Source organism: Onychomys torridus, chromosome 5 (genome assembly GCF_903995425.1).
Source record: "Onychomys torridus chromosome 5, mOncTor1.1, whole genome shotgun sequence".
Taxonomy (NCBI): domain Eukaryota; kingdom Metazoa; phylum Chordata; class Mammalia; order Rodentia; family Cricetidae; genus Onychomys; species Onychomys torridus.
This window is the reverse complement of record NC_050447.1, coordinates 125,455,046-125,599,224: the sequence shown is the minus strand read 5'-3', so window position 1 is coordinate 125,599,224 and position 144,179 is coordinate 125,455,046. Positions and strand designations below refer to the sequence as shown.

Genomic DNA, 144,179 nt, shown 5'->3' with positions numbered 1-144,179 from the left:
GGCTGGTGAGATGGAATTGTGGGTAGGAGTGTTTGCTGCCAAGCCTCACTATCTGAGTTCAAACCACAGCACTCAAGCGATGGAAGGAGAAAACCAGCTTCCAAAAGCTGTCCTGTGCTCCACACATGAGCCCCCCTTCTCTCTCTCTCTCTCTCTCTCTCTCTCTCTCTCTCTCTCTCTCTCTCTCTCTCTCACACACACACACACACACACACACACACACACACACACACACTGTACAAAACAAACAATCCAAAAGCAAGCAACTCGCTAGAGTATGGCTGTCTGTCCTTCTGTATTGTCTGTGTTACCGTCTATGTTCATAATCTGTGGCCTCATTGGCTCCAAATTTCTGCTGATCCTAGATATGGGACCACAGTGGGAAGCAGTCCTTCCCTACCACTGTTTGGCTACATCCCTCCAGCTATGAGGCTGAGCCCTTCCCCATGAAGAATTAACAGTATCAGGAATGATTGAATCTGAGTATGGTGGCTCATTCCTGGGCTGTCAGCACTTGGGAGATAAAGTCAGGGAGATCAGAAGTTCAAGGTCATCTTTGGCTACATGGCCAATTTGGGCTAGCCTGGTCTACATGAAACCCCTGTTACAAGGTAAAGCAAGACCAGAGAAATGGCTCTGCCAGTAAAGTTTCTCACCTGAGTTTGAACTTCTGAATGCACAGAAAAATGTGTGTGTGGTGGCGGGGAGGAACCAGCTTCACAAATTTGTCCTCTGACCTGCATATATGTACTCAGTGTCCACACATACATCATTCACATGTGCAATGATAATAAAAATTTAAAAATCAAATGCAAATGAAAAGTTACTAGTATGCTCTCTTATTTGCTAGTAACAGTGGACAGCCTATTGTGAAGGAACCAAAGGGTTCGTTTGGCTTACTTACAGAGCGTAGGTGAGGGGTCCCTAACAGGGGCATGTGTGGCCCTAAAGCAGCCACACTGTAAAGTCTTCACCAAACATGGATAGTGGCTTTCCCATGAAGATGGTGACAGTCTGACTCTGAGAAACTTCACCTTCCTACAGCTGCCTCGTGTGGAACTTACAGGCCAGCCTCCTCTCCTGTCAATCCATCCTTAAGATTCGCATCCATCCCAGACAGCGCCAATGGTTTGATGGAAATCAGCCACCTTTCTGAGGTCATAGCAATACCTTTCATAAGATGACTGCAGTCCTCTGAAATCTGCACTGGGCATGTTCTATTCCCACTGTAAAGTCCGTCCCTTATTGGTGGCAGGCAAGTTGAACTTTGAAAGACACACACACACCCCACATCCACAGTGCTCTTAGGAGTCCTGGGCGCTGGAAGGTGCCTGCCTTCTGGGATGCAGAGGAAGAGAGTTAGAGGCAAGCCTTGGCGCTCATTCTGAGATCACTGTGCTGAGTTTAAACTGCTACTCCTCTGGCCTGCACCTCAACATTGTAGGCATGTTCATCCATGCCTGGTTTACATGGTACTGGTATCAAACTCAGGATGTCAAGCATGCTAGGTCAGCACTCTATTCCCTGAGCTACAGCTCCAGACCCCTATAGGCTTTATGTGTTTTGAAGGCATGTTTTAGCATCTCAGTTTTAGGTGCTTAGATGTTTGGGAGTTTCAAAGAGGAGTGTGTCTCCAGTTCTTCTTCCCCGTCTCCTACCAGAGCTTCTCTGGAGTTTTGGAGCTTTGATTCCTCTGACTCCTGCACTAACCGTACTTTGTAAGTAAGGTAGTTTGGACTTCAGAAGGTGCCAGAGTCTTGTCTGTTATCTATAGGTATGTAGGAAATCACGGGCCTGCTTGGGTGTTCTTCCGTCACTACTGAAGTCAGCTGTCTTGAATAAGTACTATTCTACTGCTGTGAAGAGACCAAGACATGACCAAAGCAACTCTATAAAGGAAAGCATTTAACTGGGAGCTTGCTTACAGTTCCAGAGGTTTAGTCCATGATCATGCTAGGAAGCAGACAAGCATGGTCCTGGAACTGTAGCTAAGAGCTTTGCATACTGATCACAGGCATCAGGCAGAGAGAAATACTGGGCCTGTGGTCAGGCTGTGAAACCTAAAAGCCCACCCACAGTGGCACACCTCCTCCATCAAGGCCACACCTTTTAATCCTTCCCAAACAGTTCCGCTAACTAGGGACTTAGCATTCAAACCTATGAGCCTACGGGCGGGGCGGGGCGGGACATTCTCTTTCAAACCATCACGTCAGCTATGCACTGGGAAACTATGTCAGACTAGGGTGTGGTCCTCAGGAATTATTTATTCAAGGTCCTAGATAGCCCCTCCTAGAACAGAAGGCCAAAGAATAGGAGACCTCCTGGAGTGTCGCGCCTGCCTCGACCAGCAAGGATGACGCAACACCGGGATTCTTCGTAATACAGTTTAATCAGGACCCTTTGTTAGTTGCATTGTCTCTCTCTCGCTGGGGCAAGCCTCTCCCAGCACCTAAGTGGGGCTGGGCTGCCAACCCCAGGCAGCCACGTGGGCACTGTCCACAGGTCCACGCATATGCCAGCAGCACACGAATCCAGCCATAGCCAAATAAGGAGCTGTTTACCATAAAGAGTGTTTGCCATCGGGAAGGCAGAGGGTAGAAGCCAGCGCCATCTTTAGGGTGCGGCTACACGCAGCTCTCTACAGTTCCCCCTTTTTGTTTTACAGAGCAACAGGCAAGAGTAGAGGTCTGATCTCTGCTAAAATGGAACATGTACTAATGTTTGTCCAGGCGTCGTCCACCCAGAGAACACTAGACCCGTCCGATACACTTTTTACAGAGGTGGGAGTTAGGGTACCAACCCACATGCAATCAGACTTGCTCTTCTTGAGGTCAGCGTATCATAATCTCAAGTGCAGTGCACAGGCCTCGCATCCTGTGCCTAAATATCTTTTAAAGTAGCCAACCAGGCTTGGGGGGACTGTCCTGCATCAATGGCCATAAAGGCTTGGAAAATCATGGCCGCATGGCGACGCTGTGAGATCCTAATGCAACAAATGCACCACAAGCATACTAGGGAGGTGAGCACCAGTAAGCCTACTAGGGCTCCTATTCCCGCCCATTCCTTCATGTGATCCATGGCTGTAGCAATCCAGGAAGACAATCCCTCCACCAGTCTGGTATCCACTCGGGTCGAATTCACCGTGACAATAGCCACTCTCAGCTGGTCCATCAGGTTATCAAACTTTCCGGTCCAATTGCCTAAAAGATAACTAGACAACTTTTTAGATAAATCTGTAGCAGAACAATTGGAAGCATCCAAATTCAAAAAATTCAGAGTAAATAATGCAAGAGAGAGTCTGTCCTTAGGGGTACGGCCATAGCCTATTCCCCCTTTTTGTTTTTGAAGCAACTCCTTTAAGGAGCGATGAGCATGCTCCATAATGCCTTGACCTTGTGGATTATATGGTAGGCCATGTATAAATTGTACATTCATCTGTTGACAGAAGGAAGCGAACTTCTGTCCGGTATATGCAGGACCATTGTCTGTCTTTAACTGTTGAGGCTTACCCCATGCTGTCCAAGCTTCTAAGCAATGAGCAATGACATGAGAGGCTTTTTCTCCTGCCATTGGGGTGGCATGAATGATTCCAGAACAGGTATCAACAGATACATGTACATATTTGACACGTCTAAATTCAGAGATGTGTGTAACATCCATTTGTCATATTTTTAAGGGGAGCAAACCACGAGGGTTAACTCCTAATCTAGAAGGATGATGAAAAATGACACATTGGGGACAATCTAGTACCACCTTTCATGCATCCGTACGTGAGATAGAAAACTTTTGTTGTAATGTCCTTGCATTAACATGAAATTCTTTGTGGAAAGCATGTGCTCGTTGTATGGCAGAAGCCACAAACATCCATTCCTGTCTAGTACACTGATCCACTATATCATTGCCTTTAGCCAATGGACCTGGCAGACTGGTATGTGCACGGATGTGTTGCACAAAAAGGGGATTTTTACATTGCCAGATCAGTTTCTGTAATTGGCCAAACAATGAGCTAACCGGGCTAGAAGATTTGATGGGCCCTGCACATTCAAGGCTTTTCAAAGCATTAACAACATAACTAGAATCTGACACTAAATTAAATGCAAATGGACAAGCCTTGAAAACTTCAAGAACTATTGAAAGCTCCACCTGTTGAGGTGCACCTGGCAAGAATTGATGCTTTACAGGTTCATTAGGATCCACCATATAAGCACCACAGCCTGTCTTAGACCCATCTGTAAATATAACACTGGCTCCTGGAATGGGCTGCGAAGCAGTTACCTTAGGGAAAACTACAGGATGTTTTTTAAAGAAAGTTAATAGTGGATGTTTAGGATAATGGCAATCTGTGTGTCCTGGATAGGTACAACGCAGTATTGCCCAATCATCTATGGCAGTACATAGTACCTTGACTTGAGTAGAATCATAAGGAACAACTAGCGTTTGTGGTGATGTTCCAAAATATTGTAAACATTGCTGAATACCCTGTTGCGCAAGTAATGCTACAGCAGTAGGATAATACTCAATTGATTTTGCAGGTGAGATTTTAGTATAAATCCATAACAAGGGTCCTTTTTGCCATAAAATTCCCGTAGGTTGTAACTGGGTAGGCAGAATGCACAGGGTAATATCATCATTATTTTGCACTCTTTGAAGAAAAGCTCTTTGTAGCCTATCCTCTAATTTTGTTAAGGCTTCTCGGGCTGCATTGGTTAATTGCCTTGGTGAACCCAAGGCTGCATCTCCAATTAGAATATCATATAATGGTTTTAATTCATAATTGGCCATTCCTAAACTTCCTCTTATCCAATTTATATCTCCTAATAATTTCTGAAAATCATTCAATGTGCAAAGATGATCCTTCCTTAACTCTACCTTTTGTGGCATGATATGATGATTAGTTATTTTAGAGCCAAGATAATTGACAACTTTGCTCTGTTGCACCTTCTCAGGGGCAATACAGAGTCCCTTTTGCTTTAGCAGTTCTACAAGTGAGCTATATGCTTCTTGAAGAATGCTCTCCTCTTTAGCTGCTAACAGTATATCATTCATATAATGGAGGCATTTTAAGCCAGGAAAAAGTGCTCTCAAAGGTTCTAAAGCAGTTGTTACAAATAATTGACACATGGTAGGACTGCTGGCCATGCCTTGTGGCAATACAACCCACTGATATCTTTTATCAGGTTCCTCATGATTAGTGGACGGTAAAGTGAAAGCGAATCTCTCACTGTCTTTGCTATTCAGTGGAATGGAAGAGAAGCAGTCCTTAATATCTACCACAATAATAGGCCAATTTTTAGGCAAGGCTGACAGCAATGGAAGACCACGCTGTACGGGTCCCATAATTTTCATTTGTTTATTTATAGCTCTAAGATCATGTAACAATCTCCATTTTCCTGATTTCTTCTTGATGACAAATATGGGTGTATTCCAGGGAGAAAGGGAGGGTTTAATGTACCCTTCCTCCAATTGCTCTTTCACTAATTGATATGCAGCATGTAATTTCTCAGAGGAGAGTGGCCACTGAGGAACCCAAACTGGCTCCTCCGTTACCCAGGATATGGGAATGCCCTCCTCAGCGGCCCCTAGGAAAAACCCAACCCTTGTTTGGGTTTCCTAGGTACTGTTTGTATTGGCTCCTTTCTGCCTTGTAAAAATTTTCCCAGGCCAAAAATCAGGATGACACCCCATGTTTTTCATAATATTTTTAGATTCTTTGGAGTATTCATTACTCAACTGAAAGCCCATGGATTTCATAAGATCCCTCCCCCAGAGGGACACTGGATGCTCAAGGACATAGGGTTGCATAACGCCAGAGTGACCTTCTGAATCTTGCCAATTTAACAAATTTGCACTAATATTGGGAACACTGGCATAACCCAGTCCCTGCAATGTTTGTGAGGAAGCCTATATAGGCCAACCTGGAGGCCAATCTTTGTTAGCTATGATACTGCGATCTGCTCCTGTGATCCAAATCTAGGTCTCTTCCCAATTTCTCCCAGGAAGGCACTGTAAGGCTTCCTGAAATTGCAAACCAAGGTGCAACTACATCACACTGTTGCAAAAACCGCTCTAAGGTGTGTTTTTTATTTTCAATTTCTTAGAGAGAAGCAGCTCATTAAGAGCCAGAAAAATTGGGTGTGGAGAGGAAGCGCCCATGTTAGTATACTTTTTTTTTTTTCTTTCCTCAATTTGAGAAGTTTCTCGGAGGTTTCTCGGAGCCTCTGCAGAACTGCTCCAGCCCTCCGGTTTCCCTGTTTGTTTTGTTTCTCCTGCTGGTTGTGCTTTACCTGCTTGTTTTGTTATGCAAATTACCCGTCCGCTACAGTCGCAGAGCAGGTTTCACTGGCTGACTTTGCTATTCTAATTACCTGTCCGCTCTTGTCGCGGCCCTATTGAATTACCCATCCGCTATTGTCGTGGCTCTGCTATCCCGCTCTCCCGTCTACAGGTGAGCGTTACCTGCTTTTGTCGCGGATCCTCAGTTTTTTTTTTTCCTGAGGACTTACCGGTATACCGCCTGACTGTAAAAAGTTCTGAATCTGGAGAGAGAGACGTGGAATGTCCCCGTAGGTTCGTTTCTCCATTGTCCCCGTATGGGCCACCACTTGTCGCGCCCGCCTCGACCAGCAAGGATGACGCAACACCGGGATTCTTCTTAATACAGTTTAATCAGGACCCTTTGTTAGTTGCATTGTCTCTCTCTCGCTGGGGCAAGCCTCTCCCAGCACCTAAGTGGGGCTGGGCTGCCAACCCCAGGCAGCCAGGTGGGCACTGTCCACAGGTCCACGCATATGCCAGCAGCACACGAATCCAGCCATAGCCAAATAAGGAGCTGTTTACCATAAAGAGTGTTTGCCATCGGGAAGGCAGAGGGTAGAAGCCAGCGCCATCTTTAGGGTGCGGCTACACGCAGCTCTCTACACTGGAGGAGTTAAAAATCCTTTCAAGGTTGTTCAAGTCACCTTGGGGAAAGTAATCAATCACCTATTACATTCTGGGGAGGTTCCCTGAATTAAACTAGCTCCAGCTGACCTCTGAGCAAAGAGCTTGTTAACATGACAACTGACCCAGCATCATTCCAGCAGCCTTTACTGTATTTATTTATAGGATTCTAAATCTACCATCTGCTTTTGTTGTCTCTTCTACCTTAGGCTTCTGATGTAATAAAAGTTATTAGTTAAAACAGTGTAGTTTTGTTTGATTTAGTGAAACACGGTCTTATGAAGCCCCAGCTGGCTTCCAATTCACCAAGTATCCAAGGATGACTTTGAGCTTTTCTTAAGTCTCACTTTTTAATTTTTGTTTTCATTACATGTGTGTGCCTATATATGTGCATGTTTATGCAGATGCCCTCGGATGTCAGCGGGTCCCCCAGAGCTGGAGTTACAGGTATTTCTAAGATACCCAAACCAGTGCTAGGAACCCAACTTGGATATTCAGCAAGAAGTCAAGCACTGAGCCAGCTTCTAGTTTAAACTTCTGACCCTCCTGTCTCTATTTCCTGTAGTAGCATGGGCAGGTACTAGTACATCTGCCTTCATGCTAAGGATGTAACCCAGGACCTTACGCATACTAGGGAAGTTGTCTACTAACTGAGTTGCATTCCCCAGTCCTAGGTCATTCACTAATGCCTTGTATGCATCTTTACAAATTAATCCTTATTAAGATGTGAAGGAAAATATGCTAGTTTGTTGTTACACATTCTTCTAGAATGAGAGCAGCCCCTAAATGTTGAATCTTCAATGATAACAGAGCCGTCAGGAGCATCTGCCTAGCTGGTAATTTCTAATAGACCTCATGGGCAGCAATCTGTTCTCCACACACAGTACTCAGCCACTCTTCATGTCCCTGAGAGGAGATGGCGTTGAGCCAACCAATGCTGGTTTGCTAATATTATTTTAAACTCATTTTACTTATTTATTTGCTGTAAATAGTCTGCCATTGAAACATGTGACTTATTTAAACAAATCTCACAAAAATTCCATTTCTACCAAATAAAAACTAAATTAGGACTAAGATCTGAATCAGGAAGAGACATACGCAGTAAAATTCAGAGAATGTCTATTTTCTGAAGTTTTGTGGTATTCTTTCCAGTTGAGATATTCCTGAAATGAATCAGTCAGAGAGGCCCAGGAGGCAATGGTAAAATCATATTCCACAACCTGCCCCTAAGACTTACACTCACAGGGTACTTCGTGGGACAGTAATGCAAGGCAAGTCACTCACAAGCAACTGTGCACCTGGCTTCCGGATCTAACAACCCTCTTCTCTTCCTCCTCCTCTCCCTTCCTTCCACCTCTCCACCCTCCATGGTTACAGATGTTCACACAGGCTGGAAAATGGCTCAGGAGACCATTTGACTTATTTACTCCGTCTGTGCTTAGTTTCTTCATTTGTAAGACAGGAATCTCTAATGCTCTTCATTGCACCTGATAATTCTGAGGGTAAAAACCAAAGAATTGTGGGAAGTGTAAGAATAGCAGTTATATCGGATTAGAGCCCATCCTAGTGACCTCATTTTAAAAGTTGAAATGTTAGGACTGGAGGATCAGTGGTTAAGAACACTAGGTGCTCTTGCAGAGAAGCCTGGGTTTGGTTCCCAGCACCCACACAGCTCTTAAAAACATCTATAGCTCTGGTTTCAGGAGATCCAATACATTCTTCTGGCTTCTGGGGGCTCTGTGCACACATGGTAAACATAAATACATGCAGGCAAACACTCATAAATAGAAAATAAAAATAAATAAAAGTTGAAATGCTAAACAAATGGTAAAGACACATGAAGTGGTTCATCTTGGCTTTTAAGCATCCTATTACAGTGGGAAGGTACCAGTGCTAGGAAGTAGCTTAGTGGGTCAAGTGGGCAAGTGTGAGGGTCTGAGTTTGAATCCCCAGAACACAAGCAAAACCCATCCTTGTAGCATGATGCGCCCATAATTCCTATAAAAAGATGGGAGATAGAAACCAGAGAATCCCCCGGAGCCATCTGGCTAGCTAGCTAACAGTGGCTAACAACAAGAGATCCAGCCTCAAACAAGGGTGCAAGGTGAGGGCTGGCACTAGAGGCTGTCTCTGACCTTTACACACTGTGGCACATCTGTACCCATGTGCACACACACACACACACACACACACACACACACACACAATTTAAAAAAAGAAGAATGGAGCTGGGTGGTGGTGGTGCACACCTTTAATCCTGGCACTCAGGAGACAGAGGCAGGCAGATTCCTATGAGTTCGAGGTCAGCCTGGTCTACAAAGCGAGTTCCAGGACAGCCAGAGCTGTTACATAGAGAACCCTGTCTTGAAAAAAAAAAAAAAAGAAAAAGAAGAAGAAGAATGGAGACATGCCAGAGACAGCAGGATGTGGCTGTCTGGCTTTGTTTTCTGCCTAAGGAAAAACCACAGCCTGGGCAGTTTAAACAACAGATTTCTATTTTCTTACAATTTGGAGGTGGGAAATTCAAGTTCGAATTGAATTGTGAACAGGGCATCTTCTCCTTGTGTCCTCATATGACCTCTCCCCTTTCTCTCCTCTCTTCTCTCTCTCCTCTCTCTCTCTCTCTCTCTCTCTCTCCCCCCCCCCGTGTGTGTGTGTGTGTGTGTGTGTGTGTGTGTGTGTGTGTGTGTCTCATAATCTCCTGTTCTTGTAATGATACCAGTAATGTTGGATTAGAGCCCACCCTAGTGACCTCATTTTAACTGAATCACTTCTTTAAAGACTCTGCCTCCAAATATAGTCACACTCTGAAACCTAAAAATGAGGATTTAAAGCTAGCAACTGGCAGTCTACATCTCAGCCCTATCAGTGCCTTATCTGACTGTGCATCCTGAGTATTTGGCAGATTTTGTACAAACCTAGCATACCTCCTACATGGTCCAGCTCATACAACTCCGTGCAGTTGCTAGGGTTCCCTACCTTTTCCAACAGTAGGTGATTTCAGATGATTGTCACCCACTATAGGCAACATTAGACTCAGACTTGACTCAAGTAGACAAAGAGGTTTTCACAATATTTTTAAGGTCATGTAATATGGAAGAAATATGATACAGCAGTATAGAGAAATACTAGCCTTCCCTTCTCCCCCGATATCCCTGCAATGACCAGTGGTCAAGTCTGTGTATAGATTTCCATACTAAAACTTATGTATGTAGACCGTCTTCTAAAACACGTTTATACATGTTCCATGTGAAGCCTTCCCACACCTGCCACACTAGCCTACTTTTATCACCTAATTTCAGTTCAAAGGTAAATATAATCAACACATTTATGAGCAAGTATGTAGTAAAAAGCATGTCTCCCATTTACTGGTAATAGCAAGAAGTTCCAGTGTATTCTGTCTCTGTGTCTTCTTTCTTCCTTTTCAGATTTTATCATTTGGCCAATGTCTTGGCTAATTTCTTATGTCAACATGACTAGGCTAAGGGTTGACCAGATATCTGATAATACTTTGTTTCTGAGTATGACTGAGAATGCTCTGAATCTTCAGATTCAGCTAACCCTTGAGGGTTAATTGCATTAATTGAGGTTGGAAGACCTCCCCACTCTGGGTGGTACCATCTGTCTGCAAAATTTGTCTTAGTTGCTTTTCTTAATGATGTAATAAAATCCTGACAAAAGCAACTTAAGAGAGAGTTTATTCTCATGAGAAGTCAAGGTGGCATGAGCTTGATGGATTTGTTCATGTTGTACCCACAATCTCAAAGCTGAGAGTGATGAATGCATGCTGCTGCTAAGGTTTCTAACTCCCAGCCAGGGAATGGCACCACCCACCGTGGCCAGGACTTTGTCTTAATGTAATCAAGACTGCTGCCTTCAGGCATGCTCAGAGGCCTGTTTGAGGTGATTCTGCATTCTGTCAAGTTGACAATGAATTCTAACCATCACAGGCTTTGTACACATGCTGATCTCAGTGCCTTCCTTTCTTCACTATTCTCCTGCCACAGAAGGCTGTATCCGACTCTGCTAAGGACAATGGGCTACTGAAGAAATGTGTGGGTTACTGAAGAGAGATGTGCATAGAACTGTGGTTTCTTTTGGTTTCCACATATAGGAGAGAATGTGATATTTGTCTTTCTGAGTCTGACTTGTTTCACTTAACATGCTGATCTCCAATTCCAGTCATTTTCCAGCAAATGACATAATTTCTTCTTTACAGCTAAATAAAACTCCATTGTGAATATATGTCACAATTTCTTTATCCACTCATCTGCTACTGTTTCCTAGGCTTGTCCTATTTCCTGACTATTGTGAATAAATCAGCTATAATCAGGAATATACAAGTGTCTTGGTCAATGTTATATTTCTGTGAAGAGATACCATGGCCACAGCATCTCCATAAAGAGAAGCATTTAATTGGGGCTAGCTTATAGTTTCAGAGGCTTAGTCCATTATCAGCATGGTGGGAAGCATGACAACATACAGGCAGACATGGTGCTGGGGAAGAATCTGAGAGTTCTACATCTGGACCCACAGGAAGAAGCAAGAGAGACAGCCTGGGACAGACTTGTGCTTTGAAATCCCAAAGGCCACCCCTAGTGACACACTTCCTTCAACAAGGGCACACCTACCCCAACAAGGCCACACCCCCTAATGTCACACTCCCTAAGCATTCAAATATATGAGCCTGTGGGAGCCATTCTTATTCAAAATGACCAGAACAATTCTCCATGGTTTGTTGACCTTGACTCCTTCAAGTGTGCATTCAGGAGTGGTATATAGTTAGATGGTGTCACAGTTTTATTTTCAGTGTTCTGAGGAACCTCTACCAGCAATAGATAAGGGTTCCGAGTTCCCCACAGCCTCACCAGCAACTGGTGTCATTTTTTGTTGTTGTTGTTTTTTTTTTTTTTTGGTTTTTTTTTCTAGACATGGTCTCATTATGTAGCTCTAGCCTTCCTGGAACTTACTATTTAAGACCAGGCTGGTCTCAAACTCATAGAGATCAGACTGCCTCTGCCTCCCGAGTGCTGGGATTAAAGGCATGTGCCACAATGCCTAGCCTTCTTTTTTGTTATCTTCTTTTAAAAACTTTAAAAAATTTTAATTATGAGTATATGTGTAGGTATGGACACATGAATGCAGTGCCCATGGAAGCCAGAAAAGGATTGGACGCACTGAACTGGAATTACAAACAGTGTGAGTATTGCTGGGAAGCAAACTTGGGTCCACCGGAAGATCAGTATGAGCTCTTTTTGTTTTCTTAAGAGCTGAGGATCGAACCCAGGGCCTTGCGCTTGTTAGGCAAGCTCTCTACCACTGAGCTAAATCCCCAACCCTCAGTATGAGCTCTTAAACTGAGCCATCTAGCCCCATCTTCCCTCCCCAACTCCAAGGAGGTCTCTTGTAGCCTAGGCTGACCTTCAATTTACTATGTAGCTGAGGATGACTTTGAACTCATAATCATTCTGTCTCCACTTCTCAAGTTCAGGGATTGTGTATGTGTGTGTGTGTGTGTGTGTGTGTGTGTGTGTGTGTGTGTGTGCCTCCACATCCATTTTTACACAGTATTACAGAGCAAATCCAGAGCTTCATGGAATACTAGGCAAGCACCCTACTAATGGGTCCACACACTCAGAAAATAACTCACATATTACCACAGAAGTTGCACTCAGATCTTCTTGCTGGGACCTGTCCTCGCAGGGGCAGGAGAACTGCCTGGCCACGCCATGACATGTACACAAATAATGAGTGCTTCACAGTGTCCTCTCAGCCCTGTGCTTCCGTGACAGCATGTGCAGTGACACAGGCTGACCTGGTATCTCTGATTCTGCAGCGGTGGTTTTGTAACTTCAGCTTTGACGGTCAGTAGTGAGTTACCATTCACACCGGTGAGCTGCAGACTTTGGCAATGGATAACTGGTACATGCATAGCCCAAGTACAGAGCTTGCTTAGCACATCTTCATCCTCCTTCCTTCCTGATTCCTGTGGCTCTGACCCACAGCTGTGTTGAGCTGGGTACCAATGTGGACATCTCCTTTATGTCAAGTTTCTGAACTCTTCAAGTTCCTGATTGGTTTGCTTTTGAGTCCCACACCATGGATATGTCTGTGAACAAAGATGGAGCTCTCTCTCGTGGCCATCTTACCTTGGCAGAGTGGGGCTGCTTGCTGCTTCTCACAACCTTCCTGTGCAGGAGGCTTTGCTCAGGCCACTCAGGAAAGGAAGAGTTAGGGGCCATGTTGTTGGAAACCTAGAAGCAGCAGCTACTCCCTGTTCTTATAGACACAGCAATCATGATAAAGAAAATGCTATTATTGTGACATGGTTCGTGCTTTATTATTCTGCCTGCTGATGATAAATGAGGTTTTTGACTGGTGTTTCTGCTTAACAATGCAGAGGAAATTAATCCAGAATGGCTCAAAGAGCTCCGGTTATCTGAAACGCTTCTCATCCAACATTACTCACTGTTTATCCAGACATTTTTGGTTCTTGGGGCCCAGGGAAGGGTCAGGCCAGCCATTTCTGCTCACCAAACAATCTCAAGCACACAGTGCAAACATTCTCATGCTGCCTGTGCCGGGACATGCAAAGGACCAGAAGTGCTGCTTGGTAAAATGGAGGTGACTTGTCCTACGCAAGCAGTTAGGGACAAAATGCATCTTCTAAACAGAACTTCAGATGATCTTGTAAGTTACTGTAGAAACACCGGACAGGGCACGTCTAAATTGTTTTTAAAATAGGTCATTTGATGTATGGGTTCTGTGTTTGGATGTGGGTTTGCACGTCTCCAGGGCTCTGTGTATTAAAATCTATTCCCCATTACAATAGGTTATGAAAATGGAAGCTATCCCACCATGAGTTTACAGGAGGAACCTTGCAAGATAATATAGAGTCAGATAAGGTCATCAGGTGGAGCCTTGGGATTGAATCCAAGTGGCTTTATTAGAGGAAGACCAGAGCAAGCGAGTGTGTGTGTGTGTGTGTGTGTGTGTGTGTGTGTGTGTGTGTGTATGTGCGCGTGCGTGTGTACGTATGTGCATGCACACGCACCCACTTGCTAACTACTCATTTGACAAAATAAATCACTTGGGGTTTCAGCCAACAAGGTCAGATTGAGCAAAATTTTGATGATGTATCTCTAATTTATTGAACTTAATTTTAATAAATTAATTTCTTTTTAAGGCAGAGACTCATATAGTCCAGGAGGGCCTGAAACTCACTTTCTAGCAGAAGCTAACCTCAAATGCCTGTTCCTCCTAAATCTACCTCCTGCGCTGACAGGCATGTGTTCCACCATGCCTGGTATATACAGTACAGGAAACCAAAGTGGGGGTGGAGTGGGGAGGGGAGCTGTGTGCTAGGAGAACACTACACCAATTGAGCCTCATCCTAGATGTCTCTTTTCTTCTGAATGTTGACTGTGTACTACTTTTTTTTTGTTTGTTTGTTAAGAATATCCAAGAGTAGCCCTGCAGTGGTGGTGCACGCCTTTAATCTCAACACTCGGGAGGCAGAGACAGGAGGATGTCTGTGAGTTCAAGGCCAGCCTGGTCTACATAGTGAGATCCAGGACAGCCAGGGCTACACAGAGAAAACCTGTCTCAAAAAACTAAAAAGAACAAATAAACAAAAACCTAAAAGTCAGTTGTCTAAGGTGACAGGCATTTGGTATCAGCTTCTGGGCAGCAGCCATTTAAACAGGCGAATTGGGCCAACTGTACAGGAAAGCCAGGGGTTCTTGTTGCTCACTGCTGCAGCTGGATGGGAGCTAACATCTAGAAGATGCTCCTTTCAGGTCTCCAGGCTTCAGCCTAATTTAATCAGCATTCTAATTTACAGACAGCTCATCAAGTGACTTCAGGGGATGGCGTATGCAGAACGTTTCTACAGCCAAATGACAGTAATGCTGCTGACTGAAAGAAGGTCTGACTTGTTTCCTGAATTATTGATGAACTCTGTTGCTTAGAATAAAACCACGAGTTGTGGACAAAACCCTGCACAGAATCTAGCGATCCCATAAAGGGACTTGCCATCGGTGCTGAAGTGGAGAGTAAACATGTTCTATTGGCCTTAGTTCAAGATAGGAATGTTTGTACGCTCCAGTGTAGGCTGCTCAAATTAAATGATTAATGAGTCGAAGGTATTGTGGTTTGCATGAAAGAGACTTCATTTTGATTGGCAACGTCATCCTTGCCAGAATCCAAAGGCCAACAGTGCTTAGGGGCTCTGATTCCTGACCTGCTTCCTAAATGATTTTAGGGCTGTCTTTCCAGAGGGGGTTGTATGTTAGAGTAGCAATAAAGGCCCACTAAGGAAAAACTCATGGTCAAGAGAATAGAGTCTCTGGTCTGGGTGGAGCCCTAACATTCCAGTTGGGTATGATCAATCACTCTGTAAAGGAATGACTCTTAGGAAAGCGGGCTCACCTTAGGCCATACTAAAGAGATAGGTAGGATGACTGATCCTTTAATGAGGTACTGAACTTCTCTGAATCCCTGCCTGGAGCACAGGTACTTCCTGGCTGAAGCCAGGCAGCTTTCTAAGTCTACATCCTTTTCTAAGCATGCTTTCCTCAACACTTGTCTAAAGTTTGTCCCCGCCATGTGGCTGCTTGTCTGTTAATCTCAGCAGTCGAGAATAAGACCACTACCACAGTTGAAAGCCAAATTTGAAGCAAGCTTTCATGAAATAGTGGCCAGGTGGATGGGCTCTGGCAAGGTGGATTGGCTCCAGCCCGGTCTAGCCAGGTACATACCTACGTCCCAGGAAAATGGCCCAGAATCAAGTATGGCAAGGACTTAAGCAGGAAAACCCACAATTCATTGCATTTCCCATCAGGTTCAATCAGGAACAAGCATAAATCCTGACATAGTTCTTGCCTGTGATCGTCCCGCCCACATGTGATCAAGCACATCCAGTGCAGATGGGTCAAACAAACTTGTTTAGGGGAGTGAAAACATGTGGCTTGTTATCTTCTATTATCAATATCCTCCAGCATTTCAGGAATTATCTGTCCTTGGGCAAGAGGCTTGCAGATCAGAGACATTTTTGTTTCAGGGATCTCTTAGCCACAGAAAAAAATTGTAAAAGATATAAATGCTGTTCTAGTTAGCTTTAATCGTCAGACTGACACAGCTGCAACTGGGGAATTGTCTGGACCAGATCGGCCCATGGGCATATCCATCTTGATTGTTCACTGATGTAGGAGGGCCCAGTCCACTGTGGGCAACATCATTTCCTGGTCTGTATAAGGAAGCCAGCTGAGTAAGAGCCTGTGAGCAAGCCAGAGAGCTAGTCAGCAAGTAGTGTTCCACCATGGTTTCTGCCTCAGGTTCCTGCTTTGGATTCCTGCCTTGACTTCCCTCGCTGGTAGACTGTGACCTGCGAGTATTAGATGACATAAACCTTTCTTCCCCTAAGTTGCTTTTGGTAGGAGTGTTTTATTACAAAAACAAAATGGAAACAAGAACACATAGGATGTGTGCGTGCACCCGTGTGTGTGTGTGTGTGTGTGTGTGTGTGTGTGTGTGTATGTGTGTAGCTATATATATAATGTATATGCAAGTAAAATCTATAGGTAGAGGAAAAATAAAAGCAGCAGCCCTGGTATATTTCCTCACCCCAATATATGTTGCAGTGGAAGTTATTCTTCCTGCCAAAGCTACTAGATCTTTAAAATAACAATAGCAGCCACCCTTAGCATGGGGGCACATGCCTTTGATCCTGCCTGCAGCACTGGCAGGCAGAGGCAGGTCATCTACTGCTACTTGGAGTCCGTTTTTAATCCTGACTCTGCAACAGTGACCTTAGTTTTTCAATGTATCTTTGATTTTGTTTTCTTCACTTAAAAATATAAACAATAAATACAGTGTAACACGTCTATAGGGGGCTGTCTTAGTTAGAGTTTCTATTGCTGTGATGAAACACCATGACCAAAAGCAAGATGGGGAGGAAAGGGTTTATTTGGTTTACACTTCCACAGTACTGACCCTCACTGAAGGAAGTCAGAACAAGAACCCAAACAGGGCAGGAACCTGGAAGCAGGAGTGGATGCAGAGACCATGGCGGCGTAATGCTTACTGGCTTGTTCCTCATGGCTTGCTCAGCTTGCTTTCTTATAGAATCCTGGATGACCAGCCCAGGGATGGATCACCCACAATGGGCTAGGCCCTCACTCATCAATCACTAATTAAGAAAATGCCCTACAAGACTTGCCTACAGCCCATTTTATGGAAGCATTTTCTCAATCGAGGCTCCTTCCTCTCTGTTGACTCTAGCTTGTGTCAAGTTGGCATAAAACTAGCCACAACAGCTGACCCTTTGCCAGTCTGACACACAACTACACCCCTGTTAAGCCACAACCTTTCCTTTCTTGTTAATCCCAAAGACCACACATTAACAAAGATAACACAATATAAAACATTTTACAAACTTAAAAAGTCCCACAGTCTTACAAATTCAAATACTTTAAAAGTTTAAATATCATCTCTTGCCAGGTAGTGGTGGCGCATGCCTTTAATCCCAGCATTCAGGAGGCAGAGGCAGAGGCAGGCGGATCTCTGTGAGTTTGAGGCCAGCCTGGCCTTCAGAGTGAGTTCCAGGCCAGGACAACTAGAGCTGTTACAAATAGAAATTCTATCTTGAACAAAACAAAAAACATAAACAAACAAACAAACAAACAAATAAATAAATAAAATATTGTCTCTTAACTGGGCAGTGATGCAGCACACATTTGATCCCAGTACTTGGGAGGCAAAGGCAGTCAGATCTCTGAGTTCAAGGCCATCCTGGTCTACAAAGGGAGCTCCAGGACAACAGAGAAATCCTGTCTTGAAAAACAACACTAAAATTGAAAATATCATCTCTTTTAAATTCTAAATTTTCTGCAAAACCCCCAAATCTCTTTTTTAAAAATTTTTTCAGTCTCTCCTATAAAATAAAATATGAAGTACTTCCTTACTTCAAGAGGAACGGACCAGAGCAGCAGTCACAATGTGTACAAAGCAAAACCAAACTCCAACAGTATAAATGACATGATGTCCAATATCTGGGATCCACTCTGGTTTTCTAGCCTTCTCCAAAGGGCTTGGGTCCCTTTTCCAGCTCTGCCCTCCATAGCACACACAGCTGTCTTCTAGGCTCTGTCTGACTCTACTCTACTGCTGTTCTTGGTGCTCATCCATGGCACAGGCATCTCCAAAATGCTGGGGTCTTCTGCTGACCCTGGGCTGCACTTTCACCAACAGCCTCTCATAGGCTCTCTTCATGGTGACCCCTTCAGTCCTGGGCCTTCAACTGCTACTGCAGGGATCGGAGGAAAAAGTGTGGATGAATGCTATATCTGGGAAATATGGGTAGAGTCTCAGAAAAGAGAGATTCAGAATTGGTGCTTGCGGCGAGCTCCTCGACCAGCGAGGTAGAATGACCACCATTCGAGGATTCTTCTCAGATCACACTTTATTGGAGCGCCTCTTGATTGAGGGACAGCGGGAGGTGAGGGGCCCCAAGAACCAAAAGGCAGCTGCTTATATAGGGAACCAAGCGAACGGGTCAATCTGTGATTGGATCCCGCCAGAATGCAAGCACGGGGAGCCACGGGATAGGCTGAGGACATAAGGCCAAATTACCATATATGCGCATGCGCAAACCTCGAGGCATGCAGCCCAGCAAGCACAGCCAAATATAGAGTTGTTTACAGCAAAGCTGTCAGGAAGTAGGCGCCATCTTAGAATGGCAGCTCCCTACAGGTGCTGCAGTGGTGACGGGAGGTCTGTCCAAATCCCTGACCAGCCTCTGGGCTCCACTCTTGCATGAAAGACACAGGCACGTAGATAAAGGCAAGAAGAACTCACAAGAGATTTCTGAACTGCCACTGTGCGCATGGAGAAGACAATTCTCTGCCAAAGTAGTTGCTCAGGGAGAGAAGATTTATCCACAGCAGCACAGTGACGCCTGGAACAGGATCTAAAATTCTTAACGGGATGTCTGTCTCAATGCACATCTTTAATCTTTGCTCTTGGGAGGCAGAGGCAGGTGGATCTCTGAGTTCCAGGCTGGCCCATGAATTTCTGGATGATTCTCCCATCTCTACCTCCTGCCATTAGGCATGCTGGGATTGTAGGTGTGCATCAATGAATACCACTTTTGGTTTTTAAACGGATTCCAGGGATACAAATGGGGATCACCAGGCTTGAGAAAGAAGTGCTTTTACCTGCTGAGCCATTTCCCTTGCCCTAGTTTATTTAAGGCCGGTTGCAGTGTGGAATCTGAAATTAAATAATAGTCTCTTATACTTGATATTCAAGTCTATCAAGACCTATTGCTCTATATTGCATTTGCAGTGGATATTTATGTATGTTATTGTCAGGTCCAAAGGAAACTCCATTTCCCCAGATTCCAAAAGGCAGAAGGGACAATTGTCTGTCTGAGCCATTTATTATACCAAAGCCATGCTGGCCTCCAGGTTCCCTTAGTATCACAAGTACCTGCTACACATTTCAGAGTCCTTGCTAGCCTCCTAGCCAGAGTTGTTACACAGAGAAACCTTATCTCGAAAAACCAAAAAACAATCCAAAACAAAACTTGTGTATCATGGGTTCTTTCCCCCGCTATCTATTCAGCTTCAGAAATTTTGTTTGTTTTGTTTTGTTTTTGTTTTTGTTTTTGTTTTTGAGTTAGGGTCTCACCAAATAGCTCTGGCTAGCCTGTAACTCTCTAAGCACACCCATCTGGACTCAAACTCAGAGATCTGCCTACCTTTTCCTCCAGAGTACTGAGATTAAAGGTATGGGCCACCACTCCTGCAGCATGAGTGCTTTGAACAACAGGTTTGTATCCAGGTGTTATGAGTGCAGTAAAAATAACAAGAAGAAATGTGTTTGAGAACATTATTCAAGAGTGGAAAAATCAGCTTGTAACAGACTGGAGGCCTGGCTTCAGGCAGGAGGCCCCTCCCATGCAGGAGGATCATGGAATCACCAGGCTTCATCTTGACCTTGCTGCAACTCAGCCGGGTTTGGCAGTCCTGCACCATGATTTTTCTTGCTGTGATTTTCATGAACAAATGCTTTATTCAGAGAGACAATTATGGGTCTGACATGCCTGCTGTTCTATAAAAGAACAGCACTTCAAAGCCTTGAAGTAGATTCTATCTGCTGCTTTGGGGAACTGATTTCTGGATAGTCACAAAGCAGAGAGAGGAGAGAGGAGAGAGAGGGAGAGAGAAAGAGAGAGAGAGAGGGAGAGAGAGAAAGAGAGAGAGACTGAGCTGTCATCTATTATGAACCTTCTGAAAGCAGTAGCTTAGCTTTTTGAGATGAAGTCTCATGTAGCCCAGGGTGGACTCAAACTCACTGTGAAGCTCAGGCCAGTCTTATGCTCATTGTGTAGCCCAGGCTGGCCTGAACTGGTCATCCTGCTGAGTTTGCTTTGTGCTGGGATCACAGGTGTGCCATGCCTGGTAAACATTGCAGTACCAGTGTCTCCACTCTGAGGACACCATGCCTAACATGACGAAGACGGAACACCCATGTGCAGATGTCCTAGGGGAAAGAGAGGCAGTAGCAGGGAGGTGGGGGGTCATGAAAGAACTTTGCCTGGATTTGCACTGGGCTCTGCAGCTTCTTAATGATGTGACTGTTGACTAAATGCTTCTTATGGTTACTTGTGAGCATGTGACACAGGGCACATGTGACCCCCAGATGGTTCAAGCTGTTGGCACTGTCACTTTCTGAGGCATTGCTACAGAACTGGGCTAGTCAGGGCAGGAGTAGGTCAGCAGAGCTGGCTGCAGGAAACTGGAGGAGTCAGTTCTCTGTTGTGTGGTCTCTTTTGGCATACACCTTGACAGGCTAAGAATGGCGGAGCTGGAGTTCTAGGCCAGCCTGGGCTGTCATAGACTTTACATAAATGAACAAATAAAATAATTTCTCATACTGAGCTATGACTCACCCAAGTGTACAGAGTGAAATCCTCTGCCTTACTGTGTGAATATGAAGTAATTAAGGCTGGGAGGCTCATATGGGTGAAGCCTGACTATAACATTATTTGTGATTAAACTTGGGGGGCTACAATCAGTGCCCCAAGTTAGGTCTAGCCAATTAAAACAGTCAAATAAGATTGAAAAGCAGGGAGCTGGGTGGTGGTAGTGTACACTTTTGATACCAGAATTTGGGAAGCAGAGGCAGGCGGTTCTCTGTGAGTTTGAGGCCAGCCTGGGGTACAGAGAGAGTTCCAGGATAGCCAAGGCTACACAAAGAAACCCTCAAAATACCCTCCCCCAAAAGAAAGAAAGAAAGAAAGAAAGAAAGAAAGAAAGAAAGAAAGAAAGAAAGAAAGAAAGAAAGAAAGGAAGGAAGGAAGAAAGAAAAGGAAAGCAGGAAGAGGAGGAGATTCACAAAAGGAGGTAGCTACATTGGGAAGAGGAGCTAGCAGCAAAGAGATCCCCAGAAGCCTCTAAAACAATCTAGAGGACCAAGGTCACACATATCTAAGCAGTCCCTTGAAGGTGTGGTCCTGCCCACACTATTTGGGCCCCAGTCTCATTATGTAAAGAGGTCTAAGTTGTCAGAACTGTGAAATCTCTTTCTAGGAGTCAAGTCTGCTCTCTGGCTGGCACCTTTTCCTTCTCCCAGCATGAGACCATTTCTTTGGGGCCCATTGTTGCAGTGATCTCAAAGTCAGATGGAAAGATGTGAATGTCTCTTTTAGAACATCCTCATCCCTGCCAGGCCTGCTACAACAGGACTGCTGCCCCTCTAAGCAGAGGAAAGAACGCCAGGGACAGGTACATGCAGTGGAGAAGTCAAGTGGGGACACTGTGAGAAGGTGACCATCTGCTATCCAAGGAGATAAGCCTCAGAAGAAACTGACCCTGCAAACACTTTGACCTTGGATTACAACCTCCACGTCTATGAGGAAGTGAAATCTGTTGTTTAAGTGGCCTGGTCTGTGATAGGCAGAGCTGACTAGACACTCTGTCCTGCCCCCTTTACACCACAGGAGGACAAGGGGGTTAGAGGACAGAATACAGTTAGTGCTTAAGGCACACGGACCAATGAATTCCGGGGCTATAGCAGGACAGGGGTTAAACCCCAGATTTCTGGTTCTCTAGCAAGAGAAAAGAGACTATCTTTTATGAGAAGCAGGAGGGTGTAATCACAGGCTTATTAAAGCAAGAGAGATAAAGATCAGTAGGGTTGGTTTCTAGATAGCTTTGTGGCTAATTCCCACCCTTCATCTGTTTGGGTAAATGGAGGAGATGACCATATTGTTATCAAAGTGTCCAGGTACTCTTTGCCTTTCAGTGAACCCCATCTCAACAGACACATCAGAAGCTGAAAATATCTTCCTTCAAAACTTGCTTAATACTTCTCAAGTGCTAAATATTCCAGCTTAGTGATGTGGTACCCTGTCCAGTCTTGCTTGGGTTGTCATGATCCCAGACTGAGCGTGTGTGTGTGTGTGTGTGTGTGTGTGTGTGTGTGTGTGTGTGTGTATGCTGTTGCCAGCCTTTGAAGAGACCCAAATTCAAAGTTGCTTGTTTGTTTGTGCATGTGTGTGTGAATGTCCAAGTGCGCACACATGCATGTGTGCTGTGAATATTGATTGCTCTCTATGCTGTGAATGTGTGTTGCTCTGATTTGGTTGATAAAATACTGATTGGCCAGTAGCCAGGCAGGAAGTATAGTATAGGCAGGATAAGCAAAGAGGAGAATGCTGGGAAGTAGAAGGCTGAGTCAGGAGACACTGCCAGCTGCTGCTGCCATGAGAAGTAAGATGTAAATGTACCATTAAGCCACGAGCCACATGGCAAGGTATAGATTTATAGAAATGGGTTAATTTAAGAAATAAGAACTAGATAGCAAGAAGTCTGCCAAGGCCATACAGTTTGTAAGTAATATAAGTCTCTGTGTGTTTACTTGGGTCTGAGCAGCTGCAGGAGCTGGGTAGATACAGGAAAACTCCAGCTACATATGTGGAGGTCAGAGGACCCCAGGTGTTGCACTCTACCCTGGGAGTAGAGCTTCTGGGCCTTATGTGGTATGCTGCTTCACCTGACTAGTCATTTGTACCCTTTGAAATGTTCTTTGTAATAACCTGTAATGGAAGTAAAATGCTTTCCTCAGTTCAGTGAGCTCTTCTGACAGAAGACTGTTCCCAAGGAAAGGGTGGTGGGAACCAGTGCAGAGCTGGGTAGTCAGAAATATGAGAGGTCTGGGGTCACTGGTTTGAGGCCAACCTGGGCAGTGTAAGGTGACCTCATGTAAAAAGCCAATTGACCAAATAAGCAAATGGTTGGGGGATTGGTTTCCCAGTGTGATGGAGTCTTGTAATTTCAGGTTGTCTCTGCATCTGTTTTAAAGATTAAGTTAACTCTTTTACCCTCAAGACAGGGCCTGGCCACCCTGATGCAGTTGGTTTCCAGTTCTGCGCCCCACTCAATTCTTTATTTGGTCCATTCAGACGCCTGTCTTACCTCCATATGGGACAGCCCGTGGCACTGTCCTCACCCTGTGTGGATTGCCCAGCAGTATGCAGAGATGAACCCTCTGACTGCAGATGAACCCTCTGACCACAGATGAACCCTCTGACCGCAGCGGGACTCAAACGAGGGGGGGGGGCTCGCTCTAAATCCACCAATCAGAAGCCACCACGTCAGCTGGCTCTCATCCTTAATCAATCTCTCTTCTCCCTCCCCACTCCCTCTCCCTCCCATTGGCTGGCCTCCCTTTCACTCCCACACCTCCTATCTGCCTAGAGACTTCAAAACCAATTTGGAGAAACCATAAACCCTGACAATAACAACCTCAGCGCTTAGCAAAAAGAACATTGCTATCAGAAAAAGGATACAACCTAACTTTCAAGAACAACTTCCCAAGTGGCACTTGGCAGAAACTCACAGTAGAGGGTGTCCCCAGGTCATTATCACAGCAGAGGCAGACACTTGTAACAACACAGGCTCGCTCTTCTCCTTATGGATACAAGCCCAGCAGGTGGAAACATTGAGGATGCCAAACATAATGTATTCTATCAGAATTTCTAGGGCCAGAGTGAAATCTGCTGGTCTGGAAGGACTGGGGGTGCTCTAAAGAGACCTTCTCTCTCCCATAGCTTTAGACTGGGAAATAAGGCTCCCCAGGGAACTGGAATTCCCCCTTCCCCCATCTCACAGTTGGAGAAGGAAAAGACTGAATCCGGGTATTTCTCACAGACAGTGCTGGGTCAGGGATGGGAGGGACCACACACCAACCTGCTTGGCTATGCACGATTTTGTCTTCTTTAACTGAAAAAGGACCTGACGCATCACTGGATCCTCGTCTCTTTTCCCAGTGTGGTCAGATTAGAATCAATCTCCCATTTCTGCTTTTCACTATCAATTCAGTGATTTTTAAATGGTTTATTGAGGACATGTGGTGGAGCCTGTTTTGTTAGGACTCTGAGGGGCACAAGTGCCAACTCTTAAACTCCAGTAACGGTGATACTTTTTGAAGACCCTGTTCCTCAACAGGCTTTCCCTGAGTGGAGAGCTAAGAAAAGCCAGGTACCAGGAAATTCTCAGACAAGGCACTTAATGAATATCTTCACAGAACTGACCTGAGGTTTTGGGAGTAGCTCTAGGTTTGGAACTGCACCTGGGCCTGGGCTTTGGCTAAGTTTTCCTTGGGGTGGGCTCTTGTTGGGACACTGGCCTCCAGGAAGTCCCCATAGATGGGGAGGAGGATCCATTTCCCTATTTTCTGTTTTCCCTTCACTCACCAGGTTTATCAGGCACATCTAATGACAAGCAGAGAGGTCCCATGCTGAGCAGCCTCCCTGTTCCACCAAAGTAAGGGAATGGGGCAATGGAGCAATTTTGCTCACTGTTGCTGCTCACTTAACACAATGACCTTGTGATGGGAGTCATTAGTATTGGAGTCTGAGGTCCTGGCAGCCCTGATAAACTAATTCAGCCACCTGTCTTTAATAGGCCAATTAGAGATAGTTCAATGTGTCCACACTGGGAAGAAGAACAAAGGGATCCTATGATGTCCTTGTCCTCCCGTCCATTTTCAAGGTCCAGATACAAGGTTTAGGTTTAAATAGAGGGCAAGTTTAGCTAGCTATTCTTGGTCAAGGTGAGGTCCCACCCATCACTGACACATCATTATCTCCAGTCTCTCCTACAAGGTGGTCTGACAAGATGTCGGAACTGTGTGACACTTCTGACACTTCTGTCTGGAGAGAAGTTCCTCCTCTGACTGGCCTCAAAGCTCCAAAGTGCCCGTCCCCACGTGAGATACCGGGAGGAAACTCCATTTCCTTTTGGATTTTTAACAGCCTGACATCCAAAGGGAGGGATTCTAAGGTGTGTCTTTGGAGTGTCTTTGCCCGGCAGGGATGGTCAGTCACAACCCTAGACTATGGTCCAAGGAATGCAGGGAGGCAAATCCCTCTGGTACTTGAGAATGTGTCCCCTTAGCGTTTCCATAGCTTTAACGATGCCTCTTCCCTGCGGTGGCAAGAGACTAATGTCACACTGGCAGCGCAGACCTGGACCTGGGAAACCACCAGAGCCTGGGCCGGGCCAGACGGCGAGGGGCGGGGCCAGAGCGCCAGACGCCCGTCGTGCGCGTGCGCGTCTCCAAGCGGGGGCGGAGCCTGGCCGCGGGCGCCCGCTGTAAACAGACAACATGGCGGTGGCGGCTCCCGGCGCTCTGGGCGCCTTGAGAGCCAGTCGCGTCCGCCTGGTGGCCGCGTGCTGTGCGCGGCTCGGCCCCGCAGCCTGGGCAGGGGGTCCCGCCCCGAGGAGGGGCTACAGCTCTGAGGTGAAAACGGAGGACGAGCTGCGCGTACGGCACCTGGAGGAGGAGAACCGAGGTGAGCTGCGGGCTGCGCGGGCGAGGCCGCGGAGGTCGGCCCTGTTGCAGCTGCGGCTGGAGGGTACGGTGGCCCACCCGGTTCAGCGCGCATGCCGATACTGCTGGCGCCTGGGGTCTCTCCAGCCAAGGTCAATGCCGGGGGTTTAGTACTGGGCCGGGGTTGTTTCTTGCTGTGTAATAGCTGCCTGCCACCTCAGGCGTCAGTGCAAGAGTTGTAGGAGCTGCAGCGCGGATGCCTTTTATTATCCGAGAGAATCTTAAATTAGAAGCTTATTTTTCCTTTGCACATTTTAGTCTCGGAGAGTTAGTTTTGGGGGACTGTTGCACTTCACTTAAAGAATTTTGAACACTTCTAATTTTTTTTTCCCCTGAGTTCCTTGGGGGTAAATAAAGGATATTCATCTTGCCCTTGGGCCCCTGTTCTGGGAGGAGACAGATTATAGTGCAGGACAGAGGGTGGGGGCGTTGGAAAGGTAAGATGCAGAGGAATATTGAGGAAGTTCCTTTTAGTTGCAGTGTTGGCTTAACTATCGGGGTGGAGAAGGTGGGATAGGTTATTGCCCAGGAAGGAAGACAGGACCACTCATTGCATTTTGACGTCCATTTGTAGATTGCTGTAATCCGTTAAGTAGAAGTGGAAAATAAGTCAGTCAGGATGGCAGAAGCTCTTCTGTCTATTGAAGGTCAGATGATGGCTTGCTTGAAGGCTTGTTGAGAACCCTGCAGTGTCTGTAGGGTTCATCTCTCACTGTATAACTTAGGTTGCCTTGGAACTAAAGATCCTCATCTCAAGAGTGCTGGGATCACAGGGTTGAGCCACCGAGCCCACTCTAAGGCATTCTGTAGGCATTGGAGACTGAGGGTTCTGGATCTGATTTTCCTGTTCTCCAGCCATCGAATGTATCAAGCAGAATGATGAAATGAGATGATTACTGTGCCCGATGAGTAGGTAACCTGTGCCAGGTGCTCAGGAGTATGGAGAGTCATTTTGTTTCTTGCTCATTCAAGCTGTCTGAGACAGTGGAATGGTCAAAATGATGGAGATATGTATTTGGGAAACCACAGATGACAGGTCTGATATGACAGAGCAGCAGGAAGCCCAGCTGGGAGCATAGACAGGCCTAGAATCATTAAAGCCTTGAATGCCAGTCTTCTGGGTAAGGTGCTGGTGTTTCAGTTAAGTTGTGTGCTCTGATGGTGCCTTACTTATATGAAGGGGTTGGGAATACGGCTAGCTGTCTGTACCAAATTCCGTGTGCTTTTGTGAGTGCACGTTCTGTGCAAATCCACACAGAACATCTGGGAAGTCTTTACCTTAGCATGTGATTGGGCTGCAGGGGAAGATAGAGCACATGGAAGATGCCTTGAGAAACAGAAATGTTTTCCGTTTATCAGAAATCTAAATATCGGTCGTTAGGACACCCTGGCCTTAAGACTGAGCGGGCCAACATTCTTTGAGGATTGGCAGAAATGACAGTGCAGGCTTTGCTTTGTTTTTCCCACCGAGCCAACTGTAAGGAGTGCAAAGGAAAACCCGAGGGCCGGGGTACTGCCCAATGAAGTCTCCAAAAGGCTGGGATGTAGGTTTAAGAGGGACACTGAGGCAGATTGTTGGTGTTTTAGTTGCTAGAGTTTCGCCATGAACAGACAGCATGGCAGGGACACAGGAGAGTTCAGGTCCTGCCATCAGAGACGCAGCATTGGGGGGTGGGGGTGGGCGAAGAGTGAATCCAGACTTTGGAGGCAGGAGTGGTCGCCTCTTACAGACCTTTGAGGATGGTTGTGCTTTCTCAGCAGGATCTTGTACCCAGACAGGAGAAACGGTGGGATTAGATTGTCCCCTTTGATGTCAACTCACTTCTGCTGGTGAGAAATCCCAGTGTTGTCAGGAGGGTGCCTGGTGGTATCTAGGAGAGGGAAGGGGCTGCTGCAGCACATTCTTGACAGGCTCCTGGTGGTTTGGTCAGAGTCGTGAGTCCAGAATTTGATCCCCTCAGGCTTTCAGGAACATGAGAACCCTCTGGGACCAGAGAAGCACCAAGCTTCATTTGTAAGGGTAGGACCAGCCGCAGAGGTGAGTGTGTGCAGGACACTTTAGGCTTGACTGTCCAGGCTGCCAGCTGTCTCTGTCTATTCTGCAGTTTTTTGGAATTTGCTTGCTTGCACTTCCTGTTTTCTTGGTTAACATTATTTTCCTTCTCAGATCTTTGATGGGGTTGAGGACTAAATAGTTAGTTTTAATCCTCTCGTATCTTAGCTAATAGCACTTTAGGTACTAAAGTTAGATTCTTCAGGATAGGACAGCTATTGGTGTAATCTCTGTAACATGCCATTTACCCATGGTCTGGATATTTCTGCATATTTAATATGTGTTTCTTGTTTGATGTTTTTGTTGGTTGTATTTCTATTTTGTTTCCTGTCTCCTGGACAATACTTGATCATCGTTCCTATTGTATATAGTTTTGTATTAGGTTAGAACTTCCTTATTTAGACAAAAGGGAGAGATGTAGCGGATACCTGTTCTACCTACCTATGACCTTGAAGTACCAGCCCCTGGGGCGTGGCCTCGGGGCTACCCTTAAGACCTGAGATACGTGTAGGCCGCTCTGTTCTCTCCCTGGTGGGCTTGGATGGTGGGATTAGCTCAGGCTAGAAGCAGCGTGGGACAGGACCTTAGCCGTCCAGAACCCTGACAATTCACCTATCCTGTTCAGTGAGTTGTCCTTCCTGATTTATCTCAGGGCTCTGTGTTTGCAGTTTGCAGTGGGCCTCAGAGAGCCTCCCTGCTGCTTATTTCTCCTCCGTGTTTGTTCATCCTACTCAGTTTTAGAGTAGCCTGTGGGTCGTGTCTTGCAGAGGCCCCTCTTAGTTGTGTCCCCCCCACCCTTGTGTGCTGGGGGATCTTCTGCTTGCAGGCCTTCTCCTTTGGGCCGCCTCAGCTCACAGCCTGCAGCTGCCCTGGCCTTCCTCTTCTGCCGCCCTTTTGCTCAGGCTTCTGTACGTGCCTCCGGGAATGGCTTCTCTCTGCCCCTAGCAACTTTCTTTTCTGCAGGGTGATAAGCTTGGGCTATACAGTGACCCATTTTAAAGATGGCTTTGTGAAACTGTTGGGACTGTTTCTGGCAGATAGCACAAACAAGCAAGTGAACAGAGAGGTCATTCTTGACCCTCTCCATCCTTTACTCTAGATGCAAAGATTGGGTGAGAGATTTCTTTGAAATCTTCTGTGGCCTTTTTTTAATGTCAGCGGCGGAAGTCTGCTAGCACATCGTTCTTCATGTTCTAAAAGATATATTTCCATGTATTTGATGAATATGTGAATTATCTCAATAATAAAGTTACAGAGTTTTGAATTACTGAGGTGTGATTGATGGGCCATAATGTTCAACATGTACCGTGCACCTTCACAGTTATGCTCTCTCAACACAACCCCAATTTAGAACATTTTTCCTTTTGTTTTTTAAAAAGATTTCTTTATGTATATGTATGTGTGCATGTATGTGCATGTGAGCACAGTGCCCACTGAAGCCAAAAGAGGGTGTTGGATCCCCTGGAGCTAGTTACGGTGGTTTCGAACCACCTGATGTAGGTGCTGGGAACCGAACTCAGGTCCTCTATAAGAGCACCAAATGTTCTTGACCACCAAACCATCTCTCCAGCTTCAATTTTAGAACATTAAAAAAAAAATAATAAATCAAACTCAGGATAAACCCTCTCATCTTCAACAGGACACTCCATTTGCTCCCCCCTCCCCAAACCAACAACATTTTATCTCTTTTTTGTCTCCATAAATTTGTTACACAGACTGGCTCCATTTCTGCTTCTCTTGTCACGAAGGGAATAGTTTTGTTACGTTCATTTTCCAGCTGCTCATTGCTGATGTGGGAGTCCACTGGAGTGCTGTCTGTAGACACGGTATAGTGCGCTTTGATAACTTCTCTTACTTGTCCTAATGCTTTCTGTATTTCCCATATATGGCATGTCGTTTGGAAACAGTGGCTTTGCTTCTTTCTGAATGTCTTTATTTTTCTCGCTAATTTATACAGCTGAATTTACTTTATCCTGCCGCTCTTGATCTTGATCCGTGGACGAAAGCATTCAGACTTTGCTCACTCAGTTTGAATCAGTTGCGGAAGCTTCTTCCATTTGGAGAGTGAACTTTTATCTTGTTAAATTTTGTCAAGTGCGTTTTCTGGAATAATCTTGGTTTTTCTTGCTTAGCTTGCTGGTGTGATGAATCACTTTAAATGCTTTTCAGTAATGACCCACACCTCTACCTTGGAGTAAATCCCATGTGGTTGTGATAAGTGGTTCTTTTGTTGGATCTGATATGTTCGTATTTTATGTGCATCTATATTTACAAGAAATATTGGTATTTAGCTTTCTGTTTCTGTAATCTTTATCTGGTTTAATACTAACCTTGTAGACTGAGGTAGGATGTGTCTTTTTGGTTCTGTTCTTCACAGAGCCTGTTTGTTGAGAATTGCTCAAGTTTCTTTCCTTGATAGAGGCTTATTAAATCACTCACTTTAAAAACTACCCTCTAGGGGCTGGGGGAATGGCCCAGGAGTTAAAAGTGCTTACCATGCGTGTGTGAAGACTGGAGTTGGGACCTTTAGAGCTACCCAGATGCCAGGCGGGGCTTGGTGGCCAGGCGGGCTTGGTGCTGTCATTATTGTGATCCCAGTGTGTGGAGGTAGAGAGGGAATTATGGAGCTGAACTAGATGAAGCTGGCTGGCCCTGGGTTCAATTGAGAGACTCTGCCTCAGTGTAGAGGACACCTGATGTCAGCCTTGGGTGCGCGCGCGCTACCCTTGTTCTGTTAATTTTCTGTGCTGATTTTCTGTTCCACTGTCATTGATTCTGCTGGTTCTCACCTCTCCCTTTCTTTGCATTTAATTTGCTGTCTTTGTTCCACTTTCTTTTCTTTCCTTTTTAAAAATTTATTTTTTAAAAATTTCATGTGCATTGGTGTTTTGTCTGTCTGAGGGTGTTGGATCCGTTGGAAGTAGTTACAGACAGTTGTGAGCTGCCATATGGGTTCTGGGAATTGAACCTGGTTCCCCGGAAGAGCACTCTGGAAGAGCAGCTAGTGCTCTTAACCTCTGAGCCATCTCCAGCCCCACATTCTTTTCTTTTAACATAGCTTTGCTGAATAGTCCATACTGGCCTAGAGTTGTGGTATTGCCTCAGCCTGCTGGGATCACAGGAGCACACTGCTGTGGGGTAAGGTGTTTTCACCCTCACTGATGTTTCCTTGAGCTTGAGAAGAGTGTAAACTCTGCTGTGGCTGGGTAAAGCTTCTGCATTCAGTGAGCACAGCTGCCGCTGGACCCGTCTGCTGGTAGAAGTGAGTTAGAGCCTCCAGTTGTATGGGTGTGGGTTTATCTCTTCTCCCCAAAGCGCTGTTGGTTCTTCTACAAGTGCAAGTGCATTAAGGATTGTGATGTCTTAGAGGAGGAGGACCCCTGCATTATGGAATGTCCCTTTCTTTTGGGAGGCTAGGTCTTGCTCCGACATCAGCTCTCTGAAATTAATATACCTGCTTCAGCTTTCTTTGATTAGTGCCAGTGATGTACCTTAAAAAACAACATGTCTTTAGAGCCAGCCGCCAAGTCCTGCTTATTATCCTCTCCGATGATTTTGTTTGTTTGTTTGTTTTTAGGTGCTAGGCCAAATGCAGGGCTGAGTTCACGGAGGGCAAGCAGTTCTACCAGCTGAGGCCTTTCTCCAGCCCCTCATGATCTCTTTAGGTCCCTCCAGCCTAAAGTCACTCTTGAGCTGATTGGATTATTATTATTATTATTATTATTATTATTATTTATTTTTTTTTTCCGAGACAGGGTTTCTCTGTGTAGCTTTGTGCCTTTCCTGGAACTCGCTTTGGAGACCAGGTTGGCCTCGAACTCACAAAGATCCGCCTGCCTCTGCCTCCCAAGTGCTGGTATTAAAGGCGTGCACCACCAATGCCCGGCTGATTGGATTATTATCTGTCACATCTGTGCTTCCCGTTGTCTTGTTCACTAGTGTCTTCACCCTCATGGTCTCGCATATTTAGGTTTAAGTGTGTGTCTTTTTTGGCCTCAAATAAAACCCAAATGAATTAAATCTAACAATACATAATAAGAACTGTTTACCACAACCATGTGGGATTTACTCTGGGGGTGTAGGTGTGGGTCATTATTGAAAAGCATTTAAAGTGATTCATCACACCAGCAAACAAGAAAAACTGCACTTATCCCCACACACTCAGACAAAGCATTTGACAAAATTCATTGTGATTAAAAACTCACTGTTCAAACTGCTAAAGGGCAAAGCCTGGGCACCACCAGCAGCAGACTGAGAGAATGGGGCCGTAGAAAGCCACACTTAGGTGCCATCAGTCCTTCAGCCTCACCCCCTTGGTCTGCTGTATTTAGGTATACATGTGTGTCCTTTGCTTTTCCTGTGAGCACCCAACCATCCGAGCATGTCTGTTGGCCTCCACCCCGCTGACTTACCCTGTTGGTTCAGGAGATCCGCAGGGATTCTGTTTGCCTGGTCCAGTGTGGGCTGCACTGCGATACTGCTTTATGACTAACGTGGTTTGTCTGTGCGGTGGCATCTAGGCCAGTGCCTCACACACAGCAGGCAAGCCCTCCACCCACCCGACCCTTGTTTCACGGTCCGAGGCTGGCTCCTTCCTTCTCAGCCCCACTTAGTTTTAGTCTTCTCTTGGCTCTTGCTGCATTGCTACTTTTCAGCGGGATTTAGCACCATTTTGTTCAGAATCAGTGTTGTGTTGAATAGATGGCAGGGAACTGTTTACACGTTATGGCTTATTGTGTAAAGACGTGTGTAATTTGTTTAATTTGACTTTTCTGGTTTTCAGAGTTGTAGGAAGTGTCTGCCAGTAGGATTTGCCCAGAACTTGCTAAGAGATCAGTTGGTCATCCTTCCATCCTCTCCTTTCTGGCTGTTTCTAAAAACTTGTCTTCCCCCAGACAGCTTTAAGAGCGCCTCCTCTCCACTCCTTTCCTACTAGGTTGTTTCTTATGACTGTGTTGATTCTGTCTTTGAAAGAATGCTTTTTATGGTAGTACTGTTTTTCATGTGTGTGTTTTTCTCTTAATGGCTTGTTAAGTTCTCTCTAAGTTGCCTGTTATAAAAGTTGATACAGGGCTGGACAGATGGCTCAGGGGTTAAGAGCCTTGCTGCTCTTGCAAGGAACAGGTTCTAGTCCAGGCCCTACATGGTGGCTCACAGCCTTTAGTAACTCCAGTTTCAGGGGCTCCGATATCCTTTTTATGACATCCAGTCACACATGTGCACAAATACACATGCAGGCACAACACCCATACACCTAAAGTGAGTCCCAACCAATTCCAGATCGTTGCCTTTCTCCTGCACGTCTCATGGTATGGTTCAGAAGTCTGGAGCGTGTGTGTTGTATATGTGTATTGTGACTTCCTTTGGAGCATTTGCCTAGCTGTTGATTTTATTGTGGGTGTCAAACAGGTTCTAGCAGTATTTTTCAGTGGTTGGTTGATATAATTTTTTTTAGTAATAATGATTAACTTTAAATTGGAAAATTTTTTTAAGTAAAAATATACATCTTCATGGTGAAAGAAAAAAAAGCATTATAGAAGGATGCCACATTTTCAGGCACTTTCATCAAAATGTCTTTAAACCTGTCCTGAGTTCTCACTGTGATTCACAGCCTTTCTGGTTACGTTTTGTGCATTATTATTGTTCTTATTTTGAGACAAAAATGGAACAGCAAGCCCCCTTTTGTTTCACATCAAAAGAAGTCAAACACTGTCTATACAAACTATTATTGTAGGGGGCTGGGGTGTAGCTCAGCTGTTGGAGTGTTTGCCTGGCATGCAGGAAGCCCTGGGTTCAGTCCCCATTGATGGGTAAGCAGGGAGTGGTGATGTACCTGTTACCCCCCTCTACTAGTAGTGAGGTCAAGGCCTTTCTGAGCTACATGGGAGCCAAGTTGTCTAGTTATGGCAAGCTGTATAGTTAGCTAATTCTGTCACCCTGAGCCTCATGGTGTATGATAAACCTGTATAAAACTTACTGATGGTGTGGTTTATGAATGGTATCGCTTACTGATGGTGTGGCATCTTGCTGTCTTCTCCCATGAGTTAATCCTTTCTAGAGTCACCCACAGACACCACAGGTAGATTTTGCTAATCTCTTAGGCGAGGCTCAGTCCAGCTGACAGACAAGAATAACCATCACACGTGGCCTGCACTGAGTTCCTGGGCCGTTGTCCAAACCCGTTTGTCAGTTGTAGTTGGGTGTGTTCTGTCTCCACACTGCCCCCTCTGGAGGGCTATGCTGCGGGTTTCTGCCGAGATGCCCTCTTCTCAGACCTCCGCTCACTGTAGGTTTAGAGACTGCTTGTCTTTCAGTTCTTTAGTTCTTACTAGGACCGAGTGAGGAATCCTAGTGCTGGACTGCAAAGCGGAGTTCCTGTTCTGTGCCTTGATGTTGTTACCAATGGAGTTCTTTGCTGAATTTATTTTTAGATTATTTACCGTTAATGTATAAAACACAAGCATTGCTGAATTCTTTAATTGGCTCTGTAGTTTTTTTGGTGGGTTCTGTGGAATTTCCTTCATAGATAATCATGTCCCCTATAAGTGGTCAAAGTTTTACTTTCTTCTTACTTTTACTTTCTTCTTTCCCATCTTGATGCCACTCTGCACTCACGCTGGCTCTCGCTCTCGCTCGCTCTCTCTCTCTCTCTCTCTCTCTCTCTCTCTCTCTCTCTCTCTCTCGCCAAGTTGCCTTGAGCTGAAGACGGGACTTTGATCTTGGCCTGCAAGGACGTTCTTTGACCTTTGCTGACTTCTTTACTGTGGTTGACTTCTCTTCTCTCCCTGACCGTGGGCTCACTCTCTCTGGCTTTTTTGTCCTTTCTCCTGGGCATCCTCTGCTCCGAATTCAGTCCTTGTGTTACTTTTCCTGTATGACAAAGTATCTTACAGTAATAGTGTCAATGAGGAAGGAGTTATTTTCGGCTGGTAGTTTCAGAAGGTTCATTCCTTGGTAGTGAGGGCCCATCATGCATTTGGGTAGGACATCATGGTGATAGGAATCTATATGGTGGAGGAAGCTGTTTACTTCATGGAGGACGATAAGCAGAGGGAGGGAGGGAAGATAGGAAGGGACCAGGGCAAAATACAGCTCCCAAAGACACCATACTCAGTGACCCATTTCCTCCAGCCAGAGCACCTGCCTCCTTCCTTCTGTTGCTTTCCTGTAATGCCATACTGAGACTCCCTCCATCAAGGGGCCTGTCACAGCTTCAGTCCCCTGCAAGCCTTTCTCCTCCCTGACGGTGTTTGGATGTGTGTATTTTGCTGGAGAAGGCATTTCTGACCCACAGTGAAAGTTTGTGCTTAGGGGAGAAGGTTGTATAGGACTAAAGATCTACAGTTACAGCCACTGAATTCGACGTTTTGTGGACTTAAACTACAGTTACAGCCACTGAACTTGGCGTTTTGTGGTAAATAAAGGAGTTTGCATAAGTAGCGAATTCTGTGCGTGGAATTGGTTTTGGAAAGTTAGTCTGACATCTATCTGCAGCTGGAGTGGAGAGCCTGGGTTCAGATGAAAGCTTGATAAAACAGGGAGTGAGCAAGGAGAGCGTGGGCTTTAGGAGAAGGATAATGAACTTTGTTTTATTTGGGTTGAATCCGAATTGCTTGTAGATCTGAATGGAAGTGTTGTTGGGTTAAGTGTGCAGGGCAGGGATCAGGAAGAAGCCTGGCATAGAAGTACTAAGACTGTCAGAGCAGCGAGGAGCAGCAAGCTGCCTGACGCTGGAGTAGCTGCAGAAATCAGGGCCAAGGCCTGCATGCAGCAAGGCTGTTCCCTGTGTATACCGCTTACTGGGTGATGGTGAATGAGGTGGTGATTGCCAGTCTCTACTGTGTGCCCTCCCTAGTCTTAGTAGTGATTCAAACCTGTGAGATACTGCAGATTCCTATTGTGTTGCTTTCAAAGAGAAAAGTTGAAGGGCCCATGAAACGGACACTGAAATTCTCCCCTTAAAGTGAGCTGAGGATAGTAAGTACCAATTGTTTTGATACGTTTTAACTGCCATATTAAGAAAAAAGTGCTTGCCTTGAGGAGAAAGCTATAATTGTAAAAATAAAGGACCAGCTTTGCAACACGCCTTGGTTAAGATGGCAGATTGGTCATATGCCAGGTTAGTCAGCTGTATGCTACATTCTGTTCTCTGAGTACCTCACTAACCCAAGTGTGTGTACTTTCCCTCCTTAACTAGGGATTGTGGTGCTTGGAATAAACAGAGCTTATGGGAAAAACTCACTCAGTAAAAATCTCCTCAAAACGGTGAGTGTAAGATTAAGCTGTTTGCTTCTAATATTAAAATGCATTGTTGACATGATTTTGAAAATGATTTTTTTCCTTTTCCTTCTTTCCCTTCCCTACTTTGGTTTAGTTATCAAAAGCTGTGGATGCATTAAAATCAGATAAGAAAGTTCGGACCGTTATAATCAGGAGTGAAGTCCCCGGGATATTCTGTGCTGGTAGGTAAAATAATCTTTTGTTATTGTTAAGTTTATTTTCTTCATGTGTATGTGTGGATCCATATGCCATGTGGAGGCTAGGAGAGAAGGAGGATCCCTTGGGGCTGGAGCTACAGACGTTTGATAGAAACTGTACTCCCCTGAAAGAACAGCAGGAGAGCTTAACCACTGAACCATCTTTCCAGCTTCCTGTGGGGGAATCTTACTGTCACACTGTGGGCTGCTTGCACACTTGCTTTGCAGTGGTCCATTCTCCCTAAGATGTCCTGTGGTTTGAACGATTACTAAAGAGTCCTCTTTGTGTCTCCTTTTTCCAGTTTCATGAGAAAAGAATATTCTTAGTCTGTTAGCATTGGAAAGACACTTGTGCAACATGTGGATTGTTTTAGAAGCTGGAAAAAAAATGCTTGGAGCCATTGAGATAATTATTTGTGGTAAATGAGTAATCCTTGTGAAACTTCAGTGGGAGAAACTAGGTCTCAGGTCACAGTGTTCTGCTCTGTGCATTTGATTGCTCAGAGACACTTAATGGCAACATCTGCCTCATCATGGATTCTTAGGTGCAGGCCTGAGCTCTGAAGGTTGGTGTACGCAGTGTCTCCCACCCCTGTGAGTGTGTCCACGGGTCACAGTCTTTCCACGCTAGTAGCCCGGTTGTACTTTCTGTTAGTGCCTTGTTTCCCTCGAATTAGAGATGGCTATCTTGTAGTTTACTTTGTTAGTACTTCTGAGCCATGGTGCGGAATGGATCTGTTTCCACTAGTAAACAACCCAGGTGATCATGACCACTAAGAGCTAATGTTTTCAGTAAAATATGAATGGGGTAATTCCCCTAACCATTCAAGGGAACCACCTATAGTGTTTCATTCATCGCACAATGTTTATTAATAAGAAGTGACTGCTGTGCCTGGGCCAGCTCTGAGAACAGGGGATGTTAACCGTTCTTTTGGAGGTGTGATGACTGTGGCTCATGCCCTTCAGGGTGCTCATCTTCACAAGCCTGGCTTCTTCACCCCAGACTGCTGTAGAATTTTATGGGATTTGGGCACATCCAGTGCAGATGAGTTATGTTTTGGCTTTAGTGAAGTTTTACTGCTTCCTTAAAGTGCAGCCTACCTAAAAAGGTGATGGGTTTACTGAGTGTGTAATTTGAGAAGGTGGTTACTGCCTTTACATGCAGGGAATAGTGTTCCCAGGCTGCTGTTCTCCGTCTGTCTATGAAGGTCGATGGGATGGCTGAGTCTAGGATCTTTCCCCATGATTCTTTCCTCTCCCAGAATTCCAGTCTCTGGATGCTGACTGTTCTCATAGACAACTGCATTGTGTTTACATGCAACACCCCCCACCCTCCACCCCAATCTTTCCATGTACTTTAAATCATCTCTGGATCACTTGCAATGCCTGCTAACAATGTAAGAGCTGTGAAAATAGTGGCAATGTGTCATTTAGGGAATGCACACAATGAATTCAGGTGACATTTTCCCCACAAATATTTCTGTCTTCTTGCTTAGTTGAACTGAGGTTGTGAAATTTGTGGATGCAGGAGGCTTGCAGTTCACAGGCTGTGCCTGGTTCCTAGGAATGTAGACCTAGAGTGTTAGGATTCTTAGTCTGTGACTTTTAGGACCAGCTACAGTCTGGGGTGGAGGGCTATCAGGGACTGGCCCTGAGGCCTTTGGGGGCTGCATGGTTGGGAGTGTGGAGTGCTCCAGGGCTTTTAAGGCTCACTGTCATGAATTCTAGATTAGAGATGATGACATTCCAAAGGCACAGGCTTCAGGTAAGCGTGCCATCCACTGGTACTGTCTGCTGGTCCTGACAGGCCTCCTGATTGACCCACAGTGATACTCTAGCCATCCTTGGCTTCCTCTTTGTCCTGTCCTGTCTCTGTAAGTGATGCTGTCTAGAAGAGACTTTGGTGTTCTGGTACAGTCTGCTGTTGTCCATTGCAGGCTGTGCAAACACAATATCACCCACTATTTGTCATGTTAAATCAGCCTGCTCACTTTATCCGAAATTAATCTAGAATCTGCTTTATGTATGTTCAACTTTTGCAGTTAGGGTGTTTGTTCACATTTTAATTCCTAAGTGTTCTATGTTTTGTTTTTCCTTCTGTATTCTGTTAGATACTCAGTGTTTGTACTATAGACAGTTTGGGGCAGTTTGTTTATTGTCCTAATCCACAGCTTTTCTCCAAAGGGCGTCCTTTTCATAAATGTATTTGAGATCATCCGGAAGCTCTGTTTGTGTGAAATACAGTTCTAGGTCACAAAAGAAACCTAATTAAGAGAATGTATGAGCTATTATAATTGTAAAGTCTTAATTTTGGTCAGCTGTGTGTGTTAGTTATTCAACATGCATCTTTTGTTTTTTTTGAGACAGGGTTTCTCTGTGTAGCATTGTGCCTTTCCTGGAACTCACTTTGGAGATCAGGCTGGCCTCGAACTCACAGAGATCCGTCTGCCTCTGCCTCCTGAGTGCTGGATTAAAGGTGTGTGCCACCACCGCCTGGCTCAGCATGCATCTTGAACCCCACCGAATCCTTAGTTACCTATTCTAGAGTACTAGAGAGACAAAATCTGGGAGTTCTGCCCATCTGCACCGGCTCTGAGAGCTCTGAATGTCCGGGACTCATCTTCTCTTCCTGTCCACCTGTGTGCTGCTGTGTGCTGCTGGTGCATCCTTCACTTCCGAAGACTTAGAGCCTCTGGGGTGGTCTTGCTTCAGGTTTCTGGAGCACATGAAGCTTTCTTTGAAAATCCTGTTTTGTGGTCTTAGGACAGAATTTGAAATGGGACTCCGCATGTATTTGCCCTAGCTTACTCCTCTGACTGTGCATTCATTCACAGTGTGTTTTTAGGGGCTGTTGGCTTGTGTCTCAGACCGTGCTGCTGTTCACTGACAATGTTTCTAGTTATAGACATTTGTTTATTTTTCCTTCCTTTTCTCCTAAAATGCTGTGAAAACAGGTAGTTATTACATGTCTTATGAAAAAGATTCCTACATAATACTAGTGCTGGGACTGGGTGGTCTTGGCTTCTCTTTAAATCTCTGCTGTAGAGTTGAAACTATTTTACTTACATTTCAAATCAAAATTTAAAAAGCAGATTCTAGATCAAAATATATGAAAAAATACACAAAGAGAGGTCTTACTCCTTCCTCCAATAGACATTTTACCATTTTTACTTCTTTGGTTGTGTTATTCAGATCTTAGATAGTCTTTTAATAAAAATCCCAGAGTCAGATATCAGGGTGAAAGCTGAAAGATCAGAGAAGCAGATCAGCCAGCCACTAGTTCTTACCTCTGTGAAATCCTCAGCCTAAAGAGAGTGAGTTCCTGTTTCCTTACACCTAATATACTTTTCTCTGCCCTGCCATATTACTTCCTGGAATTACAGGTGTATGTGCTTCCCAAGCAAAGGCATGAGATCTCAAGTGCTGACACTAAAGGTGTGTGCCATCACTGCCTGCCCTCTGTCTAATCTAGTGGCTGGCTCTGTCTTCTGATCCTCAGGCAGGTTTATTAGGGTGCACAGTATATCACCACATTGTTGTGTTACTGTACTAACGCATACAAATGTCCAAGTGTATCACCGTGCCAGTTAGAATGTTAAGCAGGTGCTTGGAGTGAAGGCTATGCCGCAGTGTGGGGTGCTGACAGCAGAGAGAGGGTGCATGCAGATGTCCCCAGTGTTCCTCCAGCTGTGTGGACTGTTTACAACTCAGACCTTGGCTGGGGGAGATACTTTATCTTGAAACTTCCTGAAATGGCAAATTCATTTCATGGTATTAAGCGTATCTTTGAAGGAAGTTACTCTAAAGAAAGCACAGCGTGTATTAGTGTTCTGTTTTGATAACTTAAATTGTGGTGGTAACTAAGGTCCTGAGTTATTGTTAAAACCATCGAAAGCAAAGGTAGGGGCTGAAACAAGGCTTTCCAGAAAGTTCAGTCAGCTGTGAGGCAAAGGGCTGGCTCAGAGTGGTGCTGGGGAGTTCCTTGACTGGCACTTCTGGGCTGTGGATGGAACTCAGGACTTTTCCCAGGCTCAGGAGGTGCTGTACCCCAGTGCTGTCCTGTCTGAGACCTTAGTGGTTTTCCTTACCTTGACTTCTAAGACCTCAAGGGAGCAAAGCACCCCTAAGTTCTCTGGAGTCCGCGTGCTTACCGTCTCCATAGCTTTGCAGACCAGGAGGCACAGTGCAGGTTTCCTTGTAGGTTAGAGCCAAGCTTCTGGGCTCATGGCTAGCCTCTTTGGAGCATCACAGGGAGATTTGAGTGTGTGTGTGTGTGTGTGTGTGTGTGTGTGTGTGTGTGTGTGAGTGTGTGTGTGTGTGTTGAATCAGCCAGCATGGCCTTGTCGCCTTCCAGTGCTTTATAGGAATTGTATATTTGATTTTAAAGTTCATCTCCTCCCCCCATTGCACATGCATACATGCTCTAAAGTCTGTTATTTCTAGATGTTTGAGATCTTCTCAGTTTTTAGTAATATCACCTTCAATGAAATTATGGAAAAGTCCTTTAGGCCAGGCTGCATAACACATGGAAGCTCCCAGAAGCTGGTCCCTGTGGTCAGCTGTTTGTCCTTGTGCCTCTCTTCTAACACCAAGTACTAAATACCCGGAGCTGTTTTTCCATACTGTTCTAAAATGAAAACTTAGCCAGCTTCACTTTTGCCCCACTGCAGTTTCTGAACAGACGACACTAAGTTCTTGGTAGCGATTCCTCTGTGCAGCAGTCTAAATTGAGTGTTTCACTGAATTATACCAGTGTGGGTATTTTCCCCCAAAAGTAAAGGTCGTTTTGCTTCTGCTTTTGAATTCTAGTAAATTGTGTTATGACTAGGACTCTTCACTAAAACCGTCAGCACACGTTGTTAAATGCTGTGTGTTCAGATGTCATGACGGGAATAGAATGTGGGAGTCTCTGCCTGATGAAGAAATCTGTTTAAACGGTTGCCTCAGTCTTAAGCTGTTGCGCTGGTGTGGTACATAGTCAGTTCTGTAGGAGGGAAGGGGTAGGGGGTTAATGTGCTGTTTTCTGTTGCATGCGATTTTTTACATAAAACATTGCTAAATATTTCACTGAGGATATGAATTCCTTGTAATGACATTTACCACTTTTAAGTGTATAATTGATGTTTTAACAGATGTTTAGGCCCTGATGTTACAATGATGTACTGAGTGTGTTCATTTGCATAGCTGTGTTTTCCTTACAGTGACCTCCTTAAAAGGCTACTTTGCCTCCTCAGACAAAGGTGTTTGGAACATTGCAGGGAAAGTGTAGACCATTGCCTGGCCTGTTTGCCTGTGTGTGTTTCCCTGTTGAACATTGCTTCCTGAGCTGCGGGTTTTCTGCTCATGATAGTTGTCTGAGGTTTTCACTCTTCAGTTTTATGTGGACATTTTCATCAGTCACTGGAATGAATAACTGAGATGATAAACTCTGAAAGAAGAAAGGTCATTTTGGTTCAGAGTTTTGGAGGTTTCAGTTCCCTGCTTGGGGGCCCTCGTTTGGACCAGTGGCGGCTCAGCACCTCATGGCAGGGATGATGTGGAACATCTTGGAGGGGCGTTCATATTTAAACTACAGTGGTTTCTGGGACATTCACAGCCAAGTCTCTGTCAGTGTATGGTGTTAGTCTGTTGGGTAAGCTCAGGAGGGGAGTTACCAGGTCTTAGATAACTGTGCCAACCATGTACAAGGTTCTGAGATGCCAGGTCACAAACAAAACAGGACTCTCAAACTGAGAAGCTGTGTGCGTGTGCGCGTGCACACACGCATGTGTATGTAAGAGAGAGAGAGAGGAGGAGGCAAAGTGTCTGGTCTTTTGCTTGATTCTGCTATGCGTCCTGCAGCGTGTGCTGTACTGGCGGATGGCTTAGTCTGCATTTCTCTCGAGTCTGAGCATCTTGTCTTGTGCTGGTTTCTCTTAGGTTTTTTCTCTGTCCCTCCCTTCCATCAGCACTTCCTCTTTCTTCTCATTATTGTCTTCTTCTGCCCTCCCCCCCCCCCCCCCACTTCCTTCCCTCCTCCTCATTCACCTTGATAGGCGCAGTCTCCTTGTGTAGCTCAGGCTAGCCTTGAACTCATGATTTTCCTGCCTCAGCTTTCTGAGTGTTTGGATTGTTGGAGTGTGCCACCATCCTTGGCCTTCACATTTTTATAGAATCCATCCTTACTGAGTTGAAGTTCCTTCTTTATATTGAAACAACTATCTGTTCTTATCTAGCATGCTTTATGAATGTTTTTCCCACTCAGTGGCTTGCCTTTTCTTTCTTTCTTTCTTTTTTTTTTAACAGTTTGTTTCCGCTGAGGGTTGACATGAAGCATCATTTTCCGATTTGCACCTTTCTAGTGGCTGCTTCAGAGTCATGGCTCCTTCCTCCTGATTCTAGTGCTTTTCCTTTGGGCATAGGGTGTATTCTGAGTTAGGTATGTGTGCATACGTGAAGTAGGGGTTGAATGTTAGGGTACACTAAAATCATATGTAGTTTAGCTTTGGTTCTCAGCATAGAGCTCCTTGAGACCATGAACACTGTGGAATAATGAAAGTGCCTGTGTTTGGTCAACAGGTGGCCCTGGCAGGGTCTCTAAATGGATTAGAGGGCTTGATGGGTAGGTACCCTTGCCTTCATCTCCTAGCAAGTGGGTAGGGGCTGGGGGTTGAGTTTAGTCTTTGTGGGCACTTATGAAAGGGACCTGCCTCAAAAGACTCTTCCCCTGGGGCTCATTCATACTGTGAGGATCTGCCCAGCAGTGATGGATCTGCCCCCCTCCTGGAACATCCCCTCTACCCTTCATCCCTCACCCCTTACTCCCCACCCCTCACCCCCAACCCCGGCCTATGTCGATCTGTGAAGTGCACCTTGATTGTAATAGAGTTGGCCGTTGCCTGAGTTCCTTGAGTTGTTTTAGTGGATGAGTTTGGGCAGGGCTTTGAGGGAAAACCCACATTTACATCCTGGTTGGTCAGAAGTATGAATTGCCCTTAGGATTTGTCTTGGGATTGGTATTTGAAGAGAAGACAGTCTTGGGTAGACACCTGTGTGTGCTAACTTTGGGAGCTCGTGCCAGAGTTTAATTGAATTGTTGGATACTGGCTTGGCCCAGAGAACTGGAGAATTGGAGATTCATGTGATCAACATAACCACCAACTTGATTGGAAAGGACGGCTTTGAGTAACAAAGGGCACCATAGCTCCAGAGTTCAAAGTTTGGGGCTATGTACCAGAAACCTGTAATTGGGAAGGGACCCAACTTTTATCATTCCACAGGCTTTTATTTATCTAGCAGCCATTTGTTGGCGATGACTTTTTCTCCCCGTTGAATTATTGAGAGACTTTACTAAAACCATCAGATGCTGTATGTATTTGAGTCATCTTCAGGTTCTCTGTGCTGCTACATTAATGAACATGGGCTTATACAGCAGTATACTGTCTCGGTTACTGTGTTAGATTTTGCACATTGTATTAGTTTATTTTCTGTTGCTGTTAGAAAACACCTGAGAGTGTATCATTTGTAAGGAAAAGAAGTTTCTTTAGTTTCGAAAGTTAAAGTTCTGGCAGCACCATCAGGTGTGATCCCTGGTGAGGGTTCCCGTGCTGTATCACCTCCTGGTGGATGGTATTAGAGTGGTGTGGTGTGATCTCTGGTGAGGTTTCCCCTGCTGTATCACCTCCTGGTGGATGGTATTAGAGTGATCAGGTGTGATCTCTGATGAGGGTTCCCCATCTGTATCACCTCCTGGTGGACAGTATTAAAGTAGCTCAAGCACGTATGTGTAGTAGGAATTTTAAAGAGTCTTATTAATAAAAACAAACCCAGTGCCAGTTATTGGGGTGAATGCTGGAAGATCAGAGAAGCAGAACAAGCCACAGCTTCCTCACCTCACCGATTCCTCAGGTGATCCTGTTTCCTTAGTCTGGAAGCCTCTGAGTCCTCGTATCCAAATGGATCTCAGCTGAACTGCTGCTCAAAAGCCTAAAAGCTTAACCAGCCAAATGCTGTTAGTTTCTAGTCTTCACGTCTTATATACCTTTCTGCTTTCTGACATCACTCCCTGGGATTAAAGGTGTGTGTCACCATGCCTGGCTGTTTCCAATGTGGCCATTAACACACATAGATCCAGGTAGATTTCTGCCTCTGGAATGCTAGGATTAAAGGTGTGTGCTACCACTGCCTAACCTCTATGTTTAATATTGTGGCTGTTCTGTCTCTGACCCCAGATAAGTTTATTAGAGTGTACAATATTTCAGGGAACACAATACCACCACACATATGAGTGACAGGAAACCAGAGAGCTAGTGGGAACCACCAAGCTTGCTGTTTTATACCACCTACTTTCTTGGAAACTAACTGGTTCCATGAGAACTGTTTGTCCTTATAGGTGGCACTCCTGTAACCCCAGTGACCTGTACCTTCTAGGCTCCTCTCACAAATGCCTGGCACCTCTAAGCACCACCACATGGGGACACAGCTCCCCAGATATGAGCCCTGGGAGGGGTCAAAACTCTAAATCAGAGCGGCTATTTGCTTGAATTTATTTTCACGCATTTTGTGTTTGATGCTGTCGTAGGTGGTGTTCCTTTTTAATTTCACTTCTAATTTTTTATTCCTAGCACATGGCTGTCCACACAGCTGGTTCCCTTGATATCCATGTGACACTCATGTTTTAGATTTAGGAGCCTTTAGTTGGAGAAAGCTCATCTGTTCGTTCATTGTAGATAGTCATAGTATCTTAGAGTAAGCTGTTTTCCTGCCTCTTTGCCTTTCATCCTGCCTTTTCAGGGTGGATTTTGGAACAGGTTGAGTCAACATGGTGAGGCCTGTCCTGGTCCTGTACTTCTGTGGAAGGCATTGGGTCAGCACTGGCCGGCTTGCCACCTAAGATGTAAAGAGATTTTTTTCTTGACCTCTGTTTCCTAGAGATCAAAGACAAAAACAACCAAAAACACCTCACGAGCATGAATTGAATTTTGCCAGACCCTTTAAGACAGTTGTGTTTTTGTTCATTCTGCTGGTTGATGTTATATTAGTGATTGATTGTCAAATATTAAACAACTTGGTATCCCTGGAATGAGCCTCTTGGTCATAGTGTATTTTTTTTTGCACTGGGCAGCGCATAGTCTCTGGTTTGCTGAAGTGTAGTGAGGAAGACTGCAGTTAGCTTATCAGGACAGCTACTCCCCCGAATGTCAGGGTCATGTTGGGCTCCGGCTTTCTGGAGCTGTACAAAAAGAATCTGTAGTACTTCTTACCTGATTGGTAATTTACCAAGGAAGCTGCCTGGCTTCAGGTTTCCATAGTGGGAAGGTTTTAACTGTGAATTAATGCCATTAGCAGACAAAGTGCTATTCCAGTTACTTGTTTCTTTTGGGAGAGCTTGGTTGGTCTCTCTCTCTCTCTCTCTCTCTCTCTCTCTCTCTCTCTCTCTCTCTCTCTCTCTGTGTGTGTGTGTGTGTGTGCGTTTTAGGACATTGTTTTGTCAAAGTTTTCAAATCTATTAGTATCATGCTGCTCCCAGCCCTCTGTGTGTGTTTAAGGTCTGCGGAGTCTGTAACTATTCCCTGTTTGTATTTAATTTAGCACAAGACAGGACCTGTAGCACAGGCTGGCCTCAGCCCCACAGCCGGCCATGCTTCCTTCAAGGCTGGAGGGCTGGAGGCGTCACCACTGCATTCTGCCCTTTTCTCTTTCTGCTTGTTGGGTGGTTTGTTTGTTTGTTTGTTTTTAAGGCAGCATCTTCAACTGTGAACTGTCTGGCTTTGATTTTCCATCCTCCTGCCTCAGCCTCCCAAGTGCTGAGACTACAGACATGCACCGCATGCCTACCTTTTTTTTTTTCAATCTTGATAAATTTTGTCCTTTTTCCTTTCCTATTGACAAAATAATCATTATACCTATCCTTTTTTTATAAAAAATTTTTATAATGTGTATGGGTGTTTTGCCTGTATGAGAGTGTGGGATCCCTGGAACTGGAGTTACAGACAGGCTTGAGCTGCCATGTGGGTGCTGGGAGTTGAACCCGAGACCTCTGGAAGAGCGGCCAGTGCTCTTAACTGTTGAGCCAACTCTCCAGCCCCTACCTTTCTTTTTAAAAGCTGGTTTCGTTGCTTTGTTTTTTCTTTTCTGTTCTGTTGGTTTATTTCTCTGTGTGCTCTGGACTTAATCTTTCATTTCTCTTAAGGTAGAAGGTCAGCTCTTGCATTTGAGGCCTTTTATCACGTGACCTTTCACTGTTAATGTGCCTTTCCTCTCTTCCTTTGAACATGCCAGGATTCCATTAGCTCAGGACTTCTGTCAGTTCCAAGAAAGTAATTGATTGGCTGTCATTAACTTCTAACTCGGTTTCCATTTTCAGCAAACCTACTGAAATACTGTCCTAGATTTTGTACATACCGTTTTCTTAAGATACAGAGTCTGCAAAAAAATGGAGGCAGGGGAACTTCAACAACAAGAAATGGTGCTGGCAGCCAGAGGTCAAGAGTCATACAAGGAGGGGTTCACAGAAAGCCAGGTCTGAGAAACTGAGAGGGACATGGACGTTTAGCTTATCTACCGTGGTGCCTCCAGAGTTGCAGGCCTGCCAGCCCACTTAGAGATACTGGGGGTGCCTCACCTAGCAATAATGGTGGATGCATCTTGTTTGTGGTCCTTTCCTAGCAACAGCAGGGCAACTGACACCAGGAGTTTTAGGTTTCATCTGCTCTTGCCTTTCTCCTCCATCACCACCACCCCACGACTCCTCTTCTCTGCCAGGCAAAGCTCAATTTCTCCCTGGGCTTGGTGCACATGGTGCTTGGAAAATGCTTGCCTCAGATCTGATGTCCTACTCACCTATGTGCCCATTTTCCTTCTTTAAAAGTTTACTGATGCTGTAGAATTGGCTCAGAAGTTAAGAGCACTCACTACAGTTGTAGAGGACCTGAGTTTGGTTCCTAGCACCCACATCAGCCTGTAACTCCTGTGGCATGCACTTAACCTCACATGCACATACCTGCATGCTCGCGCGCGCGCGCGTGCGCGCGCGCGCGCACACACACACACACACACACACACACACACACACACACACCTGAAAATAATCAAAGTAAGTCCATCTTGCGGTTGGAGGCAGGGGCTCTCAGTGAAGCTGGAGCTCATTCATCTGAGCCGGTTGGGCACTAAGCTTCACAGGGCTTCCTCCTGGTGCCCTCCCCATTATGGAAGTGTGCTTCCAGCTCAGATCCTGGCGCTTGAGAGACAACCACCTTCCCACTCCATACCTTTCTGTTTGACAGTAGCTTGTTTGTGACGCGTTGAGTGTAGTACAGAGTTTCCAGCTCTGAAACACAGCCCTAACTAGCTGTTTTGAAAGGTGTGGAGGTCATTTTCCCTCCAGTGCGGTTCAGATTTAGGTTTCCTATTTCACTTTACTTTGAATATATAAATATTAACATGGTTTCAGAAGTTAGAACTGCATCTTAGAAATGTCTGTATTCTCACTGCGGCATCTTTACATTTTTGTTTTTCATGACAGGGTTTCTCTGTGTAGTCCTGCCTGTCCTGGAACTCACCCTGTAGACCAGGCTGGCCTTGAACTCATATCCTCCTACCTCTGCCTCCCAAGTGTTGGGATTAAAGGCAAGAGCCACTGTAGAGAGCTGCGTGTAGCCGCACCCTAAAGATGGCTCTGGCTTCTTTATGGTAAACAGCTCCTTATTTGGCTGTGGCTGGATTCGTGTGCTGCTGGCATATGCGTGAACCTGTGGACAGTGCCCGCGTGGCTGCTTGGGGTTGGCAGCCCAGCCCTACTTAGGTGCTGGGAGAGGCTTGCCCCAGGAGAGAGAGACACAATGCAATTAATCAAAGGTCTGATTAAACTGTGATAAGAAGGATCCTGGTGTGCGTCTTCCTTGCTGGTCGAGGCGGGCGTGACAAGCCACCACCACCAGGCTTGCATGTTTATTTTTGTAGGTTAATAGTACATTCTAGAAATCATTCCATGTTTAGTTCCCAGAACTGTGAATATGACCTCTGTAAAAAGCAGGGGAGTGGGACTCCTTCCAGGAAGCCCTAGTCTGTGTCCCTGTGAGTGGGGTCATTCATCCTGAAGTAGGACAGCAAGGCTTGGGTGCCTGGTGGAAGCAGAAGTTGAGAACTTGGCCACTTTGAGGAAAACCAAAGTGCTGTTCATCAGAGCCTTGACTTCTGGTAGAATCCTGCACCACAACTGTCCTTTGCTTCAGCTGGGGCCCGCCTCAAGATTTTGTTAGGCTTTTTTTTTTTTTTTTTTTTTTTTTTTTTAAAGACAGGGTTTCTCTGTGTAGTTTTTGGTGCCTGTCCTGGATCTTGCTCTGTAGTCCAGTAGTCCAGGCTGGCTTCGAACTCAGAGATCCGCCTGGCTCTGCTTTCCGAGTGCTGGGATTAAAAGTGTGCACCACTGATGCCCGTCTGTTAGGCAGTTTTTTAAAGATGGAAACTTTCTTTATGTTTAATTAGGGTCCAAGGAGTGTATGTCCTGGAAGAGATTCAGAAAGCGCATTCACAACAAGTGTTGCTGGGGACTTGGGAGGCACCAGGCCCTGCACCAGAGGGTCCTTGAGAGCCTTGCTCCTCAGCTTCACCTACTTGCTCTTTGTCTCACTTCACACTGTCTAGAAATTTCCTGTAATAACTAGCCTAGTGCAGCAGGCTTTCTTGGACCGCTAGCCCCCAAATCATGACACAGAGACTTATTATTATGAATACTTAGCCTTAACTTAGGCTTGTTTCTAGCTAGCTTTTTTTCTTTTTTTTTTTTAAACTTAACCCATTTCTATTAATCTATGTGCTGTCCCGAGCGAGACACGTTTACCTCATCTATGCACTGTCCATCCTGCTTTCCTACTTCTTCCATGGCTGGCTGGCTGGCTGGCTGGCTGGCTGGCTGGCTCCCTTTTTCTCTCTGCCCCCGAACCCTGCTATCCTTCCTCTGCCTAGTTATTGGCTGTTCAGCTTTTTATTAAATCAGTCATGTGCCTTAGGCAGGCCAGGTAAAAAGCAACACATCTTTACATAGTTAAACAATTATTCTGCAACATAAACAAATGCAACATACCTTTACTTAGTTAAACAAATATTCTATTTCATGGCAGCCTATTCCTTAGGGCCCCTACTGATCAAGGTCACCCCCCCCCCTTTTTTAGATATTACAAGTGTTTATGTAGCAAAAATTTCATAGAAAATGTATATGACTTACTGTGTCCTTCACTGAAATTTCCCTGACTTCTCAGTAGGTTATAGGGTTGAGCATGCTCTTTCTGAGTTGCCCCTTGTGTACAAAGGAAGTCAGTCTGGATCTGTGCTTTATTGCTCCAGGGAGGGAGAAAAGCCTGTGAGTTACTGAGGGAGGCATATAGAAGAATGACATTAGACATTTCATTGGGATCCTTAATCTGGTGATTTCCAATCCTCCACTTTCAGCATCAGCTTCTATAGGTTGTTCAGTATTGACATGGACTGTCAGATATTTCTTGATGGCTGTGATTATTTCCCCCAGCAGTCAGTTGAATGATCCTGCTGTAATGTAACTCCTTCCTGCTTACTGTGGAATATTTTTCTCAGCATGAGTCAAATTGAAAGTAAACCCTGCCCCATTCTAGCAAGAAATGGTTTCCATCCAAGGCTGTATGAAATAGTGAGAGATGGGAAGATGAAATAATGGGAAGAAGGGGTGGTCCTGAACAAGATACATTTACAATACAATGCTTCATTTAGTGTTTTATAGTTACTAGGTTTGTAGTTTATATATGATGTGGTCAGCTGTATTAATAGTTTTGCTAATGAAATTCAATCAGAAAGAGATCTCCTTAAGGCTACAGGGAACTTAATAACACTTTGGTACATGTTTATTGGTAAAAATTGTGATGGGTTATGAGTAAAGGTTTCCAATTGGGGAGCCCGATTGTATCAGCGCAGTTTAAAGCAGCTGTGGTGACTGTGGGGACTCGGGCTGCTGTGGATGCCACTGTGCTGGCTCTGGGGGCCTTTCTACATTGTCTTGTCTTGGCAGGGGGAATGCTTCTCTGCCAGGATGGCTTCATTCTGTAGTGCTGAGGGCACTGCTCTCCAGTCCCTGGGCTAGCTGCCTGTGAGTGAGGGCAGGCTCTGAGCAGAGAGGGCTGTGCCTCACCTTTGCACGTGCTTGGAGACAGTGGGAGCCACACTGCAGCACGACTCCACTGTCTGTTGCTGTTCTTCTCTTGCTCTCTGTTTCCTGACACAGGTGGGTGATCATTGTATCAGTTATTGAGAGCAGGCTCTTAAAAGTCTGCCTGACATGTCTCCCTCGTACTATGTGAATCAACAACTTTGAGTTCTTTGGATGTCTTAAAATGTGTGTGTGTGTGTGCGCGCGCGCACACGCGCGTGTGTGAAAACCAACATGCATGAACCACAGCATGCTTGTGGAGGTCAGAGGTCGGTTCTCTCCTTCCACTTGGGATCTAGGATTGAACTTGGGGTCATCAGGCTTGCCCAGCAAGTGCTTTCACCCACAAACTAGTAGATAATCTTACTTGCCACAGAACAGTGGCCTCCGGCTTGGTGTGCTTTCACCCTTTACTTCAGTCGTTCTTTGTCCTCTGTGTTTTTAAGGTGCCACCTTGAAAGCAGTATAAAATAAGATTGGGCATTCGCGGAAGCTGGAGGTGAAGTTTTCTGTGGATTGATGGAGACACTGTGACATACTGGCGAGACAGTATAAGCTTCAGGACTTAGTTATGACAGCAGTAGCAAGGTTTGAAAAGATGAGCCCTTTGGGAACCCTCCCCACTGTGGGTAAATGCTGTAAAGGGAACCCTGCAGGCAGGCCTCAGTGACGGAGGGAAACTCCCTCCACTGTGCCTTTAAGAAAGGAAGCAGACTCCCGGTGTCACTGCAAGCTGGAGGCCAGCCTGGTCTACACAGTGAGCTACACTCTAAGACCCTGTCTCTAAAAAACTGTGACCATGAGCAGCTGCCACTTTGAGGAGCTCACACCCTAGGTGTCAGCAAGGTCCCAGGTGGGTATGAGCGGTCATCACCTAAGTAAGGTAGGTGCAGTGGGACGCCCTGGGTCCTGGAGCCCTGGCTGGGGCAGCGATGGAACAAGGAAAGGACAGACACACTAAGGGAAAGCTAATGTCAGCTGGGGTCCCAGGAGGAGGCTTAGCTGTGTAGGTAGGAGGTCTCTGAAGAGGAGCAGTCTCAGGTGTAAGTACCCAGGAGGAAGAAGCTGCAGTCACTAGTCTTTGCTGAATTGCCAGTTGTTGCCATTTCTCATGAGCCTTGTTCTTATGGGTAACAGAATGGCCATGGAGTCCAACATGGCCACACCCATTTCAACCCAGTTCAACAGAATTTCACTTACTCAGGGCTTCCTCCGCTCTCTACAGTGAGACATGATGTCTTTGTTTTCTCAGTAAACCTTTGCAGAGTTGAATGTAGCTTTTATATACACTGGGAAATTAAAAACATCCACGCAGTCTGCTCTGCGTGTCAGTCAATCCACTACAGTGGTCTGGCAAAGAACCACAGTATTGCTGAGGTAGAGTGGTGGTTGTTGTCTTAGCCAGCTTCTGTCACTGACGGATCTTGGAGGTAGTCGTTCATGAAGAGAGAGGGTGCTTCTGGCCCAGAACCGTGGAAGTTTTCCATCCGTAACTGGTTGGCTCAGTTGGGTTGAGTGGATGGGCAGGCAGCGGGAGCATGTGGGCAAAGCAGTTACTTCTCAGTCAGGAAGGAGAAGGCTTCCTTCACGGGTATCGTCCCAGTGGCTTAAACACTTCCTGGGAGATCCCTATAGCGCCATCCTGGGGATGAAGCCTTATCAGTGTATATCTTTGGAAAACTCCACAAGAGTGAGTGGATGTGAATTGTCTTAACTCCCTAAACCACAGCTGTTAGGTAATGTCCATATTAGTGAACTAGATTTAATAACCCACGCTGAAGTATTGATGTACTTCAGAACATCATGCCATGCCTGATGATACATATGTATAATTTTACCACCTAAAGCTACAAACAAAAATTCAAGTTAGGGATATAAAGCATGCATAGTGGGTATGTGGGGTTGGTGGCTCCATCTGTAACAGTATTCTGTTAGGATGGGTGTGTGCTGCTGTCAGGACTACCTGAACTGTCGTAGTGCTTAGGGTTGGTCTTGAATCATTTTTGGATGCTTGAGACATCTTCATAATTATTTTTTCCATGAAGAATTACAAAGTAACAAGGAAGGAAGATGTTACTGAGGTCTAAAGATGGTTAAAGTGACTCACACACTTGCTGAAGGCGGAGTGGGTGACCCAGTTCAAATGGGAGGTGTTCCTGGCTCCTGTTGCTGCTTTGTGAGTCCAGTTGATGGAGCTGCTCATCTCCAGCTTTGTTCTGCAGCTTCCTCAGCCTTCCCAGAACTGAAGAGAGTGGGGCGGGCTGAGGTTTGTGACTGGGCCAGAGGGAATGCTGTGGCTGCTTTGATCTTATATCCAGACCACTAGAACTTTCTCTGTTATGTGCAGTAAGGCGTTTTGCTGTTTGGAGTCACTAGTAACTTCTCCTTTGCTCTGGCAGCTTGGGCTAACTGATGCAGAGGCCAGCTCTCCATCTGTCTGGCGTACACTGTAGGTTTCCCACTAACCTTAGTGATTTCTGGTCTTCTAAAAGTATTTATTTTTATTTTATGAGTGTTTTACCTGTATGTGTGAGAGTAAGCATGCCTGCTAACCACAGAGGCCAGAGTATGTCATTGAATTCCCTGGAACTGGAGTTGTAGGTGGTTGTGAGCCAGCATGTAAGTACCAAGTCTGGGCCCTCTGAAGGGCAGTAAGTGCTCCTAACTGCTGAGCCATCTCTCCAGCCTGGCTTTTGTTTTGAAATTGAGAGGTTTGTGCCTTATCTCTTCACTAGGACATTTAGAGGCTCCTGTAGAGCTATTAATTAGCCTTATTTTAAAATTGTATCTAGATGAGTTCTCTATTTTACCTGAGCATGATTCATGGTACCACAAAACGGCTATAATGGAAACATCAAAGCTCACTTTTAAATGTAATTTAGTGTGTGTGTGTGTGCTGCACAAGGGTAAGGACTTAAGTTTGGATCCTTAGTGCTCTTGGAAAAAATCTAAGTGTGAGGATGCTTGTGCAGTCGTAGTCCTGGGGATGTGGAGACAGGAGGATCCCAAGAGCTTGTCTGCACTTATGCTCGTAATTGTTTTTATTTTAAGTCCCTTTTATAAGAGTGTGTCCTAGGTCTATGAACCATCTGCTAGTGCTGGTCAGGGCCATCCTTGTGCTGCACTGCATAGTATTGCCTGTGGTTTCCATTGTCTGTCCTGAGATTTCAGTGGCATGTGACCCTGAGAACCGGTGGATTGTGAGGCCTGTCTTGAACTGATTGCAATTCTCCTCCCATGGGAAGGTGTGTGTGTGCAGCTCCCCTGGGTACTATGCATAGTTGTAGTCTACAGTGAATTAAGGAGAGAGTGAGCAGCCATGTCAATGCTGGGTACTTAGTTTGTTCAGTGGGACAGCTTTTGGTGAAACCCTGTCTGTTGAGTTCAGAATGAATGACCCTCTAAGGAACTCCTGAGGTTTGTTTTTATCTGTTCCAAATTTAGCATTATGTGATAAAGCTATAATTATGAAATCATCACTTGACTTTAAGCCAGCATTTCTCAGGTTGGGTTTATAGTCACCATGGTGACTCATTGTATTTTGCTGTTTTCACTGCTTTGGCCATGAGTCCAGAGTGGAGGTGGGTAAACCTTCAGCATCTCTTCAAGATGCAGGTGACAGCACCAATCTGAAGTCATTTGTGAGAGTGTCATTGTGTTTGTGACGTTAGTGAATAAATGAGTACTTGAGTTCTTGTAGAGCAGCAGCAGTGGGTGTAATATGGTCTTCCTCTGAGCATGAAGGGTACTGAGAGCAGAGAGCTGCAGGATACTGCGGTGGACCATCTGATCAGCATGGACAAACAGGCCTTCTTTCCTTCTAGCGTCATCTCTGGGAAGGACATGCAACATATAAATTCAGTGGGCCTTCATGTGGCTTTAGTCCTGAGTAAATGTCTCATTTTTTGCTTTACAATTGTCTTATGTCACCATTTCATTTGTAAATACAATTGTCTTGCAGGTGCTGACCTTAAGGAAAGAGCCAAAATGCATTCCAGTGAAGTTGGTCCCTTTGTCTCCAAGATACGAGCAGTAATCAATGACATTGGTAAGTGCGGTCATGTCTTCTCCGCATGCTTAGGATGGGCCTTATGTCACAGTTGTCTTCCTGTGCTGTGGTCAAGTACATAGTTAGATAATCAGGAGCTGTGGCTGCTTAAGCACTTTGTGTATTTTATTTTATTTGACTTCTGACCTCCACACACATGTACACACGGGCACTTAGACAAATGTGTACACACGTGCACATGCAAACACACACACACACACACACACACACACACACACACACACTTCCTCTTTTTTTTTCTCTCCTTTTTAAATTTTTGACTCGTAGATTATTGATCAAGAGTTAGGCAAGGTGATGCAGGCCTATCCAGTGAACATTCAGAGTCTGGATGAGGCAGGAGGATAGGATTATAGGTGAGGCCAGCCCACCAAACCTCTTTCTCAGAAAAAACAAAAGAAAAAAACCTAATAACTGAAAGATAAAGAAGATTGCTAGTTATTGCTCTTGAAGCTATTGTCTCAATATAAATAAAATTATACACATCGATAAATGTGACAATATTAGTAAAATTAGCATTGCTGGCATTCTATCACTTTGTTGTGAATCTAAAAGGACAAAAACTGGTAAATAACTTTAAAAAAAAAATAGGGACCTGAACATCATGACTGTCAGGTTTGATTTAATAGACTCAACTGTAAACCAGAGAGCATGTATCATTCTTTCAGAATCTTTGTAAAATGTGCTGAGCCAGAATCTAAAGTCAGTTAAATTTTTAGCAAAGTAATACATAGAGACATTGTTCTTAGTTCACAGTACAATAAGTTAGAGACAAATAGCTTTAAGAATCATGTCCTTACGAATTTAAAAGAGATCTGGACTGAGCCATGAGTCAGGAGAAGCTGTGAGTGATAACTCACAGACTGAATGATTGCATTACTGTGTGTCCACATTTGTGAGACTTGGTGTAAACCACTTGAGGGACATTCTCAACCTTAAGTTCATGTCAGTGAGAAGAGACCCACTGATGATCGATAGCAAGGCATTAGCAAAGGTTAAAAGCTAAGGAAGTGTCAGGAAAGCACCAATGAAAGGACCAGAAGTCACACAAGAGTGACAGCCTAGTCCAGGCCACTCCTGAGAGCATGGTGCACACTAACATACTGCAGATGGACCAGGCTTGATACAGAAACCACAGAGAAGGTGAAGGGAGTGAGAAAATATCATGGCAAAACTCAATGCCAATAGATATGGAAGATGAAACTGAACCAGCTGTTAAAAGTTCTGTGACCCCTTTCCTCAACCTTTCATCTATCCCCTGCCGTGCCAGATCCACAGCAGGCTTAGCTTAAATGTCAGGGACTTAGATCTCAGGTGTCATGGAGCTGCTGGGAGGAGTCTTTACACCCTGTACCAGCCTTTCCACAGGACAGTTCCATGGGCGTCAGCTAATGAACGCACAACACTACAGTTTTTATGCCCAAACCCAACAGACATGGTGGAAACAAGCTGATGTCTGGGAGTTTGGGTAAGACCTGCAGATTGAGGGAAAAGACAAAGTTGGGTGTTTCTAGGAATGTAAGGGTGGTTTCCATTGGAAAAAGCTAAATTTAATTCATGACATTAGGCAATTAAAATAAAATCATGGGGACTGGAGAGGTGGCTCAGCGGTTAAGGGCACTGACTGCTCTTCCACAGGTCATGAGTTCAATTTCCAGCACCCACATGGCAGCTAACAACTGTCTGTAACTACAAGATATGACACCCTCACACAGACCTGCATACAGAGCACCAATGCACATAAAATAAAAAATAAATAAATTATTAAAAAAATAAAATAAAATCATATGTTCACCTTATGTAGTGAGAAAAGCACTTGAGAAATGCTAGTCTGTATTCATGGAAAAGCTTAGTGCATGGGAATGGACTTCTTCAGCCTGAGTCGGTACCTGTTTCTTCATGGTAAAATATTCAGAGCTGTCCCCTGAGCCCCAAAAGCAAGCTGGGAGCAACTGTGGTGTCCTCTGTCAGCATCGTACCGAAGTCTTGCCTCTGGAGAAAGGAGGGAGACAACCAAAATAAAGACTGAACAAGAAAAATGCAGCACACCAAAAGATGGAGTCATTAAAAAATAGAATGGTGTGGCAAGATGGCAGGGGACCCGTGTGAAAAGTCATCAGTTGTTTCCCCTACGTCAGCAGTAGGCAAAAGCTGCCATTGTCAGTGCCCAGAAAGACGGCATCGGCTCAAGAAGTCACATTGGGTCTAGGAGCACAGGAAACATTTGCAGTGACGGAGCTGTCTTGTGAGATAGGGGTGTGTAGTCAGGTGTACTGACACTAGTTCTGGCTCTGATCTCTGAGGGACTTGAGCAGAGCTAAGGCCCCGAGTCCCCAAACAGAAAGGACAAGGAACCTTACCGAAGTGATGCTGCAGACTATTCAGTAGACACAAGTCAAGGTGCTGGGCTGCTGGCTGTGGGCACACAGGTGGCCAGACCCCTCCAGGGGCAGCAGCAGATGGGACTTACTGGGGAACGACAGAATATGGGAACTGTTAATATGCCCAGAGAGGAAATTAGAATTTAAGATGGAGTGAGTGAGTTTCTTTAAAAAGGGAAGAAAAGATGAATCAATTCTGTCAACATTAAATGTAAGAACGTCAGTTTATTAAAATGTCCTGGGAGAAGTACTTGAAACAGCTGTCAGAAGATCTGTGTATATGTGAACACACACACACACACACTCACACACACACACACACACACACACACACACACACACACAAGATTGATAGACAGCCTGGAAGCCTGTGAGAGGACACCACTCTTGGAGAGTGGATGCAAAGCCCCACCCCTAACTAAGAAACAGTTTGTAATTTATACTTGCTGGGAAAGGGAAAAACCAGTTTTCTATAGTGGAGAGTCACTGGCTGCATCAACCACACTCCAGGGCAGGTCCCATGCCCAGGAATAGTTGGCCAATACAAAATGAACTCCATGGTCTGTCTGTCTATTATTTTTTGTGTGAACATTTTGTTTTGGCATTTTTCTTTGTCTTACTGGGTTTTTGTTTTTTTTGGGGAAGGGAGGGGAAAACATAATCAGAATATATTGTGTGAGAAGAGAATTTACATAAAAAAAATGTCCCTCACACTCTAGGACAGTGGTTCTCAACCTTCCTAATGCTGTGACCCTTTTAGTACAGTTCCTCATTGTTGTATGGTATTTTGTGTTTTGCCAAATAAAGCTTGCCTGGAGAACAGAGGGTAGAGCTAGCCACTAGTTAACCATAGAGTCCAGGCTGTGGTGGCACACACCTTTAATCCCAACAATAGGGAGGCTCTTGCCTTTAATCCCAGCACATGGGAGGCTCATGCCTTTGATCACAGCATATGAGAGGACCATGCCTTTAATCCCAGCACATGGGAGGCTCATGCCTTTAATCCCAGCACATGGGAGGCTCATGCCTTTAATCTCAGCACATAGGAGGCTCATGCCTTTAATCTCAGCACATGGGAGGCTCATGCCTTTAATCTCAGCACATGGGAGGCTCATGCCTTTAATCCCAGCACATGGGAGGCTCATGCCTTTAATCTCAGCACATGGGAGGCTCATGCCTTTAATCTCAGCACATGGGAGGCTCATGCCTTTAATCTCAGCACATGGGAGGCTCATGCCTTTAATCCCAGCAATAGACGGGTAGAGGTAGGAATATAAGGCAGTTGTAGACAGGAGCGGACCCATTTAGTCTGAGGATTCAGAGACAGGTGGACCCACTTGGTCTGAGATTTTGTAGAGGTAAGAACTCTGTGGTGGCTGCTGCTCTGCTCTGCTCTGCTCTTTCAGCTTTCACCCTCAATATATGACTCGGGTTTTTATTGTTAAGACTAATTAGGATTACACTTGCTTCACCTCATGTTGTGGTGACCCAACCATAAAATTCATTTTTGTTGCTACTTTATAACTGTAATTTTGCTGCTGTTATGAACCATAACGTAAATATCATGTTTTCTGATTGTCCTAGGAGATCCTGTGAAAGGGTCGAGACCCACAGGTTGAGAACAGCTGCATTAGGGTTTACTAAATGGGTACAGCCTCATTAGTGGTCACAGATTTGTAAACTGCTCGATCTCAGTGGGGGATTATTGTATACCTCAGATCACCCAGGTGTTGATGGCTGGTGTGCATTATAAAATTACAGCTCTCCCCGACAAGATGGCTCCATGGGTAAAGGTCTGGAGTTCAATATCTCAAACCCACGTAGTGGGAGAAGATAGTTGACTCCAGCAAGTCGTTTTCTGACCTCCACACACGCACAGTCCTTGCACGTGCACATTCACAAACACACTAAGTAAAATATAAGTTAAAACCCATCTTGTGACTCTGTATTTGTGGATAAGCTATCAGAGAAATTACTTGGAAAGTTTCCTCTCACAGATCCTCTGTGGAGTGTAGCTCTGACTTACCATGATTTTGTTATAGTCTCTGCCATGAGGGTTAGAGTCTCTGGTGTCCATGGCATGTGACATCCTAAGGCATGGATAATGTTTAAAGTACTGTTTGTCTTTTCTCCACTTAACCATTGTGTTCATTTTAACTGCATACAGTGTTAGTTAACTCAGGACACAGAGCCTACAGGAGCTCTGCCTCTTGCACGGTACCCGCTGAGTAACTTCGGTTCTTATTGCCACTAAGTACCAGTCAGCCCTTGTAGGTGTCTGACTTTTGTCCCACTTTATCAAGAACCTCAGCTGGATAGTTCCATAGTGGTGCTGGCACGCACACTGATGTCAAGTGCTCCCCATGTGTCCATGGCATGTAGACTGAGGCCGAGTGCTCCCTATGTGTTCATGTTCTTTGACACATGATAACTTGGCTTTTATTTATACTGCTCTGTGCTAAGAGTTACTTGGTGAAGAATAGTTTTGAGTTTGTTTGCAGACTGCTAGTCTTTATGCTCACTGTGTCTTCTGCCTGTGTCTGAGGGCCAAGGAAGAGTCATGGCAAGGAAGAGCAGGCTTTTTTATGAGTTACATAGCTTCTTCATGAGTTGCTAGCACCCCTGTCCTGTTGAGTGTGCTGGGTGCTATGCACATTGTGACTCTTGGCCATGAACACTTTGCTTTTTACTTTTATTGTTGTGTGATATTTTGTTTGTGTTCTGTGATGTTATTTTATTTGTATATTAATAAATAAAGTTTGCCTGGAGATCAGAGGTCATAGCCAGCCATAAAGAAGTCAGGCACACACCCTTAATCCTATCACATGGCACAGACAGAGTCTTTGTGTATTCAAGGACACAGCCAAGGGTGGTGACATATGCCTTTAATCCCAGTACCAACCATAGAGACCTGGAGGTCTGTATAGGCAGCCAGTGATGAGGAAGTGATATGGCTGGGCTTAGAGTCAATGAGAAAGCAGAACAGCAAGGCAATAAAGGCACAGGTTTGTAGCTAGAGTTTTTTTCTCTGGGTCGCTCCAAGCCCCGGCAGTCCTGTAGCCCACTTATAAAATAAACGTACAGACGCTTATATTATTTAAACTGCTCGGCCATTAGCTCAGGCCTGCCATTGTCCAGCTCTTACTCTTATACTCAGCCTACTTCTGTTAATCTATATGTCACCACATGTTCCGTGGCTTTACCTGCTGCTTTACATGATGCTTCCTGGACAGCAGGCTGGCATCTCCCCCTCTCTGCCTTCCTGTTCTCTCAATTCTCCTCTCTGCTAGTCCTGCCTGGCTTCTGGCCAATCAATGTTTCATTTATCAATCAATCATCCACAGCACAGGTAAGACAGGAAGAAGCTCTCTCTTGGGAAGCTACGGAGAGGTGATAAGCTAAGGTTAGTCATTGGCTATTCACTATTTCTCTGATCTCTTCAGCTATTACCCCTGTATTTGGCTCTGTGTTTCTGTTTAATAAGACTGTTTAGAAATTCTACAGTGTTCTGACAAATAAAGCTTACCTGGAGATCAGAGGGCGGAGCTAGCCATTAATTAACCTTAGAGGCCAGGTGGTGGTGGCTCACACCTTTAATCCCAGCACAATCAGGAGGTGGAGACAGGATCTCGTCCCCATTCCTTCTGAGGATTTGTAGAGGTACGAAGTCTCTAGCGGCTGCTGCTCTGCTTCTTTGATCTTTCAGCTTATTACCCTGATATCTGAGTCCTGGTTTTAATTCATAAGACTAATTAGGGTCACACTACATTTTGTTTTCATTTACTCAGTCAGTCAGTCAGTCTGTCTGCCTGCCTGTCTGTCTGTCTATCCATCTATCTACATGGTTTCTCCATGTAGTCCTGGCTGTCCTGGAACTCACTCTGTTGTCCAGGATGGCCTCAAACTCAAGAAATCCTTCTGCCTCTGCCTCTTGAGTGCTGGGATTAAAGATGTGCACCATCACCACCTGACCACTCTGCTGTTTAAGCTTGAGCCATGTGTTTAACTGTTAACTTCTGCCCCTCTAGAATTTCTTAAGACCAAAAAGGGAATTCTCTTCAGTTTTCATCGGTTTTTCTATACTTTTAATCCCATAAACAACACCTGAGGCTGTGTTGACTGTAGTCTTTGGTAGTTTCTCAGCAGCTGCCATCCCTTCCTGCGTGGGTGTGGTCATTTAGGATGTGCTGATTTATTGTACACATCTGTAGATTTTTCTTTGACTCTTACACAAAACACTTATCTGTACATGAGGGATCTTTGCTTTGTTCACACCTTCCTTGTTAAGGTTCTGGAGGTTTTCCTCAGGGCTTGGTTGCAGTATCATGCATGTGTTATGCTCCCTACCCTGTCTCCTCTTACATCTGGCTCTGTCCTCTGCTCTGGTTCAGGTTTCTCTTGTCCTGTCTATACTTTCTGGGTTTGGTGACTATGTTTTTAAAGACATACTTTTATTTTAAAATTATGTGTTTGTGTGCGCTCTAACCCTAACCCTAACCCTAACCCTAACCCTAACCCTAACCCTAACCCTAACCCACACAGTACAGGTACCTTGAGTCCAGAAGAGGGTGTAACTGCTGAGCACCTCTCCAGCCTCGTGACTTTCCTTTCTGAAAATACTTATGCCTGTCTTAAGCACTCTTCTAGTTTGTCCCACGCCATGGTCCCACATGTGGCCAGGACTCCCTGTGCCTGCCCATCTTTCCCTTTTATCCTTCATGGCACATCAGTCTCTTTCTCTTTGTCCTTTGGCTTATTTTGTCACATTGTTACAAGAGTTTTTCCTCCATCTTTCCTGGCTAAAACATCAATTTACTCTCTCATTTTCCTGTATAGATACAGCCTGGAAACTGGGATGTGTAGAGGGAGAACTAGGCCCCAGGAGGTGGCTGTTGATAGAAAGACTCCCCATGAGGAATACTGCTGCTATCCTTCTCCACCCCAGCCTTCCAGATTTGGATTTTAACCTAGGCGTCATAGGAGTTTGCCTGTGTCTCTAGGGCTAAGGTGGCTGAGATTTCCAGTCTTGGATCTGGCATCTTCCACCTGAGGGTGGTGGCGCTCCCCTCTGTGGTGCCTGCTTGCATCCAGCAGCACCCTGTGTGGCAGTCCTGGACCAGCCTCCAGCCCAGTCCAGCCTGCTGTCCTCCCACAGAGCTTACCCAGCATGTCAGCTTTGTTCCATTCTTGTGGTTTCTTCAGAATTGAGAGAGAAAGGAGAAAGCATCTTAAGCCAAAAGTAAAATTTTAACTGGATCTAGGAATAATTAGGAATTTATTGTGATTTTTGCTAGTAGAGATTTTATTTCTATTCTTGATTTTGGCATTCAGACTTTTCATTATACTGTATATGGACTTTTCTGTTAAAGTAACAACTTTTCTGTTTTGTAAAGCAGTGCTAGATTTCTAGGTGTTTAAAATTACATTTTTTAAAAAATTTATTTGGGTGAAAGTCCCGGGAGTGGACCTCCCATTGTCCGTGCTGGTTACAAACGCTGAGCCAGTGAGCCATCTTGCTGACACCAGAATACTTGTCCTTCAGCAGAACCACCTTTAAAAGTCACATAGCCAACCCTGACCTTCTCCTTATAATCGGATCATTTGTTTTTCTAGAGGCTTCAATTAACCTCTGCCTGAGGAGCAGAGAGTAGACACACCACCTCCAGTCCTGAGCTCACTCCAGCCTCCCTGGGCCTGGATGTGCTGCGGGCTCTGAGGTGCACCAGAGGCCTGCCATGCTTTCCCTTCTCAAAATAGATCAACTCTTTAATTATTGCCTTAATTATATTTTTAGGAGCATTTCAAAGGATTATTATCTTCCTTGTCATACCTGGCTCACTTCCTGGAATGAAACTCAAAATAGTATCTGATCCCCACTGTTGCGTAACTCACTGAGTCATGGTTTCTTGCTGGAGCTCTGGCCCTGGCATTTCATTTCCTGCCTCAAGTCCTTTGTAGGCACGCACAGCTGCCCTTCGGTATTCCCTCAGGCCTCTGTGCTGGTAGTCTGCCTTTCCAAGGGTGTCCAGCTTTAAACTTTATAGTATTGTAAAGTGTTAAATGAATTATGCTGTTGTAATTAAGTAACTTTTTAGTAGGAAACATTTTATAGCCAGCCTTCTACCACAGCAGTCTAGTTACTGTTGGAAAGTTTCAGAAGTGGTGTGGCCACAGTTACTTTTTCCCTTGTTCCTTTTGGATTCCAATTTGTTGTCATTCTGTGTTCTGTATTTCTTTAAAAGTTGCAATGTTAAACTTGTTGTATTCCCTTTGGAAAATTTATTTCTTAAATTTTAAATGTCAGTTTTAAAAATATTTCGTATTGATTCTACAATGCATGATCATAATAGGAAAGTGTTTATGCTTGCACCACCTGACTTAGGTCCTGGTCTGAGGCCAACCTCCGAGCCAGACTCCAGGTCAGACTCACTGTGTCTGGTTGATAAAATCAGCCTGTTACACCATTTCTTACATTGTGGGATTGAGGGCTGTACTCACTAAGCAACAGCATGTCACATCCCTTTACTGTGTAAGATGATCTGGCTGTACAGAGAGGTTACCTTAGCCTGAGATCAGAGATCACATCATCTGTAACTCCAGCTACAGGGGGCTCAGACACCCCTGGCCTCCCTCTGCAGGCAACTGTACTCATGTGCCCATACCTACACACACATAATAAAAATAAAGTTAAAAATCATTATGTGCATGTATGAACGTCTCTGCTAAAAAAGAGTAAAAAGAAAGTGTTTACTAGCGAAAGGTTTATAAATTATAGTAGGACAGATTTCTTTGTTAGTTTCTTGCAAACAGTGATTCCTTCCTAGAAAGTGTATGAAAGAGAATGTTTTCTGCAGACTGGGAGAGAGAAGGCCGGCTGGTTCCTTCACAACACACACAGTGGACTTGTAAAGGCCCCTTCGTCAGGCCCTCCTCCCTCAACACAGGCTCATTTCTTGGCCTCTTCTAAAGTCTACACAGCTCTTGAAGGTGAAATCAGCCACAGTTGCTCTGCTCTCAATCATACAAGCTTTTCACACAAGCCATGCTTCCTGTGTATGAGAGCTGAGTGAGGGGAGGTTTGTTCTTGAAGGACAGGACAGATTTGCATACACTTTGTGGGGAATATCAGACACACCTGCCACTGTCTTCAGTGGATTAATAATAGTACAAGTGTACCTAATGAATTAACCTGAAAAAAGAAAACCGTGATGACAAGGGCAGGTTAAACTGAGCAGTTCTCAAGGTCACCTCCAGCTCTTACAAATGAAGGAGGTGGTTGTAAGGCACCTAATGAGGGTGTTGGGACTCAAACTCAGGTCCTCAAGAAGAGCAGTATGTGCTCTTAACTGCTGAGTCCTCTCTCCAGCCACCATACAATGATCAAATTCACCCCCATTCCCTTCCTCCCAACCCCTCCCCTACTCCCGCTACCTTTCCCTCTCAATTTCATGTGCATTCCCCCACTCCCTCTCAGTGCTACCCAAATGTGCATGGGTAGAACCACCTGCTGGAACAGGCCTTTCAGTGGCTATTCAGTGGCTGTATCCCTAAAGAAAACTGACTCTCCCTCCCCCGGCAGCCGTCTGTCGGTGGAGGTGGGACTTGATGAGTTCTTCCCCATCAGTGCTGGGATCTGGCTAGACCTTGGGCAGTTCACGTGTGCAGTAGCCCTGCCATGTCCAGTAAGTGTTTGCTGCAGACGTCCATGACCCCTGGCTTTTATGGTCTTTCTGACACTTCTTTCACAATGATTCCTGAGCTTCATGGGTTGGATAGAGATGTTCTGTTTTGAGTCTTATTCTCTACACATTGACATCGACCAGTTGTGGGTCTCTCTATTAATCTTCACCTACTGCAAAAAGAAGCTCCTCTGATGAAGATGTACTGAGAGATGTACTAACTTTTGGGTATAAAGATAAGAATGCAAGGGGCAATTTATTATTCTGTCCATTTAGCAAAATAACAGTATTAGCTTCTTCCCTATGGCCTATGACCTAGCCAGCCATAGGTTTTGGACCCGGTTAGCAGTACCTGGCATGCATTCTCTCTGGTGGAGCAGGCTTTATCCGGTCAGAGTGGTCATTTACTGAAATAACATTTAAGTCACTCTCGTACCAGTGGCGTGTCTTACTAGGCTAGTTGTTACTGGAGCTCACAGATTCAACCCTGGGGAAGGTTGTTGATATGTGTGTTTACATTAGAAAACCCACAGCAGTCAGTACACTGGGGAAAGGGCTTTGGCTGTGGGTTTCTAGGGAAGAGGGATAGAAAACAGGTGGTGGTGGGGGGAGGGGAATAATGGAACTGGAAGAGCTAAATGGGGGGGCAGGAGTAGGGGAAGGGTAACACAGTACCTTTGAAAATGCCATGTGGAGACTTGCTGCTGTAGAAGCTTCCAGAAATACTCTCCTGTAGGCTCTGTGAATGCTGCCTCTTCCCATGTCTACTTCTGGTCAGGATCCCAGAGCCAGAAAGGACTGTGGATGCAGCCCCTGTCCCACCCTGCCATGGTGGTGGTACCTGGCCTCTACCCTCTGTGGCCTTTTGCACTGTGTGTTTCTTTGAGCAGGTGCCATGTCTCAAGACTGCATTCTGAGCACCAAGTCCATAAAGGGTCAGGAGTTCCAAAATGCTGCATAAAGTATCCCAACTTGAATTTGTGTGAACTAAACAATTTGTAAAAGACTTTACATTCTCAGATTATGAAGTTATAGAATTCAATAAGATAATCTTGAAGGGAATTCAGGAAATGGTTCAGATGTGTTCCCACTCATAGGTGCACTGTCTACAATCATTACGTCAAGATTTGAAAGAGTATTGGGAATGCTTGTGTTTTATTGAAGGTTAGAGAGGTATAAAGTCTCCATATGACACCCTGCTTCAGACTATGTTCTGAAATGAACTGTGTGGAAAGCTGTGGCTTTGAGTGAAGGATAAACTCTTGTCGTTTCAGCCAACCTCCCTGTGCCCACAATCGCAGCCATAGATGGACTTGCCCTAGGAGGTGGTCTGGAACTGGCTTTAGCGTGTGATATTCGAGTAGCAGGTGAGAATTTATCCTGTTAACATCAATTTTAAAAGGAGCTTGGATTATAAAATGGTGTTATTGTATGAAAATCAATGAATTTGGAGATTCACATGCTTGTTGAAATAAGCCTGACTTAGAAAGACATTCGGTTTTCTCTTACATGTAAATCTAGACAAAAACAAAGACATGAAAAGGAGATTTGGGATGAGGAATCGAAGTGTGGGGGACGAAGAGGAGCGAATATCCAAATACATTATGGGCTCTATGAGAGCCTTAGAATGAAATCTATTGTTTTGTCCGATGAATATGCTAATGAAGAAGCCTGGGGCCTGGGAGGATAAGCCCTGGGTTTGACCCCTAGTGCACACACACAGTGGTGGTGGTGGTGAAGTGTGCCAGCCTAGCATTTAAAAGTCCTACTTAGGAAGCTCTGTAGCCATCCTTTGTTCAGACACCTGATTTGGGACCCTAGGACTTCTCTTTCAAAGACTAATTTCCTTCCATTTAAAATAGAGCTTATGACTGTAGCTCTGCATCTGACCCATGGGGTCAGTTCAGTTAGTGGACATGTTTGGTCCAGCACTTAGCGAATTTATTCCCTTGAAGTTCCCTCTTTTTGGGTGATTGTGAGCAGGTGTTGAGGGGTATTGTGAAAAGAGTTGGTACTAGCCACTTGCTGGGTGCTGAACAGGGGCCCTTGACATGGTTCACTCCCTCTCCTGTGAGATGCTGTGGAGGAAGCAGGAGCAGAGAGGAGGAATACAGGGAGCTGGGATCTGAGCCCCGCTGTGGTACCACAGCCCAGGCTTCTGTCCTGCCCCTGGCAGGTGTGGACACTGTGCCCTGAGTTTTGTTCTGGGCAGTAGAGGGTCAGCACAGTTGGGCCCTGCTTCATGGTGTCACTGCTGTTTCAGTTTAGTTTGCCTTGTACTGACCTCATGTGGTCACGCACGTCTTGGGGCATGAGGTTTCAGTGTTGGGGGCTTTCCCTTTCCCCGTGTTATTCTGGGTCCCTGCGTTCTTGTGGTGGTCTTTACCTGGTTCTTTCCTGGTACTGGGGTCAGGTGGGTTTTCAGTTGAGAGGCCAAGGCACGAACAGCCCATTCAGAAAGGCAGCAGACTATGGGAGCAAGGCTGTGAGAGATAGCTCAAGGCAGTGAGACTGTGGAACCTTTTGTCAGAAAGTAACTTGGTTTTGAGCCTTTACCTTATCTGATAGCAGATAGAGTTGTTTGGTCTGGGGACTGTTCAGGCAGACAAGGAATCTGTGCTTGTCAGGAGGTCTCTCCCTTGTTCCCGAATCATTAACAGGATTCAGGCCTTCGTGAGCTGGCAACATCAGATCCAAAGATGAAATTTCCACTCTGGCCTTCGACCACTGGGACCTAGCTCACTGCCAAGCAGTTTTGAACAGAAAATGTTGTATGTTCTGCTTGGGGTAGGGTTGGGGGTGGAGGGTCATTTTGAATGATGTGTTTTCATAAGAAAAAAAAAAAACTTTTGAAGTAATTTCTTAAAAATTGGAGGTGGTGGTGCACTCCTTTAATCCCAGGAAGGAGAGGCAGGTGGATCTCTGTGAGTTTGAGGCTAGCCTGGTCTACAGAGCAAGATCTAGGACAGGCTCCAAAGCTACACAGAGAAACCCTGTCTCCAAAAAAAAAAAAAAAAAAAAAAAAAAATTATGGCATTAATTTAATCAGTGAACAATGTTTTCAGAGAATCTTACTTTACTTTTCAAGTTGTCATATTGCAAAGCGATGACATGCCTGTCACTTAATTCTCTTTATTTCTTTTTAGCTTCCTCTGCAAAAATGGGCCTGGTTGAAACAAAGTTGGCAATTATTCCTGGTGGAGGTATGAATTGTTCACACTCATCCCATCTCTCAGTATCCTTAGTCTGTTCTCAGATGCAGGGTGCAGTGGGAAGGCCGCATTTGGGTAGAGGCAGATGCTGTGCAGCTGTGTATCCAGCAGCGTTCCCTCCTCCCGCTCAGCATCTCTGTTGGGCCTGTGTGGACTGTGGTCTGTGGCTTGGCCTGCATGAACTTGCTTTCTCTGTCATCGTGTGGTCTATCCATCTATCACTGCTTGTGGGCTCCTCACAGACTCACAGCTGGTTTGAAACTTCTGTTTGTGCATATGCACCCTCACCCCAGAGCACCATGTCCACAGCCAAACCCTGGGTATAGGAGGAAGTGGCCTTTCTTCTGCTCAGCTTTGTGTCTCTATGACCACACCAGAGGTGAACATTTGTCGGGAAGAAAGGTTGGTTTGGGCTCACAGTCTCAGGGGAGTCAGTCACTTTCCTAGTTCTGCTGTTCTGGCCTGTGTTGGGGCTAAGCATTGTAGTTGTAAAGGCAGGACCACCAAAACTCAGCTCATGGAGAGGGAGAGAAAAAGGGACCCGGGTCCCTTTCCGTACCCCAGTGACCTAACATATTTTTAGGTGTCCCCTCTTCCTACCTCCTCCTTGTAGTGCCCTGCTGGGGGCCAGGCCTCCTTGGGTGTTTTGGGACATTTTGGGTTTAGACTACCCTAGTTTCTTGGGCTCCAGGCTGCCTCTCTGTGCATGCACAGCGTTGAAGGGAGCTGCACTGCAGAGCTGTGTGTGTCTGTTTTCTGGGTGCATGGGGTGGGGTCCTCCTCTTTAAAGACATTTACGAATGCCCTTGCCAACATTGACATCGAAACTGTATCCGTCTTCCTCCCCATATCTGAATGTTTTGCTGTTGTAATTCAGAGAATTTGTAGACATTCTCATTTGATGATGTCATTCTTCACAAGGGTGGTGTCATGTAAGGGTGGGTGCATTATACTAGAGTACCCTCCTTTGGTAATTTTCACATAAGGACAATTTATTAGTATATGAATGAAGTGACTAGCATTCAGATGTGTGATATGTTTATATCAGCAGGTCCTCGGCCTGCTTAACCCTACTTGCAGAGTCTCCATCTGAGTGAGGTCTGGGGATAGGGAGGTTGAAGTCTGCCCAGGTCAGTGCACCAGAGCCTGCTCATCCCTGAGAGCAGTATTCCTGAGGCCAGCATGCCCTCCTGCTTACATGTGCCTGCTTTGCGTGCTTTTCTTCTTTACAGTGAACAGCAGGAAAAGGAGTCAGAAGAGAGGCGGGTCTGTCTGTAAAGAGCTGTCAGATAATATATGAAATAAAACTGCATTAAGGAAGTGAGACCTGATGTTTCTGACTTGTCTTTTCATGGTGCTGGAGACAAACTCAGGGTCTGGAGCATGCTTGCAAGAGCTCTGCCACTGAGCTGTATCTAAGCCTTGAACTTCTTGAGTCAGGATTGGCTGGAAATTAGAATATAACTAACCCTAGAAGGCTAGTGTGTGACTGCTGTGTCCCCCCCACCCCCAAGTGTGTCAGCCTGAACCTGTAAATGTGGTCTCATTTGGAAAAGGGATCATCACATGGAAATAACAAGGTCTTGAGATGAAATCACAAATGTCTAAGTGAGCTCTGAATCCAGTGACATGGAGTTCTTGCAAGAAGAGACTCAGACCGAAGGAAGTCCCCTGAAGATGATGGGAGTTAGCATCTGTGAGCAGAGGGTGGCAGGCTCCAGAAGCTGAGGGCCAGAGCAGGGAATTGATTGTCCCCAGCATTGAACAACAGTGTCCACTGCGCTCCCCCCTCTCTTCCTCCTTCCCCCCTCTCTTCCTCCTTCCCCTTCTCTTCCTCCTTCCCTTCTCTCTTCCTCCTTCCCTCCTCTCTTCCTCCTTCCCCCCTCTCTTCCTCCTTCCCCCCCCTCTCTTCCTCCTTCCCCCCTCTCTTCCTCCTTCCCCCCTCTCTTCCTCCCCCCCCTCTTCCTCCTTCCCCCCTCCCCTCTCTCCTCCCTTTGCTCATCACATGTATTGTTGTGTGTCTTGACTTTCAGTGAGCTCTCAGTCTGTATACCTGAGGGGCTGGTCTCAAACCCGCGACAGCTTGCCTGCCTCAGCCTCCCAAGTGCTGGTTACAGGTGTGAGCCACCATGCCCAGCTGAACTTGGCGCACATTTCACAGTTCTGTTTCAGAACTGTGAGAGAACACTTCTTTTGTTGTTTAGCACTAAGTTGGTGGTAATTTATCATAGCAGTCTTAGGAGACTGGCAGTGACCCCCAGTAATGGGTAAGGAATGTGTTTGATGGGTTAGTAGCTGGCAGAGGTCACTGGTGGTGGGGGATGCTGATTTGGGTATTGACTATATCTTGAACATGCAGCACATTGTGAGCACAATATGAGATGGCGTGGTTGTGTGAGAAAACTGCTTGTTAACTGTGGCCAGACAGGTCAGAGCCAGGGGATGCCTGACGCCTGTCACCTCCTCACACACCTGTTGCACTTAGCTGGAGACTGAGACTTTAGACTCTCTCTGATACAATAAGTTCTTTGGGGGCCTGTCACAGAAGACCCATTGATCAGAATCTGCTGTTGTAAGTTTTGTTGAATTTGGAATATGCTTTCTCATGAATAGAATTAGTTTTCTGATTTTTGTTTTTAATTGTTTTTTTTTTTTTTTTTTTTGAGACAGGGATTCTCTGTGTAGCCCTTGCTGTCCTGGAACTCACTCTGTAGACCAGGCTGGCCTCAAATTCACAGAGATCCACCTGCCTCTGCCTCTGCCTCTGGGATTAAAGGCCTGCGCCGCCCCCAGCCCCCTACCACCCCCTCCCGCTAGTTTTCTAACTTCTGTTACATACATTCATAATAACAATTGGAGTGCACTGGCATTTTTCTAATCTGATAGATGACAGTCTGCTAGGCTGTTTTGTAATTGAGTCTGAGGATTGTATTGCAGCGGCTCCTTCAGCTTGTGAAGCCTTCAGTTCCTGACTCACCTCACAGCAGGCTGGTAGGGTGCAGTTTCATGTTGAACAGGGTTTTGTTTCTTCTCGACTCACCAGGACCTGTGTGCGGCATGTGTACATTACTGTTCTTAAAATAAAGCACTTTTTGTTTTAGGCCGAAGACCAGTTCATTTCAAATACAATTTTCTCGTACTTAAAGGGACACATCTGCAAGCTTGTGAGGGAATTGTCTTCTGCTGCTCTACGGGTCATTATTTCTCTACTCCCTTATCCTTTCTCATGGAGAGCATCACCTGAAAAGATTGATTGAAAACCATCTGTGGCCTGTGAGATGGCTCAGCCTATAAAAGCCCTTGCCATGCAAGACTGACTCCTGAATTGGATCCCCAGATCCCATGGTAGATGGAGAGAGCCAGCCTCTGTGTCCTGGATGCTTGCTGCATACACACACACACTGATAGATAAAATACATTTTAAAAGTTCTGCTTCTAAATTGGTGAATTTTGCTACATTTGAGAGGTCCTGAGATACCTGCTTTTTGTGGTCATTCTGTTAACTGTTAAAACTATCTGCATTTACTCTTTTCTTATTTCTTAGTGGCCAAAAGGTTTCTGTGGCTTCCACAACTTGCTCTGTTAACCAGGCTAGCCTTGAACTCAGAGGTCCCCCTAACTCTGAGTGCTGGATCAAAGACATGCACCACCACTACCACCACCACAACTCTATCTTAGCTTGATATAAAACTCACCAGCACATTCACCAGGCCTTTCTTTTGTGAGATTGTCACTTTACCTTAAAAACTGCATGTATTTATGGGCTATCATGTGGGTGTTTTGATGTCTGCATACATGTTGTATGACTAAGTCAAGCTTACAACATTTACATCACTTCACTGCTCCCCTTTCCTCTGTCCTTGTCCCCTGGCTCTCTCTCCTCCCCCCACACCCTCCTCCTCATGACAACACTGATGTCTGCCCCCCTGTCCATTTCTAAGGGTTGTATGTGTTATTAATAGCTCTTATTGCCAGTGCCTACAACAGGTCTCTAGTATCTCGCTGGCCCAGAACTTACTGTGTAGCTTGTGCTTGTGGTGATATACTGTGCCCTCCAATATATTGGGCACCCTAATAAACTTATCTGGGGTCAGAGAACAGAACAGCCACTAGATAGACATAGAGGCCAGAAAATGGTGGCACACATGCCTTTAATCCTAGCATTCTGGAGGCAGAGATCCATCCGGATTTCTGTGAGTTTAAAGCCACAGTGGAAACAGCCAGGCATGGTGACTCATGCCTTTAATCCTAGGAAGTGATGGCAGGAAGCAGAAAGTATCTAAGGTGTGAGGACCAGGAACTAGTGCCTCGTTAAGCTTTTAGGTTTTTAGCATCAGTTCAGCTGAAATTCATTCCGGATGAGGACTCAGAGGTTTCCAGTTTGAGGAAACAGGATCAGCTGAGAAGTTGGCGAGGTGAGGTTAGCTGTGGCCTGTTCTCTGTCTCTGATTTTTCAGTGTTCACCCCAATACCTGGCCCTGGGTTTGTTTCCATTAATAAGACCTTTTAAGATTCGTGCTACATCTGCTGCCCCACATTGGGCTCTAATTGTAGACAAATTCCTAAACAGTCTTAGTATATAAGAAACACAGAGCCAAATACAGAGGTACAAGCTGTAGAGATCAGAGCAATAGCTGCCAACTAACCTTAGCTTAACCACTTCGCCGTAGCTTCCCAAGAGAACCTCTTTCTGTCTAACCTGCGCCTCTATTGCCTTCCTGTTCTGCCTTCTCATTGGCTCTAAGCCCCGCCACATCACTTCCTCATTACTGCCTGCCTATACAGACCTCCAGGTCTCTATGGTTGGTACTGGGATTAAAGATGTGTTACCAGGCTTGGCTGTGTCCTTGAACACACAGAGACTCTGTCTGCCATGTGATTGGATTAAGGGCGTGTACTAGCACCACCTGTTTATGGCTATGACCTCTGATCTCCAGACAAACTTTATTTATTAACATACAAATGAAATAGCACATTTCGGCACACATAAAATATCACCATAGTGCCAGCCTCAAACTCCTGATCCACACCCCCCACCTTAGCCTCCCCAGTGCTGAGGCTAAAGGGTGAGCTGCCACAGCTGGCCCAGCTCACATGCTGGTTTCAGTTAGCATTTCCGCATGCTTGGGTTTAGGTTGAAAAGCCTTTCTGCAAGTACTGAAAGGTGATGCCCTGTGTTGTATTTGGTGCCTGGTCACATGATGGGGTCTGACTAGTCTACCTTTGGAGAGAGTTGTCACCTGGTTAAAATACGACTAACTGGGTATTACTTGGCCTTTTCTTAGCAAACTGATGGGGGTGAGGCTATACTGTAGTGCTCGGATTCCATGGAGCCAGAAAAAGAGCCACTCCCAGTTCTGTTCCTTCTGCTGTCCAGGATGAGTGCCGGGGCCTCTGGGTAGCCGTGTGCTTGGCACATTTTCCAGGAACTCTGTGTTAAGGCGTGTCTATGAGGTAATGACTGACATTTAAATCCTGGGAGTGTTTTTTGTTGCTAACACAGTACTGATTTTGGAAGCTCTGTTTATAACCTTGGTTGAAATTCCCCTAGAATTTACATCAGAATCTGAGCTTATCTTAGAGCATCCTCAGCCGTGAGTCATCTTCATTCTGGGAGGCTGAGCTTGATTTTCGTAAATAGCAAGAGGTCTGTCTGTGTCAAAGCCAATGGATAAGGTCATTCAGGAAGGAGAACCATGTGGCAGCAAAGTAAGACCTGAGAGGTTTAGTAACAGCAGGTCTTTCGCTGCTGCTAAGGGTGTACGGCCTTGCAGGCTGTTCCCATGCAGTGAAGGGTGGGCAACTGTCTTAGTCAGGGCTTCTATTACTGTGAAGAGACACCAGGACCACAACAACTCTTATAAGGAAAACATTTAAGTGATGGTGCTCCCTTACAGTTTCAGAGGTTTGGTCCATGGTTGGGAGCATGGTGGTATGCAGGCAGACATGGTGCTGGAGAAATAGCTGAGAGTCCTACATCTTGCAGGTAACAGGAAGTCGGCTGGCTCACTGGGTGGTATCTGAGCATAGGAAACCTCAAAGCCCACCCCCAACATGACACACTTCCTCCAACAAGGCCATACCCGCTCCAATAAAGCCACGCCTCCTAATAATGCCGCTCCCTATGAGTTTATGGGGGCCAATTCTATGCACACTCCCACAGCAGCCTTGCAGGCCTTTCCCATGTGAAAGGTGGGCAGTGTTGCGGGCCTAGTGCTAGTGTGGTGTGTGCACACGCCTTTCTGAAGACCAGTAGTATCAGCGTGCTTTCTGAAGTTCTTCTAGGGTCGCTTCCACAGTTCATGTACTGAGGCTGGGGTGAGGTGGGAGATGTGAGGGGCTGTGTCCTGACTTCCTGCTGGGTTCAGGGCTGCTGAGAAGGATGCGTCTCTTCTGTGGGACTCCTCTTGTTGCTTTGGAGTGCCCCTTCTGAGGTCAGGTAAGAGAGAGTCCACTTGTGCCCATGACTCTAAACTACCTTATTAGCATAAAATTTGCTGCCAAACAGAAACAGTGCAATCTAAAGCCAGTATTCCTGAATCTAGTGAAGTAGTGTAGGCCCCTCCCTGAGGCTTCCTGAAGAGTCAGTTGATAGTAGCTGACAAGGCCCATATGGCCCCCTGGCCTCTTCACCTCATTTCGCTCCTGCCCTGCTCCCCACAGGCTAGGCATATTTGTTCACGAATAGCTCTTGGGTCCTGCGCTGTTGTAGACAGTGGCTCTCACTGTGAAGGAACAAGCTACACTCATCATGAACCTTCCTTTCTAGCCCGGGAATTGGTGGCACAGCCGAGTGGGAGCCTGTCCCCAGTGGAAAGTACTGAAGGGACAGGGTCTGGGGAGGGGAGGGCTTTGCAGAGAGGAGGCCAGCAGCATCCTCACTGAGAGGGTCCCACCTGAGTGGAAGAATGTTCTAGACAAAGACAGCACCCATGAAGAAGGGCTGAGGTGGGGAATGCTTGCTTGCAGCTCAGCAGGAAGCACCAAAGGGCGAGGTCACCAAGGCATTGTCATGCCTAAGGACTTCAGTTTTCACCCCAGTGAGAAGGGCCCCAGCAGGTGAATCAGCAGTTTTACAGGTTTCTTGTCCTGAAAGTCGAGAACAGTAGGCCAAGGCTAGAAGCAATAATCCGGAGCTGGTGCTTTAGTTAGGTGTGGCATGGCCTTGGACTGGGGTGGTTTTGCTGAACTGGGACTGTGGTCAGATTCTGGGTGGATTTTAAAGACAAATCTAGGAAATCGCCTGGCAGGTTGGATGGGAATACAATCAAGAGAGATGTGTAGGGAACAAGCCAGGAGTTCTGGAAAAAGAAATTGCCTTCTCTTGAGAAGGAATACCAGCAAAAAGATACTATTCTGAGTATTATTATTTGTTTAAAATGACTTCTAAATATGTAAATACAGTCTTAATCAAGAATCTGGTTATTTGTACAAATGCTAAGGATAGGGGCACAGCCTGGTCAGGAATAAAATTATGGTATTTGTTGGTTTCCCCTCCTACTAAAGGATCCTGAGCCCAGAAATAGATGCCTTCCTTCCTGAGGTGAACTTGGTAACAGCTTGTTAGAGTCCCACACCAGATGGGGACACCAAGGACATGGAGGTTTGGTGCCCTGGGTTCCCCCAGGATTGTTGGAGTAACTCATGGGGTTGTTCCCAGTGGCTAAGTCAGGACTACCCTGGCCTCCTAGAGGAAGAGAGCATGTTTGTCTCAGGCCTCATCATAGGAGAGAATGGGCAGGACTTAGGGTTGGCCCTGTGGTCCTCTTGGCTTCCCCAGCTGCCAAGGCAGCAGTCACATGAGACCTTAAGTTTGGGTCTTTTAGTGCAGTTTGAACACAGTTAAAACTCCCTGGGATGTAGGAAAGTCTCAGAAAATAAATGAAAGATGCAAAGTTTCAGTTGAGTATCTCTTACCCAGAGTGATGGGGTTGGGATAGTGTTTACTCATCTGAAAATCTGAAATCTGAGATGCCCCCAAATCTCAAAGTCTGATGTTTGTTCACCAAAGAGTGGTTGGGTTTAGAGTAGCTTCCATTCATACCAGAGAACAGACGTTAGGACTGAGAACGCTGCAGCCAGCCTGTCGTGTAGACAGAGATGCTGAACGTAGGCTGAAGGGAGTGAGGCTGAGGTGTCAATGGGTAGACAGGTTTGCAGAAATGTACTCAGTCTGAACAGCACAGCAAAATAAAGAAGATAGAATCAAGAAAGTCAGTCAAGGTGATACAGAGAGGGTTAATGTTTATGCTTCCAGAAGTTCTAGAAGGAGAAAGAAAAACATAAGACATTGTAACTGAACACTGAGAATTTCAGTGAGAGCAGGCAAAGCTCAGAGCTGCGATAAAGCAGGTCTGTAGTTAGAGAGCCCCAGGGGCTGGGCTCCAGTGAGGTACACCATGGGAGTGCATACAGACACATCAGCCTTACTGCTTGAAGTGTAAACAAAATTTTCTTGTAAGGAGGAGGCACGGGGACATGCTTATAAGGAAGCAGAGATTAGAATGGATGGTTCCTTGTTAGAAATTAGTCCAGACACCAATGGAGGTACTGTGAAGTGAAAGAGGAGCCCTTATCCAGGGGTACTGCACCCAGAGAGGATGCTGGGCCAGAGCCCTCATCCAGGGGCACTGCACCCAGAGAGGATGCTGGGCCAGAGCCCTCATCCAGGGGCACTGCACCCAGAGAGGATGCTGGGCCAGAGCCCTCATCCAGGGGCACTGCACCCAGAGAGGATGCTGGGCCAGAGCCCTCATCCAGGGGCACTGCACCCAGAGAGGATGCTGGGCCAGAGCCCTCATCCAGGGGCACTGCACCCAGAGAGGATGCTGGGCCAGAGCCCTCATCCAGGGGCACTGCACCCAGAGAGGATGCTGGGCCAGAGCCCTCATCCAGGGGCACTGCACCCAGAGAGGATGCTGGGCCAGAGCCCTCATCCAGGGGCACTGCACCCAGAGAGGATGCTGGGCCAGAGCCCTCATCCAGGGGCACTGCACCCAGAGAGAATGGCTGAGCCAGAGCCCTCATCCAGGGGCACTGCACCCAGAGAGAATGGCTGAGCCAGAGCCCTCATCCAGGGGCACTGCACCCAGAGAGAATGGCTGAGCCAGAGCCCTCATCTAGAGATACCTCACCCAGAGAGGATGCTGGGCCAGACACAGTGGGTCAAACCGGTTGTCTCAGCACTCAGGATTCTGAGGCAGGAAAATTGCTGTAAGTTCCAGGCTAGGTCACAGCACCCCTCCCCCCTCCCCACAGAAAGAATGAAAATGAAATGAGGTAATTATCAGATCAGGAAAAATGAACAGAATTTCTATCTCAGACTCAGTGCTGTTACTAAAGGTCTATGATGGCTGACAAAGCTGCAGGGGAGCCTTCATGGGCATAGTTTAGTTTTGGTAAAACTGACAGCTATGTTGAAAAAGTAATAACTTAGATTTAATCTTGAAAGCCTATGTAAAAGTGAGCTCAAAATAGAATATAACTGTAAAACTACATGGCGTTTGAAATCCCCAGAAATCACACACTTGTTCCCCAGAGTTGGAGACTGATAGGGCTTGGAAAACAAGAAAAAGAATAACAATGAGAGACACTAACAGCACTGTGCCTTACTGGAGTGCAGTTCACACACTCAAGAACTCCTATGAGCTCCTGAGGCCAAGCCCTATCAGTCTCAGTTCTTGAGTGTGTGAACTGCACTCCAGTAAGGCACAGTGCTGTTAGTGTCTCTCATTGTTATTCTTTTTCTTGTTTTCAGCACCTAGTAACTTGCTGCTTTAAAAGTAAGTTATTTGGGCCAGCAAGATGGCTCAGAGGGTAAAAGCACTTGCTGCAGAAGCCTGACGACCTGAGTTCCATCCCAGGAACCCATATAAAGGTAGAAGAAAAGAATCAGCCCCACCAAGTTATCCTCTGGCTCACACTCACTGTGGTGCACATGTTTGTGTGCATTTATGTATCATGCACTCAATAATAACAAACATTCCGGAAGCAGCCTGTTCCATTCCTCTTGTCCAGCTGTGATCACAGCAGCTTTATTTGCATATCTGCACAGCACAGTGTCTTATGTATCAGGTAAATAAATGAAGTACAGTAGAAAGCAGAAGTTTGAAAACCAAGCTTGTTACAGTAGTCAGATAAAACACTTTTTTTTCTTCCTTTTTTTTTTTTTTTTTTTTTTTTTTGATTTTTGATTTTTGAGACAGGGTTTCTCTGTGTAGCTTTGCGCCTTTCCTAGATCTCACTCTGTAGATCAGGCTGGCCTCGAACTCACAGAGATCCACCTGCCTCTACCTCTCGAGTGCTGGGATTAAAGGTGTGCACCACCACCGCCTGGCTAGATAAAACACTTTTCTTAGAGAATCTTAGTAAAATATGGTACGTCAGTTCTGCCTGCAGCTGTCCTGTCTCAGTGCCTCCTGTGTTAGGCAGTTCTGTCAGTGAGCTAATGCCCAACCTTTGCTAACTGGTCTTCTATAGTGCCTCTAATGTGAAAACGGTGTGAGCCGAACAGGCTTAGTTCAGAGCGATGTTTTGGTGTGTCCATGAGTATTTCATCTGAGAATTGATGCTGAGTGCTCTGATTTGGAAGAGCAGGAATGGGAGTCATTGCTTTCAGTTATAAAATCAACACATACACAGCAGCTCGGCTGTCACATCATTTATTGTCTGATGACTAGCCTGTCTACCTGCTGCTAACATCCAGCCTACAGGGTGATGAGAAGTAAGATCCTCACTGCCTGGTATTGCCTGCCTAATTGTTCTTAACAGCTTTACCAAGTTAAAATTAAGGTTCAGTAAAGCCCATGTTTTAACACACAGTTTGGTAAGTGTTGATACATACACAGCCGTGACACTATCACTGTGGAGGTAGTGAGCATGCCCATCACCTCTCACTTTTCTTAAGCAGCCACTGGAGTGCTCATGGATCCTGTAAAGTAGTGTTCCTCTTCTCTGTTTTTTTGGTGGTGCTAGGGATTGAACTGAGCCTTGAGTGCTGGGTGAGCACTCTATCAGTGAGTCGTGTCCACAGCCTAGGTTACTCTTCATTTTCTAGCTCATCGTCTGACATCATGTAATCTCTATTTGGCTTCATTCACTTATGTAATTAGTTTTGAGTTCATCCATATTGTAAATTGTGGTATAAATTTCTTTTCTGTTGCCAAATGGTGATGTATTCTGTGAATGTACCACCGTCTTCCTGAACTTTTAGTTACTGTTGTGAGTAGAGTCGCTGTGAGTGGTTGTGTACACGTGGTGCAATGTTTTCAGTTGTCTGAGGTGAACACTTAGGACAGTAGTGTTTCAGATGGCCAGTGTGTGCTTAGTTCCAGCAGTGTGAGTTCTGCCATGCTGGCTTCTCACAGGTACACAGCTATGTCATATCCTCATGTGGCAGTGTTTTTGTTTTTTTTTTTTTTTCCAGACAGTCTTACTATGGTCCTGGCTAGTCTGGAACTTTCTGTGTAGATCACAGTGGCCTTAAACTTACTGAGATTCATCTTTCTCTGTGTCCTGATTGCTGAGATTAAAAGTGTAATCACCATACCCCACTATATTTCCAAGGGTCCAGTGATGTGACACTGACCACCTTTTTGTCCTTATGTTCTACATATTTTCTCTGAGGACATTCTTTCAAGTGTTTTACCTGTGTGAGTGTATGTGCATGCATGCGTTCGTGGGTCGATCCCTCCCTCCCTCCCTCCCTCCCTCCCTCCCTCCCTCCCTCCCTCCCTCCCTTCCTTCCTTCCTTCCTTCTCTCTCTTTTCTTGCTTGCCTGCCTTCTTTCTTTCATTTTTTAAAAAATCAATTTACTTTGCTTTAGAGTTCTTTTGCTTTTCAGATTTATTTTTATTTGTGTGTATGTGCATGTGTGATGGAGGACAGACAGTGTTGGGTTCTCGGGAGCTGAGATTATGGGCAGTTGTGAGCTGTTGGGTGTGGGTGGTGGGAACCAGACTCGGGTCATTTGCAAGAGCAAGTGGTGCTCTTAACAGCTGAGCATTTCTGCAGACCTGCTCTTGAGTTAGTACTGAATTTTCTTATCATTGAATGTCACGGGCACACGTTCTTTTAATAAATTGTTTTATTTATGTGCACATGTGCCACAGTGCAGAAGTGGAGGTCAGAGTGGGCTCTCTCCTTGCACTGCCACCATTGTGTAGACCTCAGTACAGGTTCTTGTATGTAGTGTGTGCTTTGCAGATGTTTTCTCCACTTTGCGGTGACTTACATACTAACATCATGCTTACATTGGCGAAGCCCATGTGTCTGCTCTTCAGTGGGTTGTGCTTGAACTCCTGTCTCCAGCCGACTCAGGCCACGGCTAGTTTCCTGTGTTTTGTTGAGGGTGTTGATCTGGTTTACATTTAGTCATCAGGTGTTTTTTATATGTGGTGTAAGTGCACATGTGCTTGTCTCCACATCCCACATTGGAAAGACCCTCTCTTCTGTCTTTGCATCTCCATGGTATCCATGTCTCCATGAACTAGGTCAGACTGGTACTCTGTCTTACTAGTGTTTTTGTCTAGCTTGCTGCCAGTGCCACATGCTGAATCTTGAAATCACCTAAATTGGCTTTTCTACCTTTTTTCTGCCAATTGTTCTGTTGAATCTTGGTTCTTTGTGTTTCCACATGAATTTTAGAATCGGTGTCAGTTTCTACAAATTCATCTAGCTGAGTTTTTTTTTTTTTTTTAAAGGTGGAGCTCATTCCTTTTGAGGCGACTAGGCAGTGCTGGGGATTAAACTGATTACTTGTTACATACTGGAGTCACCAGGCTACATTCCCCTATCAAAGGACATAGCACGTCACTGGACTGGCTGTTTAATGTACGCTCAGCCTTGCCAAAGTGCTCTCAGGATTTGCGGTCCTCAGAAGTGAAGTTAAGCTGTGGTGGTGACCTCTGGGGTACCTGACGGTTGTCAGGGACTGTCTGTCTTCTGAAGTGGACTTGCTGGCATCAGCAGTTGCCACTCAGAAGTGAGCACGGTCAGGACTGTGGAAGACATGAACAGGATCCCTCAGTGCTCCCACTGTGCGTAATGCCGTTCCTAAAGGGAGCTTTGCGTGCTGCTCCTAAGAGCCAGCTGTGGAGCTAGCGCAGCCTTTTATGTCCACATGGCTCACTTTCCCCTCTGTCTATTGTCTTTCTTTTTCACAAGAGAGTCACCTGGAATGTATTGCTGGGCCCTGTGGGTCACCAGACTTGTCAGCCTGTGACAGCACAGCTGTGTCTGTCTGTCTGTGCTGTGCCCCGTCCCCACCCACATCTATCAATCAGCACTGCTGCCTCCCAAGCTGGGTGACCTTGAGTTCAGGTAGAGGCTCCCATGCCAGGACCATAACCTCAGCTCAAAAGGAAATGGTTGTGATAAACTCTGGTTTGAGGAGCATTTATAAAGGAAAACACGGAGAGATGAGCCAACACATGATTAGAAATATAAAACAGTAGAGGGAGAGCATTCTGCAGAATTTCAAATTCTCACTTACCTTTTTTTATTAAAAATATATTGTTTCTCTTCATCCCCCTTCCTAGTAAAAGATTTCTTAAAAGTATTTGCCTGTGTTGGCTGATGTCACTTGATTTTGGTTCAGATAATAGAGAAATGTTAGTTGCAACAAGTAATGATTGTTAATAGTTTTGTACTTGGATTTCAGAGTTTCAAGATGCAGGCCCTACTCTGTTACCACACAACCATATCTCATCTTACGTGTAACACAAATACAGAGATGTGTTTTACCATAAAAACCTTCCTGTGGTTTTCAGCCCGAGACACTCCTCTTAACTATGATAAGGAAATGACATGACATTAACCTTAAGAAATTTGATACGTAGGTGCATTTTCTGTGACGGACAGCTCTGCTTTCCTGGGTGAACCCTACTTGATGACCCTGTGTCACTCTCTGGAGATAAACTAACTCTGGATTTTCTGTGTTTACAGTGGAATCTGTTTGTGTAGATGAAACGAGCGGTTTGTTTTTCATGTTATCTTGATGCCATCTTAAAGTCTTTGGAAGAATTGTTGTCTGGACTCTAGATACTTGAAGTAACTCTGGAATCGCCGGGTTCTTGCAGTTTTGTCTTAAGTTTTGCTGTGGCTGACCCTTGGCAGAGATTTCCCTTTCACAGTTGTTTGCCCAGGTTCTCGGGCGTGTCAGCATTGACACATGCGCAGTGTTTCCTGACGGTCTTAGGTCCCCTCTGTTGTTCCTTCATGATGGCTTGCTTTCCCCGAGCTCCAGCGTTCACAGAGCGGCGTTATTTGCTGCCCCTGCAGCTCTCCTCCTGTTTACAGCTCCACTAAGTCTTCCTTTCCTTGCTGCTTTCATGCCTTAAACTCAGTTTACAGATTTAATTTGTTCATGTTAATTTAATTTTTTAATAAGATCACTTGATTGCGATGGACACACACATAGACTCACTCACACAGACACTTGTGCAGTCCTCAACTCTTTCCATCACTGTGACCCCCATACACTTAGAAGATGTCCTTGGAAGCTGTTCACTGTGACCCCTTACACTTAGAAGATGTCCTTGGAAGCTGTGATGCTTGGTCAGGCTTTTACATCTCCATCAATTGTATTTGTATGCATAATTCCCCCCACAGAAGGAAAAGGTATGACAGAGCTGAAACTGGGAAAACACACATGCCCCTTTGCTTGAATATTCATCTTTAGTGATTAAAAGTGTAGATGTAACAGTCTTATTAAATAAGAAACGCAGAGCCAAATGCAGAGTTAAAAGCCCAAGAGGTCAGAGTAGTAGCTAAGAGCTGAGACTAAAACCACCTTTTTTTTTTCTTTTGGTTTTTCGAGACAGGGTTTCTCTATAGCTTTGCGCCTGACCTGGAACTCGATTTGGAGACCAGGCTGGCCTCAAACTCACAGAGATCCACCTGCCTCTGCCTCCCGAGTGCTGGGATTAAAGGCGTGCGCCACCACCTCCCGGCTAAAGAGATGGCTCAGCCGTTAAAGGCTAGGCTCACAACCAAAAATATAAAACCATCTTCTTACCACCCGCTGCCGTCCTTCCCTGAGAAAGAGACCTACTTCCTGTGTGTCTGTCTTTTTATAGACTTTCTGCTCTGCCTTCTCATTGGTTGTAAACCTAACCACATGACCTCCTCGTCACTGCCTGTCTGTACAGACCTCCAGGTTTCTATGGTTGGTACTTGGATTAAAGGCATATGTCACCAAGCTGGCTATGTCCTTGAACACACAGACTCTACCTGTCATGTGGTCGGATTAAAGGCATGCTCCACCAACTGCCCGGCTTCTGCTATGGCTTGCTATTAGCTCTGACCCTCAGGCAACTTTATTTATTAACATACAAGTAAAATCATATTTCAGCACAAATAAAATATCACCATAGAAAAGTTTATATTTTAAGCTGACTGACTCCTTGCCACTCATCCTCACATAACATTATTATTTTCAAATTATGTTTGAAAAATTCCATTTGCAGTCCCTTGTTTAACATAGTTTATTTGAGTGTTTTAGTCACCATCACCTGCAGCGTCATAAGCTGTTCAGTCAGAGCCATCCCAGATGCTGCCCTTAGTTCCTGGCTGTGGCTTCAGCTCTGTGTGACCAATGCTTTAATGCATTGGCTCTTCACTATTCTGCATTTTAGGGCCTTGAAAAGAAGCTAGCTGACATTGGTGATCCTTAGGTTCGCTTCATCCCTCCCTCCCCCCCCCCCCCCCCCCCCCCCCCCTTCCTCTCGGTTTTTCGAGACAGGGTTTCTCTGTGTAACAGTCTTGGCTGTCTTGGAACTCACTTTGTAGACCAGGCTGGACTCAAACTCACTGAGACCTGCCTGCCTCTGCCTCCTGAGTGCTGGATTAAAGGTGTGCACCACCACTGCTTGGCTCATACATCTTATGTTTGTTTTTTGTCTTTGTGATCTGTCCAGGTAGGAGAGGTATGTTGACTTGCTCATTATGTGAATCTTTTTTTCTTATGAAGATCCACGAGCCATCTCACTGAAGTGCTTTTGTGACTGCTGAGGTCTGGTCTTCTGCCATTACTGTCTTCAGCATTGAGGGACCCTTGGGTCCCCATAAAATGTTTTGCCCTGTGTTCTCCCTACTGACAAATGCCGTGATCTCTAACTCAAGTGACCATCTAATTATGATGCAGCTTTACTTAGCCTTTATTTTGTGGGCCTCATTGAGACAGAATCTTGACTTGTAGCCCAGGTTGGCTCCCAATCTTCCTGCCTCAGCCTCTTGAGCACTGGCCACCATGTGCAGCTGCCTCTCTGGTCTTTTCCCCTCTGAGCTGCAGAGGTGCATGTTGCATGATGTGTTCAGAGTCTGCCTATGCTGTGTAGTGCATTCCGTCCAGGTGGCCGCTTTACCCTCTGCTCACAGTACTTACTTGAGCAGAAAGCCATGTGGTAAAGATGCCTTGCATCCCGGTTGCGTCTGGCTTGTTTCTCACCTCTTGTCTTCTGACACCTTCTTGTGAAAGGCTCTTAGAACTGATTTTATTTCCTATTTCTTATTTTGTGTGTGTGGTTGGGTTGGACTCTTGTCGGGCCTGCATGGCAAGCACTGACCGGAGCCGCCCCTGCCCTGCCTTGGTTATATTCTGTCACTGTGAGGGAGTCCCCTACTTTTGTCCTTTTCACTATGGTTGTGTCCCATTGTGGTGTTCCCCTCAGATGTGGCCCTGGTGAAGCTTGTCTAGCAGTGATTGTGCTTGAGTTTCTCTTTGTTGAGGTCACCGTTGTTAGATCATGCTGATAACACAATGTTGCACACATTCACCTTCATTCCATAGTAGCCATTTCTGAAACTACAAGAGGCAATGAGGTACTGAAAATATTTTCTTTCTTTGGGGCCTTGGTAGATGCCAGGTTGGCAAAGTGCTTGCCATGAAAGCATGAAGACCTGAGTTTTCACCCCACACCCAGGTGAAAAGTTGGATGTGGAAGTGCACACTTGAAATCCCAGTCACTGTGGGGTACAAGTAGGAGAGTTATTGGGGTTCATTTGCTGGCAGCAAGTTGAACGAGCTCCAGGGTTAGTGAGATGCCTGTGGTTGCTCCAAAAATAAGGTGGAGAACAGTCAGGTAAGCAGCCAGTGTCAACGGCTGCCCTGTGAGGGTGCACGCGTGCACACACGCACACACTGCTACCACCACCACCTCCTCCTCCTCCTCTACCTCCTCCTCCACCTCCTTCTCCACCTCCACCTCCTCCTCCTCCCTCTCCTCCTCCTGCACCTCCTCCTCCCTCTCCTCCTCCTCCTCTTCCACCTCCTCCCTCCTCCACCTTCTCCTCCCACCTCCTCCCTCTCCTCCTCCACCTCCTCCTCCCTCTCCTCCTCCTCCACCTCCTCCTCCTCCTCCTCCTCCTCCTCTTCCACCTCCTCCTCCTCCACCTTCTCCTCCCACCTCCTCCCTCTCCTCCACCTCCTCCTCCCTCTCCTCCTCCTCCACCTCCTCCTCCACCTCCTTCTCCCTCTCCTCCTCCTCTACCTCCTCCTCCTCCCTCTCCTCCATCTCCTCCTCCACCTCCTCCTCCACCTCCTCCTCCTCCCTCTTCTCCTCCACCTCCTCCTCTCCTCCTCCTCCACCTCCTCCTCCACCCTCTCCTCCTCCTCCACCTCCTCCTCCACCTCCTCCTCCACCTCCTCCTCCACCCTCTCCTCCTCCACCTCCTCCTCCACCTCCTCCTCCACCCTCTCCTCCTCCTCCACCTCCTCCTCCACCTCCTCTTCCTCTCCTCCTCCTCCACCTCCTCCTCCCTCTCCTCCTCCTCCACCTCCTCCTCCACCTCCTCCTCCACCTCCTCCACCCTCTCCTCCTCCTCCACCTCCTCCTCCACCCTCTCCTCCTCCTCCACCTCCTCCTCCACCTCCTCTTCCTCTCCTCCTCCTCCACCTCCTCCTCCACCCTCTCCTCCTCCTCCACCTCCTCCTCCACCTCCTCCACCTCCTCTTCCACCTCCTCTTCCTCCCTCTCCTCCTCCTCCACCTCCTCTTCCTCCCTCTCCTCCTCCTCCACCTCCTCTTCCATCTCCTCTTCCTCCCTCTCCTCCTCCTCCATCTCCTCCTCCTCCACCTCCTCCTCTACTTCCTCCTCCCCCTCTACCTCCTCCTCCACCTCCACCACCTCCTCCACCTCCACCACACCCCCCCAACCACCACCACCACCTCCACCACACCCCCCAACCACCACCACACCCCCCAACCACCACCACCTCCACCCACACCCCCCAACCACCACCATCACCACCACCACCACACACCCCCAACCACCACCACCTCCACCATACCCCCCCAACCACCACCACCTCCACCACACCCCCCAACCACCACCACCACCACCACACACCCCCAACCACCACCACCTCCACCATACCCCCCCAACCACCACCACCACCACCACACACCCCCAACCACTACCACCACACCAACAACGCCACCTCCTTCATCACAGCACACCACACCACACCACACACCATCACCACCACTACCACCTCCTCCACCACACCACATCACCACCGCCACCACAAGCCAAGTGTAGTGCTTCACACAGGCCATCTCAGCACACAGGAGGCTGAGACAGGAGGATTGTAGCAAGTTTGAGACCAGCCTGGGCTACACAGTGGAACCATGTCTTTTCTTAAGTTTAAAAATGTATTTGAATCTACCAATCCTCATTTTTTTAAATTAAAAAAACAAATAACACTTGAGTTAGCATTAATTTGTGGAATACAAAAAGGAAAGCCATTTTTCATATCAGCTATGGTTGTAGCCTGTATGATTGTTTCAGAAGCTGTCTTAGTTCTGTCTCAAAAGATAAATTTTAATTCCTTTCCCAGCCTAGTGAACCTCAGCTGCTGGTATTTGGGCATCATCACAGTGTGGGGGACTTGCTGTTGAGTGTGCTGTCTGGAAACATGATGTGACAACAGCAGGCCACTTCCTTTCACAGACAGAATCCCAGGGCCTTGGAGTTAATTATTACAATATATTCCTGATATTTACATGGTCACTAGCATCCCAGAGGCAGAGGAAGTCTTGAGACTGATGTGGGGTTCCTGTTGAGCAGGGAGTATGATGTGATGGAATGTGGCCTGGCTGGGGGTATGGCCTGGTAGAGTGGCTGGCATTTTGTGGAACCTTTGGAACAAGCTTTTCCTTGGGATATGACTCATTCCCCCAGCAACTGAACTTCTGTTTGAAGAAGCTGAGTGCTCTTTGGGTTACATTCGCCTTGGCCGGCTTTTGGTAGGTACAGGATCATTTGCTGTTAGTGTTAGCAGCCTGAAAGTGCCCCAAAGTGTGCCATAGCTGCAGGTCTCCCCAAAGTGTGCCATAGCTGCAGGTCTCCCCAAAGTGTACCATAGCTGCAGGTCTCCCCTGAGTTAGGATCTGTGGGGTGTGTAGTAAATCCTGCTTTGAGATCAGCTGTCTGCCAGTTCACTGTTTCAAAAGATGGCTAAATAGAGCTACTGCAGAGCCATTGACCTGGCTTGTTGGTGGCAGTTAGGGCCCGGAACAGACTGCCCGGCTTCACTTGCTTGTCCTGAGGCTTTGGGAATGTGACGTGACCTTTGGAGTCTGCCCCATCATGGATATACATATCCAGATAGGTTTTCTATGGCCCTGTGAGGGTTGTGGGAGTGAATGTGTGGGCAAGTGCTGAGTGTTCGGTCACCGAGTGCTGTCAGGTACAAGTAGAGGTAGTTGAGCAAGTTCTGTTAGTGTCCTCTGTCCTCTTTGACCTTGTCTAATAAACTGTTATCCCTGAGAAGGCATCAGGGGGTGTGGTTCTTGTAGGATGGCCCACATAGCTCACCTTATCCTGGTAGTGGGAGCTTTTCCAAACTTGTCTTGGTGGATCAAGCTTAGCAGAGCAGGTAGCAGCAGATGTGGATCTTTTCTGTCTCTGCACTTATTTCTTAGTGCTTTTCTTCCTTGAGTCCTCTCTGTCTCTCTGTCTCTGTCTCTCTGTCTGTCTCTCTCTCTCTCTCTCTCTGTGTGTGTGTGTGTGTGTGTGTGTGTGTGTGTGTGTGTGTGTGTGTGTACCATAGGAAGGTATCAGGAGTCTTCCTCAATTGCTCTCCGCCTTGTTTTTGGAGTCTCTCACTGAACCTGGAGCTCACTATCTGCCTTGTCTCAGCATCCCCTAGTGTTGGTTGTAGATGTGTGGCACCATGGCTAGCTTTCAGGTGGGTGCTGGGGATCTGAACGCAGGTCCTCATGCTTATATGGCAAGCACTTTACCTGCTGAGTCATCTTCCCAGGCCTTCTAAACTTTTCTTTTTATTTTACCACCGTTTTAAGGCTACATCAAGATTTACTATAGTGTGAGTTTATATTAGGATTGTTCAGAATAAGTTTCAATGCTAGGTCTTACTTCATTCTCGGATTTTATAAACTCAATGATGAAAGTGTTGCTAGTTCTTCCTGGCTTTGTGGCAGCTGTGAGGAATCCAGTGGAAGGTCAGTGTTGCACTATTCAGGAGGACTTGGGTTCTTTCTGTGTGCATTGTACTTAGAGCATGTCCTTTGACACTGAAGTAAGAGCTCAGACGTCCTGCTCCCCCAGAGAAGGTGTCACATCTCTGCTGCTCTGAGGTCTGAGGAGTGTTCTTAAGACAATCACAGAGAAACCAGGTCGGGTGGGGTGGTTGGTTTCTATAGCAGTAATACTTCAGTGCTTGTTAAGTATGAGTGCTTAGAACTGCTTGAAAGGAATCGAATGATTTCTCTGAATTTTGTATTATCTAGGGCCTTTAAGATACATTCCTAGGACTTCCCTCTGTATTGGGATTTGTGTTGGAGATGTGTGTCCCATACAGTTATGCTCTCTGTCCACTGTTTGCTTGTGAGCAGGTATGGCTTCTTGCCCTGCAGGACCCTGTGATTCCTATTCTGGGAGCCTGAAGCACCTTTTCCCCTGCTGTGAGGAACAGATTCACAGGCTGTTTTCCTGCCTCGGTTGGCCCATGCCTGCCAAGGGAGAAAGGATTATGATTGTCAAGCTCAACTGTACCTAACCATCCTTTAGCTCCTCTGAGGTGGGAGCAAAGAAAATATGAATATCTGGGCTGGAGAGATGGCTGAGCACTTCTGAGCACTGCTGCTCTTCCATCTTAACTCCAGCAGGGCACCATCCCATCTTCCAGTTTTTTGAGGGCACCTGCACATGTGTGGTGCACATACACATACACACAGACACATACAACTTCTTTTTTTTCCCCTTGGGTTTTCCAGACAGAGTTTCTCTGTGTAGCCTTGCGCCTTTCCTGGATCTTGCTCTGTAGACCAGGCTGGCCTCGAACTCACAAAGATCCTCCTGCCTCTGCCTCCCAAGTGCTAGGATTAAATGCATGTGCCACCACTGCCCGGCTCTTTTTTTTTTTTTTTTTTTTAAGATGAGTATTCAGGAGCTATTTATGTATTTGTGCCTGCCTAAATTTCAAGGGGGGTAAAAAGCATTAGTCAAAATTGGCAAAGACTGTTTTAAACAGCTTGCCGCTGAATTTTTATAAGTCAGTGATTGCTCTGAATCAGAGCCGCCACCTTCCAGTGCTTGTCATTTGGAGTGCTAATTATTATTATTTTTTGCTGATTTGCCTCATGAATGTGTACATATGTGCATTAATTTTGGTTCTATGAAACACATTTCAGTTACAGCCCTTTTTGTGTGTGACTTAAAGGTATCATTTCTATCTCCAGTTTAAACTGCAGAACTTGAACTTGCTGTTCACTTAGGAGCTGTGGCTTTTCCAGACTCTTTTCAGCTGCTGGCAGAGCCTGCATTGTCACTTATGGTGCTGATTAACAGCCACACATCCAGCACCTTGGTAAGAGCTCCTGGACAGTATCCTTTTGTCCTGAAGCTCCAGGAGAGCTGTGTTGGAGGAAGGCAGGGCAGGGTCTTGCTGGCACACAGCCTCCTCTTTGAGCCTCCGGGCCTGCTGTGTAAGTTTGAGTGACTGCCCACAGGGTTTTTGTGACTCTGTCCCTATCTGGAACACAGTGTCTATGGCAAAGCTCTTCTCGCAGGTGTGAGACACATTAGGGGCAGTCCTTGTAGTGGAGTCTTGCAGCTTATGACAAGATTCTTCAGCATTAATGGTGTTTGTTGAGGCTGCCCAAATTTTTTTTTAAGTAAAAATTTCACATCAGTCAACCAGAATTGGTTTCCCTTGTTTGCTAGTGGCAGAGTAGCAGGGTGACTGATGGGTGTGCTCTCCATGTTCTGCCCCGGAATAATGAGTCAGTATAGGGACAGTAATGTATCTCCCCTTGTAGGAGTGTCCCCCAAGAGAGCTGTAGCTGCAACCCAACAAGAAATTGTAAATTTACTTAAATCACTATGGGGATTTTTGTGTGAGTATTTTCCCCGTTGTAACTTGATTGAACAATTCTGGAGCATGAACTTTATAGACTTTGTGACTGTCAGAAGGTTGAGCACACCTGCTAGAATGTTCTGTGCTGACTAACACTTAGCACATTTCCCCTTGGTCCTTTTGGCTGGCAGGTCTGGGACACAGATGTATGTCTACTGAGTATTTTATCTAGTGCCAAATGTATAACGACCTTTCATATGTGGGCTAGAGACACAGATCTCAATAAGGAGGAAAGAACTACTTTGGTTGAGCCTCTATTTTAGGAGGCAGACACATGTGCAGAAGTGATGGGGTGATTGGAAGTGAGCATGGAGGACAGGAGTGTGAACAGAACACTGTTAGAGCCTGGTGGTCTCAGATAGAGGTGGTACAGAGTGCTGGGTTCTGTTCCCATTTCTGCTCCCACCAGGAGGCTCAGGAAGGAGTTTAGCAGGCCCAGAGCCCTCCCAGCTTTGAGATGTCCTTCTCCATGGCCTCCTGGGGGTTTGGAGCAGAATGTGGGAGCGGGGTAGCTTCACTTGAGCAGGTAAGGTGGAATAATGGGGTTAAACTTGCAGGTGCTATAGACCAGAGGTGGGTTTTTTGTTTTGTTTTTCGGGACAGGGTTTCACTGTGTAACAGCCTTGGCTGCTCTGGAAATAGCTCCGTAGACCAGGCTGGCCTCAAACTCACAGAGATCTGCCTGCCCCTGCCTCCGCCTCTGTCTCCTGAGTGCTGGGATTAAAGGTGTGCACCACTACCCGTAGAATGGAGTTTCAAAGGAGCATGAGGGTGTGAGTTAAGCACTTGGACCATGAACTTGCTAAACCCGGGCTGTATGCTGTTTATCCTGATGTCTGTTTTAGCTGTGGCCCCATATACAAGGAATGTGTGGCAGCACTAAGCTTTATTATAATGTAGTTGCCTCAGCAGCTGCTTCTGTGTTTCCTTATTTAGCACACAAAAGTATTCGACACCTGACACAGGCAAATGCTGATGTAATGTATGTAAGACAGTCCTGGACTTGTAGAAAATGAAATGCATGTTGGGGCGTGTGCATTTCTTTATGGAAGGGCTAATAGAATGCTATTATGCAGTAAACATATATGTTTACTAAAGTCATTATCATAGGAAAAGTCTTACTCATTTCTCCCCTATACTTTTCACTAAGTGTCTGATGACTGTTTATTTTTGTCAGCGTGAATATTAAAGAAAAGCTAAGCAGAAGCAATCTTAATATCTTGTTGATTACATTCCAGGAAAAAAAAAAAGCAGAACATTAAGCCTGAACACCATTTGCTATAATTACTCTGCGTGAGATGTTACTGGAGCTGTCAGGCAGTGATTGAGACTTACTGATGGTTGACACCAGCTGCATGCATTAATTGTCTCTGCAGCAAGCACACTCCCCACAGCCATCATCGGAGGCACACACTTTCCCACTTAGCGTGTGTAAGGCAGTGCACAATTGAGTGAGCATGAATGCTGCTGCACTCGGTTTAGCTTCCCTTCCTGCACAGTCCTTCCAGCTCAGCCCATGCAGCTCTGTGCTGCTGCTGCTGAGCATCTGGAGGGGAGTTGTGTTGATTTCAGAGAAAGGTTTGGATGTGCCTGCCTCCCTCCCTCCCTCCCTTCACTCTTCTCCCTTCCCTCCCTTTCTTCCTTTTTTCTCTATTTGGTGATAATAGCTCTGACTGTCCTGGAACTTGCTTTGTAGACAAGGCTGTCCTCCATCTGCTGCCTCTGTCTCCCAAGTGCTGGGATTAAAGGCGTGTGCCACCACCGCCCATCAGAAGTCTGTTTCTTTTAAGGTTTCTTTAAGGGGCTGTGAACATTTGACTCTTCCTATGTACATGGATTCTAACATATACATTTGAAGTGTAATCATAATTAGTCTTAACAATAAAAGCCCGGAGTCAGATATCAGGGTGAAAGCTGAAAGAGCAGAGCAGAGCAGCAGCCACCAGAGAGTTCTTACCTCTACAAAATCTCAGACTGAAGGGGCCCGCTCCTGTCTCCAATTGCCTTATATTCCTGTCTCCACCCACCTACTGCTGGGATTAAAGGTTTGAGACTCTCAAGTACTGGGATCAAAGGCTTGCAAACCTGGCTCTGTTTCTCTTTTTGAGGGTTCAATGCTTTGTAGCCCAGGGTGGCCTTGAACTCTTGATCTTCCTTTTTCTTCCTTCCAGGTGCTGGGACTAAAGGCTTGTGCCACCACTGCCTGGCCTCTATGGTTAACTAGTGGCTAGCTCTGCCCTCTGATCTCCAGGCAAGCTTCATGTGTCAGAACACTAAGAAAATATCATACAACATATATTAGTATTTTTAATGAGGCAGTCTAATAATAAACTATTTTCTTTTTCACCCAACTTCCAATTGGGCTTTTCTGTAAATATTTAATCTTTGCAAGATGTAGGTAGACATTTTCAGAAGCATTGAGATACATCTTTATTATTGTCTATGTCAAGTGACAAATCCCAGTTTGCAAGTTCATTTGGACTGTGCACAGGTGTGTTTGTGTGGATGTGTCATTGTGCTGTTTAATCAGTAGATACCTCATGTAGCAGCAGGCAGGCTGTGCCAGTCTGTCAGTAGAACTTCTTACTCATACTTACCACAGTCTTACTTGAGCAAAGATTCCAAATACGTATGTGTATTCATTCATTCATTCATTCATTCATTCATTCATTCATTCATTCTGCCTAACAGGGGACATCTATTTTAGATCTTGTGAATGTGGTGTTTGTGAACCTATGCTGGGCAGTATTTCTGTGTTGCTGACTGATGGCTACTGAGGCTCTCTAGCTGTCTTTTGGAGTCCTGCATCTGTCATGTTTTTTCCTGAAAGTGCACAGGGCTCTTTCTATAGAGATAGAACTAGAGCCCATCTGAGTCTTCACACATGACCAGGCAACCGTGTACTCCTCCACCCTGGCCCTTGGACCTTCCAGTGGGAGGTGCTGTGGTGGCAGAGGTCTGGTGGGGTTCTCTGGAACTGCCCTAGCTCTGTTGCTTCAGAAGCCCATTCCTTGATGCTGTGGCGCTTTTCTTCATGCTGACTTACACCTTCAAAAGAATGTAATTGGTTTAAGAAGTGTGGACTTCCAAAGCCAGGGTGTGATATACACACCTATATTCCTGGTACTTATCCTGTGCTACACAGTGAGTTCCAGGCCGGCCTGAGCTGCAGCATAGCCAGACTTTTTTTTTTTTTTTTTAATTTACTTATTTTATTTTGTTTGAGATTTTCAGGCATGCATATATACAAACTGATCCAATCTATCTCCATCCCCTTCTTTCTGATGCCTCTCCTTTCCCTCACCATTTTTTTCTGTCAACATCATGTTCTCTTTTTTAGAATTAAAAAACCTACTGGGTGCACTTAGCATTGTTTGTATGTGCCTGGGCCTGGGAGCATCATCTGCTGGAGCATGGGCAGCTTTTTAAGGCACACATCCCTGAAGAAAATGGCCTCTCCTCCCAGCAGCCATCAGTTGCCAATGGCTCCTCAGCTAGGGATGGGACATCATGAGCCCCTTTCCCTCTCCTGCTGGGAGCTGGCCTTGGTCTTATATACAGATCTTGTTTCAAAACACAAGAAGCCAAGAACACATCTTCAGAGTCTAGTGGAAAGTTTTGGTTTTATTACATGTGGTCTACTGCCATGACATGATGGTGCTGTCACACTGAAAGGTTTTCCCTTGGCAGGTATGTCCAGCCAGGGGCTCACCACCACGCTCTCGCGCTCTAGAACTTGCCTTTGGAGGTGTGGTTTGGGAGGTCTGGCTAGTGTTGCTTTCCTGTGCCTGGCACGGGAAGCTGCAGCTGCTTACTGTATTTTGGCTGTGTCTTATAAACAGGTAGTCAAACTCTTAACACGTGTCATACACTGAATTTTTATGTGATGAAATTTTATTAAAACAAACCCAATTTCCTTCTCTCTCTTGCTGTTTTACTTAAGGTGACCCTGTCCAGGTGAGGGTACTGTGACTACACTGAAAACATTACATTTTGAAATTCATTCAGAATAAAATATACAGTTACCTCTGAAGGCTTGGGTTTTCTGCTGGGAAGAACCATTGCTGGGAGAGCTATGTACTGAAGAGGAACAGCTCAAGCTGGTTGGAATATGAGTGTGAGCTAGAGTGGGAAGTGTTCGTTTACACTGAGGTCTCACTGTACACTGTTGGTTGTGAGTCACTGCCTGTCTCTGTTGAGTCTTCCTACCTTGGACGGATCTTATTGGCCTTTAGCATATCTCAGAATTCATCCATCTTTTGTGAGGGAGTTCACGAGAAGATGTCTTCTCAGCTGTAGAAAATGTGAAGCATCTAAATCATAATGCCTCACCAGGCTGCATCATAGTGTGTAGTCATTTAGATCTGTCCTTAGATGGTGTATGAGGCGCCATGTCCTTGGCTATATTTAAGAGTACCACAATAAAATATGCATGGGTTTATTTACAGCAAACGTGTTGAAAGAGCTGCAACTAGTATACTGCCATTAGAACTGGAAGCCTAATGGCAGGGATGGAAGGGATCTTGACACCATCCTGTTTCTCCCAGTGGGCGTCATATTTGCACATTCTGAGAGTTTACAGATGCCTGGGTTTTGTGTCCTCTGTTTGTCCTTTATAGAAGAGTCTGACGGGAAGGGGCACCCATGGGGGCACTGCTTTGGCTACTCTAGCTCAGTGTTTAGGCAGTGAGCTTTGTGCTTCACGTATAGAACAAACCAGTGCCTCTGTGGGAAAGAAGAGCTTGCAGAGGTAAGCAATGTGAAGAGTGTAGTCACAGCTGGCCCTGGTGAGAGAGAGGTGGTGCCATCATGGACTTTGAGTCTTCCTTCCCCAGGTGGCCTCCGGGTCACCTAGAGCTGACATTTTGAAGCCCAGGGCAGTCCTGGGCAGGACAGTATAGTGATATTTTATTTGTCCTGAAAGTGGTTTTATTTGTATATTAATAAAGTTGCTTTGGGGTCAGAGCAAGCCATAGCAGAAGCTGGGTGGTGGTAGTGCACGCCTTTAATCCCTGCACTTGGGAGGCAGAGCTAGGCAGGATCTCTGTGTGTTCAAGGATACAGCTAGCATGGTGACACATGCCTTTAATCTCAGTACCAACCATAGAAGTCCTGGAGATCTGTTCAGACATGCAGTGACGAGGAGGTAATGTGGCATCAGTTTACAACCAGTGAGAAGGCAGAACAGAAAGTCTATATAAAAGACAGGACATAGGAAGTAGGTCTCTTGTGGAGAGGAAAGACAGAGCAGCAGTGAATGGTAAGGTTTTCAGCTCTCAGCTATTGCTCTGACCTCTTGGCTTTTAACTGCAGTTGGCTCTGTTTCTTATTCAACAAGACAGTTACATCTACATTTGGTGCCCAACGTGGCAAGAATTCATTAAAAAACCACTTGGCTTGGCAGTGGGTCCGGCTTCCCACCTAGGCGGGCCCAGCTCCCTAGCTTGGGCCTAACTGGGGCCTAGCTCTGCTTAGGACTCAGGCCCAACCTACCTTAGCTACGAGCGGTTACCGCCGCAGCTGGAGTTACTTGCTTAAAAAGCTGGTGCTACAAACAACTCAGGCCTGCGGGAGCTACCGCTAATTGCAGTAGCTACACGCAACTGCAGATAGGCTGCTTTTGGCTGAAACGCCAGTGCACGTGGTCGGTCAGAGCTTAAGGAAGCCAGAGCCCAGGCTCCACTCGGCTCAAGTGGGAACACGTGGTTGGATTCAAGCTTTTAGTCAGAACGTGGCTATGCTTTCTTCTCTCTCTCTGTCTCTCTCTCTCTCCCCACCTCAGAAGCTAGGTAGCTGTTTTGAAATTCCCTCGGATTTCTACTGTTCTACGCAGAATTGGTAAGTCAATTATATCAGATATTTTAAAGGAAACTGAAAGAGATTTTTTTTCACATTAAAAAATGTTTTTTTTGTGTGTACATTGGAAGAAAATTGGACTTTGTTTGAAATTTTTGGCAGTCTGACAATGGAACAACTATATGAGAAGATTAATGTTGATCGAGTTATGTACATTGTTATTCTTCTTATCCATATTTTACACTTTAAAAAGACAGTCAATTTAAGTGCCAGGATAAAAATTTTAGAAAAACCTGTTAAACCTGTTAAAATGAATTATAGAGAAATTCAGATTCAGACAGAAGAAATTAACAGTGAAGTGGTTTAGGATTGGATTATAAGGTTACAGAAAGAAAGCCTGTTTTCACACCATCACCCTTAATTTATCCGGTAACCATACAACAGCTACCTGGTCAAATGAATACACAAAATATTTGGACTCCAATTGAAATGTTAGACTTAGGAAGGTTTAAGGAGGCAATAGTATCTTATGGCATGCATTCTCCATATTTGAAGCAAATGTTAAACTCCTGGTCAACTTACAATAGGATTATACCACAGGACTGGCGGGAGCTGGCACAGGCTGTTCTGGAACCCAGACAACAGCTCCAGTGGCAAATGTGGTTCAAAGAGGAAGCTAAAAACATAGCAAAACAATGTAGGGATAAAGGTATACAAGTCTTCCAGGATCAGCTTGTTGGAGAAGGCTAATATGCTTCAGCACAAACACAATGTTTATATGATATCCAAACTCTAATTCTATGTCGAATGGCAGCCTTGAATGCATGGGACAGAGTTGAGGAACCAGGAAAGAAAACTGAGTCATTTACAAAGGGCCCAAAAGAATCTTTCACGGATTTCTTTCAAAGACTGACTTCAGCAGTAAAGAGAATGGTCCCAAATTCAGAAGCTAGCGAGATAATAATTGAATCTTTGGCTTTTGAGAATGCAAATGCAGCATGCAAGAGAATAATCAGGCCATTAAAGGAAACATCTGCACCCTTTGAAAATTGGATTAGAGACACGGTTAATGTTGAGGCTCATGATCATGATAATATGTGGGTAGGAGAAGCAATTTCAAGAGGTTTGAGGAATGTCAGATGTTTTGGATGTGGAAAGCAAGGACATTTGAAAAGGGACTGTAAACAAGGCACTTCTAGAAACAATGTTTCTTCAAGGAACAATGGCAACAGAATGCCCCTTCCTTCAGGAGTATGTAGAAGGTGTGGTAAGGGAAGACACTGGACCAATGAATGTAGATCAACAAGGGACAGACAAGGTAATACTTTGCCTCAGTCTTGGGGGAAACTCCCAGAGGGGCCTCAGGCAGGCCCCTACAGTGAATCCAGTTCAGACCTTTCCTGCAATCGTAGAGGAGACCCCTACTCAGAGCAGTTAAATAACCAAATGTCTATTGGAATAAACCAGGCTACTCAGAGTAATAGAACAACTGAGACAGAGAAAACAGAAAATTCAGGAGAAACCATAAAGAAAATTTTTTGGCACACTTGTATAAATGAACAAAGACCAAAATGAACAAAAAAATCAATGGTGTTTCGTTGTCTGGTCTGGTAGACACAGGTGCTGATGTGACCATAGTTGCACCAGAATTTTGGCATCCATCTTGGCCTCTTCAGGAAGTAAATGTTCAACTGTTAGGAATTGGAACATTATCTCAAGTGAAACAGAGTGCAAGATGGCTCGAATGTATAGGTCCAGAAGGACAGAGAGGCAAATTAAAACCATATGTGGCTAACATAGCCATGAACCTGTGGGGTCGAGACCTGTTACAACAATGGAATACTCAGATTAACATCCCTCCAACCTCAGAAATAAGCCATAAACTAGCACATGTTTCTGAGAGAAATATTAGAAGGTATTATTCTAATGAGTGGTCACCAGCCATCCATATTATACAAGAACAGGGCACAAAAACTGATGATCTTCCAAAGACACCAACAGCTCTACCTTTAAAATGGTGAACAGACAAGCCTGTATGGGTTCATCAATGGCCTTTAACAACAGAGAAACTCCAGGCTTTAGAAGAGCTGGTAGAAGAACAGTTAAATGCTCAGCATATTGAAGAATCTACTAGCCCATGGAATTCTCCTGTATTTGTTATTAAAAAGAAATCTGGTAAATGGAGAATGGTAGCAGACCTTAGAGCAATTAACAAAGTAATTCAGCCAATGGGCTCTCTACAATCTGGAATTCCTTTGCCTACTCTGTTACCTAAAGGATGGCCTCTCATAGTTATCGATTTAAAAGACTGTTTCTTTTCAATACCTTTACAAGAAAAAGACAGAAAGATTTGCTTTCACGGTGCCTACTTACAATAATTCTCAACCGGTTAGAAGATTTCAATGGAGAGTCCTCCCACAGGGAATGTTGAATAGTCCAACCCTGTGCCAATATTTTGTACAACAGCCCTTGGAAGTGATACGTAAACAGTTTCCTAAATCTATAATTTATCATTATATGGATGATATTTTACTAGCTGACTCAAATTCAGATACTTTAGAAAGAATGTTTGAAGAAGTAAAGAAAATATTGCCTTGCTGGGGATTACAAATTGCTCCTGAAAAGATACAAAGAGGAGATTCTATTAATTATTTAGGATATAAAATAGAGCTACAAAAAAATTAGACCTCAAAAGGTGCAAATTAGGAGAGACCGACTACAGACTCTTTTTTTTTTTTTTTTTTTGAGCTGAGGATCGGATCTGGGGTCTTGCGCTTGCCAGGCAAGTGCTCTACCGCTGAGCTAAACCCCCAACCCCTAACTACAGACTCTTAATGACTTTCAAAGATTATTTGGAGACATTTCTCATCTACGAACTATTGTTGGGGTAAAAAATGATGAACTGAATAATTTGTTCTAAACCTTAGAAGGTGACAAGGACTTAAATAGTCCAAGAGAATTATCACCTGAAGCTGAGAAAGAATTGGCCTTGGTAGAAAAAAAAGTACATGAAGGACACATGGATAGTATTGATCCAAAGCTGGATTGCATTTTGGTTATTTTACCTTCTAGGCATTCTCCTACAGGAATGTTAATGCAGAGAGAAGATATTATATTGGAATGGATATTTTTACCAAATAAACCAAATAAGAAATTAAAAATTTATGTGGAAAAAAATCTCTGACTTAGTTTTGAAAGGAAAATTGAGACTTCGTCAATTAGCAGGAATGGACCCAGCAGAAATTGTTGTACCTTTAACTAAAGAGGGCATTGAAAAATTATGGACAGAAAGTGAACCTTGACAAAGAGCTTGCAGTAATTTTTTGGGAGAAATGAACATCAAATATCCCAAAAGCTGTAGAATTGATCTTATAAAGAGAGCTGATTGGATCTTGCCTCGAATTGTATGGGAAAAACCCTTATTTGGAATTCACACATTTTATACAGATGCCAACAAACAAGGAAAGGCAGCTTACAAATCAGAAAATTTAAGTAAAGTGGTTCAAAGTCCTTATAATTCAGTTCAAAAATCAGAATTGCATGCTATTCTGTTGGTAATAATGGATTTTTCAGAACCTCTCAATATAGTTACTGACTCTCACTATGCTGAAAGAGTGGTATTACATATTGAGACTGCAGAATTTATCCCTGATGCTTCAGAATTAACTTCACTATTTATTCAATTACAAGATACAATCAGGGAAAGGAGTCATCCTTTATATATAACTCACATCCGATCCCATACTGGTCTGCCAGGCCCTCTAGCACAACATAATGATGAGATTGATAAATTATTGATAGGAAATGTGCTGGAGGCCTCAGAATTTCATAAAAAACACCACGTCAATAGTAAAGTTTTAAAAAAGGATTTTTCCATAACCTGGCAACAAGCCAAGGAAATTGTAAAGAAATGTCCTACTTGTTCCTTCTACAATCAGACGTCATTACCAGCAGGATGAGGTGTTATAAATTTGAAAGATGTTTTAAGACAGTTCCATTAGTAATATAAGTTAGGATAGAAACTGAATCAGGTACATTTTGGACTTAGCAAAATAGGATAGATAATGGAATTATTTTCTCTGAATTTGTCAAATACAAATGGACTAGACATTGTTCAGGTTTATTTCTTGTATATATGGTATATAGTCATTGTACTTTTGTATATAGTTTTTCTTATATTAGTTATAACTTTTTTCCTTTTTTCTTTTTTATTAAAGTAGAAAAGGGGAAATATAGTGATATTTTATTTGTACTGAAATGTGATTTTATTTGTATATTAATAAAGTTGCTTTGGGGTCAGAGCAAGCCATAGCAGAAGCTGGGTGGTGGTGGTTGCACGCCTTTAATCCCAGCACTTGGGAGGCAGAGCTAGGCAGGATCTCTGTGTGTTCAAGGACACAGCCAGTATGGCGACACACGCCTTTAATCTCAATACTAACCATAGAAGACCTGGAGGTCTGTACAGACAGGCAGTGATGAGGAGGTCATGTGGCTGGGTTTACAACCAATGAGAAGGCAGAACAGAAAGTCTATATAAAAGACAGGACGTAGGAAGTAGGCCTCTTGTGGAGAGGAAAGACAGAGCAGCAGTGAATGGTAAGGTTTTCAGCTCTCAGCTATTGCTCTGACCTCTTGGCTTTTAACTCTGCAATTGGCTCTGTGTTTCTTATTTAACAAGATGGTTACATCTACAGGACAGAGGGATGGGAAGCAACAGGTCCACACTGTTGTCTTTCTGACAAGAACTTGTAGTACTTAGAGAGCAAGGGGAAAACATCTCTGTCCTGGCTGCTGGGGACCCTCAGGACAGGAGATCCCTGATGCTGCCACTAGCAGCAAGGGGCGTGGCAGTGGGATGCTCTGACCCCCTCAGTTATCACTCCCACATGTCTTCTTGGGGTGGCAGCAGATGGGACCCAAAGGAATCAAAATGCAGAGAACTAAAACACGAATCAGCAGATTTCAATAAATCTACTTGGCTGGCTGTTCATATAGGGTAAGGCGCCATGGTAAAGGGATCATGTCAGCAAAGGGAAAATGGGACTTGCTCTGTTAGTGAAGGTTTAGAATTGCAGGCACTGGGTGGGCTTAATGCCACTTATTAAGCATCATGTTGTAATCGTGGTGGATTATTTAATTCTCTAAAAGAGAAGCCAGATCTTTCCCATATACTAGTCCTTTAAGGTTGGCTCCAGAATCTGACAGCACCTTGGTTACATGTGTTCTTTTCATATGTGCTCCTTATGTTCAGTGTCTGGCAGGCACCTCCCTAGGCTCCAGGTTGCTGTTGGTGCTAGTGCTACACTTTGGTACTGTCTGGACCTGAAGTCAGGAGACAGGGGCTCTGTTGCTGTATCCTGATCCATTCAGGCCAGACTGGCTGGACTCAGGCTCCCAGGAAGAGACTTCCACTTGTGAGGAAAGGCTGTGCTTCTAAGCAATATGCAAGAAAAGTATCTGTAAAGCCAGAACCATTTACTATAGTGGCCAGGAGATCCCAATGTTAGATCTGTAAACATAAACTGTCATTGTAGCATTGTCCTGGCTGGACCTTATGTAGTACTCTTGTATATCTTAGTGGAGACTGGTTCCCACACTGGCCTGTGGTGAGATTGTGGTTGCTATTTCCTTCAAGGCATGCAGAGCAAGGTCTAGACACTGGAGCAGATGTGTGGCTGTCCCCAGGCTGCCTGTGAAGCTCAGGCTCACTACCAGTGGGGTCACCTTGGTGGAACTGAGAACTGAATTGTGTTCAATTTATTTACAGTCATAGCTAGTAAAGGTGTATAAGATGGGGAGTGGTGATGGTAGATTAGTTGTGATAAATTACAAACTAGAAGAATAAACGGACATGCAAACATATTAAATCCGGAGACCTCCATATGAGTGTACTATTTAGGGAAATAGTGATAACTGCCAGAAGAATGAAAAATGAGGATATTCAGAAACTTTCTTCTGAGGAGTGGGACATGGTGGAAAGGAAGTGTGGGAACAATAACTTCTAGTGCACATGTTATGTTTATCCCACATCCGTGTTTTAAGATAGCAACACTTTAAAAAATTTGTTTTCATTTGCAGTGCTCAAGGTTCCATGTATGTAAGGAATTTTACTCAAATCCTAGTTGGAAACATTTATTTTCTAGTCCAAACTTATAATGATGTTTTAGTTAAGAGATATGTCCTGATTGGTTTTTCATCAACTTGACACAAGGTAGAATTGTCTGGGAAGGAGTTCAGTTAAGAAAATGTCTCCATCAGATTGCCTGGAGGCAGGTCTGTAGGGCATTTTCTTGATTGATTATTGTTATGGGAGGGCTCAGCTCCCTGGGGGCAGTAGCACCCCTGTGCTGGTGGTTCTGAGTTTATAAGAAAGCAGAGTCATACTGTACAACAAGCCTCAAACAAGATATTTACTGGGAGAGAAATGAGGTTGGCTGCCTCTGCGTGGGCAGAAACAGCAAGGAACTGAGCAGGAGGCACGCTGATAGGGGGCTTCTTGGGGGAGGGCTTTTCCAGAGTGGGGATTGGTGGGATTTCAAGCCAAACCTAGGCATTGGTGGGATTTGGAACTCTGGGATTGGTGGGTTTTTGGGCTCAGGGATTGGTAGGAAGTGGGCTCAGACCTTTTACTCTACATTGCAAGCATCAGATAAACATTGTTGGTTACTTGGAGTTGACTCAGGAGCTATTGTCTCTTCCTACCCTGTGGGTAAGGTGGTAGAGGAGCCAGCTGGGAACAGCACAGAGAACCTCAGTCAGAAGTGTTGAACAGTGTTTCCTGCACCCAGGAAAGTTACCTGTTGCCATGACAGGTTTTATTTTTCACATGATGGTGAATCTTGTGTACCTGTCTCCAAACTTGTGTCATGTGACTGTGAACATAGATTCTGCCCTCCATCCTGGCTGAGACTTATTTGTGAAAACAGCTGGCCAGTCACTGAGGACAGAGTCTGAAGCAAGTTAGCTCTCCTTAATAATGCTGTTGGAGTCCAAGCTGCTAGTCTGTCTTCAGTGCCTAGACTTTGCAGGTTAGAGGAAGTGGAAGTTGTCCTGAGCTTGTGAGAAGTGCTGGCTTGGGCAGCTGTTGTTCAGTTTCACTGACTGGAGCAGGTACAAGGGCTGTTAGGTTGTTCCTGTGTGCTGACCCACCCAGGGGAGCATGGTTGGGGTCATATTCTCATCCATGGAAATAATACTGCCCAGTGAGTGCATATGAAGGGAAAAGGGGGGTCATGGGAGCCAAGCCAGGGCTTTGCACCTCCTTAAATGCCTTTGCCACTCTCAGGTTCTTTTTCATAATTCAGAACATAAACCTACATTAAAATACTATGTTAGAAATCATATTTGACTAAAATTATCTCAGGTACAACTAATGTAAACCACCCATTGAAGATACTAAGTACTGATGTCTCATGAAGTTCCTGAAGATTGTATTCAGAGAACTTGGTATTAATTGAGTGAATGGAGTGGGTGGTAAACATGGGGTGCTCTTCTCTGTTTCCTGCCCCAGCTGAGCCTTCTACTGAGTCCCCTGAGCTACTACTGACTGATCTAGTCATTTTCCATTCTTCAACAGAGAGAGACATCCCGTCATTCTAGTGCATTTCAGAACCCCAGTTTCATCTTGGTCAGGAACACCCCTTTCCTTTTGTCTAACCACATTGAATTAATAGACCAGATCTGCCTTTATACCTGAAATGCCTAGGAAATTGGGCATATTTATAAAATAGCTATTTTCAGATACTAAACTATAAATATTACAGGCCTGTGATCCAATAGGAAGCCCTAAAATCCCTGCACCTTTCTGCATACCATGAGTATGCATCAGGCCAGGTGCATTAGTTGGGAAATCCCTGCACTTTTCTGCATACTGCCTGTATGCAGCAGGCTGGAGTGCTTTAGGTGGGTGACAGGTAGTAGCCACACAGAAAAGATCTAGAAATTTAAATTGGGGGGACCTTGAATTTGTTACTGAATCTTAAGATGTGTTGCTGTATGTTAAAGTGTACAAGTCCAAGCAAAGTACAGTCAGGAAACTGTAAGAATAACCTGGGTTCTCCAGAGTGAATGAGTTCTAAAATGGCTAAAGAAGCCTGTGTACATCATACTAGATGAAGTAGAGAGCCATGGCATCAAGGCAAGGGTTCTCTAGATATGTTCCATCAAACCTTAGAGTCTGGAGGCCCCACATGCTCAACAAAGAATTTAACCGCCTGTGGTACACCATTTTGCTCTAAGGGAATGTAGCATAACCCAGCACATAACAAAATCATGTACTGTCCACCCCATTTAGCTTTGCCTGTCAAACTTGACACAGCCTACAATCCCCTAGCGAGGTAGTTCTAGTTGAGGTATTACCCAGATCAGCCTGTCTTGGAGCATGTCTTGAAGGGATTGTTAATCTGTGCCTAGCCCACTGTGGCAGCACCATCGCATGGGCGATGCCATTTTCCAGGCAGGAGGTCCTGGGAGTTAGATAAGTATGGGCCTTTGAGAAAGCCAGCAAGCAACATTTGTTCCTCTGTAGTTTCTGCTTCAAACTCCTGCCCTTAATTTTCTCAATGATGGACTGTGACCTGGAACGATAGGCCAAATAAATGCTTTCTTTTGCTAAGTTGCTTTTGATCAGAGTGTTTTTGTCACAGCAACAGAAAGGAAGCCAGTTGCCATCCAACCAATAAAGGTCTAAGCAATAAAGAACACGGTAGACTCCGGGAAATGTGACCTTTGGTAAAGATAGAGAATCAGCAGGGGCGGGGCTCAAAAACTCAAGGGTTTAAGAGCAAAAGGTAAACATGGGGAAATGAGGGGGGAGTAAAAGACAGAGCCACACGGAACACCCAGGGCTAAACGAGCAGTCTTTGAAACAGAAAACTTATAGGATAAAATTAAAAGCAAATTCGACACCACAGAAGAAAAGCTTAGTGAATCGGAAAGCACAGAAATAGAGGATATCTGAAGCAAACAGAGGAGGAAACTGTGGAGAAACAAGGCCAGAGCCTCTGATTTGATCAAGGGCCTGGCGGAACCAGAGTTGTAGCTGACAGCAAAAGCAGGGAATACTGACCAGAGCTTTCCAAAATGGATGGAAACTAATGTTTTACTTTTTAAAGACTTACAAGTCTATAATGAATTGTGGGTGGTGTCACTGGGAGATTTAAAAATAGACTTAATATATTTTCTGTCAGCTCTGTTTACCCACAAAACCCACTGAGAAAGACTGTTGTTAGTTTTTTCTCTTTTTTGGGGGGCCTGCCACCCAGCTCCCAAATTAATCACACACGGAGGCTTATTGTTACTTACAAATGCCTGGCTTTAGCTTGGCTTAGTTTCTTGTCAGCTTTCCTTAACTTATCCAGTCTACCTTCTGCCTCTGGGCTTTTGCTGTTCTCTTCTGTAAATCTTACTCTTATTTCATGGCTTGCTCTATAGCCGGGTGGCTGGCCCCAGGAGTCATCCTCCTCCTCTGGCTGCTTCTTTCTGCTTCCAGATTTCTCCTTGTATTTATCCTCTCTGCCTCCCAGCCCCGCTGATCCTTTCTTCTGCCTTGTTATTGGCCAGTTCTTTATTAGACCATCAGGTGTTTTACACAGGCACAGCAACACAGCTTCACAGAGTTAAACAAGTGAAATGTAAACAAAAGTAACACACCTTAAAATAATATTCTGTTACAAAAGACATTGCAGATTGACTACTCAAAAGCAAAAACAAAACAAAACAAAAAAACAGCAAAGAAAAACCATATAGCTGATAAGCAGGCATTGATGGCAGAATGGAATAGAAAACATGATGGACAGATGTGAAAGGCTTTTTGCACCCCAATAGATAGGCCTCTCCACCGATGCAGCAATCCAAATCAGACTGAATTAGAAAAAGCCCCGGTTTAATGTGTTCCTGGATGATTCTCTGACCCCACCCCCACCCCCAGGAGACAGGGACAAGAGACCGGAAACCACCTGTCTGTTTTCTGGGATGCAGCTTATATACACTATGGGAATGGGCTTGAGCATCTCTGGGAGAGGACCCATGTTTGGTGGGCTTTGAATGGGTGGGTTAAGAGAAAGATGAGGGAGGAGAGTTGGGGTGGATCTTCCACTGGAACATTCCAGACTCTTTGGGTTTATGGATGCCAGGGTGCCAGGGGCTGAGGTGGAGCTTCCACCAGAACAAGATGAAAAGTGTCATGCGTAAGTAAGACTGAGTTTCGCTAATGGTAAATTTTCTGCACAATGTGGTTAAAGGGAAGACATCATCAGACTGATGAAACAGCTCAATTATGAGCTGTTTCTAGTGGATGCTTTCCTGATTAAGGCAGGACAGGCTACAGCTAAGAGACTAGAAGAGGATATAAATGCCTTGCTGCCGATACAGAAGGAAGCTGGAGTGGCAATGAAGGGCACATCCCATAGCCACAGAGAACAAGGGAGCTCCTGGGGTGAAGGGCGACATCCCATAACCACAGAGAACAGGGGTGCTCTGGGGATGAAGGGCGACATCCCATAACCACAGAGAACAGGGGTGCTCCTGGGATTGAAGGGCGACATCCCATAACCACAAGAACAGGGGTGCTCTGGGGATTGAAGGGCGACATCCCATAACCACAGAGAACAGGGGTGCTCTGGGGATTGAAGGGCGACATCCCATAACCACAGAGAACAGAGGTGCTCTGGGATTGAAGGGCGACATCCCATAACCACAGAGAACAGGGGTGCTCTGGGATTGAAGGGCGACATCCCATAACCACAGAGAACAGGGGTGCTCTGGGGATGAAGGGTGACATTTCATAACAGCCAAGCATATCTTGCTAGGGAGACTCAAGCCTGTGTTCAGGCAGCTCTAACAACACAACTTGAGAATACACGGAGTGAAAACAGAGAATGGTGGGGGTGGGCAGGAGAATTGAAGCCAGCCTGGTATACATAGTGAGACTGTTTCAAAGACTAGAGAGAGGGAGAACACACTAGTTTAAAAAGTTGGTGATTTTGTAGTTGCTAGAGCAAGACAACCCTTGCAGAGAGATAGGAAACTGGGGCTGCCCCATTTGGGCCTGGCTGCCGTCACGATACCCCACTGAGACACGTGAGATACTCATCAAAACCAAGTGATGAGCCATGAGTAAAGCAAGTTTAAATTGAAGTCACTCGGAGTATCTACTGACTCCAACAGAATCAGTGGCAGAAAAGAATATGACACAGCCCTGAATTCCTGGAAAGGAAAACACCTGTTAGTCAGAGAGGAATTTACAAAAGAAATGTAAAAAAAAGAAAAAAGCTTTAAAGTGAGTGAAATGAAAACACAGTAAACTGTTTTGGATACAGCTAAAACAGTGCTTAAAGGCGTTGAAAAGCCTTCGCTAGGAAAGAAGCCCCGTCCCAATCGAGAAAGGAAGAAACAACAGGAAGGGTTCTCAGTTGCCCCCACCTTTGCGGGGGGGGGGGGGGTTGACACGTGGAACAAACTGCAGAAATGGTAGGAAAATTAATGACCCAAAGCTGAGTCATTAGAATGGAAAAGGTGACCACACTGGAAGAGAGAGAGAGACCGCCAGTGTGAAGATGGAAAGGCAGACACCTCCTTATCTCCAGGGCTGTGGATGACTCTAGGGGCGTGAAGCTACCTAGCAGGGTATAGGTACTGTCTTGTGTTGTGGAGTTCACCAGCTTGTAGGGCGCAGGTACTGAACCAAACAGAAGCAGCAAGACAGACATGGAAGAAGTAGGAAAGTAGGTAAAATACATACAGAATGAAAGAAAGGTAAAAAGCCCTGAGGCAAAATGTAGGTGAATAGCAACAGATTAAATTAAATTAAAAGAGCTAGTGGGACAAGCCTAAGCTAAGGCCGAGCATTCACAATTAATATGTCGTCTCCATGTCTTTATTTGGGAGCTGGTTGGTGGCCCAAAGAAAATGCCATCTACACACCAGCTGCTCAGGCACCTCCTCTGCTGCTGCACTGCCAGGAGGGGTGTGGGCCATGGTGTGGCCCTGCTGCAGCTCCTGGGGCAGCACTGTGAGACTGAATTGGGAGCTGCTCCTCTTCTCTGTGGTGGAGGCTCCTTGTCTCCATCTGTAATGCTATCTGCCAGACTGCTTCTGTCTAGAGCCTGGCTCTTATAGCAGTATCACTGGAAAGGGCCCCTGACAGCCTGAGGAACTCATCACACAGCTCAGTGCAAGCATCCTCAGCCTTCCCACAGCACTGGGATGGCCCTGTGACACAGTTGGTCTGCATAGCCACATGAAATGTGAACTTGATGGGCGGGGGGAAAGCATTACGTATCACAAGTGGGTAGCCCCACAAATGCGTTCACATGTTGCAGGGAGCAGAGCTACCAGACAAGTAACTTGGGAATACCCCATAGCCAGTCCTCGGTAGGGGTGGGGTGGGGTGGGCTCACTGGTGCCTGTCTGGGATCTGGAGCACACTTTTGTGCTTCTCTAGGTCGGGGCAGCTGTATTATCAGGTTGTCTTCTTAGAGTCTTCATGGTCATGGTTGTATCAATGTGCTGTTTGGGGACAAATTTCGTGAAGCATCATTTATGCACTAAACAAACCATACGTGTGATTGCTGCTGTCTGGGCAGATGCACATTTGGTTTACAGTCTAAGCCTCGCTGACTGATTTAATAGAGCAGCCGAGAGCAATTTCAAACACTTGCATGTGCTCCAAATGATCAATCTTTGTTGTTTATAAGATAAGACAAAACTGAAATAAGATGTTTATACAATATTGTTTAAATTTGATTAAATTCAATCCCTGTAAAATGGAAGATAAAATGCCAGCACTTAGAGTTGGTCTCTAACGGCCACATCAGTGCTCCATTTTCCGAGCAAGTGGCTAGTTTTCCAATGTGAGGAAGAAAATGACATTTTCCGAAGCTAATTTATATTATACTTGGTTTTAAATAAGAAAGGTCATCACTAAATGATAACTTTACTTTGTGCCAAGTTAGCATTTGATTGAAATAAAAATGTCATTTTATGGTTCCATTAAGCTCACAGGGGACATTGAATATTCTGTGCTTTAAGAGTGTGTGCATGCACAAGATGCACAGGCTTGCTTAATCAGAGAGATTGTGCGTCAGGACAGATGTAGGAATGTCATCAGAGTAGTTCCTCTCTTCTGTTTCAGACGTGTGCATCCATTACTGTGTTTGTCGTTATCTTAATCAGCCCGTCCTGTGAGTGCAAGCAGCTCTGTACCGGCAGAGTCCCTTGTACGGTGAAGCACAGATCTCACAGGCCAGCTGAGCTGCTGAGGGCTAACTAAGTGAAGCACCTTGACATCACTGGTCCCTGCACAGCAGATGCTGAAGTTTTAAAGTTGTGATCAAAGCTGCATCTGGAAATGTGGGTTAGCACCTCAGGTTTTTTGAAGCTCTGTTTGGAAGCTGCCTTCAGCCACACTGTGTGTGTTGGTCCAAGGATAAAATGCCAATACATATCTGCTGTGATGGGTGATGCAGGTGTGTAACAGCTGCTGGCAGGGCAGCTGGTGGCACTGTGCTAACTGGGGGAAGTGGGAGGGCGGGGGCGGACACTGGACCTGTGCAGCCTGCCTTTGCAGGCTCTGGAGTAGGTCTTTGTGCTCAAGACAGCACACTTACAACATTCTTTCTGCTGATTTGTTAATGGATGAGTCTTTATACCAGAAAGGATACTGGTTCTATTACCATTTTAATTAGTCAGAAATGCAATTATCTTCCCTTTTTCTTAGCTTCTTATGTTAATTCCTTCTAACACATTTTCTAGTTTGTCTACTTGAGTCTTGCTGAATTCCCTACCATTAAGATATGATTAGTAGGGGTTAGAGTAATGGCTCAGTGGTTAAAAGTCCTGGCTTATAATCTTCCAGAGGACCTGGCTTCAATTCCCAGCACCTACATGGCAACTCACAACTATAACTCAAGTTCCAGTGGGTCCAGCTCCCACACAGACATACATGTGGGCTCCCCAACATGAAGTAGGAGCAGAGAGCACTTTTCTGTATCAGGGTTCTGACTGACTAGTAGGCAGTGTGACCTTGGTCCCTGAAATAATATCCTAAGTTTGTATCTCTCCTTGAGGGGTTTGTTTATTTAAGATTACAAAATAATTTGTATGTCTGTGTGGCTGTGTGAGTTTTTATGTACACCACATGTATGCAGGTGCCCATGGGTGCTAGACTTGGCCTGTCTGTCAGCTTACAAATAACCACATGGAGACTTCTTATTAATTGTAAAAGCTTGGACAATAGCTTAGGCTTGTTACTAAGTAGCTATTACAATTTAATCCATTTTTATCCATCTATTTTTTGTCTCATGGCTTTATTACCTTTACTCTAAACTGCCCATGCTTCCTCTCTATCTGGCTGGGCACTCTGTGCATCTCTACCCTTTTCCCCAGCGTCCTCTCTGCCCCCCAAATCCTGCCTAGCTATTGGCCATTCAGTTTTTTATTAAACCAGCTAGAGTGACACATCTTCACAGTGTACAAAAAGATTATTTCACAACACTAGACGGTGTTGGATCCCCTGAAAGTGGAGTTAAGTGATTGTGTGCTGCATAATGTGTGATGGGAACTCAACCTGGGTTCTCTGCAAGTGAAACATGGAGCCATCTCTAGCCCTCTTGTGAGGTTTCAATTGCACACCATAATATGCTTCCTGTTTCTGTAGGTGCTCTGAGGAATGTGTCTGCATGCTAAACAGAATGAGAAGGTGATCCTCACAGGCTTGGTTTCTGTAGTAGACACCATGGACTTAGGATGAGATGATCATTGAAATCAGAATGTCTAATCCCAAAGCTCTAGTTATTAGCCCACTTCATGTACACTGTATAGAATCCCAACTTTGTATCCCTTTTTAAAATATTCATTGTAAATTTTATGTGTGTGTGCACGCACACATTATGGAACCAGAAGAGGGTGTCAGATCCTGCTGGAGCTGGAGTTCCAGGTGGTTGTGAGCTGCTGCCTGATGTGTGATGAGAGGCATACCTGGGTCCTCTGCAGGATTCACACACACGCTTAACCATTGAGCCAGCTCTCTAGCACCTCAGTGCATCCTATTAAACATGAGGCTGTGAACTGCCAGGTTAGTTTGCTAGTTCCCCTTGAGTAGTGGCTCTTCTGAGGTAGAAGTGTTTAATTAGGTCCATGTTTGCTAGAATGTCCCTTACTGGCAGAATGACACGAGGGGCCAGGCTGATGGCTTCCATCATCAGAATGCTTGCTCTGCAGGCATGTGACAGGACACACCTGTAATCTCGGCACAGTGCAGAGGCATGAGATCAGCCCAGCTGCTCTGATGAGTTCAGGCCTAGTAAGAGGCTCAGTTTCAACAAACAGGGTGCATAGTGATAGAAAACACACCTGGTGTCAGCCTGTGGTGTATGCACACCTACATGTGCACTTACCACACCCACTTGAATACATACATATTGGCCACACACACATACAGAATAAAAATTTTTTAAAAATAGCATGGTGAGTTATTTTCTAAAAAGTAATACCTTTTAAAATCATATATTTAATCTATCTGATTGTCTATCTGTCTGTTTCTGGCTGGCTGGCTATCTGCAGTGCCAGGATGAAATCCAGGGCTTTGTACATGCTAGACAACTGCTCTATTACTGACTGTAGCCCAAACCCCTACATTGGATTTAAAGACAAAAATTTTAAAAAACAAACAAACCTAGAAAACAATAGTAATAACTAAAACTGGACTAGAAAGTTTTGCATATTCTAATTATATCCACCTCTGTGCCCTATGTGACCACAGTCCAGGGCTGAAAAGGTCCCGTCCTCATCACAGTGTGTGACACTGTTTTGCATTCATCAGCACATGTGTTGTACCCACACGTAGTGCTCAGTGGTGAGTTCTTCAGAGGGGCTTCTGCTTTTTGTCTCCAGGGTGGACCTTGGCTACCTAGTGGTCCCCATTGTGTTCTCAGCCCCATGGGTTGAGACTCTGCAGGACAGCTTCCCAGCCATGTCATCCTTAGACATAAGAGTTATCATGGTGGTGATATTTGAGCACTCATCTCACTGTGCCTGCTGCTGGGCCCTAGACTTGATGTGGGTAATGGGCTCATGTGGGTGTTGGGCATGCGTGTAAGTGCCTGGTACATATAACTGGGCACTCGTCCTTCCCCACAGCCTCTTTTGCAAGGTAGTTATTTCTGTGGCGCTATTCCTCACTCATAGGTGAATGCTGTTAAAAATGACTCATAAATAAGAAAGAAAAGAGAGATTGATCGATAGGTGTGTAGATTCCCTCAACAGCTTTGGTAGTTCAGCTAGACATAAAGAACCATTTCACCACAGAGGATGCTGAAGGAACTGGAACAGAGGAATGCTCACCCTGTTCATCACATATTAGTTGTGGTTGCTCCTCAGCATTTGCTAGAAGTTGTGTGCAGGACAGCCCTCCCTTGTGGAGAGAACGGCCTGAGGATCTCACAGTCCTTAGAAAGCACATTTGCATGTGACCTGTGAGTGCCTTCCCCGTGCCTCTAGTTTGCTGGTATACGTACATTGTGCAGCTGTCTGCTAAGCTGCATTATTCAGAGAGACAAGGACAAATGTCTGTCTGTGTTCAGTAATATTTTCAGCCTGTGGTTGCTTGAGTCTGTGGGTGCAGAACCTGTGGACATGGCAGGTAACTACATACAGTCACAGCACTTAGTGGGCAGCGGGAACTACCATTATTTGGTCAGTGTAAGAATTTGTGCCTGTCCTGAGTGGAATGCACAGAAGCCATAGGATTATCAGGGAGCCAGAGAGCAGGCTCAGGAGTCAGGACAAAGCAGAGGCCCTCTGTCCTGGCATGTACTCCACACTTGGCCCCCTTTCCCTTCTTCTTTTACAGGCCCTTTGAGAAGCCACACCTCTGGCTTTTGTAATGAATACTTGATCAGCCATGATTGACTTGTATTTACCACTCTCCAGTGGCTCCTCTCAGAAGCTCAGCTCCTCTGTAAGTAGTGCAGACCCCCACAGGGGATTCCTTCCCGAGTTCTCATGGAAAATGCAAAGTAGACAGTGTGCTTGCCCAGGCAGCTTTCTGCTCAGAGGACAGATGGGAACATGCCGAGGTCCCTTGCTGAGCAGGATGGGCTAGCTAGGAAAACTTAGAAGAGCTTAGCACTTGACTATGCCAGGACACTCCAGGTGTTAGGGGGGCACCTATGGTGGAGGGGCAGAGCGTGGCTGCTGCACCTAGGGCACAGGCAAGGAGAAGGGAGGGTGGCCCCATGCATCTTGGTGACTTCACAGGCTTGCCTTATGTGAGGAAGTTGCCCATCAATTCTGGAATGGCTTCTCTCTAGCTGGCCCTTCTGCCTTCACAGCAGCCAGAGGTACACACGTTCTCTAGCACAGGGAGCCAGTCCCTCTCTGTGTTAGAGTGAACAGCCCCTGGGTATTGGGGTTGCATGTGTCATCATGAGCAGTCTGATAGGAGGCTTGTCTTGAGGGTGACTGTCTGCTGTCATAAGATGGCAGTGCTGGGAGTCCTGATTCATTTAGAAGCTAAAGTTAGAGCATTACTTGAGCTCAGGAGTTTGAGAGAAGCCTGGGCAACATAGTGCTGACTTCTATTGCAATAGGAAGGGCAGATATAGTGGAGGACACCATGATCCTCTGTTGTCTTAGTTGGGGTTACTGTTGCTGTGATCAAACACCATGACCAAAGAAACTTGGGGAGGAAAGGGTTTATTTGTCTTACACTTTCATATCACTGTTCATCATCAAAGGAACTTAAGCAGGGCAGGAACCTGGAGCTGATGCAGAGGCCATGAAGGGGCGCTGCTTACTGGCTTTCTTTCATGGCTCTGCTCAGCCTGCTTTCTTATAGCACTCCTGACCACCAGCCCAGGGATAACACCACCTACAATGGGCTAGGCCCTCCCCCATCAGTCACTAGGAAAATGCCAGATGTTTTGAAGGAATTTTCTCAATTGAGGTTCCCTTCTTTCAGATGACTCTAGCTTGTATCAAGTTGACATAAAACTAGCCAGGACAGCTACATATTGGAAAACTGGAAACTTCTCCTATTTAATAAACTTGCAAACTTGGTGGCTATTTTTCAGAGAGCAGAAAACTGTCTTCTCAGCTTCCTGCTGGTTGCTCTCCATTAGTTGCTTTAGGGTGGAAAAAGTGGACTTTTTTAAGGGAGAGTACATGCATTACCAGGTTGTTTCTGTTTGCAGTAGTGGTCCATGCTGCAGCTGGACACTACCAAATAGGGAATGGGTGGTGCCTGGGGAGATGGACCTGTCTATAGTGTGCTTGTCGTGCAAGGTGAGCACCCAAGTTCAGTTCCCAGACCCCATTTAAAAAAGTGGAGTGAGGTGGCATGTGTTTTAATCCCAGCACTGGGGAGACAGAGACAAGAAGATTCCTTGGAGCTCTCTGAGTATCTGGGAAATAAGCTCCCCCCCCCCCCCCCCCGTAAGTTCTAGTCTCTTAGGAGAGCATATCATAACCCTGACTGCAACTGCAGAGTGGGCTTGCTGAGGGATGTAGTCAGCGGGTCCCTTGGAAGAACACTCTAATGTGACTACATGGTTAAAATGAATTTTCAGGGGAATCAGAAAACCCGCACACTGTCCTGCCGGTAGTCATAAGTGTTGCCTGGGGAGAGTTCTTGTGCGGTAGAGAACCCTTGAAGCTCAATAGAAGGAAAACTAAAGAAACCAGTTGAAAAAAGAGCCAAGAGATTTGAGATGTCTTTGGAAATTAAAGAAACTGGTTGAAGAAAGAGTCAAGAGATGTGAGCAGATTTCCCTAAGAAGTGGAAAAGCAGCAGATAACAGTGTGGAGAGATACTGAACATGGCAGTCGTGGGTGGGGATGCTGACAGAGCACAGGCAGACCTGAGCTCTCACCCACAGCCGTGGGCATGGCTGTTGGTGTGGGGCATCTGCAGCTTCAAGACTGTGTGTGAAAAGATAGACATGATATAGGAAACACTTTGGGATTCTCCTAAACAGTTAAGCTCCTGCCCACACCTGAGTAGTGTGGCAGCGTCTGGACTGTGGCCGTGGTCTTGTGAGAGTCTCCTGCAGTTACTTTTCTAACTTCATCCTTATTTCTTCTGCATTGCTGTGTCTGTTCACCCGCTCCCCTGTTGGTGCACATAGACTTGTTTTCCTTTCTTTGTTATTAAAATACTGTCACAAGGAAAAGCTTCACATACTATGTCACAGTATGCCATTCAGTAAGTCCCCAAAACTGGAATAGCCCTGTCACTTCACGGTAGGTGAGGGGCTGTGATAATCCTCTCTGCCTCTTCCTCTGACCTTAGGTAGTTGCTGATCTGACACATGAGCAGGGCGTTTTGAGTTGTGTACCTCACACATCCCTTTTCTAGCCAAATTGACATTTTAGCATCTATTTGAGGCATTGCCCTCTATGTTTTTAGCCTGCTAGTTTTGATTTCAGGAGTTTCTAGTGTATTAGGAATATGTGTTGTGTGCTTTGGTCTTATCCCTCATTTCCTCCTTGTCCTCTCTCCTCTTCCCTACCAGTCCACTTCCTCTTCTCTTTTTTTTTTTTTGAGCTGAGGATCGAACCTAGTGCTTGCTAGGCGAGTGCTCTACCACTGAGCTAAATCCCCAACCCCCACTTCCTCTTCTTAAATAGTTCTCCCCTACATGTTCCCCATCTTAGATATGGGGGTGGGGGGCAAGCATGCAACATTTGTCTTTCTGATCCAATATTTGTCTTTATGTCATTTAATGTAATATCTCTGGCTCCATCTACTTTGTGGCAGATGCCACAGTTTCATCCTTCCTTATGGCTGAAGATACTCCAGTTTGTGTATATCCTAGACCTTCTTCCTCTGTTCAGCTGCTGACTGTCACCTAGGCACTGCAGTGGGCACAGATGTGCAGGTATCTCTTGTCTGCTTTGACTCCTGGGTGTGCCTGGGAGTGGTAGAGATAGACCAACCAGATGATGGGTACAGTTTGAGTTTCCTGCAGATGCTCCGTACTGATTTCTGTGCTGGCTGTACTGGTTTAATCCCCACTGAAGTATGCTCTCTCCAGCTTTTGATTTTGTTTTGGTAGTGTTCTTTTAACAGGTGCATTTCTCTGATGGCTAAGGACATTGAACATTTCTTCATTTATTTATTGGCCACTTATCCTTGACTTTCTTGAGACAAGCCTATTCATTCACTTGGCCCTTGTTGATTGGATTATTTGAGGTTTTTGTGTTTCAGTTCATGTTCTTTTTATGTTCTGTGTGTACACCCACCAGATGTCTGGCTGAAGATCATTTCCCATTTTCTTTGCTGTGCAGAAGCTTTTTAAATGTGATGTAACCCCACTTGTCAGTTCTTGCCCTTATTTCCGAGCTATAGGGCCCTATTGCTTTGCCTGCCTGTTTCCTGAGTTTCTTCTAGTAGCTTTAAAATTTCAGGTCTTACCCCCATTTTGAGTTGGTTTTGCTTCAGTGTGAGAGGAGATCTAGTTTTATTTTCTACGTTTGGATGTTCAGCTTTCCCAGCATTTTGTTGAGGAGGCTCTTCTTCCTCCAATTATATTTTTAGCACCTTTGTTAAAAGTCAGAATACTGTAGATGAGCGGGCTTCTTTCTGGGTCCTCTGTGACATTCTGTTGGCTGCGTTCCGTTACCATCTTGTTTTGTCATCTGACTCTCTCGTATAATTTGAGATAGTTACTGTGATACCTGGGCCATTGCTGTTTCTCCTCAGGATTGCTTCGGCTAGTCTGGATCTCTTGTTCTTCTGTGTGAGCTTTAGGGTTGTTTTTCTGTGAAGAATATCTTTGGGGTCTTGATAACAATTACATCGACTCTGTAGGTTGCTTTCAGTAGCATAACCACTTTAGCTACATTGATTTTGCTATCTGCGAGCATGGGAAATCTTTCCACCTACTCTGCCTTCTCTGTTTCTTAAAGTTTTCTTACAGAAGTCTTCCATCTTACCGGTTAGGTTTATTTCTCTGTATTTTGTGTGCTCATTCATTCATTTGCTCATTCATTCATTCATTTCAGAGTTATCAATGGGATTGCTTTCCTGACCTCTTTCTCAGCTTGCTTGTTATTGATATGTAGAGAGTGCGGAAAGTGTTTATTGGTGGCCTCATTATGGTCTTCGGGGTGTAAGATCTTGTCATCCCACATGGGGATACTGGGACTCTTCCTTTCCCACTCAGGTCCCTTCTGCTTCTTTCTCTTGCTTATTGCTCTGGCTCACTAGTGTTCTGTGAGTAATCGGAGATAAGGGTCCCCCTTTGTCTCATTCTGGCCCCCTTTTAGTGTGGCACCGGCTTAGGCTTGGTCAGACAGCTTTTATTACAGTGGAGGAATGTTCCCTCTTATCCTGTTTTCTTCAACACTTTTTTCATGAGGGGAAAGTTAACTTTGTGGAAAGCCCCCCTGCATCTTTTGAGATTATCATGTGATTTTTCTTTATCCTTGGACCAGGTGGTTGTAATATTTTCTGCTTTCTTCCAGCTTTCCTTTTGTTAGATAAAAAGGAAAGTGCCTTCTTCATACCCTGGGAACACCTGACAAGGAGAGAGGGCGCTGTGTTCTGGAATCCCAGCATGCTGTGTCCTGGCTTCTGTGCCTTCTCTGTTGGTCTGCACCTCTTCCTCTTGAGGGCTGTCTGTCCACACCGACCTCCCCGCTCCACGCCCTTTCCGGTTATTTTTTACAGACTTTGAAGAAAATAGAGAGGAATTAACTGTAACCTAAGTTCCCTGCAGGTATCTGCAGTAAGCTGACAGGCATTTCGAAGGTTTTATTTAAAATACTGATGGTGTGGGTTCATTATACACTCACACTATACACACAACTGTACACACACACACACACACATACACACATACACACACACACACACACACACACACACACACACACACTACACACCCCGCAAATCCATTGCTGCACTCCCTTGGCTGTTAGGTGTCACAGTGCTGACAGACGCTCCTGTTCTCACATGGAAGCAGTGACGGTGGGTGTCAACTGTGTCCCCACTGTCCCCTGACTGTTCCCCTGGGCGAGGCACCCCCACCTCCACCCCCGGGGTGCAGAACTCTGAGGACAGGCTGGTGCTGTGGCAGGGATGGCACTGCCCTGCCTTGCAGACTTGCTGCTCGTACACTCAGGAGTGCAGTTACGGAGCTGTTGGGAGATGTGATGGGCAGAATGAAAATTGGATCGATTAGCTTCCAGCTATGCTTGGAAATAGTTGGAAATACCAAAGTGCAAAAGAATGCATCAAAACACAGGGGTTGAGGCTGAGCTTATGTGTCTGTTTGTTTAGGAACAGTCTCTGAGAAGGAAGTCTGTGGGTGGCTAGTGCTGTGGGGTTCCCCAACATTTTATTAGGACAGCGCTGACCACTGTACTGTAATGATGCTGTTAATATCCCTGTTGCCTCTTGTGGGAGGGGCTGTATTCTGAGATCCCCAGTGTATGCCTAAGACAGCAGGTAAGTCCCGTCCACCCCCTTCCCTCTAGGTACATACCTGTGGTGGCATTGGATGTAGAAACCAGGTGCAGGTGAACACTGACAGCAGTGTAGACTGTCCCCTGCTGTCCATGGGACTGTAGTGTACACATCTCAAGAACACCACAGGAGAGGAGATCACGTCCTAGGCAGGGCAGCATGGAGCAGATGTCACCAAACTGCATCCTGGTAAGGCCATGAACTACTTCTGAGTTTCCCATTAGACTGCGCACATCTTGGGGAGCTGAGCCTCAGAAAGGGAAACTGTGGACTGTGTGTGGGGGTGGGGGTTGGGGGGTAGTACCATGAGCAGGCATTGGTGGCTTCCTTTTAGTAGCACAGCCTAAGGGGTAGGCTCAGTAAGCTGACACTGGTTTATGCTGTGGATGGTTTTTCTTGCTGGTTTGGATAAGGATTAAGGTATTTTGTGGTATATTTTGTTTTTGTTTGTTTGTTTGGGGTTTTTTTTGTTTGTTTGTTTGTTTTGGTTTTTTGAAACAGGGTTTCTCTGTGAAGCTTTGCGCCTTCCTGGATCTCACTCCGTAGCCCAGGCTGGCCTCAAACTCACAGAGATCCACCTGGCTCTGCCTCCCGAGTGCTGGGATTAAAGGCGGGTGCCACCACTGCCCGGCTTATATTTTGTTTTTATGTTTGATTGAACTAGGGAGTTTTATTTGTCTTGCTTTTCTGTTTTTCTTGAGATATGACTCAGAGTTTTGAAAAACTGACTAGTAGTTGGATATGGTTTACAAAAATAATTTTTTTCCAGTAAGTTAGAATTACCTCATCTTGCTGGGCTATGCCCCAGAGAGTGCTCATCCTTTGTACATGTAAAGCAGTTGTGAACTAGCTTCTCCAGGAGGGCCTTCCTGGCTGGCATTTACAGAGTGCCCAGTGCTTTCCCTAGTGACCAGTAATCCTAACTGATTCATCTTGGTGAACTCTCAAGCAGCCTGCTTGTTTAAATTGGTCACTTGGCTGTTTGTTTTTCTGTCTTAAAAAACAAACAAACAATAGTGGGCAATTCCCCTAGGACTGGTCTCAAGCACATGACCTTGGAGTTCATGGTGATGGTGCAACAATGGCCTGGCCTAAAACCACAGACAGTGGGAGATGTGTCCATGGCAGAGTGAGTGGGGAACAGGCCACCGCCAGGAGGCACAGGTGACTCCCCCCTTCCCTCCACAGCACTTGCTGGCTGAGCCAAGCACTGACCCTCTCAGAGCTTTCTGCTCTGTTGCTGCTGTTCTCCAGATAACAAGGTCAATTTCATTCTTTCCTCCATTATCCTCACAGAGCCTTTGTGTGTCAAAGGAGAACTGGGTGGGGAGTTGTGAGGTTCTGGCCCCTGCTGGTGAGGTGAGGCAGGTGACCTGGTCTACCACCATCCACTCAGGAGCATGCGTGTGTGTGTGTGTGTGTGTGTGTGTGTGTGTGTGTGTGTGTGTGTGTGTGTGTTGTGTGTGTGTGTGTGTGTGTGTGTGTGTGTGTGTGTGGTCACTGCAGTTCTGTGAGCGCAGGTTTGGCACATGACGTAATGATAGTGTGGCCTCCTGGAATTCTTGTGGCATAGTGTTGTGCTGTGTGCTGTGTAGGAAGCTCTCAGTACTTGTGTGCTCATGACAATTCTGCTATCCTCGAATCTTGCCGTTTTCACTGTGTGACCTACTTTTGTTAGGAGAAATAAAATTTTTCATGTCTTCATCTCTGAGTCATTGTTTGGTTATATTTTGGAAACATTAAATGTTTTCCCATGTTCTCTGTTTTTTAAATAGTATTTTGCTGGCCGATGGTAGCGCCTGACAATTGTGAGAAGAGAGTGTGTAAGTGGTTGGGTTTGAGGCAGTGTACATGTCTGCTCCTGAGGGTGCTCCACCGTGTCCTAAGCCCTTTGGCCCCTCATTGAGGGAAAGCCCCCAGCTCCAATGCTAGTGAAGAGAGGACTCTTCATGTGTGTGCACCTCATCCTTTACTCCTCATGGTCGTGAGCAGGTACCACATGTGTTCCCTGTGATGCGGTCCAACAGTAGCGTCTTCCATGTTACTCTCTCCCCACTCCTTCGCTGTTTTTTAAAGATGACTCATTAACCTGCTCTGTTTCCCTCTCCTCAGCCTGGAAAGGATGGGGATGGTTGTAAACTTCAGGGAGGTGCTCTGAAGGCATTCTAGAAAAAGGTATAGGAAGGGGTGCACAGTGTGCTGCATGGTCTGGCTGTTCCTGTGGATGGCCCGCCACTGTGCTTTACTCTGAGTTGACACCCCTTGGAGGGGTTAAGACTGTGGCCTCCCTCTCAGGTCTTGCCTCTCTTGAGTCCACTGAGTCATGTCCACTGAGTCACGCCATGTCAGGAGGCAGCCTCCTCACCTGGCTCACTGCTACAAGACACAGAATGTTAGCCAGAGGCAGAGGAAGCCTGAAGCAAAGGCCTCAGCCTATGAGGCTCAGCCAGATAGCAGGTACAGGCCTCCTGGGCTCAGGACCTGCAGAACCTGTGAGGTGAGAGGCATTGTTTTGATTAGTGGAGTCCTTTGCAGTGCTCACTAGCCGACTACCACTGCCCTGTCATCCGGTCATAGTGGTGATGAAATTTTTTCTTGGTAAAGAACTTAGTAAAGACACTGTTACCACCAAGCTGAGTTTAGAAATAGTGTTGCATAATTGGTTTTCAACATTTAAGATGGGAGGGGTGTGTGTGTCTGTGTGTGTGTGGTGGGGGAGGGCAGTGCAGACATGGCTCAGAAGTTAAAAGCTCTAGCTTGCTGTTCTTACAGAAGATCCAAGTTCAGTTTTTAGCACCCAAATGGAGGCTCACAGGCACCTGTAACTCCAGCTCCAGGGATTCTCTAGCCTCTGTATGTCCACTTACACGGGTGTGTACACACACACAATTTTTTTAATGTAAGAAAAAAAAAAGAGAACCAAGTGATAAACAGAGCTCATGGAGTAGCCAGGAGCCAGCTGATGGTCCTCACTGTCAGTGTGAAATCTGTATTTCCAGCAAAGCCACTGTATCCGAGTACCTCTCTCAGGGGCTCCTTTAAGGCTGTGTTCCTCTAGCAGCACAACTATGTCATGTGGCACACACACGGCACCTGTTCTATTGGGTAGACTAGGTAGACACGGCACAGAAAGAGACCCAGCCTTTGATGTTTGCTGTCATCTATAACATGCTGCTGTTATGAATAGGGACTGAACTGGAGGAGTGCCACACGGGAGAGCAGACAGGGTCATGGTGTATGGTGGCATGGTGTTATGCTGGCAGCTTGAGTGAGCTAGCTGCTACCATGTGGTGCTACAAGGTTCAGTGGCTCCCTCTTCCTGGCAGCCTTTTTGGGTTGCCACTCCTGAGAGCATCCCGCTGACTTGGGATGGTGTGTTGATGGCAGAGACCTGCTGGCAAGCTCTCCGCTTACATGAGACTTGCAGAGTGCACTTGGACTATGTGGGAAGCAGCTATTGTGAGGTAGTCATTTAGTCTCGGGATGCTCTGAGGACCCGCTCGGAGTTCAGCCTACAGACTGCACATGTGGCTGTGCTGCTGGGAGTGGCTGGAAGTGGTCAGAGTGCTCTGCGGCTGTCTTCCATAGCTTTTTAAAAGGAAGACTGTTGAACTGGTCTGCAGGGATGTGCTTTTAAAAAGTTAAGACACATGGGGCTGATTGCGGCTAGGGGTGTAGCTCTGAGGCAGGGCTTTTACCACAGTTAACAAGGTCCTGGATTAGCGCCTCAGAGCTACAGAAGGAGAAGCTAAGACAGATACAGTGATGTCTGAACAAACACTTCAAAAGCATCATTTTGTTTGTAATGAGTAAGGCGTTAGCGTGTCTTTCTCTAACAGTGTACTAGTAGAAAAGGCTTTCACTAATTAATTCCGAAACTGTAAAGCTGTAGGAAGTGTTCTCATTTGCTGCCGGTTGCTTACTGGACCTTGTGAAAATAATTGAATGTCTAACCTGTGTCTTCCTGTCCAGTCCTCAAACATTCTGGTTTTGCTAAGTGAGGTGTCAGCGAGGGGCGGGCTGAGCTATTCCTGCATGGTTCAGGATGTTCTGCTGCGGGTCAGCCAGTTGATGTTTCTCCTCATATGTTCTGATCTTGGGCTCCCCACCCCATTGCTTTACAACATGGCCAAAGCATGGGGGAGTAGAAAGCATTATAACACTGTAAACAATGATCAGATTAAAGGCCAGATATTCCTATGGTTTTTGTGTGCTCGTGACACGGCGTGTTCAGGGCCTGTAAACATATTGTAAAGGAGAGAGAGTCGGTTGTGCGATCACTGGCCCCTGGTCTACTGAGAAGGCTCTGCCCAGCTCTCCGCATCTGTTGCATGGAAAGGCATTTACTGCAGTGTGGAGCTCTCTGTTTAAGGGAAGGAATTTATAAGGAGTTCCTGGGGTCAAAGGTCACTGCTAATCCTGTAGGTAAAATTCCTTGGTATGGCCTGTGTAGCTTTCAACTCTGAGTCCATGTGCCAAGCATCCCCTTTTGTTAGTGTGGATTCTTTTTCCTTGAAGTCAAGAGGGTGGCAAGATGAAGGACAAACAAACCAGACCAAGCGGGGTGCTTTCTACAGTTGACATTTCATACTGGATGGCCCCAAATTATGTTCAGTTTATACATTATGCTATAATCAATTATGAATGTCAAAGCTTTCTTAAGGGACGTTGTGTCTGTCTGCTGACTTCTGCACTTGGCATTGTGTTTCTCCCCTGGCAAAAGTTTGCTCTGCCTGAGCCCCTGCCTGTTTTATGTACCCTCTAAGTTTTATTGATGCCTTCCATTAGATTAAATAACAGAAATTACAAACCAGGTCTGACATTTCCAGTATAGGTTCGCCCTATTCAAGTAACATGTAAATGTGGAGTGTTAATGATGTGATTAAATCGCTTTTGCCCATTTAGTTTGTGACTGCTGAGTATCTACCCACTTCCACCGTACTAGAAAGAGACCCTGTTGAATTCCCCATGCTGTGAGACACGTAACAAGTAGAGTCCCATTTCCGAGGCCCTGTAGCTTTGTGTGAACCAGCCCTAGTCAGTAATAGTCAGTCACAAGAAAAATGTTCGTAGGCAGTGCTTAATTCAGGTCTCCAGCAAACGGAGAGTACTTTTTACCCTCCCCCCTTTCTCTCTGCACACTGCATGGTTTGCAGACGTGATGGCAAGGCTTCAGCAGCCATTTCGGACCCCTGAGCTAACAGAGAGACTGGAAAATACCAGGTGTGGATGATAGCAAAGGAGAAACAGGAGAGAGTCTGACCTCAGGGAAGCTCTTTGCCATCTTTGTGCATCCTTGAGAGAATTAGTCCCTCAAGTTTTTGTTTTTGATTTCTTGGGCTTCAAGAAACAGTTAAATCATGATGGTAAAACGTATGCCGTGCTGAAGAGGCTGCATTTAGTAAGGTGGGCAGTGGGAAGGTTGAAGATGTGCTGAGATCACATGGAAGTACGGAAAGATGGAGCCTCCTTTCCTGGCTCATTAGTCAGTGCTCACCCTGGAGGCATAAGCCTCAACTCAATGCAAAATATTTAAGAGAATATTCAGAACATGTGTATGAAAGCGTGGCTGTCCCATATCTTCAGCACCACAGAGCAGAAGTGCTGCATGAACACAGATCAGGACCTCACCAGACAGAGCCCATGGGTCTCCACCACCCCAGAGGGCCTGGCTCCACCCTCAGTGCTCAGTAGGTTAAAATCTGCAAGTTAGGGATGATTTTCAGGCATTAAAAAGTTGTTGGTTGGGGCTGGAGAGATGGCTCAGTGTTAAGGGCCCTTACTGCCTGGAAGACCTAGGTTCAGTTCCCAGCACTCATTGGGGCAGCTCATAAGCACCTGCAGCTGCAGCCCCAGGGGATCTGGCACTTCTTCCCAGCCCTTTCCCCAGAAGATGCTGCAGCGGATTGGTGTATGGATGGAATGAATGCGTTAGCCGGTGACCTGTGTTTACCCTAAATTGGGCAGTTGTACCAGAGTCAGTCGCTCGGCTCTTGGAGTCCCTGGGGTACTAACTGACAGAGCTGAGATCACGTGTGTAGCCCTTGCTCTGCAGAGCAGCCTTCCTCAGTAGAGAGAACACATCTGAGTGAGGAGGGGGTGAATGAGGGAGTGAACGAGCATCGTCAGTATGTAGAGGCCTGCAGGAACAGTGAGTGGTATAGGACTAGGCCAGTTTCCATTGCAGTTGCTTTCATTTCTCCTGAGTTAGAATTACCTTACAATTCACACCATCAAGGAGTCTCAAAACTTTATGAACTGAACTTGTCAGAATTTGGAATGGAAGCTTGATGGAACTATTTCTGGTGGGTGGATTCCTGGGAGCCCTGCTTGTCTGCTGCTGTCTGCTGGCATAGTATTGGCTTTTGCCAGTGACTGGGAGGAAGGCCTGTCCTTGCCAGACCTGGCTTGGCCTGAAGAATATACGTGCTGTGTCCAGGTGCCTAAACCACTCCATGACATGACATTCTGACGTGCTTCAGCGTTACCGGTTGTGTAACTCAGTACACTGGAGCCTTTCTTGAAGCACATAAATGTCTCTGGCCCTGGTTTGTTTTTAGGAGGGAATTATTTCAGATCATCATGTGCCATTCTCTCCTCTACCTTTCAGGAGGAACGCAGAGATTGCCGCGTGCCATCGGGATGTCCCTAGCCAAGGAACTCATCTTCTCTGCACGAGTTCTTGATGGTCAAGAAGCCAAAGCTGTGGGCTTGATCAGCCACGTGCTGGAGCAGAACCAGGAAGGGGACGCTGCCTACAGGAAGGCACTGGACCTGGCGAGAGAGTTCCTACCTCAGGTACCAGTGCGAGCACCTGAGTCCACCTGAGATCACTCCATAACATTCTCGTATTGTGCAGCATCCAACTCACAAGCTGGGGCGGCCCTGTCCTGCCTCTCAAATAAAGCAATTAAAATAAGATTTGAAGGTATCTGAGCGCTGCACTGGAGACAGACACACAGATAGACACATGGCATGCATGCATAACACACACACACACACACACACACACACACAGACAGAGAGAGAGAGAGAGAGAGAGAGAGAGAGAGAGAGAGAGAGAGAGAAACTTCCTAGCAAGTTGTTTTAGCTTGTTTATCAGCTTGTACTCTAACCTAAGTTATCTCCATAGAAGAGTGAAGATGGGTTGCTACCTCACATTAAAGCATGTAGATGACACTGTCTCCCACTGAGTCGGGAGACTGCATGTGCACACTTCTGTGGAGGCCAGGGATTGCCATTGGTGCCTTCCTCCATTGTTCTTCATCTTATATATGGAAGAAGGATCTCTTTCTTGGGCCCCGAGCTTTGCAGTTCAGCTCATCAGTCCAGTCAGCGAGCTTTCTGCCTGTTTCAGCCTCCCCAAGTTCTGGGATTACAGGCTGGCTGCCACACCAACCTGCCATTCATGTGTGTTGAAGATCTGAACTCTCAGTAAGCACATTACCCACTGAGCCCTTTCCTCGGCCCCACTGTGTTGTGTGATAATCTAAAAAGACCATTCAATTCAAAATATAGCATCCAATTGACACTTATCTCCTGTAGATGGATGTAAATCAAGATCTAAGAACTCAATTCTGTTTGCAGAGTATGACCATCTCTAGGGTAGGGATGGCAGCTGAGATACCACAGCATGTGAGCGTTCCTGTCTTCTCAGAGAGGGCATTTAGTTCTTCCCTCCATAACCCAGACATACCGGAGGGGACACATCTGTGTCAGCCCACCATCACTGCAGTTAGCTATCCACGCAGAGAGGACACTCCTGGCCAGTCTGTGTCCCCGAGGTGGCTCTCCATGCTGCAGGAGAAGAGATGGCTCAGAGCCTCTCTTGCCAGCTCCAGTTCATCTCCAGCCTGAGTGCCAGGCATTGGGCCTGGTCGGTGTGGTGCTGAGCCAGGCAGACTTCCCGGGCTCCCCTCTGCTTCACTTGGAAGGACAGTACCTGAGGAGTGCTGGACATTTAAAGGACAGACACTCCTGCTGCCATCAAGACCCACTTTGATGAGTGACAGCCACTCTCAAGTCCAAGACTCTCAGAAAGTCGGTTTCTATCTAGGCTCTCGGTTGTTGTTAGCGGGTCTGTGGATCCAGCGCTGAGAATATGTGAATTCTGCTGAGGTAATCTGCATCATTTGCCCAGGTTTTGATGAAAATGTCTTTCTTTCCTTTGACCCTCAGGGGCCTGTTGCAATGCGAGTGGCCAAACTAGCAATTAATCAAGGGATGGAGGTGAGTGTTTCGGGGGCTGCAGGGGAGGGGCTGCTGCTCAGAATCGTGCTTAGACATCTGTGTCGTTTCTAATGCTCTAGAATATAGCTGCTGCCATATTGACTGAAGCTGCTGGGATTCCCTTCAGGGCCATAGCTGCAGAATTCCAGTGTCCCTGCAGCTTGTGGCAGCCTTGTTCTCTGCCATTGCTTTAGTGGGGTCCTCAGCCAGATCACACTTCTATCAGGAATCCAAGGAGAGCCGCCCAGCTCCATGCTGAGTAATTGCTTTCTGCCTGGAGTCTTTCATGTGTGTGCAAGGAGAAGCCCTGAACCCAGGGTGTTTGTGTGTCACACTGGGAGCATGACTGCAAAGGAGAAGGTCCTGCGCTAGCGGAACAGTAGACAGTGCAGACAGTCATAAACTTTGGAACTCGTGTGCGTGCATGGTGTGTGCGCAAGTCTTCATTAACCCTCACTGTACCCCTGCTTAGTGAGCACTGAAGCTAGCTCCTTGTCAGACATGCCTCTGAGCAGACAGAGGTCACATAACTTTCCCAAGTCACACAGCTCTAGATGGTGGGGTCAGACTGGCTTCAGGAGCTGAGTTGCAAGTCTCAAGTTGCACATACTTCTCAGCAGTTGTGCTGTGTTGAAGGATTCTGTTATTTTAGATTGGGGCTATTTAGTTTGAGTTTGTATTGAATCCTCCTTATTCTGCTAAAATATGTTTTTATCCTCAGGTCGACTTAGTAACAGGGTTAGCCATAGAAGAAGCCTGCTATGCTCAGGTATGTAACATGGTCACAGATTCAGTGAGTATGCACATTCCAAGTTACATCCATGTCACGATAATTCCAAAGGATTCTGTTTCTGTGTGCATTCCCATCCTAAGGGTGGGATTTTTGCAGGGGTGCCCTGCCATGTGCTGGTGGTGTTTGTGGCACATTGGCTGTTCCTGGGATTCTGAGCCTTCTGTCTTCACTGAGAAAGAAAACTGTATGGTCATATTGATGGACCCCTCTCCCCTCAACCAAAAGTCTTTGTCAAGATCTAATCTATATCCACCATCAAAGCTCACAATAAAATGTGAGCAGAGCAGGCCCTGTGCTACATGGTCCTTACCCATCAGGGTCACGGTGTGTGGCGTCCTCTCGCTGTCCCTTCAGCGTCGGGTTAGGAGCCGAGCTAATGCAGTAAGACAAGCTTGAAAGGGTAAAAAGGAAGCTACTGACAGAACTGAGATCATTCCAAAAAATCAGCAATGGAAACTCCTCAGAAGTTACAGCAGGATCACACTAATCCTGCACACCAGCAATAAGGGAAGTGTGTGACCATTATCTCAGTAGTCAGAACATTTAATAAAGCATACACAAGTTTAGTAAACACCTGTGGCAGAAACCGTGATCTGTATCAGTAGATGTTCATGTTTGAGGGCAGGACGACTCGGTATCATTCAGAAGTGAGTCCTGCAGGGTGTGGTGATGCTCACCTTTCTGTCAGCACTCTGTAGGCAGAGGCAGGTGTGAATTCCAGGTCAACCAGAGCTACACAGTGAAGTGAAACCTTGTTTCCGAACAAAGACAAAACGTCTGTACATTTAATTCAATCACAACAAGGATCTTGACTCCTTACTTTATGGATAAAAGGTTGATTCAGAGTTCAGAGATATCAAACAGATAGCTCTGTGTGACCAGGAGATAGAGCTGAGAGACCAAGAGGACCCAGAGTCAGGACTCTGATGATGTTGGCGTAAGAGCACATGAGTGGGTCCAGGGGCTGACTTGGGGCCCACACAGTCCAGCCACGGACACTCTGACAAAAGGACAACAGTACGGGGCACCTGGGCATCCACGGACGTGGAAATTGGCAACCTTACCCTTTGCACAAAATGTGGTCCCAAATGGACAGTAGAGCAGAGTGTGCATTGAGCAGCTGTAGAGTGTGTAGGTGATGTAGGAGGAAGCTCAGCCTTGGTTTGGGCAGTGTCAAGACCCCAAGAGAGGAGAGTGATGGGCTGGACAGCGCTGAAAGGATGGAAAGGGGAGAGCTGGATGGAAGTCTTTCCAAAACACAGATCTGATGAAGGTCTCACATCCAAGACTCATCAGGAACTTCAAAGGCTGCACAATAAGGTAGTGAAAATCCACTTGAAGAATGGACAGAAGGGGCTGGAGAGATGGCTCAGTGATTAAGAGCACTGGCTGCTCTTTCAGAGGTCCTGAGTTCAAATCCCACAGATCGAGAATGGGTAAGAGATCTGAATAGATAATAAACAAACAAATGGAAGAGAGATCTGAGTAGCCACCTTGCCATGGTAGATGGGCAGATGGCAAACAGCCGTAGGAGACTGTGCTAGAAATACCTGTCATTTGGAAACTGAGGACTATGCAGTGTGTGTTAAATGACCAAACCTCAGAACAGTGGGCACCGACACTCACTGTGGCTGCCGGGCGTTAGTAGTTTGTGGCCCCAAGATAGGTGTGAATTTGAGGTAAGCCTGAGGGCTCTCTACCTTGTCGCCGAGTGGTTGTGCCCCCTGAGTTTAACCAGATACTGTGAGAACATGTCTGCCCCAAATCCTGCCTCTAAACTCATTCACATTTACTAATTTAGAAACAACCAAGATCAGGTCTAGTGGCACATGACTAAAATCCAAGGACATTCAAGGCAGTCTGCTTGCACCTTGGGACTTAGAAGGTAGCCTCTACTATACAGTGAGAGCCCCTCTCTAGAATTAAAAAAAAAAAAAAAAAAAAAAAAAAAAAGATGTCCTTCAGTGGGTGAACAGACCACCTGGTCCATCATGCAGTGGAGTATTACACAGTGGTAAGAAAGTAGGACCTGTCAAGTGAGAAAATGGAAACTTGAATTCATGGTGCTTGGGGAAAGGATCCAGTCTGAATGTCCTGGTTACTCAGTGATTCCAGACAGTCAATGACGTTCTGGAGGAGGTGTCTGACAGATTGGAGGTGAGTATGTGGAGAACAAAGAATGTTTGGGACAGCCACGCCATTCTGTGTATGCTGTGGTGATGAGCAGATGACGTCATGCCTCTGTCCAAACTCACAGAACACACAAACACACTGACTCTTACGGAGGCGGCTGCTGTGTGTTCAGATGCAGGCCGCTGAAGCTGGTGGACTAGAGGGAGCCCGGGCTCTCCGCATGCTGAGCCTCTCATTGTTTAACCTCCAAAAATAACATGTCTGACTTTTTAAGCATACTGGAAACAGAGAAGAAGTGCTTGGACTAAAAACAGTTTGGAGATTTGTTCAAAGGACAGATGGCTTCCCGGCACTTGCTGGTGGCTTTCGTAGTTAACGCTTGATGTGCTGTTGTGTGTAGATTTTAGTGTTTCATGTTTTGTCTTTCCTAGACCATCTCAACGAAAGACAGACTGGAAGGTCTTCTTGCTTTTAAGGAGAAAAGGCCCCCTCGCTATAAAGGAGAATAGGAAGAAAAGCCCAAGACGCCCTGTAATGCTGGAAGCTTTCAGATGCACTCCGTGTGTGGCACGGGGGATCTCAATGACCAAAGTGGAGAGTGGGTTCTCACTGCGCCTGGAGCAGGCCCTGCTCAAGCCACTGTGCGCCATGTTGTATTTATTCAGATTTATAAAGCTAGCAGTGTCTGTGATCAAAACACATTAAAATTAGGTGTATGTTTTTAATATTTCCCATATATCAGGCTTTCTGTTGTTAATTTTTTAATGTGAATAATTTATATTGCACACTCTAGGGAATAATTGATTATACGTCTACTGTGCTGCATTAAGAAAAATAAAACTATTTCTGTATACCAAAAATGTGAAGTTATACCAAATACAGTTGTTGAGTAACTATGTACATACTAACAGCACATGTCCTTCGCCACCTGAGGACCTGGGATGGGCATTGCAGTGGAACTCACCAATGTCAATAAAGTCAATGGAAGATGATTTGAGAATCTGCCTCTTGCCCTTGCCCGGCTTTTCAAAACAGATCTCTGCATGTTAGATTTCAGAGTAAAATGTCTATGCTGATTTTGTCAAGGAGTCATGTGACACAGTCCCAGACTAGGCGGTGAGGGGTCAGCCCATGAGGAGGCTCTGCTTGGCTTAGTTCCAGTGTCTTCTATATGGGTATCCAAGGCCTGAGTACTTGGTGCTTGCTGAAGATGGCAGTGGCCTCCGTGCATCCTGCTCGTCCCTGCCTCTTCCCTTACGCTCACACCTTCATGCCTTCATCCTGCCTGCTCTGCTACCTGAGAGTGCACAGACGTGATTCTCAAAATTCTCAAGAGACACAGTGGGCTGATCACCACCTGGCCTACACGTGCTGTCTATCCTGACTAGGGTGGCAGCCAAGATCCCCGCTGCGGCCCACAGGCCAGCTGCTCCTTCACTGCCTCAACCACTGAGGCTGCAGATCCACATACCCACCCTGTAGTTCAGCTCACCAGCTGAGGAGCCTGGCTGCTAGCAAATCTACAAAAGTCTGTTAAAAGGATATCAAGGATTTATTAAGATATACAATGGCGGGGGGGGGGGGGGGGGTGCACTCACGCATCCAGGACAAAGTAAACAGCCACCGTGGTCTTCCATTCTGCCCAGGGGTGAATGGAACCAGCAGTCTGATCAACACATTCCCCTAAGGCTGGTACGCCAAAGCTATTGGTGGAATGAATACCCACGACACTTGGCTCTCTGGGAATCCTGTCTGGTGTGCACACCTGGCCCTTGGGGGATCCTGTCTGGTGTCCATACTTGTACTGAGAAAGCTGCTGAGCTCTTGATCTCCAGCCTGAGACCTTGGCCAGTGGAGTGAGTGACCTTGCTTGTTTTCTTGGCCCTTCCGAGGTAGCAGGACCATGTCCTGTCTGTAGCATGCTGAAAATGTCACTTGTGTTCTAACTGGCCTGGCAATGATAATGGGAATGGGGAAGGGTGTGGATTTGTAGGCCAGGCTGTACTCGATGGTTGGCCACCATTTGATTTCCTGACAAGGAGTTAGCCTGAAGCAGTCCTGTAGTGACTTGAGATGGGGAAGGAGCAGGAGTAGGGTGCTGGTTCTTGGTGTTTTTGCCTTGCCTGGGTTTTCTTTTGCTGACACTCCTGAGTCTAGCTGTTGGCACAGAAAGGGACTAAGGGCATCAGGCACAGTTGTCCTCCAAGAGGCAGAAGCAAACAAAAGCATTTCACTTTGTCTCAGCATGAGACCTGCTGGTGCTGAGGGGCAAAATCTGTAAAAGACATGTCACCTAATGACTGTGTTTAGAGCATGCTTGGACTCCTAATACTTGAGAAGTGGAGGCAGGAGAATCAAGCTTTTGAGGCCAAACTGTTCTCCGCTGTGAGACTCTCAAAAGCAAACAAGATGGTGCTAGAGAGGCAGCATGCAGAGTACTTGCTGTTCTTCCAGAAAAACCTGAGTTTGGTTCCCAGCACTAACAGTGGGTGGCTCACAACTGCCTTTAATTACAGCTCCAGGGATCCAGTGCTGCCTTCTGGCCACTGTAGACACCTGCATATACATGCACACAGACACTATATAATATATATTTTTAGACAAGGTCTCACTGTGTAGCCCAGCTGTCCTAAAATCTATGAAGACCAGACTACCCCTCAACTCAAGAGAGATTTGCCTTCCTCTACCTCCCAAGTAATGGGGTTAAATACATGTATTTTGTCAGGACCATAAGGTATATATGTGTGTGTGTGTGTGTGTGTGTGTGTGTGTGTGTGTGTGTGTATTTAAGATTTATTATTTCTGATTATGCGTGCACTCACGTGAGCATGTGCATGGGCGAGGGTAATGTACAAGTGTCAGTGCCTGTAAAGACATTGGATCTCCCTGAAGCTGGATTTTCAGGCAATTGTGAGCCACTCAGTTTGGGTACCTGGAATTGAACAAGTGACCTTCACCCCTGAGCCATCTCTCTAGCACACAATAAATCCCTTTTTTAAAAAAACCTAGAAGCATTTAATCCCAGCACTTGGGAGGCAGAGGCAGGTAGTTCTCTGTGAGTAGTTCAAGGCCAGCCTGGTCTACTGAGCAAGTTCCAGGACAGCCAGGGATACACAGAGAAACCCTGTCTGGAAAAAACAAAAACCTAGAAGCTCTGATTTTCCATGGTTATTTCTTTGACTTCAAGGATCATCTCTAGGTCTGTTTACCAACCAATCTTAGCCCTTTTATCTCTCAGATACATCTTAACAGGCAGGATCATTTCCCAGCAGCACTGTGAAGAATGCTTTCCAGAGATGGGATGTGAGAAAACGTACCTTTTTGGGTGGCTGGCTGTGGCCCTATTCCTCAGTTGACCTTCATCTCTACTTTGGTGACATGCCCTCTATTGGCTCTCATTTGGAGTCCAAAGATCCCGACAGGCTGACATTTTTAAATAATAAGCCCATTATTTGTCTACTGACCTAGTTAAATGTTAACTGACAAGTACGTCTGTGTTTATTGGGCTTTATCAAAAAGCCAATTCAGATTATTTTCTCACAGCATATTCAAAATAACTCTGGTAGATGTGTCACAAAAGAACATACTTGAAGGATGTTAGTTGATAATCTGAGAAGTTAAGAGCTATTTTACATTAAGGAAGCATAGACTGTGCTTAGGGAACAAGAAGGAGGGTCATTTAAACCCTTTGCTCAAAATATCTGTGTTGTCACGGCCCCTCCCTTCTGGAAAGTTCAGAACTCCCCTCCCCTTCCCTGCTGGGGTATGGCACTTGCACCTCTGCCAGCTGGTGGTTGATGATTTTCTGAATTTTCAGGACAACAGGCAAACACTGGATGTGACAGGGAAGATAGGGTGATCCAAAGACAGTGAACACAGACGCCCTGGAGGGACCACCCTGTCTCTTGCTTGTCCACATTTAGAAGAGGTGGGTGGTAAGATGGCCCTTCCTTGGTAAGTGACAGATCTCTGAGGACAACTGCTCAGAAACCTATTCTTAGTAAAAATCCTAACGTGAACGCAGCATTGGGCAGATCAGCATGCATGCAGCCCTGGGTTCGGCTCCCAGCACCACAAAAGACAAAGTGCTTTATGTAGGTATGTTGACACACTGTCATGATAATGACTGAATTAGGAACCTACCCAGTGCTCTTCAGGCACTGTGTGGCTCTCAATGACAGTCCTCCAAGGACTTACACTCTGGGCTTCCTGTGGTGCCCAGAGGAGACCAGCACATTGAACCAACAAGTCGGGGGTTGAACCCAGAACGGATGACTCAGCATTCTGCACTTGCAACCAGCTGGATAACAGAACCACAGTAAGGCTAAGGCTGCAATGGGTGTGCTATCGGCACAGGGACATGTGTCCTTTGCCCTGATCGTTCAGTCCTCTCATGACTTGGAGAGATAAAGGAGGTGTGCTTATTGAATGGTGACACAGGCAGGTGACAGAGTTGATGTTCCTTGGCATTCCCTTGCCCCAGGTGCTTCCCATATACCCACCCTAGTGCCCACAAAGACCTGAGAAGTGCATTATCTAGTTCTAGTGTAATGAACAGGGTCGGGAGTGGAAGCTGTGCTGGGTATCTGTGTGCAGGGCCCTGGTGATTAATGACAACAGTATGTTGAGAGGTGTGGTGGATGCTAATGGTTGTTCGGCCCCTGCCATGAAGCCCACTGACCTGGCCTTACATCTCACTGTGCCCCTACTCCACACTGGGACAAGTGTCAAAGCCTGGGAGCCACACTGCTCAAGAAGGAGCCCTGTCTGGACCAGCCACCCTAGGCACTTTTTATCAAGGTTGACATGCCTCATTTACCCCCCCCCCCCCCCCCAAAGTCATGCTGGATGCTGTGTCCAGTGTGTCCCCCCCACATCCTGGATGCTGTGCCCATCCTCCCCAGGTCATGCTAGATGCTGTGCCCATCCCCCCCACATCATGCTGGATGCTGTGTCCAGTCCCCCCCACATCATCCTGGATGCTGTGCCCATCCCCCCCAGGTCATGCTAGATGCTGTGCCCATTCCCCCCCCCCCAGGTATGCTGAATGCTGTTCTTAATATCCTAGTTTTGGGGTGATCACGGAGTCACTGGTTTTCTGAGGGCATCCAGGAACTCTAGGGCAAGCTTTGGTGCACAGATACCAACAGCAAAGCCACAGGCCAAGCATCTTCTTTTGTCCAGTCAGCAAGTTGCTGCTCCCCGAGAGTCCCAGTCACACCGCCCCGCTTTTGGTTTGTTTGACCTGTTTGTGTAGTTAGTATGGCCTCAAACAGCTGTTGACGGTACTGTTTGTGTTTCATGTTTCAGAGGAGACCAGCTGGGCAGAGGCCCTGGCAGCAGTTGCCACACTTGTGTTTCTCAGGGCCCTGCAGGATGAACTGGGGGTCCTTAGAGGCTGTCAGGTGGGAGGAAGTCACTGCACAGCAGCCCTCAAGTCGCTAGAAATGAGAGTTGAAGGCAGCAGGAAAAGTAGCTTGAGACACCTGTCCACACCACCCTATAAACAGGAAGTAGACTGTCCCAGGCAGGGCTGCTGGGCAAGGACGGCATTAGGTGGAAATGGGGGCCAGCTCTTGTGGAGGGCACCAGCCTGTTGCCTCAGCATGGATGAGGGCTGCCTCTGTGGCAGATGCTGGCCTCAGGTGGTGGGGCTGGAGAGAGGTAGAGGGCAGTCAGGCCTTAGAAGTGAGAAAAATAAGTATGGCCCAGGAGGGGTTTGATTGGCCACTGTGCTTTGTGGGGTTTTAGCCTAAGAATTGGCATCATCATGGGCTCAATAGCCCAATGGGTAAAGAGGATCTGAGTTCAGTTCCTAGAACCCACATAAAACATCTGGATGTAGTGGCATGCTTTCTGACCCCAGTGTTGGGGAGTCAGGATGGGGAAATCCGCGGGGCCCACTGACCAGCCAACCTGGCATTTTTGATGAGCTCACAAGGGCCAGTGAGCAACCTTGTGTCACAAGATGAGATGGACAGTGTCTGTGGAACAATGGTCAAGGTTGTCTTCTGGTCTCCACATGCATAGACACATCTGAACACAGACCTGCATGCTCCTGTACACACATGTATCTGAGTGGCATGTTTACAGTACCAGTTTGGGGGTGGGGGCTGGGCATATGTATTGCCTTGGAGAAAGCACTGAATCCTCTCGTCAGCCACTGGCTTTCACATGGCTGCCTTGCTGTTCCTTTGTCTAGTGGGTCACCTGAGCAGGAATCAGGCTGGGCTGAGAGCAGACAGGTCTCCTGCCTAGGGCTCCGTCCACTCTTGAATCTTGCTGCCAAGATGGCTTCAATTGCGTCAGCCTCTGAAGTATCTAGAACACCTCAAGGCTCTGCCTGCAGCCATGGGAGCCATTTCAGAGCAGGCCTTCCACAAAAAACAGCAGCCCAGTGGCAGCAGGCGGCCGCTGAGGACCTAAGGCATTTGGTGATGATGTTCACTATAGATGGTTCTAGAGACATTTGAAAGTTGGCAGCTGCACCCTCTTGACCTTTTCAAACATAATGAATCACTTTCACTTTCAGCCTCTGAACAGGTTGAATGAATCTTTTGTGCAGTCTGCAGAAAGTAAAGTGTTTGGGCGAGCAAGATAAGTCCAGTTCCGAGCAGCCGCTCCCTCATTGAGTAATATTTCTGCTTAAGTTGTCTGATAAAAATGCTTTTTCTGAAGCCCGGAACTTGCTTATGAAGAGGGCCAGCATTTGAATGCATTAAGATGTAACTACAAGATTTATGTGGCATGTTGTAAGAGACCTGGCAATGACAGAACCATTTAACTTGACAGGGAATCCAGTGATGGACAACTATGATATAGTGCTATATTCTTGTTTGGGGGACAGGATCCCATGTTGCCTGTGCTGTCCTTGAACATACCGTGTGTTGGAGGATAACTTCGAACTTCTGATCCTTCTGCCTTCATCTCCTCAGTGCTGGAATTAACAACCTTTCACCACCACATGACGTTTATGAGATGCCGGGGCTCAAATCCAGGGCTATGGGAATGCAAGGCTAGTGCCACACCAACTAAACCTCATCTCCAGCTCTGGCACATGTATCCTGAGCACCCTACAGTGGCCTGCTCAATGCATAAGATTACTCGCTTTTTTTTAAATCTAATCTGTTTGCAAATGTGCAGTGTATGGCCTGGGATTGTTAATCTGCTGTTGAGAAATGATGAGTGGGGATGTTCCCCCTGGCCCACTGGTGACACCAGTGCTCTCAAGAGCAGTTGTGAGGCAACAACACAAACCCTCTGGGCTCACATCACTCCCCACGACTGGGGTTTCTGTCTGCCCACGTGAGCATCCTCTATACAGGCGACCGTGTCTCTTGAGTTTCCTGAAAAAGTTGAACAAGTTTAGAACTTTAAATTGTGTTTGAATTTCTTTAGGCGTAAGGGCTGAGGTGCTAAGAAAAAGCAGCAGCCTTGGCCATCCTCCAACCCTGCTCCTCCAGCTTTGTGGTCTGCTACAGATGGAAGGTAGGTGCCACATGTGTGCAGCACAGCTCAGTGTGTCTGCTCACCAGCATGGGGTACCCAGGCCTGAGCCTCCTGGACTTGAACCCTCCACAGGTACCCACACTCCACTCCCACCCACCACACCATGGGGTTCAAGGTGGAGGAAAAGCCATCTCAGTTGGGGGTTCTTTTTTAAGTAACTCGTATTTGACAAAAGTCACCACCTAAGTGTACAAATGAGTGTTTGTTTTAAATAGATTCAGAGTTGTATAACTGTGGTTGTGACCCAATTCCAGGGTGTTTTCTTTGTACCCTGAACAGGCTCTGGCTAGGACTCCAAACATTGTATTGAGTAAGAGGAGAGAAAGTGGGGTATGCTTGTCTCATTCCTGATTTGAAAAGAATGTTCCAGCCACCTTGGCTTTCAAGCTATGACAGACTGAACCCCTGAACTGTGAGCCAGAAAAGCCTTTTCCCCTTTAGCTGCTTTTATCACATAACAGGGAATGGAACCAAGACAGCTCAGAAAATAACGGCGAGACTAGACAACTAGGATTGTGTGGAATTCAACTCATCCAAACAAGGGAGCATTGACAGGTGTATGACAGGCAGCAGAACTGAAGGCATTTGCGGTGCACCTGATGGATTAACGTGTAGAACATAAAAAGAACCAAACAATAATCAATAAAGGCCAGTTGAAATGAGCAGGGGTTTCTCAAATACCAGAGAATAACTGGTCAGTAAATACCTGAAAAATGGTCAACATCCACAGTGCTTAGAGAAATGCAAACCAAAACCACACTGAGAGCCAGGCAGCGGTGGTGCACACCTTTAATCCGAGCACTCGGGAGGCAGAGGCAGGCGGATCTCTGTGAGTTCGAGGCCAGCCTGGGCTACAGAGTGAAATCCAGGAAAGGCGCAAAGCTACACAGAGAAACCCTGTCTTGAAATCACCCCACACTGAGATTCCATCACACCCCGTGATAGCCGTCCTTAAACAACAACTGATAGGGGGGTGTAGGGCAAAGGGGGACACACTGCTGCTGAGGACAGAGGGAGTCCAGACGCTGTGGGAACTGGTGTGGAAGATCTACCTGTGTCACTCCCGACACACTCAAGCACACGGAGCTGCTGCTTGCCCGTGTCTACTGTAGCACTGTCCTCAGCAGCCGTGTTATGGAGTCAGCCTGCCTAGCAACCGAGGAAGGGATGCAGAAAGTGTGATATGCATTCAAGACTGTTCACACACAAATGAAATGAAGTTACGTCACTTGCAAGGCAATGGATTGATCAGGACATCACTGTACTAATCTAAACAAGCCAGATTCGGAAAGACGAATATTGTGTGTTTTTCCTCAGATACTTCATTTTTTTTTTTTTTTGAGCTGAGGATGGAACCCAGGGCCTTGTGCTTGCTAGGCAAGTGCTCTACCACTGAGCTAAATCCCCAACCCCTCATATACTTCATATTTTTCACACTCACAATGCAAATGGAAAGGGAATTGCTTGGGAAAGGGAAGGGTACTGGTGGGATCAGGGAAAAAGGACAGAGTGAGGTAATGGATAAATGATGCTGAAGTACATGATATAGTTGAACAAAACTAAAAATATTATGAGACACTCTGCTTTGTACAACACATGCACATGATTTTAAAAAAAATCGTATTTACTTTATACATAGGAGTGTTTTGCCTACATGTTTGTCTGTGCAACACATGTATGCCTGGTTCCCACAGAGGCCAAAAGAGTGCATTGGATCCCCTGGAACTGTGAGCTGCCATGTGGAAGCTGGGAATTGAACCTGGGTCCTCTGGAAGAGCAGACAGTGCTCTTAACTCCTGAGCCATCTCTTCAACACTTACACTATTTTTAAAGAATCAAAAACCCAAGAAAATTGAAGGTATTCCAGTAACTGAGTTTTTGTCAGAAGTGGGCTGCTCTGTTGACAAAGAATCAAGTGAGTTCTTCGGGGTGGAATAAAAAGGCACCAGAGACTCACACTCATGTGAAAGAAATGAGCACCAGTAAAGGTACAAAATGCATAAAAGACAGTGTGAGCATATCTTTCATGTGTAACTTCCTTTCCTCTAATTGGAATTAAAAGATGACGTCATAGGGCCGTCATTCTGCAGCTGTTCTGATGGCCTCGTGATGCACAAGGACTTAATTGTGAAACCGTGGAGCTCAGAGGAAGGGGGAGGGCTTCAAAGCTTCCCATAAGCAGAACTTTTATAGATGGGTGAAATTAAGTTGGCATCAATCCAAAATAGGTTTTATAGATGGAGATAGTAATTGTAATTTCCAGAAAAGTCGTTACCAAATCAGTGTGTATATTAGAAAAACAGAGAATGCAGATGTGGGGAAAGAGAAGGAAGAAAGGAAAGGAGGAGGAAGAAGAAGAGTGAGAGGAAGAAGAGGAAGAGGAGTTGCTGCTGTGACATTTAGATCTACAACTGCAAATGGCAGGAAGGAGTCCCACATTAATACGAGTGACACAGATTGTCAGCAGTTAAGTTCCCGTTCCAAAGGTGGAATGGGTGGAATGATGCAAATATGGACACATCTAAATGCAAAGCTCTAAAGTATTGGGAAGACTGCTGACTGATGAGGAGGGCACTAGGTAACTATGAATTGTTGAGTAGTAGGTCTAACAATAAGAGCTACAGACTTCAACATCTCATTTTCAAAAGCTGCTAGAACTGGGCAGATCCCTAAGGAAAGGAAAGGATGAAACAAGACTCCAACTCTTCTCAATAGATGCCTACTGAGCATTCCATCCTGTAACAACAGAACAGGGCATGCAGCCTTCTTCAGGACAAAACATACATCAGCCAGAAAACAAGACTCCTTGAGAAAGTATGCTTGTCAACTATAATGAGATGAAATGTGTTGGGGTCCCCAAGATTCCCTTCAACTCTGGTCATCTTCTAGAGCTGCAGCATGCAACACACTCATGGCAATGATTCATTACCAAGGAATGTGTTGCCCAGCAGCACTAGAGGAGGCATAGGACAAAGGTTGTGGGAGAAAGGCTGCATCCAAGAATCTTTCTGCTGGGGAGGTCACATGGGATGTATTTAGTTCCAGGAATGGTTTGTATAAAGCTTGTATGAAGCACTGCCAACAACTTCCTGGATGTTGAGAGCCCAGGAGTCTGGTTGCGAGCATCACACACACAGAGTCTGTGCAAGGACCATTACAGTTCAGCTTCCTGAAAAAGAAAGGGTGATAATAAATACATTATTTGTGCAGTTAAGCATAGCTCCTCTTAGGATTTTGAATTCTTTTTCTGGTGTCTCAGTGACTTCCTGATCTGTGGTTTCAGTCAATGAGGAACTATGGCTGGACTTTGAAAATGTTACGTTTGCTTTTTCTGTTTTAGTATCTGTGTTGTGCATGGTCTGAGCATCTGTTGGGATGAATGCATCCTAGTTTTTAGATTTTCTTTTCCCTCCCTTTTTATTTAGGAGGTAGTATCCACTGGGGATTTTGATCCCCATAGACAGCTGTAATAAGAACACCGATTGGACAATAATCCTGGTACTAAAATGCAGAATGAGGCAAATAGGAATTTTAATGGCACTACCATTGGTGTTAGGAAGCAAAGGAACTCAGATTCTCATAAGATAAATGGAGTCAAAAGATTATTAAGGCTAAAGATAGGTATAATGAAAAGAGCCTGGAGAGCTAGCTCGGGTGGGGTGATTAGTGTTCTTGCAGAGGACCTGAGTTTGGTCCCAGCACCCACATAGCAGCTCACAACCACCTGTAACTCCAGTTCCAGGAGATCTGATGCCCTCTTCTGACCTCTGAGAATACGGCATGAATATGACATACATACTTAGGCACACACACACATATACATTAAATGAATGGATAAGCAGATGGTTTTGTTGGTTTGTTTGTTTTGTTTTTTGAGACACGATTTCTCTGTGTAGCTTTGGCTGTCCTGGAACTCCCTCTGTCGACCAGGCTGGCCTTGAACTCAGACATCCACTTGCCTCTGCCTCCCAAGTGCTGAGATTAAAGGTGTGCCACCACTGCCTGGCAAGGGATGGACTTTTTTTTTTTTTTTTTTTTTTGAAAAGGAAGTAAAAAGAATAGGGAGTGGGGAAAGGGAAAAGGAGTAAATAAGGAATGAGAAGACAAGAATATAGGTTAAAGATAAGAGAGATAATGGAGGTAACAGTCATAAAACCTAATCAAGCAAGATAAAGTTAAAAGCAATTAAAAATACAGATATGAATTTAAAGAAATGCTCAACATCCTTAATCATCAGAGAAATGCATATCAAAACGACTCTGAGATACCACCTTACACCTGTCAGAATGGCTATGATCAAAAACACTAATGACAGTCAATGCTGGAGAGGATGCAGAGCAAAGGTAACACTCCTCCACTGCTGGTGGGAGTGCAAACTTGTACAACCACTGTGGAAGTCAGTATGGCGGTTTCTCAGAAAATTGGGAATTGATCTACCTCAAGACCCAGCCATACCACTCTTGGGCATATACCCAAGGAATGCTCAATCATACCACAAAGATACATGCTCAACTATGTTCATAGCAACACTATTTGTAATAGCCAGAATCTGGAAACAACCTAGATGCCCGTCAACTGAAGAATGGATTAAGAAAATGTGGTACATATACACAATGGAGTACTACTCAGCAGAGAAAAATAATGACAGCATGAAATTTGCAGGCAAATGGATGGAACTAGAAGAGATCATCCTGAGTGAGGTAACCCAAACCCAGAAGGACAAATATGGTATGTATTCACTCATAAGTGGATTCTAGATATAAAGCAAAGAACAATCAGACTGCAACCCACAGAACCAGGGAGGCTTATATAGCAGGAGGGACCCTGGGATGACTGTGGCTTATAATAAGTTTTGGTTTTACTCAATTTCTGGGCAAGCGTCAATGAAACATTTCACTAGTAGGCTAAGAATTTATACTGTATCAGTACAGCTGATAATAGAAAAATAAATTAATTAAAAAAAGAAAATTTACTTACTGGAAAAAAATGAATTTAAAATAAGAATGAAAACAAACTAAACTAAAATTCCTAATAAAAAACATTATTAATTTCTTATGCTGGGTTGAATGGATGTTCCCCCAACCTCTGTGTTGTCTTTTCTAGCCAGCACCACTCACTGGAGAACAGTCTGTGTCTCTAAGTTCATGCACATTGGATCCAGTGGGGGGTGTACAAGCTGTCTTCTTGTCTTGCTGAGGTCGGTTCCTGCTCAGGAATCAGCCCTCAAGAGGTTCCCAGCCCTCGGCATGAAATGTCACCTCAACATAGTGCCTATCCTGATGGCTTTCATCCTTTCTGGGCTCTGTGGTCAGACTTTTCACCAGTGGATTTCAGTGCTCTGGGCTCTTGGGGAGCTGAACCTGCACTGTTTTGCTGGCCTTGTCTTACCAGGGACTGCTTTCCTGGTGGTGTCCCAGAGTGTGCTTGGGGATTCTGCACTCCTTTGTTTGTGGCAGGCTGGGGGAGCTTTCCTCTGGTGTCTGTGTGCTGTGCTTCCCAGGATTGTCCCTGTGCTCCATAGATCCACTCAGAGATCCACTTGCCTCTGCCTCCCAAGTAATTAACACTGACAAATAAATAACACCTGGCATCCTCCTGCGTCTGCTTCTTCAGCACTGGGGTTACCAGCGCGCACCACCATGCCTGGGTGTTTATGTTAGTGCCAGGGATTGAACTCAGGGCCTCATACTTGCACAGCTGGCACTTTATTGGCTGAGCTGCATCCCAGCTCCTGAGATGTACACAACTCTTCTGGGATGGAGTGGGGCACTCTGTGGCACTCTTTCAACCCTTGGGCTGACAAATACAGCTCTGCCTTTGCCTCCATTTCTTCCTCTGTAGAACCAGGTCTGTGGGAGCCAAGAGCCATAGCTTGTCTCCTTTATGAGCCTGTCTATGGTCCTCAGACCCATAAGGGAGGCTTTGACTCCTGAGACTATGTCTGAACTGTGCAGCCTCATGTACCATGCACTCTTTAAAATATACCTATTTTTTATTATTAATTATGTGTATGGGGGGTAGGGTATATACACATGAATGAAGAAGGCATCAGATCCTCTGGAACTGGAGTTACAACAGGTGGTTGTCAGCCACATGATGTGGGTGCTGGGAACTGAATTCTGGTCCATTGGAACATCAAGATATGCTCTTAACCATGGAGCCATGTCCCTCACCCTGTATTATGAGCTCTTACTGATCAACTTAGTGTGCAGAGTAACTTTCTGATGGAAAAGTGGCATTTATTGAATTATTATTATTATTATTATTATTATTATTATTATTATTATTACTATTATTTCAGTTGAAATGTGAACACGTCTTGTCTCCCACATGGAAAGAAAGGGGTTTGCTGTGTATTTTCTTTCAATGACTGAAGATGGACACAGAACAGAGCAAACTGAGCTGAAGTAGAGCATTAAGTCAGTGAAAACCAAAAGCTGGTTATGAAATCTCAGCCTTTGTTATGCTTTGCCTTTCTGGGAACAAAAAGCTATTGAGTTCATACTCCACACTTGGAGATTCAGATCATGACGGGACCAGTCCTTGATGTGAACTGATCAGACTTCAGACAGGGTTCCCAGTCACAGGTTCTGATGCCATAAAACCCAAGGGTCCTTTTTGCAAAAGAAAGGGGAGGTGGGAAGGCAGGGGAGAAGAGGGGAGGGAGGGAAGAGGGGGAAGAAGGAGGGAGGAGAGGGGAGGGAGGGAAGAGGAGGAGAGAGGGAAGAGGGGGAAAAGGAGGGAGGAGAGGAGAGGGGAGGGAGGGAAGAGGGGGGAGGGAGGGAAGAGGGGGAGAAGGAGGGAGGAGAGGGGAGGGAGGGAAGAGGAGGAGAGAGGGAAGAGGGGGAGAAGGAGGGAGGAGAGGAGAGGGGAGGGAGGGAAGAGGGGGGAGGAAGGGAAGAGGGGGAGAAGGAGGGAGGAGAGGGAGGGAGGGAAGAGGGGAGAGAGGAAGAGGGGGAGAGGAGGAGGAGGGAGGGAGGAGGGAGGGGAGAAGGAGGGAGGAGAGGGG

General features: G+C 45.8%; 1 protein-coding gene across 1 annotated transcript; it reads left to right on the top strand.

Annotated features, from left to right (window-relative positions):
• The first annotated feature begins 25,560 nt into the window (after positions 1–25,560).
• Positions 25,561–130,653, top strand: Auh (AU RNA binding methylglutaconyl-CoA hydratase). Its single transcript, XM_036189069.1, has 10 exons — positions 25,561–25,801; positions 36,090–36,157; positions 36,267–36,354; positions 54,486–54,572; positions 65,925–66,017; positions 67,797–67,853; positions 125,117–125,304; positions 126,685–126,735; positions 127,457–127,504; positions 130,093–130,653. Exons 1-10 carry the CDS (start codon positions 25,615–25,617, stop codon positions 130,168–130,170), a joined length of 945 nt encoding a protein of 314 aa, XP_036044962.1. The 5' UTR covers positions 25,561–25,614; the 3' UTR covers positions 130,171–130,653.
• The last annotated feature ends 13,526 nt before the right edge of the window (positions 130,654–144,179 follow it).

Bases quoted from the DNA above. Each gene is read 5' to 3' on its own strand.
- Auh (XM_036189069.1), top strand. From the start codon at position 25,615: ATGGCGGTGGCGGCTCCCGGCGCTCTGGGCGCCTTGAGAGCCAGTCGC. The intron at 36,355-54,485 runs GTAGGTAAAATA...ATTGTCTTGCAG, and splicing joins CCCCGGGATATTCTGTGCTG to GTGCTGACCTTAAGGAAAGA. The intron at 125,305-126,684 runs GTACCAGTGCGA...TTTGACCCTCAG, and splicing joins CGAGAGAGTTCCTACCTCAG to GGGCCTGTTGCAATGCGAGT.